Here is a 144,179-nt window from a genome sequence, read left to right on the forward strand (position 1 = left end):
GAGGGTGAAAGAGGAGAGTGCAAAATATGGTCTGAAGCTCAACATCAAAAAAACGAAGATCATGGCTACTGGTCCCATCACCTCCTGGCAAATAGAAGGGGAAGAAATGGAGGCAGTGAGAGATTTTACTTTCTTGGGCTCCATGATCACTGCAGATGGTGACAGCAGCCACGAAATTAAAAGACGCCTGCTTCTTGGGAGAAGGGCAATGACAGGCCTAGACAGCATCTTGAGAAGTAGAGACATCACCTTGCCAACAAAGGTCCGTATAGTTAAAGCTATGGTTTTCCCAGTAGTGATGTATGGAAGTGAGAGCTAGACCATAAAGAAGGCTGATCGCCGAAGAATGGATGCTTTTGAATTATGGTGCTGGAGGAGACTCTTGAGAGTCCCATGGACTGCCAGAAGATCAAACCTCTCCATTCTGAAGGAAATCAGCCCTGAGTGCTCACTGGAAGGACAGATTGTGAAGCTGAGGCTCCAGTACTTTGGCCACCTCATGAGAAGAGAAGACTCCCTGGAGAAGACCCTGATGTTGGGAAAGATGGAGGGCACAAGGAGAAGGGGGCGACAGAGGACGAGATGGTTGGATAGTGTTTTCGAGGTTACCAGCATGAGTCTGACCAAACTGCGGGGGGCAGTGGAGGACAGGAGTGCCTGGCGTTCTCTGGTCCATGGGGTCACGAAGAGTCGGACACGACCAAACGACTAAACAACAACAACAACAAATTTTCATCGGATAAATTTTGGAGCGTATATACCGTATTGAGAGACAGCCTAATATTAAAATAGTCACCATAATACCAGTCACCACCCACTCACTTTCACAGGAGGTGTGTTGTCAAGTTGAAAGGTGGGATATGCATAAAGAAAGAAATGTGGTACTGTATAATAATAACAACACATGCAAATAATAATATTTATTGACATGAGTTTTAAATCCACAATTTATAAGGGGAGCTCCCTTTAAGCAGCAAACATGTTATTGCCCTAGCGCAATGCATTGTGGGCCATAGCATCCCTAAAGCCTTCCTCATTTGTTGCTATGGAGACGGCCTCCCTGCCCTGCTTTTGTCACGTGACAAAACATAGAGCACGTGATGCATCTTTCCCCGCCCCTCCTATTCCACCCCCCCCCTCCACCCCAGTCCGGAACGCCGTTGGCTTAACCGTCTTTCACACGTACCCCCGTCGTCCTATCGCGAACGGCTTCTTAAGCCTTCGGTCCCGCCCCTTCCCGAGCCCGCCGGCCAATGAGGTTCGGGCTCTGACTTCGCGGCTCTCAGGGCTTTTTGACAGAGGCGGCGTTTTCCCTCCTTCAAAGCCCCGCATACAAACAGCGGCGTCGCGGACGTCGGGTTGGATCGACGTTGCTGCGGGCCAATGAGAACGCGGCGTGGCGAGCCGGAGCCCCTCCCCTCCTCCCGCTTGAGCCAATCGGCGGGCGACGTGCCTCCGTCGGCGTCTTCCTCCGCGGTTCCCTTCTCGCCCAGCGGCGCGGGGCAGGAACATGGCTCCGTGAGGGAGCGAGCTGTCGGTCTCGGGCGGTTGAGGAGGCCGGTGAGGCGTCGGCGACCGTTCCTTCCGCCCCCCCGCCGTCGTCGTCGTTAACCCTTCCGTGCCCGACGGTGGCGGCGAGGACCCTGAGGGAGGGGGCTCAATGCGCAGGCGCGAAGGCCGCTCCCGCCGGGACGCCCCCCGCGCCCCGCCAGCATGAGCCAGACCGCCGCCGTCCTCCCCCCGCCGGGCCCGGCCTCCCGCGCCCTGCATGCCGAGCTGCCCTCTCAGCAGGTGGGTCGCCGCCCGGGGTGCGGAGGGAAGAGGGGGGCTGCGTGTCCCGCCCCCCTTCGTGGCATGGGCACCGGGCAGGAAGAGGTTAATGGGCCCCGCTTTGGGGAGAAGGGCTTAGCAGCCTTGCAAGTAAGCTGGCGAAAGGGCAACCAAAATGGTCCAAGGCCTGGAAACGATGCCATAGGAGGAACGGCTAAGGGAGCTGGGCATGTTTAGCCTGGAGAAGAGGAGGTTAAGGGGTGATATGATAAAGGTAAAGGTAAAGGTACCCCTGCCCGTACGGGCCAGTCTTGACAGACTCTGGGGTTGTGCGCCCATCTCACTTAAGAGGCCAGGGGCCAGCGCTGTCCGGAGACACTTCCGGGTCACGTGGCCAGCGTGACATCGCTGCTCTGGCGAGCCAGAGCCGCACACGGAAACGCCGTTTACCTTCCCGCTGGTAAGCGGTCCCTATTTATCTACTTGCACCCGGAGGTGCTTTCGAACTGCTAGGTTGGCAGGCGCTGGGACCGAGCAGCGGGAGCGCACCCCGCCGCAGGGATTCGAACCGCCGACCTTTCGATCGGCAAGCCCTAGGCGCTGAGGCTTTAACCCACAGCGCCACCTGCGTCCAGGTGATATGATAGCCATGTTCAAATATATAAAAGGATGTCACATAGAGGAGGGAGAAAGGTTGTTTTCTGCTGCTCCAGAGAAGCGGACACGGAGCAATGGATCCAAACTATAAGAAAGAAGATTCCACCTAAACATTAGGAAGAACTTCCTGACAGTAAGAGCTGTTCGACAGTGGAATTTGCTGCCAAGGAGTGTGGTGGAGTTTCCTTCTTTGGAGGTCTTTAAGCAGAGGCTTGACAACCATATGTCAGGAGTGCTCTGATGGTGTTTCCTGCTTGGCAGGGGGTTGGACTCGATGGCCCTTGTGGTCTCTTCCAACTCTATGATTCTATGAAAGCCACTCACCCGCACGGAAAGCCAAGGTTAGCTGGGCTTCAGTCGGCAGAGCAGGAAAGTCCTCATCCCACGGTCACGGGTTCAAACCCCACTTTGGGCAATAGGTCCCTGCATTGCAGGGGTTTGGGGCTAGATGGCCCTCGGGATCCCTTCCTAACTATGCAAATCTAGTGGTCCTAAGTACTAAATTAGGGGTCAGCAAAGGTTTTCAGCAGGGGGCCGGTCCGCCGTCCCTCAGACCTTGTGAGGGGCCGGACTATATTTTGAAGGGGGAAAAATGAACGAATTCCTATGCTCCACAAATCACCCAGAGATGCATTTTAAATAAAAGGACACATCCTACTCATGTAAAAACACGCTGATTCCTGGACCGTCCATGGGCCGGATTTAGAAGGCGATTGGGCCGGATCCGGCCCCCGGGCCTTTTTTGCCTACCCATGTACAGTGGTACCTCGAGTTAAGTACTTAATTCGTTCCGGAGATCCGTTCTTAACCTGAAACTGTTCTTAACCCGAAACACCACTTTAGTTAATAGGGCCTCCTGCTGCTGCCACGCCACTGGAGCACGATTTCTGTTCTCATCCTGAAGCAAAGTTCTTAACCCGGTACTATTTCTGGGTTAGCGGAATCTGTAATCTGAAGTGTATGTAACCTGAAGTGTATGTAACCCGAGGTACCACTGTACTAAATGGTGTTCAGCCCTTCTGTTGGAGATTAATTTGTTCCATCATTGTAGGTTGAAGAAAATAAGGCTGGTATGAATGGAGGCTGCGCTTGCACCACACATTTGTTGATACTGCTTCTGCTAACTTCTTTGCAGTCATAAAAGCCTCCCAGACTGGTTTGTGACAATCAGAAATAAGGCGATTCCTATCCTAAGGCTTGCAATCTAAAAGAACACGAAAAGGAAAGCATTTAGAAGTGGAGGACCGGGGCGGGAAGTAAACGTAAAGTGTTTTCTATGACAAGGGGAGATGAAGCAAATTATATACGAAAACATTGTCTATGTATCCCACCCACCCCAGCTTCTGAAACATTGGGCAAAAAATAGGGGAAGGGTGTAGCCTGCTAGTAGAACATCTGGTTTGCTTGCAGAAGTACCCAGTTTAAACCCATGGCAGAGCTGATGCCAGACAATGTGGACAACTTGTTGTTGTTTAGTCGTTATAGTTGTGCCCGACTCTTTGTGATCCCATGGACAACTAGATGGACCCAATGGTCTGATTTGGTATGAGGAAGCTTCCTATTTTCATGTAGGGCTTCTTTATTATTGAATAACTTAAGGAGGTGTTTTGCCTCTCAGTAGGTGGTTTGTTATGAAAATGACATTTGTTTGGATGATGCATGTTCTTTTACCATCTTCAAGTGGTACATTTTTTTCTTAACCAAAATTACCTGATTATCAAGGAAATGAGAGGAGAGCCATTTTTCCTCCCCTCACACTAACATTCTTCCTCCTCCCTCTTGTTTACTTGACGGATGTTTTTGTGAAGATCTTGTTGATGTGACTTGTGTGGTGCCGTGAAGCTTGTTTGGAAAGGGACACGGAGCTTAAGCAAATCTGCAGTTCTTCTGTTTGATGGCTTACCTAAATGTAGCATAGTGTGTTTGTAGCTTCAAAGCTCAGCTACTGTCAGCTATCTTTTTGAAGTTCTGCTTCAATCAGTGGTGGAGGGCTCGGTGATCAGTGCAGTTTCTCAACACCGTCCTTTTGAGATTTATTCAGTTGGCAGACTAAAGATATCTTTTTTTCCATTCTGTTGTTTGGAACATGCTTTGTGAAATAGAATCTGCCACTTAGTGCCTTCATGCATGCTTTGAGACTGCATGTGTACCATTAAAAGTTTGCCAAGAGAGGAAGTAGATACATGGTACCTCAGGTTACAGACGCTTCAGGTTACAGACTCTGCTAACCCAGAAAAAGTACCTCGGATTAAGAACTTTGCTTCAGGATGAGAACAGAAATAGCGTGGCGGCAGCGGGAGGCCCCATTAACTAAAGTGATACCTCAGGTTAAGAACAGTTTCATGTTAAGAATGGACCCCCAGAACCAATTAAGTTCTTAAACTGAGGTACCACTGTACTGGTCAACTTACTCTGTGATTGATCCCACTTTCCTCCCTTACCTACTCCAGAGTTGCAAGGATTTCATTTAAAGCTTGGTTGAGGAACCTGTTCCTCTCTAGGTTTTTCTGGATACCAGTGTCTTTCAGCCCTGGCCAGTGTTACATTGGTAAGGAGTGATGGAAGTTGCAGCCCAGTGACATCTGAAGAGCCCTGAGTTCCCTATCCCTGATTTAAAGGATTAGGCAGAGTCTCTCCTTTAAAGTCTGGCAAGTCAGGTGTATGTTAGCTGCTTGGATTTTGCTTTCAGATGCAGCACCTCTAGTATTTCCCTGACTATTGCTTATTATTTATGAGCTCTATTTCTATGGCAGTCGGTTGTTGGCATCCATCTGTCTCGAGTGACAATGGAGTGCGCCTCTGGGGGTGAAACCACCAAAGCAGCACCAAAGTTAGTTCCCTGGGCTGCAAGCCTGGGCAGTATATATGGAGGTCCTGGGCTGACAAAGCCTACCTTGCTGATGTGGTCCAGAGCAGAGCAAGACGTCTGGCGTCAGCAAAACGTTGGGCCTCCTTCTGGCGCCACCCAGCTGTCTTAGAGGCTTCACTCTGGATTTGTGTAGGGTTTACTCCTTAGCCTTTCCTTCTCCTGAAGATAACCTGCAAGGCAGCTAGCAGAGGATTAGGATAGTAGTTTTCCTTCTTCTAGATAAGCTACCTTCCCAGGTTGACAAACCCCAGCTGCCCCTCACTTCCTTCTGCAGTGTGTGCAGAAACCACCTCCACCCACCATTGGTTTTGTCTGCTCAATTTGTTGGAGCCTGTCTTCTCATGCAGGGGAAGTCCCAAACTCACTGAAAGTTTGAGACCCATCGGCTTACCCTCACTTGGTTTAGCGGGCCAGTCAAAGCCGTTTCTTGGGTGTGGCCACTGTCACATGCTGGCAGCTTCTAGGAGCCACAGGTGAGAGCTGAGTGCTGGGTGGGGACCAAAGGTGGACAAGCCACCCCAGAAGGAGCCGAACATGACCCCCACCAGTGGCACTACCCCTCCCTTAACACCCCACTCAATAGCTGCTTGGTTAATATCTAGTTCTAACGATTAAGAACAAGCTGGAATTTCTGAGGCAGGAAATAGTTATAAACATCATAAGGAATTGAGAATAACATAACGTCCCCAATTAGCCATTAGCATATTAACCTTGATGCTCACTTGGATTAAATTTTGTTTACACTGCCAAGCAACAAACATTACTATAAGCAGTGAAGCATTAGATGTGTCTTTATATTAAAATGAATGTGAACTTCTGAATCTTAAGAGTTAATGAGGTTCTTACAAATCTTTGTTTTCCTATTGGCTGTGACTAGGGAGCCTAGTGGAACAAATCATCCCTATAGCTGCAATTCCCCTTGGAAGGATTTCAATAAAAATGTTGGGAGCAGTCACGCTGCTGTCAGTTGATCTCTCAGAAGTTGCAGAGCTGCTTTCGGATGCTTGTTTGACAGATGTCATGCATTTCTACTTAAAAACAACCCATTCCACGGTTGCTTTCTCTTAGTTCTGGTTGAAGTGATCACAAGTCTTTGTCATCAAATGTAGTTTCAGCACAAGATGGATTTCTAAGGTTTGTTCACACATTCATCTTCACGTGTGGTAGCCGTGCTATAATCAGCCAGCCCATGCTAACTTGGTTCTGAGAACCCTTAAGACTCCTAAATTTTATGCTCTGCTGTACAAACTGAACACAAGTACTTATACAGTGATTGCAACACCACTATACTACACACAACATTGAGATATGCTGACTTCAAAGGCAGATACAACAGTGTAAATATACAACAGTGTAAATATTTGAGATCTCCATCAGCTGCAACTATGGACCGTGAGTAGTTCTTGCACTCAAGCAAGTTAGCTTTCTGCACTGCCTCAACATTTCAAACTGATATCTGAAAGGGAAAGTATTGCCTGTTATGTAAAACCCAGTACAGGTAATGGGAAAGAGAATACTGCTTGCATTAGAGCTACTTACCTTTGGTTTTTGGTTTTTTTCCCAGTTGTGGGTGGAACATGGTTTCTTGCATGTGGCAATGGATTTCATGTCCTGAGTATCTGTGGGGATTACATGACTGTATTATAGAACTAGACATCTCTAAATTGATGTAGGCATAACTTTTGTGATTTTCTGCAGATATTGTTGTGGCTATTCAAGGATTGCAAAATCCTTTGGCATAGGCGTTCTATTCTTGGGGTCAGCAGGTTGGAGCAGGGAACTGTGATTGTCTGCTTAACATGGTAGTTAGGGTTTTTTATTTCTTTGTTGTTTTTTGTTTTTTTTAAGAAGCCCATTCGTTTTAAAACAGGCTAGAACTTTTACCTGTTAAGTCCTCCTTTTTGTCTGGTGCTTGTTGGATAACAAGACTTTCAAGATGTCATGTTGAAAGTGTTGGTGTACATGGAAGAATATAGTAAACTTTGCATTCTTGTATCTAGGGAGCTTTCATATCCCTTTATTTTTTCTGTTAACAGGAAATGAGATTTCATTCTAAATGCCTTCTGCTTGGCTGGAAATCAACCAGTTTACTTACTTAACTTTTGAGTCCTGTAAATTTCTTCAAGCCGTTAGCAGCTTTTGGACCAGAGGAGGTTTGTTTAAAAACTTAGCTTGTAGCTATGCCTGGATAGATATGCACATTGATAGTTGTCTCAAACCTCACAATTGTACGATATCCAGACTTGTTTTGTTTTGTTTTCTGGTGTTTGTGAGGACAGCTGTCAAACTACATTGTAGGCCACAGAGAAAATTGTGTGGTTTGGCATCTGGGCAAGGGACTGTTTTTGACACAGGAAGGTGTGGGAGGCTTTTGGAATCTGTGGGATATATGAATAAACTCGTAGCTTTCTGCTAAAGCAGCTTTCCTAATTTTTCTATGAGTAGAAAGCAGGTATGACATCCATACATACCACTTTCACTTCCCTGCTAAGGTCTTTGCTTTAACTCTGCCAGATGTGCGGGGTAGAAATAATAAATTATTATTATTATTATTATTATTATTATTATTAACTTCACTAATATTTGCATGTGGAAAATATGCAGCACCATCCTAGGCATGCTTCTACTGAAGTAAGCCCCACTTATTTAGGGTTGCATTTTGCATTTTGATAGCAACTTGGAGTTAGCATTTTTGAAAGCAAAAAGTGGACATTGCCGCCTTTCTGGGGAGAGGGTTCTGGCATTCCTAGTTTAGAATTGCAGCATCTTCTGTGAGTTGAACTTTCCTGCCAGTTGGGCCTTATTTGTACTTCTGTTCCTCTGGTCTGTTAAGATCCCTGGGATTTTGAAAGAAATAGTTGGGGCCGTGTTAGAAACTCAGATACATCAGCTAGGTGCCAAATACCTCCTTAAGCCAGGGTTACAGTCGCCAAAACGGAATGCTTAGTTGCCATTTTGGGGCCAGACAGCTCGAAAGTTGTATTTTTCAATTCGACCTTTTAGTGCCCGAAATTCATTCTGATTGTGCAGATGAAATATAATGGATAGAATTCAGCAGGATGTGCTGCTAGTGTGTGAAAACAGTCAAGAACTATGCACCTTCACATGGTGGAGACATCAGGTGCCACCTGGCACTTGGGCATCTTCACTTGGTTGCAAGCTGCCAATAAAAGGTAAAGGTAAAGGACCCCTGACAGTTAAGTCCAGTCGCAAATGACTCTGGGGTTGTGGTGCTCATCTCGCTTTACTGGCCAAGGGAGCCGACGTTTGTCCTGTCCTCAGACAGTTTTTCCAGGTCATGTGGCCAGCACAACTAAGCCGCTTCTGGTGAACCAGAGCAACGCACGGAAACGCCGTTTACCTTCCCGCCAGAGTGGTACCTATTTATCTACTTGCACTTTGACGTGCTTTTGAACTGCTAGGTTGGCAGGAACTGGGACCAAACAAGGGGAGCTCACCCTGTCGCGGGGATTCGAACCACCGACCTTCTGATCTGCAAGCCCAAGAGGCTCAGTGGTTTAGACCACAGCACCACCCGCATCACAAGTTGCCGATAGGTAAAGGTAAAGGGACCCCTGACCATTAGGTCCAGTCGTGACTGACTCTGGGGTTGCGGCGCTCATCTCGCTTTATCGGCCGAGGGAGCCGGCGTACAGCTCCCGGGTCATGTGGCCAGCAGGACTAAGCTGCTTCTGGCGAACCAGAGCAGCACACGGAAATGCTGTTTACCTTCCCGCCGGAGCGGTACCTATTTATCTACTTGCACTTTGACATGCTTTCGAACTGCTAGGCTGGCAGGAGCAGGGACCGAACAATGGGAGCTCACCCTGTCGCGGGGATTCGAACCGCTGACCTTCTGATCGGCAAGTCCTAGGCTCTGTGGTTTAACCCACAGCGCCACCCGTGTCCCTCAAGTTGCCGATAGTCAGGTGCAAAATCCCCCTAGCGAATTCTGAATGCTGAGTTGAAGTGGACTTTGCCGGTTTCCTTACTTCTTTCTCCAGGGGAGAAAGCAAATGCTCCAACATGACTCTGATACTGCAGTAGTCAACACATTTGACACTAGTATGAGGCTTCTGGTCGTTGTCTAGTACAATTCATGAGGAAAAATGAATAGAAGGAGTTGGCTACTATGATGAGAACTTTGATTATTAATTGGCCCAAAATGTACTGCACTTTTATCAGCAAACACCTATACAAAGTAACAGTCACAGTTTTTCAAAGCTGCATTATAAACTTTCACTTACCTCTACAAAGCCAGGAAGAAAGTTTAGCAAGAATGTTTAGTAGCACAATAATAAGTGTCATTTAAACTAAAGCTATTTTCAGTTGGTCTAGACAGTTGTCCTTAATTCCAGGAAATAAGTTCTGCAACTCTGCAGGATTAAATGGTAAAACTGGGTGGCTGATTTTTGTCTTATGTAGTGACTACGAAGACATTTTGGCACAACATAAAAGCACGAGAGAGAGCTTAACATTGTGGCCCAGGAATTCTTTGTGATTGCAATGGGGAAACCTCTGTGCCTTTAGGAATGGGGACCTTGTGTGCCAGTGAGAAGCAGGTTCCCTGAGTTTGGTTGGTGCATTCTGGTCTGTCTACCCTCCTTCCTTTCAGATAGTGTTTAATCAAGAGGTGCCCGGGTTGAGCTTAGCTGTCAGTCATAACCTTCAGCAACCTGGGTACCAGTTGGTGTACTGTACTTCTGCATGCTTGGATCCCTAGAAGATCTAAATATTCAAATTGTGTTGCCTTAAAAGTTGAGGGGTTGGAAACTTGTTTTTGACAACTTAAAAAAACTTTTTTGAACAGTGATTGAGGTCTTCAAACAAGCAAGGAGGTAGGCTGTAGTAGTGCTGTCCAGGCTTTGTGGGTAAATCTGCTCTATAATTCTCATGTCCAAACCTTCTATAACTGATGTAGAAAAATCACACAAAGAGATTAAGGTTAAAATACCAAATTCTCAGCATGCACTGTACATTAGAAATATTCTAACAGGCAATAAAATTAATCAGGAGTATGAAGCATAATGAAATTAATATACGCAAAGAAGGACCAGTTGAGAATATTAATATCCATGGCAACACTGGCTAATTCATTTTTCTTCAGATGTAATCACATTTTGCACATCAAACAGAAGACAGGATAGATAATGTTCTATAATAATTGTAGCTAAACCATGCTGTACTACTTAGCCATTTGATAACCACAATTTGTGCCCTGTAGAATTTCACCATGTGTTGTTCCAGTCAGACTTCCGATTCAGGCACATTACATGGTGCTAGTTGTCAGAGTGGTAGAGAAAGCTTGTCAACCAGTAAGTTGGGCAGCTTAAAGATGTCAGTCTGTGGTGTGGTGTTAGTCATGGATCAATTGCAGCCTCAGATATTTTCCGGGCTTCCCTTGTCCGGCATCCGCATCCATCCAGTGCAGAAAGAGTTTTTTTGTATTGATAGCCTCTGCATTTTACAGATGATGGAACATTGTGTTTACCACGGCTGAATTACAAAGAAAGCGCTCCGTCTTAACTTTTCAGCTTCAGGTCCTCGTAGCCTGCCAAATGGTGACTCTAGTGTAATATGAACAATACAGGGGAAATGCCTGGAAGAATCTGATACTTCAAGGCACAAATTGCCAAAGAAGATACCCCAGAAGCTTCTCCAGCACTTATTTTGTAAGCCTATATGTTGCTTCTGGAATCCTCTTCATGAGATTATAGGAGTTCTGCGTTCACCCTCTGCAGATCGTACGCCCCACCAGCTCTCTGAAGCTGGGTAATCCCCCTTCTGTTATTCTGGAACACTTAGTTGAAACCTGGTGGTGGAAAGTGAGGACAGAGTAGTTCAGGAAATGGTTTGAGGAAGTGGCAACCCCTGAAAGGAGAGCCTTGAAGCGTAGGTAGGGGATAAGCTTGAGGGGCTGAAAAGGTTTGCACTGCTTATGTGAGGTTCCTCCAGGCAAAAGTCAAAAGAGAAAATCAAAAGAGGACTCTGTTCCTTGTAGGTCACCAGTTGATTGCAGCCATATTTAGGCAATGGCCGGAGACCGCAGAGAGAAAAGTCATTCCTATCCATATTGTGCTTCTCATCTGTGTGCAGCGTCTTTCAGATCATACCAGGTGTGCAGGGATGTGTGTGAAATACTAATCTTTTCTTACCACTGCGGAAAGTAACACAACATCTGAAGGAGGTAGGGGAAAGTGACTGTGGTACAGTGCTGTTGAAAAAAGCTGTTAATTCCTCTTAGGGCTCAACCAGACTTCCTTCTCTGCTGTGTTTCTAGGCACAAGTCCAAGTGGGATTTTGTTGTTGTTCTCCCGGTGCTTTCTCTGGGAAAACCCGTGTTATACCGCTGATTCAGAGCAAACGGCATTCAAATTTTCCATGGACTGCCATTAGCATGGTAAAATACGGAGTTTTCCTGGGAAGTCTGGATGAGCCCCTACTCTGCAACATCCTGGTGGTTCCATCCTTGTGTACATAGAAAACAGAGACAAAATAGTTCTTCTGCTCTTTGGCTTACTTCAGCTTCAGTGTTGATTTGTGAGATGCACCCAGGGGTGGCTAATGTTTTCAGTAAATGTGCAGCAAGTCAAGTCCACTGGGGCTGAGAGTGCCGCTCTGATAATTGGCGCAATTCTCTAGTCTAGGGTTAGCCAGTGTGGTGCCCTTCTGATGTTGCCTCACTACAACTTGCATCATTTCTGGCCCTGATAAGGAATGTTTGGCAACATAAAATACCTAGGAGTGTGGCTAACGATGAAGAATATAAATTTAATGGCTGATAACTATACAAACACCTGGAAGGAAATCCAAAAAGAATTAGACATTTGGAATAGGATAAAACTCTCCTGGTCAGGCAGAATGGCTGCAATCAAGATGTGTATACTACCGAAACTCTTATTTTTATTCCAAAATGTCCCAGTGATTAGAGGAAGTTCAATATTTAAAAACTGGCAAAAAGTTCTTTCCAAATTTATATGGCAAGGTAAAAGACCGAGAATCAGATTTAAATTGCTAACAGACAGAAAAGATAGAGGAGGATTCTCAGTACCAAATTTGAGCTTGTACTATGAAGCCTCGTGCCTTTGTTGGCTTAGAGAATGGGTCACTTTAAAGAACACAGATCTGTTAGATTTAGAAGGCTTTGACCTACGATTTGGCTGGCACTCTTATCTTTGGCAGAATAAGGGAAAGGTGCATAAAGGCTTCTCACACCATATCATTAGAGGAACACTATTAGAAGTGTGGGAAAAGAATAAAAAACTACTGGAAAAAAATACCCCCTGGTGGCTATCACCTATAGATATATTAACAATTAGAAAAACAAATATGGAAGGTGAGAGACTGTCCTATGAAGACCTCCTGATAAGATCGGAAAAAGGATGGAAAATTAGACCCTATGAAGAGCTAAAAGGTAAATTATCTAGTTGGCTGCAGTATTACCAAATCAATGCCTTATGGAAGGATGACAAAAAGATTGGAATGAATGAGAAAAAATCTAAGTTCCAGGTAGAGATAATAGAAAGTAAAACCAAATTATTATCAAAAATGTATAATCAACTTCTAGACTGGGACACCAAGGATGAAGAGGTTAAAGAGGTCATGGTAAAGTGGGCTATGGATATTGGACATAATTTGGAGTTTGAAAAATGGACGAAGTTGTGGACGAAAGGAATGAAATTTACAGCCTGTACTGCCCTCAGAGAAAATATGGAAAAGATGATGTATCGTTGGTACATCACTCCTGTGAAACTGCAAAAAAATGTATAAGACTGGCGACAAAAGGTGTTGGAAGTGCAAAACCAAAGAGGGGAGCTTCTACCACATGTGGTGGAAGTGTGAAGAAGTTAAAAAATTTTGGGATTCCATCTACAATGAATTAAAGAAAATATTTAAATACACCTTTGTTAAAAAGCCCGAAGCCTTCCTTCTGGGAATGATTGGAGAGGAGATCAGGAAAGAGGACCACATAATGTTTCAATATGCAATTGTAGCTGCCAGGATTCTGTTAGTACAAAATTGGAAAACCCCAAATATCCCGACCGTTAAAGACTGGCAAAGTAAATTGTTTGAGTACATGGATTTGGCAAAAATGACACAGAACATCAGACAGAAAAAAGGCATAAAGTTTATTGATGATTGGTCTAAATTCATAACATATATGGAAGCAAACTGTAGAAATATAAAAATCACAGTAGGCTTAGTATAACTCTTGCGATGTGTGGAGGTTATAAAATGAAAAACTGCAGAATGGTCTTAATATTCACAGAACCCAAAACCGAGATGGAGGGAAGTCAATCGTTTTCCATTGTCATTTAATGTCTGTTTTTTGGTTGGTGTAGGTGTATTGCTCTGGGTGATGTTTGTCTTTTTTTTTTTGGGTATGTGTGGGTTATCTTTTATGTTTATTCTTCTTTTTTGTTGTTGTTTGATTATAGAAAATGAATAAAAATTAAATAAATAAAAAAAGGAATGTTTGGCAACAGTTGGGTATGGTTGGTGGCACTCTTGAGGAACCCTAAGAAATTTGAAAACCTGTGAGAAGTTGAAATCCTGTTCTTCAGTACTGTAAGGGAAAATTAGGGATCAAAGAGGTGTACGGTGCTGTGAAACATGCTGAAGTTAGGAGAATAAAATTACGTTTTACTTGGATAAAAATTCAGTTTTTACATGTTGAATGAATTGCGTGGCGAGTTCCCGCCTCCCCCCTCCAGAAATAAAGACACGAGACACAAGAATTCGAGTTAATGGGTCAAATTAGGCCACAACTTTATTGATTACAGGAATTGAGCGGTATTGGCTTAGGCATTGCTCCTAACAACTAACCGGCTGCAACCCGTTTGCTTGAAGACCGGTAAGGGTTAACCACCAGTAGGGGGAGTCCTGCTGAGGCACGTCAACTAGGAGTTCCCCCAGGAGTTACCACTTGGGAGCATGTCGTGGGCCCACACCTCCATAGGCTTAGGACAAGGCCACGCCCCCCGGAATCCTTTATCAGATTACCCTTTGTTTCGGGGGAAGGTGATGGCGCTGCCTTCCCCCCCCTCATCTGCATAACAATAGAAAATACCCACACCAATGCCTAACCACCAATACCGCGGAATTGTGACAGATTGCTACGAGGTAGGCGAAAACCAAGTGGCTGGTGCCAATCTGCCAAATGGAAAAATTCCTACCAGGCCCCTTGACGGCGACCGACTGGAGTCCATAGCAACGTCAGAGAGCCTAGCCTAGCGGGTGGGAGGGAAGGGGAAATAACCTAGCTGGCTGCTGCGCGGAAAAGAGGGAAAGCCTCGGCCGTGCCAGACCTAAGAGCAGCGAGGCCACGCCCCCCAGGCCAGCCGATTGGCTGGCCCGTGGATGACGCGCCCGAGGCTTCCCTGGCATTGCGGGGGCTGAAGCCAGCCCCCGCGAGTGTGGGGAGGGGCGTGAAGCCCGCAACCCCACCTCCTCTCTAGCTCAGAAATGGCTTTACGTAACGAAGACTCCTAATTTTGTTATAATGTATGTTGTGCATTTTCATCATCATGCTTATGTTGCCACTTCCATTCTTAAAATTTTGTTAATGTTTCTTTACAGCGGCGTCTTCGTCACCTGCGGAACATTGCAGCACGGAACATTGTTAATAGGAATGGCTATCGTCTCCTGGACACCTACTTCACTCTTCACTTGTGTAATAATGCAAAGATATGTAAAGGTACATGTGAGCCAATTCCCATAATTTCTCTCTCTCTTTCTTTGTCCTTATATGATCTAATCACAGTTTTCCAAACTTTTCATGTTGGTGACGCACTTTTAAGACACGCATCATTTCGCGTCACAGTAATTTAGTTTTACTAACAAGCCGGAGGTTAAACTAACCCCTTATAAGAGCGTTCGCATGACACACCTACACCCTGCAGCCGACGTGCTAACGTGTTTTGACACACAGTTTGGAAAGCTCTGCTCTAGGTTAATGCTTAGGCTGAAACTAGATAGCATGGTAATGTCTGCTGCTGCAAATCAGTTCACGTGACATGATTGCAGCATGAATTGCACCTTGCAAGGGGAAAGCAAGGAAGTAAAAGAGGAAAAACCAAAGTAGGAAAACGATACTTTATCCGTCACAGGCCAGGGGAGAGCAGGAGAAGGGTGTTTGGGGTGGCTGGTTTCAGCATCTCTTGTTCCTTATCTCTTGTTCAGTTTTGGCTTGACATTTATGGACCACCCAGTGACTTCTTGGCAGAGCTAGTGTTTGAATCTTGGTCTCACAAGGCCAAATCTGATTCAAAGAAGGAGGGAAAATAAGTCTCACTATGTGTGTGTATGTGTTCCTAGGGAGTTGATGCTGTCTGGGCTTGAAAAAGTATAGGAAGTGTTGAATCCTGATCAGTGAAGTTTTAGACTTTCCTAATCTTTGAAAGAGAAACTTTTTAAAAACTGAAATCCTTCAGATTCTGCTCTGATTGAATTCTGTAGTTTGCAACCCAAGTCCGTTTTACTAATCCCCAAGAAACCTTATAGCTTGATCGCTCTCAACAGCCACAGTAGTAGCTACAAAAGGATTAACAGATGCCCATATACCGCTTAGTGTACGATGTCTTTGGGTGTTTACATCTCCTGTTTCTGTGGTCTGATGTCCCTGCCTCTGTATACTGGCAAGTAGATGAAAGTTCATCAAGCTGTTGCAGGCAGCTGCAATTTGCTTTCCTGTCTGCTGTGGACACAAAGAATTTATACCGTGCCACCCCTGTGCCTCTGACCTGTCCCCAGACTCTGCCCAGTCTTTCTTAATATTTTTCTAAGGTGCTTATCTCCATGGTAGCTAAGCTTTGAACTACCATTAAGAATCCAGAATATGACCTCAGTGTTTGCGTTCATAGTCTTTGCCGCTGGATTCTGTGGCAGGATTGAGCCCTAAATATTCCCACTTACACCAGCTCTCACACTGAAGAACTGAAAGATAAGGGACTGGAGCTACTGAGGCAGTAACCCTAGAAGTTTGTCCTTTTAAAGAGACTCTTCCTAACAATCTTTTCAATTCAGGGTGGAGGAGCTATTTTTTTTCAAAGTCTCAAAAACGATACTGAAGTGAAGCTAGGAAATCATTCCAGGGACTGTTCCTTTTGGAATGCTTACTTTAAGTAGTATTTGTAGAATATGTTGCAATGCCATCGTTTGACATTTTGGATGAATTTGATTCCCCCCCCCCTTCCTAAAATAAAATAATGTAGCATGCTTATATTTGGAGTTGAAAAGATTCAGTTTCTGCTCATGGAAAATGTAAATGTTTTGCTCAGAAAAAGTAGAAACAGTGTACGTTTCGCATAGTAGTGTCAGGCTCACTTGTTTCATTATAAACTCCTATTTTTATATTTATTTTTGCAGATTTTTCCATCCCTGCCCCCCCAAGTAGGCATGTGGTGAAACAATATGGTGTAGAGTGTTGGACCTCAAAGATCTCACTTCAGATCATATCTTGGCTATGCACTCACTCTAACTTCTGGTTCCTTAAGAGAACAATCCTATGCTGCTCGTTACGATGGCTTTATATTACCTCCAGCATCGGAGACAGTATGCTCCTGAATACATAGCTGGCATGCACAAGCGGGAGACATCTGTTGCCCTTTTTCGTGGCCACTGTGAGAACAGAATGCTGGACTAGAGAGGCCTCTGGTCTCATTCAGCAGAACTGCCCTTATCCATATTTACTCTTAACACAGTCCCACTGTGTTAAATGGGCATTTCTCCTAGGTAAATGTGTATAGGTTTGCAGGTTTAATCTGATTCCTCACATTAAAAAAAAGAACGTGACAAAAGCGTGTAGAGTTTTTGTTCCTAGCAGCCAAATAATTTTAGCTTAAACTAACGTCTGGCTGAAGCAAATGAACATTCTTCTTTGAGGCACTGCCTGCCTTCTGGAATAAAAGCCAAGCAACTGTTCTGCAGTAGTATTTAAGTTTGCAGTTCAGTAGACCTAGAATGAACCTAATTCCAGTGCTCTGTGCATGCATGCCTTTTTTTTATTATTTTAAACCTTAGCATTTGCAACTCCTGAAATATATTTGTAAAAACGGACTCTCACTTAGGCTGCTAGTGCCCCCTTCCCCGTCCACATTGAATCCTGCAGGTTTGTCTGTTTACACTGTGTTCAGCCTGCCATTTCCTTTCCCTTTTTGGTGCCATCATGATGTGGCAGTGATGGATTTTGTGGCCACCTGTGCTTCCCATTCCCTGGCACCATGTTCCCCTTGTTCATGGTCAGGGCAGCTAATTTTCCATAAGGGTCCTTCATTATTATTTTGAATGAATCCTTATCAAATTTCTCCCTAGAATAAAATAATTTTTTTGGTAAGCGTTACCTTTCATACAAATGTGAAAATCTTTTCCCATAGCATAAGTATCTGCTCTGTATCCCAGACCTGCACAGTCTGACCTCTAATGCTCTCTTTAATTTTGTTTCCTTTTCTAGAATTTTATAAGAGTGAAGTGATAAAGAATTCTCTGGTAAGTTGCCTTCACTATGAGGCTTCAGCCAAGTTCCAAATTAATCTTTTCTCCAAAATATCTAGATATTTGAGTGAAACATTGTTCAAACTGTCTCAATGTTTCCATTTGGCATTATGTGCAAGTTGGCAAGCTGTGTGCGTCGCTGCGTTAAACCGGAGACTGGCATTAGTTTTTTTAGGGCAGCTGAACGAGGCTTTGTTTCCAGTCATGTAAACACAGAGCTGCTTCTGGTCAGAGTTTAAAACACTGTTAAAACTTGCAATAAATGTTTAGTGACTGTGCATGCTGCAAGGAGTGATCTTCTGGCAATCTCTTCTCTTAGCTGGCCTTAGATTTTCCTTTATAGCATGAATATCAGTAATGTCAAAGGATTGATAGGCCCTGTTCACCAATTGGAGTGTGCCACCAAGTGTGGGGAACCCAGGATCCTGCCGACCTGCCAATCACATCCAATTCACCACCTATACAGTCATACCTTGGGTTACGAACGCTGTGGGTTGCACGTTTTCGGGTTGCGGACCGCACCAAACCCGGAAGTACAGGAACAGGTTACTTCCGGGTTTCGGCGCTCGCACTCGCGCACAAACACAAAATGACGTCACGTGCATGCGCAGAAGACCAAATCACGTCATGCATGTGCGCAGAGGGTTGTGAACACTGCGTGTTGCGAATGTGCCTCCCACGCGGATCACGTTCACAACCCGAGGTGTGACTTTATTCAGGAAAAAAAACAAAACAAACACAAAATAGGCTCCAGAGAAGAAAAGCAAGCAAACACACACACACACACACACACACACACACACACACACACACACAAAGTTCCCTTTCCCTTCCCTGCCCATCTGTTCCCTCCTCTTCAGCCACCTTAATCTTTTTTTTCAGAGCATTTTCCCTCCCAGTTTGCTTTCTGCTCTAGGGCCTATCTTACTGTAGAAAACTAGAGAGTTGTGTGTGTGTGTGGAGCGCAGAAACTTCGTGGGCATTGGAAACTTTCATAGGCACCATTGCGTGACTGTGTTGGGGCTGCTAGATAGAGCACATTCTTTTAAAAGCATTGGACTAAATGAATCAACGGTCTGTCTGTATTGGTATAAGGCAGCTTAATGCATGGTCAGGTAAAACCTTGAACATTTTCAGTATACTGTAGCTGTCTCTCTCGTTTCACAACAACAGAATCCAACATGGCGAAGTCTTGACTTTGGTCTTATGCCCGATCGCCTCGATACGTCCGTTTCCTGCTTTGTGGTGAGGATATGGGGTGGCAGGAATGACAGCCATCAGCTGCTGATAGAGTGGAAGGTCAATCTCGATGGACTCAGATATGTGGGCCAGCAGGTAAAATAAAAACATGCTGCTTTTACTAAGGGTTGGCTAGTTAGAGGAAGTTTCAGCAGACATCTGTTCTTGTTGGGCTATCTTAACAGATCTCTTTTAAGTATCATTTTAAGGACAAAGTTAGTAAATGCTGGACAAAATTGTAATGGGACAGTGGGATTCTGTTGCTCATCTTGACAACTGACCCTCCGCACTGGTGAATGGTCGACTTACTCATGGTTCAGTAATTTTACGCTTTCCCGGGTTTCAAAAGAATAGCCTTCATGTTTACTGCAGTGTTTTGTATCTTCTTCTTTTTTTTAAAAAGAATAATACTTTATTTAGAATTCAACAACAACAAAGGAAAAAAACCACAGTAATTGATACATCAATTCATTACAATTAACCAATTTTAATAATATATAAATAGTAATAGAAAAATTAGACAACATCACTTTTAACTTACTGAAGTTTTCATATTACACTTTTATCTCTTTATCTCTTTCTTAACAAATCAAAATGAGAAAGACCAAGAAAGGAGGCACAAAAAAGAAAAAAAGAGGAAGAAGAAGGGGGGGAGGAAGGGGAGTAAAGGAAAAAGAAAACATAATAGAAATAACACAATGAGTCTAATCGGAAGTCAAATGTGCTTATTTTGTTTCATTTTATATCTTCTTTTGAGACTAACCTTTTTAGTTTTGTTTTTTGCATTTAACTTTTGTGAAGTAGGCTCGTACCCAGGAAAACTTAGGCTGCAATTTTTATTTCTTTTTAGTCTTTTCAGTTGCCACAATACTTGCTTCTATCTTTGCATTTTGTGACATTTGGTCCGGGAAGTGAATGCCTGGGACCATATTCCACATTCCTCTCCTCTGTTGGGCAGATGGTGACCTTGGATAATTGAAGGAAGTCTGTGAACTGATTATTCCTGTAATGAATGTTACCTTAACTGCTAGGAGAACTAATGAAATTCAAAATCAAGTTCACTGAATCTATGGCACTGTTTTAATTAACAGATACATGCTCGTAGCCCAAATGAAATTATTTTTGGGCTGAACGATGGCTATTATGGAGCCTCATATGAACAAAAGGTAAGGATACATATATTGTATATGTCATTAGTGTTGTATATAGGCTTCAATTTTTCACATGGGAGCTACAGGTAAGCCACAGATTGGGACCTACACAGTAATCCCTCTAGGGAAGACCACCTCAGTTATCATTAAGAAATAAGTCTGGTGGTTAGGCATGAATATAACAGCAGCCTCTCTGGGTGACAGCTAAGAGAGCTGAATACCGTATTTGCCTGAATATAAGCCTCACTTTTCCCCCAAAGTGCGGCTTAAATTCGTGACCTTACAAAAACGCTTTTACGATATTGCTGCTGAAACAGACATACGGTAAAACAGAACGGGTGTGAGTGCCTGCGGAATTTTAAGGGAGCGGCTTATATTCGGGTATTGTCTTTTTTTCTCCCCACCCCCCTTGACTTTTAAAGGTGTGGCTTATATTCGGGTGCGGCTTATATTTGGGCCAATACGGTATTTCTTACAATTATGTGTGACGGCTACTGGATAGAAGTTTGTGGCCTTTCTACCTGCGATGTGGATCTTGCCAAAGTCACCCGATCAGTTTACGAAGGCAGGGTTAGCATAATGTGCTGTATTCACAGCTCCCCGGGGAGATAATTTTGATATATTTAACCTTTTGGAAGATCATGGGTTTCAAACAGTTTTGTTGAGCTGCTTTTAATCAAAAGTGGAATTTGGAGACTTCCTACAGCTACTAATTAAATGAATGGGTGCGTATGGGTGTACTTGCTCATTACATTTGGAATCTGAAGGGGAACGCCAAAGGCCATGTTAAGATCTGTGGAGATTGTGCACATAGAAGCATTTCCAGTTTGTGGAGCACTCAACTTCCAGTTCAAAATGCAGCTACAATCCTTAGACAAGCTGTTCTTATTTTATAGCTTATGTAAAATAAGCTGTAGGAATAAAAAAAGAAGATGTAGGGCTGAGTGAGTTGGTATGAGCCTCATGCATACCGTATTTTTCGCTCTATAAGACACACTTTCCCCCTCCTAAAAAGTAAGGGGAAATGTGTGTGTGTGTCTTATAGAGCGAATGCAGGAGGGAGGGTCTGCTCAGCGCTCCCTTTAAAGAGCGCACAGAAAAGCCCCCAAGAGCTGCACACACACTCTGTGCGCCCTTTAAAGGGAGTGCGGCTCTTGGGGGAGCCTTAGCCGCGCACAGCGTCTTGCAGGCAGGGGATGAAGGCTCCCCTTGCCCGGGAGAGGCTGCGGGCAGTCAAGCAAGAAGCCAGGACAGCCAGTGGGATCGCAGAGATCCCGCTGGCTGTCCTGGCTTCTTGTTTAGCCGCCTGCAGCCTCCACAGCCGGGAGAGGCTATGCGCGGCTAAACAAGAAGCCAGGACAGCCAGCGGGAGCGCTGTGCAGCACTCCCTCTAGCTGTTCTAGCTTCGCCGTGCGAAGCCTCTGCAGGGCAGCAGGGAGCCTTCATCCCGCTGCCCTGCGGAGGCTTCGCATGGCTATCATGAGCCAACAGTGTGACACGGCAGCTAAAAAAGCCAATGCAATTCTGGGCTGCATCAATAGGAGTATAGCATCTAGATCAAGGGAAGTAATAGTGCCACTGTATTCTGCTCTGGTCAGACCTCACCTGGAGTACTGTGTCCAGTTCTGGGCACCACAGTTCAAGAAGGACACTGACAAACTGGAACGTGTCCAGAGGAGGGCAACCAAAATGGTCAAAGGCCTGGAAACGATGCCTTATGAAGAACGGCTAAGGGAGCTGGGCATGTTTAGCCTGGAGAAGAGGAGGTTAAGGGGTGATATGATAGCCATGTTCAAATATATAAAAGGATGTCACATAGAGGAGGGAGAAAGGTCGTTTCCTGCTGCTCCAGAGAAGCGGACACGGAGCAATGGTTCCAAACTACAAGAAAGAAGATTCCACCTAAACATTAGGAAGAACTTCCTGACAGTAAGAGCTGTTCGACAGTGGAATTTGCTGCCAAGGAGTGTGGTGGAGTCTCCTTCTTTGGAGGTCTTTTAAGCAGAGGCTTAACAACCATATGTCAGGAGTGCTCTGATGGTGTTTCCTGCTTGGCAGGGGGTTGGACTCGATGGCCCTTCTGATCTCTTCCAACTCTATGATTCTATGATTCTATGATTCTATCCCTGGCTTTTGCGGGAGATGGGGGAAGGGACAGAGCGCGCGGCTCTGTCCCTTCCCCCACCTCCCAGAAAAGGCCCCAAGAGCCGCGCTCCCTTTAAAGAGTGCATGGCTCTTGCGGGAGGTGGGGGGAAAGCCAGGAGGCTTGCCTTCACTGAAGCCGGGAGGGCAAGAGGAATCGGTGCGCACCAATCCCGCTTGCTCTCCTGGCTTCAGGGATAGCCCTGCAAGGCCTCCGGAGCGAAGATGAGGGAGCGCTCCCTCTTAGCTCAGGATGCTTTGTGTTGCTTTTTTATTTCTTGTTTTGCTCCCCTAAAAACTAGGCGCGTCTTATGGTCTGGTGCGTCTAATAGAGCAAAAAATACGGTAACTGAGAAAAAAAAGTTGTATGATAATGCTTGGAGCATTTTCAACACCCTTATTTTATTATCGGATGTGTGGTTCTGCCTCCAAGTGGTCCGTATTTTGTATTGAATATGCGTGTAGCCTCCTGGCTCAGCAGCATGTGGGGATTTTTTTCAGAAGCAGTGAGCAGTTGGGCTTTTGAGAGAGTCCTCTGCTATTGACTCCTTCATTTATGCCCTACCATTCCCAAGCGCTTTCTTCTCTGGTGGGAAAATACTTGCGGCGGGGGGAGGGAGGCAGTAATTACACCATTGCATATATTGATCAGCTAAGCAGATTAAAAAGGGAAATTCTTTCCGCGCTTTCCTTAGGCAGCATGGGAACTGCTGTTTATACTTAAGCTGCAGATAATTAAATTTTTCCCTTGAACTCCCTTTTTGGCCTGGTGGTGCCTTACAGGGCTCGTTTCAAAGAAGTGTTCTCATTTAGCAACTGAGATAAGCATAAGAGATGGGCAGTCTTAAGTAGATGACTTCAAGATACCTAGATACCCTGGTGGAAGGGGGGGGGAAACAATGTAAAAAGGCCTTTATAGGGAAATGGGACCTAATTTCAGTGTTATAAAAAGCAATTAATCAGCTACCCTGTTTGCCTTTAAGGGCCTCTCAGGAACCCAGAAGAATAACCTCCTCCAGGTGGATCAGAACTGTGTCCGCAACTCATACGACGTCTTCTCTTTGCTGAGGTAACTCTTTTTAAATCCTGAAATAGAATTGCTGGCACAGATAGTGATATAAAAAGCATCACTGTCAACAGGCTGAACGTGCATAGCTTTTCAAGAGGTTTCCCCATCATGTCCATTATTGTGCATATAGCATTGTTGTGATTCTCAACTCCTAGTACATGGTCTTGGAAGTCTAACCTTGATGCTCCTCAGGATTACTGCAGACCTGTTCCTTCTACAGTAAATCTTTTAGAGAGTTGTGCTTAGTGGTTGGAGTTAACTGGTGAAGATTTCCCCACCACCACCACTGGAAGAAGATGGAAGTGTCATATTAAAACGAACAGTGTGGTGGGGGGGGGGGTGGCCTGTGTTAGCACAAGACCAGCTGTGCTTCTCAGATGAATAGTAGCCTTGTCTCCAGTGTTTGCCTGATGTTGCAGTGATGCATATTAGTAGCATAATACTCAATTCTTTGCTGCTGTTTCTTTCTTTTGCTCCCCCTGTATCGAACGATAAGTTCTAGCAAATATAAGTCTTTTAGTTTGGCCATCTCTGCTACCAGTGGCTGCAAGTTCGACACTTCCGTTGCGTACTCTGGGGAGCAGAAATATGGGTTGGAATCTCAAGTGGTACTTAGGTGAGCCTTTGTACTTGAGAGCGCTCAGTGAATTTCTGCAAAAAATATATATTAAAGGGCCTCTTGTTGGATCACATTATTGGCCTACCTAGCAAAGTATTGTCTGCACAGTATTGTTTAGCCTTTGCCAGCCTAATGGGCTCCACATGTTTTGCACTACGGTTCCCATCAGCCCCAGCCAGCGTCTGATAGGAGCTGTAGACCAAAACCTCTGAAGGTTGGTGTAATGGTTGTAAGGGGTTACTTGTGCGTAAGTTGCCTTCAGTTTTGGTTAGATTGCCTGGCCAACCATGCTTTGGCTGACAGCTCACACTCCGTGGCCGGTCAGTCACTTGCAGAATCCGTCAGTGGGCGTTTCTTGAACCTCTTCTAGCATAAGAGCTGTTTGGCACCAAGTCTCCTCCTACTTCCCCTGCGCGGGACTCGTCTGCGCAAGTAAGGGGAGGGCAGAGGCGTGTCCGCGCTCTCCCCACTGGTCTCGGGTGAAGGGTCTTGGAGACCTCTCTCCGAATCCTCCATCTCCCTCCCTTCACTACCGGTGTTACGCTGAATTCCTTCCCCCCTGCTGGTCCCCTCTCCTGCATCGCTTTGGAGCCTTGCCTCCTCCTCTCGCTCCGATGTCAGTTCCCTGACAGTTGGCAAAGTCTTGACCCATAGTAATAGTTCTCCAAAGTCTTGAATCTTTCTCAGCCTTGTTTGCTACATTTTGATACAAACAGCGTAAGGTTCAGAGGGCAAATGAAAAGTCCTGCTTCTCAGCAACCGACCGCCAAATCCCTCCCAAATCAAACACACAAGTCGTAGGAAGAAGCATCCCTGTCATGGCACTACATGTGAAAATGATGGTGGCTGGTGTGATACTTAGTTGTTTTAACAGACTCGTAGTTTCCAAGACATGAGAAATAATCCCACTTGCTTCTGTACTAGTCTGGCCTCATCTGGAATGCTATGTCAGGTTCTATATGCCTCATTTTGAGAAATACTTGGATAAGTCCGAATGAGGTCAAAGGAGGGCAGTGAAGATGGTTCAGAGAACAAGTCCTATGAGGAAAGATTGAAGGAACTTGAGTACAGTGGCACCTTGGTTCTCATACGGCTTAGTTGATGAACAAATTGACTCCCAAATGCCACAAACCCGGAAGTAAGTGTTCCGGTTTGCGAATGTTTTTCAGAAGCCGCACGTCTGACGTGGCTTCTGCTTGAGTGCAGGAAGCTCTGCAGCCAATTCGGAAGCCGTGCCTTGGTTTTTGAACTGCTTTGGGAGTCAAACGGACTTCCGGAATGGATTAAGTTCAAGAGCCAAGGTAGCACTGTATGTTAAGCCAGGAAAAGAGAAGACACAGTGACGACAGTTAGCACTTCTCAAATACCAGATGGCAGAACTAGATCAGTAGGGTTAAGTCACGAGAGAATACATTTTGGTTGGACCTTAGGAGAAACTTACTGATTCTAGGAGCAATTTGAAAATGGGATCATGTAGTGGGCAGTGGGGTGTGGCTCTTCTTCATAAGATCCAAGGCTTACTCTGATTCATGCAAGACTGAACTTGGTGTTAGGTTTCAAAGTGCCCACTATTTCTACTGATGATCTGCCACAGTTAGGGTAACTAGAGCCCTCATTGATTGATTGATTGATAGACTGAGTGTACTTATATGCCGCTTTTCCACAATGAGCTGTGCTCAAAGTGGCATACAGCAAATGTTCAAAACATTCAAATACAAATACACGAAATGCAAAGCATGTCAGTATATTCAGAAGTTGCCCAACTGAGCATTGCAAGTTCTGTATGTGTGAATGGATAGACATAACTGAAGTTTGATGGCCTACTAATGAGCATAGTATGTGTTGAACTCTGCTATAGAATATGCTCTGGGCTATGCACACAGCCTTGCTGAACTGCTTGTCCAACTTGCTCAGGCCTTTCTCAACACCTCTCAAATAATGGGTAGCCAACATGGTGTTGTGCACTAAATCCCATCATCCCTGACCATTGGAATCACCACACTGGATTAACCCTGTCTTAAATACTCTTCAGAATTGCTTTGGAGTTCAAAAACTCAAAAGTTCTATATTGCAGCTCTACCAGAAGGTGTCACTCTTGCCTTGCAAGAATTGGGCATTTTTCTTTTAATGAATGGGTGGTAGGGCAGAGCTGAACGCTGGCTGTTTTACTCATAAAGTTGTCTTCTACAAGCAGTTTAATATTAGAGTTTTGATTCTACAGAAACATTGGCTGTCAAATTCTCAAACAACTGAGCTTATTTATATAAGTGTACTTAAAAGCAGATAGAATGCTTGCTGCCTAAGGCAAAATTGACTTGTCAGGTATATGATACAAGTATATCATGCATTCACTTACATGATTGCCAAGGGCCTATCTAGTCTAGCATCCTGTTTCCAACAGATAGATGTTTCTGTGAAGGGTGGTACTAACTCAAGATCCCTTCTCCCAGGTTTGTGCTGCTTATTCAGCATGGATTCTTCCAGTAAACAAATAAGTGCTACCACAACTAATAGCCCCTGGCAGAACTACAAGAGCCTGCTGGATTTTTTATTTTTGAATTTTATTGTTATTCGTGCTTTTTATACTGTATTTTATGCTGCTTTTATAATTAAGTGTTTTAAAGTGTTTTAAATTTGTTATTAGCTGCCCTGAGCCTGGTTTTTGAACTGGTGAGTGCAGGGTGTAAATAAATTTTTATTATTATTATTATTATTATTATTATTTAGAAGTTACTGAAGCTGGAGACCATCTCCACGTGTCATGGTAGTGACTTTGATAAGTTAACCATACATATATGTGAAGAAGCACCTTCTTCTGTCTTTCCATGCTTAAAACAAATCAGAATGCTGGGCTCAACAATGGCTTTTGGTAACTGAAGGGAGAGATCTTCAGGCTGCGCCTCCTTGACTCTGGAGATGTTGCTGTGCTTTGCACGTGCTTTTCGGCGCATCTTTACAGCTGTGAGGGTTAGAAATAATTGAGATAAAATGATTCCCTGGATGAGGAAGACTGTCAAATACCAAATGGTCCTTCTCTGTGGCCTTCTTTCACCCCCACCTTTAAATGAACATTATATCATGCTGCTGGAATAATTTCGCATGAAAAATAGGTGTGCCACATGTGAGTGTGCCGGGAGATCAAATAGGAGGGGGGCAGGGTTAGTTGGAGTGTCTCTCTGTTAGTTGCTTTGTAGAGGAATGCTGGTGGGTCTAATCACCTCCCACCTCCCCACAAATCAGTGTTGGCTGAGGTATACATATGCATTCTCCTCTCCTGCTGCGTTGAAAAATTAACAGCAGAGAGCAGCACATGGATTCAAGCTCTCGGCTAGCCAGTGCTAGAAGCTTTGTGCAGCAGCTGCATCGTAGCCAACGAGGTTAATCTGAGGCGCTGTTACTGCTAATTGAAAATTTGTTTTATATGATTTATGCTGTACTTGTGATATTCTATTACGTTCTTATTATTTATTGTTTGGGATTCATTTGAATGAAAAGCAGCGTAGTAATACAATCTATCCATCAAGGGAAGCAATAACTTAAAGGTGTTTTTTTGGGGGGAGGGGAAAAGCTGAGCACCAGCAATGCATCTGAGAGCATTGGGTTCCCTGAAATTAATTTCTCATCTCTTCCTCCCCACCCCACAACTTTAAGCTGTGAATAGGAATGCCTTACCCAACTTGAGGCCTATCTCAGGGGCCCAAAACAATTCATACGTTTTTCAGAAATTGTGAGCAAATTTTGGCCTTTTAAAAATGACCCCTAAACTTACTGGGAATACTAAATTCTACATGCTTCATCTCGGGAGAAATCACCTTGCCTATATTGCAGTGACCGGTTTCGAATGTGCCAAAGAGAGGAGACTCCAAGCTGTTTCCTCCATTTCTCTTCTTTCTCGCTAATAACTCTTGACAGTTCAGTGTTCTACTGAGTTTGTGAAGGGTGACCACCTCCTGGACTTCTTGCATGGAGTTAGAGCAGGAATTTTTAACAGCTGGCAAGTGAGTGCTGAATTCTAGCCTGCGGCTGCAGACAAACCTATATGAACCATGTGCATATGTGAGGGGATTGAGAGCTGCAGGGAGATGGCTTAGTTTTCCATGGGGCTTTAATGAGAACAATATTTGCAGGTAATACTCGACACACTGAGCTCCGATACCTTAAAATAAGCCTTCAGGGGGGAAAAGAGTTTCAATTTTAGGATCTTTTAAAATGCCTTATCCTGTATATACCACATTGAACACTGAAATCTGTCATTCTGGGTTGAATAACTGAACTTTCATCTAACTGAGAAATACTCTGCCTTATGACAAAGTATAGTATCTCCACAATAGTTGCAGACTGGACACGGTGGATAACTAGTCTCCTGCAAGTTGCCAACATCTTGAAATGCATAACTACACATGGAATGAAATGGGGTTTCTGCCAATAATGATCTCCCCTCCAAACTAACATGCAGCACAACTTGAATAATGTCTTGGTGCTAATAGGTTCCCCTTCCCAGTATCCCTGCCAAGAAAACTCCATGGACAAAGATAACAGGTATATAAAAGTTATGAAGCTGGAAGATGAACCCCTCAGGTCAGAAGGCGTCCAACATGCTACTGAGGAAGAGCGGAGGACAAGTACAAGTAGATTCAGACCTGATGAAGCGGCTGGGCCAAAGCCGAAAGGTCGCTCAGTTGCGGATATGCCTGGAAACGAAAGGAAAGTCCAATGCTGTAAAGAAAAATATTGCATAGGAACCTGGAATGTAAGAACCATGAACCTTCGTAAGTTGGATGTGGTCAAAAATGAGATGGCAAGAATAAGGAAATCAGCCCAGAGTGCTCACTGGAAGGACAGATCCTGAAGCTGAGGCTCCAATACTTTGGCCACCTCATGAGAAGAGAAGACTCCCTGGAAAAGACCCTGATGCTGGGAAAGATGGAGGGCACAAGGAGAAGAGGACAACAGAGGACGAGATGGTTGGACAGTGTTCTCGAAGCGACCAACATGAATTTGACCAAACTGTGGGAGGCAGTGGAAGACAGGAGTGCCTGGCGTGCTCTGGTCCATGGGGTCACGAAGAGTCGAATACGACTAAACGACTAAACAACAACAACCACCAATAGGTTGTGTTCCCCTCCATCTGCTCCCCTCCATCTCCACCAGCCACATGTTGCTATCATTCTGACTTGGGACACCAGATTTCAATTGGCATCAGAGATGGTTGTGCCTATGGCACTCTAGTCATGCGGTGATGAATATTTTCCAGCTTGTTTGCCCCTGGGGACATGGGTGGGCAAGCTGCTTGAAGAGGCGAGACCAGTTGCTTTCATGCTTGACCTTCGCCCCAATCAACATAGAAAGACCGGCAATCTGACTAGATCAGGTTTCTCAAACTTGGGTCTCCTGCTGGTCTTGAACTACAGTTCCCATCATCCCTGATCACTGGTCCTGCTAGCTAGGAATGATGGGAGTTGTAGTCCAAAAACAGCCAGAGACTCAAGTTTGGGAAATCCTGTCTTAGAGAGGTGATCAGTGCCCCAGTCTGAGAAGGCATGGTTCCTGCATGTTCGCGAGAGGCTGTAGTGAGACCCCTTGTGAAAAAAAATAAAATGTAGAGCCAAGTAATGTGAGTAGCCATTGGTCCATCTCACATTAGCCTTAATTTGAGCAAGGGTTTGAGCATGTGACGGTATCTCAGCTCCAGGTAGTCCTAGGGAAACCTGATTACTTAAATTTGTTACAGTCTGGTTTGGGGGCATGGAAGCTGCCTTGCTTGCCCTGGTGGATGAGCCTGTGCTGAAAGATGCATAGGAGTTTGTGATTTTGTTGATTCTCTTAAATTTCTCGATGGCTTTTTGTTTTTTTTGTAGCATTGGCCATGGTATCCTCCTGTTCTTCAATGGTTCCAGACATTCCAGTCTCACAAGGTAGTTCTGGGGGATGTTGTTCAGCCCCATGACCTTTGGCTTAACAGGGTGCCAAAGTATCTGTCTTGTCTCTTACTCTGTTTCACGTCTGCATGAAACAACTTGGCGAGATCATCCAGGGGTTTAGGCCGAGGTGTCACCAGTATATTGATGGTGTGCGACTCTACACCCTTTCCCCCATAGTCTAATCCCAGGAAGTCTGTGGAGCTGCTAAACCAGCGTCTGTCAGTTGAGTGGGCCGAGGGAGGTGAATAAGCTGAAATAATGCAGATAACCTGGAAGAATGGTTGGTCAGGGGCTCTGGCAATCTGGGGAAGGTTGTGCAACTTGCTCCAGATGTGATTGTGCTGCCTTTGAAGACGCAGGTCTGCCATCTGGGATGCCTCTGGCATCCATTCTTGAATGTGTAGGTGGTGATGGTAGCTAGCAGTGTTTTTTTTTTTTTTACCAGTTTCAGCTAGTTCACCGGCTGTGGTCTCTCCCAAACAAGATGGCCCTGATACGAATTCTTCATGCCTTCGTTGCTTCTTGGCTGATCTACTGCGATGCTTGGTAAAAGTTATTTTCTTTTAAAGTATTGAGTGATCTTTAGGTCACTTGTGCCCAAAGCAACTTACAAGTATTGACAAAGTTACTACTAAAACCAAGAACAAAAGATCGACACAAATAAAACAGACTTGGAACTTGAGCAGCATAACCGTTCTCCACCCTCCATCCAGTGAGCGAGACACAACATTACCCAGGAAAAGCCAACTGAAGCAAACGACTCTTTCAGGCCTTCCAAAAAGCCTAATGTTTAGCTGGTGTAGCTCCAAAATAATTTGGAAACTTAAATTCTCAGCTCCGGTTATGGTGCCAAACTATTGTCTGGTATCCATCGATGCTATTTTATCGCTGTGGTCCTATTCCAGCTCTGCTGGTTTCCTGTTTGTTTCCAGGCTCAATTTAAAGTGCTGGTGTTAGGTTTAAAGCCCTAAAAATGGCCTTGGAAGCAGGTTGTTCTCAGAACCATCTATTCCTATATGAACCTTCCTGACCAGTTAAGATCAGGCTTGGAGGTTCTGCTCTTGGTCCCATTGATATGTGGTGTCAGGTGGATGAATATAAAAGATGGGGCCTTCTTGATTGGCGGTGACAATGTTTTGAAATGTCCTCCTTTTGGGAGCCTCTCAAGGTTCCTCACTCTTGGCTTTCAGGCGTCCTTTAAATGCCCCCTCCATGTTTCAGGAAATTTAGACCTTTTAGAGATCTTTTATCTGTTGCCATGAGCTTATTAAGATTTTATGCTGCAGTCCGTCTGTGACTTTGTTTTAAATTGCAATTTTATGGAGTTCTTTTTGGTGTGTTTTAATTTTGTAAAAAGCTTTGACTCCTTAGAAAAGATACATAAAGAATGACATCAGATTATTAAATAAGCTCTACTGCATGCTATGGAGGAGAGCGGGGGAATCTGTCCTCTTTTTGGCAGCAGATTTTGTAAGTTCTTTTTTTAAATAATATTTATTCCAGTTTTAAAGGTTACAAAAAAAGAAAAAAAACCCACTAAATTAAGCAAGAAAAAACAAAGCAATACATCACAATAGATACAAACAGACAAAAAGAAAAAAAAGAAAAAAAAGCATAGAAAAATACGAACAAAAAAAACAAATCAAACCTTCCCATAACTTATTTTTCATCTGCTTGTTTCCTTGACCTCCTCACACCTCCCTTTTTTGTATTCTAGTTCAATTAGATATTTTAGCAAATTCTTTCCATCTTTGTTTTTATCCTAATAATTTATCTTACCATACTGTAATTTTACATTCTCTTCATTCACCAATTAACAATCCATTTTTACTTAATCCTTTATAACATTTCTGCTAAAGCCACATAACTTCATTCCAACATCCTTCTAACATTCCTTAATTTTACAGTGTATCTGTAAATAAACTTTAAATTTCTTCCAATCTTCTTCCACCGACTCTTCTCCTTGGTCTCGGATTCTGCCAGTCATTTCCGCCAGCTCCATATAGTCCATCACCTTCATCTGCCATTCTTCCCGAGTGGGTAAATCTTGTGTCTTCCCAGATTTTGTAGGTTCTGACATCTAGTGCTGCTGTCACATTTGCTGAGAAGCTTTTATTTTGTAAGACAAGTCCTGAAGATGGCAATTTGCTGGGTAGGAGTTAGAATCTGCCAATATTTTAGTTGATGTGCTTGTGAAAGCAATTATCTAGGTATCTGCTGGCCATCCTAACGAAGAGAAAAACAGTGATGAATTTTGAGGGGTGCATCATTAGTACTCCAGTCGGACCTCAGAAGTTGAACGGAATCTGTTCCGGAAGTCCATTCGACTTCCAAAATGTTTGGAAACCAGGGCGCGACTTCTGATTGGCTGCAGGAAGCTCCTGCAGCCAATCGGAACCTACGAAACCTGCGCTGGATGTTTGGGTTCCAAAGAACGTTTGCAAACCGGAACACTCACTTCTGGTTTTGCGGCGTTCAGGAGCCAAAACGTTCTGACTCGCAAGGTGTTCAACTTCCGAGGTACGGCTGTATATCGGAAGAATCCTTTCTGTATGATTAGGCGCACCAGAATGTAGCAGTTGCTCTTGAGTGGTATTGAATTGCATTTTAGTTGCGCTAAGCAAGAGATGTTGTTTATTGGTCCCTAAAGGAAAAGAGATGGTGACTCTGCAACACCCAAGTGGGTTTAAGACACGTTTCTGCTTGTTGGCTTCTGAGAATGGTTATTGGTCCCCTCTGGGGTTGCATCTTACTGTTTGGAAAGAGGACTGGGAAAGCTTGATCCTTAAATATTTTTCTGCTTTGGGAGCAGAGTTCATCCAAGGGTCCCGAAAGCCCTTGGAGCATTTTGTCTTCTTGCACTGTCCCTTTTGCATCCTGTGCTGTTACGAACACTTGCTTTATGTTGCACAGGAAGCTGATGGCTGGTCAGGATAGACTCGTGGAGCCCTTCTCCATTTCTATCCTCGTTCCTCTTCTTGGCTCCTCTCTTATTCTGGCGTTGACTATTTGTCACATAGTTTCAGGAACTGGGTGAGGATGGTGTCAGGGAACTGCCATCGGAGCCAGAGGCGGAGGGAAGGCTCCAGAGCGATGCCGGAGAGGGTCCCAGCAGGGAGAGAGGCAGCCCATCTGCTGGGGAAGGAAATCAGCGTAACACCAGGGGTGAAGGGGGGCAGATGGGGGAATCGGAGATAAGGCTCCAGGACTCTTCACCGGAGACCAGTGGGGAGGGCACGGGTACTCTGCCCACACCCTCCCTGCGCAGAAGACTTCCGTGCAGGGAGAGCAGGAGGAGACTTGGCGTCAAAGAACTTCTTTGCTGGAAGAAGTTTAAGAAACGCCCACTGACGGATTCTGCCAGCGACTGAGACAGCCACGAGTGCAAGGCTGTCCAGAGAGAAAGGGTTCAACCAGGCAACCTAGCCAGGAGTGGCGGCAACTTACGCACGAGCAACCCCCTTAGAACCATTACAGATGGGGTTGCATATAAACCTGAAAAGTTCATCGGATGTGTTGGTGGGGAAGGAAATTCCAAAAACGAAATGTCAGATTATTTGTACATGTGTAGATTTGGGGGTCTGGATTGGAGGCTGCTGCTTCTTCATGGCTAATGTAGCCGGACCTCTTTAGAATCTAGTCTCAAGATAAGCATAAAGACTTGTTTGTTCAGGTTTCATATTTTTTGTTTTAAAATCTGTTTAATAGAAGCTCTTTTAATAATAGTACTGGGTGTTTGCAATTTGGGTATCCCATATCTCTCACTTTGCCAAAAAGCTCTCGCTCTGTTTTCTAAATCCCCAGCGGTCATTACTTTGTTTAAATAAACCCAGTGTAAACTAAGGTTGTTTTGGCAAATCTGACCTTCCCTGTATTTATTTCTCTTGTGAGAAATAGCTATAGGATGTGTGACTGTAGTATTTAGTCTGTGCATTCATGGCTTGTGACCAAGAATGAAATAAATGCTGTACATTGGGGGGGGGGGAGGAAGGAGAGGACAAAAGTGGAAGAAAGTGAACAGCATCCAGGCGTTCAAGAAGATGGATGGAATACGCTTCAGGCGATTGACCGCAATGCATGTCAAAAAGCCATAGATCTGGATTCTTTTATAAGCACCATCTGAGAACAGCGATGATTCTCTAACTGACCAGTGTTTGCTTTGTTGGTTTGTGACTAACGTACCTAAAATGGCCTAAATATGCCAAACAAAGGGGCTGTGGGGCTGGAATAGATCATTTATTGCTGCCTCCTCACATTGTTGCTTCTTAATAGTGGAAATGTGATTCGACGTGCATCTTCTGCATTGTTAAATTATCAGAACGCTCTGATGAATCTAGCAGAGAAATTGGACTCCTGGGAATTGGTTTCAGTTTTAAAAGGTTCCTGGCCCTTGTGATTTTTGAGACTTTCCTGAAAATGTATAGGTAATGTCTATAAAAGACTCTTAATGCCCAAGAGATGGCACTTCTGTAGCCTGCATGGCTATTGCTGCTCAGTGATTTCTGGTCATGTTTCGCCTCTATCCGAAAAGGAAAAAAAGAAAAGAAAGGGGGAAGAGACACACAATTAGCTCCAGATTCTTTGAAAATCAATCATTTAAGAATTTGTGCTTGCAGTTTAGGCTAAAGGTAGGGGAATAACACTTGGAATGTTTCCTGTTGTGGGCTCCCTGCAAGTAATAATAATGATAAATTTAGCACAACCTTCTGTTTTAGTCTTCTGCATGTTAGGGTTGTTTACAAAACACTAGGAACTTTCAAAAATGCGATCCCCCTACCTGTAGAGTGAAGTGGTATTTTATCACCTCATTTAGACCTGCTGTGGGGTTTTAGAATAAAATGGGACATTTCCACTTGAGGGGCTAGTTTGCAGCCAAAAAGTACCAAGAGAGCAACAGTGTTTGGGCACAAGCACTCCAATTAATATGCAGCAGTTCCAAAGCCTTTGTGATAGACAACTCCCCATTTACTTGCGACCGTGCAGAAGCACAGTGCCAGGTACCCGGAAATGAGGAGCATCTTGGAGACCCTCCCCAGAGCCCGAAAAGGACCTCTGTGTAAGCCAGAATGTAAGCAGGGCTTCTTCAGCTGATTCGCAGGGAAGTGGCTTCTTCGGCTGCTGTGCTACCCCTTAGTTGGGGAGGCTGAGCAGCTCAGCAAAGCCCCGCTGCCCCTCCGGCTTGTGTGGAGATCTTCTCCGAAGCCCCAAGAGATTATTCTCTTTGGGCTCTGGGGTGAGTCTCTTCCCAAGCCGGGAGGACTCTCCAGGGTGCTCCCCATTTTTTGTGATTTTGCACTTGTGTGCTGGGGCCCGAAATGTAACCCCCGTGTGAATGGGAAGCCACCTGCATCTAAACAAAAGTTGCCCTTTTTGCTTGGTATACGTCAGAATCCAAGAACAAAATCAGTCATAATTAACATAATTAACATTTGCATGTCTGAGTGGGTGCCCGTCTCTGGTTATGAATGTAAACTGTTCATTGAAAGACCTGAACTGATGTGTGCTGTATTAAATTCTCATCCAGTTAGTATCAAACGTTCTTTTTTGATAGCTTCATTTTGGAGATATTTTCGCACTTTGTCAATAGATGTGAACTTAGTGAACTGTTTTACATGAAAATAAAGACAGCTCGGAACAACCTTTTGTATTCTAATCCATGCAATTAGTTTTAAATCCTGCATGGTGATAACTTTCAACTGAATTGGGTCAGAGCTGGGCTACTTTCCAAGCCATCACAGTTTATCAGGGAAATCATTTATTGTCGAGAAATAGCTGGTGGAATCTGACTGTGATTGCTTGATGTTTGGTTAATAGCAGAACCTATTCCTTTAACATAAGCAGAATTGATTGAGGAACAAAATCGGATGAAATTATTCAAGAGAATATCTGGAATGGATTTGAAAGCAGGCAATCATCTATGGCTGTGAGGAGCAGGGAGGAATCTTCTGCAAAATCTGCTGTGTATATTCGGCATTCATCATCAATCTGTTTTTCGAATTACGTTTAAAGAAAGCATTTCACTCCTCTAAGTTAAGCTCATGCCCGAAGACAGTTGAAACAAGTAACGCAAGAATTTCACGTGCACCGATGTGAGTGCATGTCCCTTTGGGGGTGTTGCAACAGCACACATTGTACAGTGGTACCTCAGGTTACATACGCTTCAGGTTACGTATGCTTCAGGTTACAGACCCTGCTAACCCAGAAATAGTGCTTCAGGTTAAGAACTTTGCTTCAGGATGAGAACAGAAATCGTGCTCCGGCGGCGTGGCAGCAGCAGGAGGCCCCATTAGCTAAAGTGGTGCTTCAGGTTAAGAACAGTTTCAGCTTAAGTACATACCTCTGGAACGAATTAAGTACTTAACCTGAGATACCACTGTAATTGTGAGATGTGTTCCTGGAGGAGAGCAGCTACCTCTGTTCTCCTGGACTGGGCTGCAAGCAAGTTTGTACAAAATGTTTCCTCATATTCCACCTGTTGTGGTCTTCAGCCACCAGGTAACAACCCCATATGTGACAGCTGCATATTCCTGCATTGCATGGTCCCTTCCAACTTTACAGCTCTATGTAAAGAACTGATGTCTGATCCTCAAGCTAGGCAACATAGAAACCAGACCCGAGTGAAAATCTAGTCTCTTTTATATGTTGTAAATCTGTTAATGATCTGCACAAATATTGTGACAGTGTCATGTAAGAAGTGCTCTTCCAGACACAGGTGAGGCTCAGTGTATTTCTATATTTAAGAAATGACAATTTTTTAAAAAGTGGATCCAGAGAGAGCCAGGAAATATGAGTTAGTCAGCTTTATGCTTCTTCCGGATAAACTGGTAAAAAGCAGTATTAAAGAGAATTAGTAAGGCTATTGAGGAAGAATGCTTCCTTGCTGAGAAAGAATGTGGGTGTTTTAAAAATAAAGCATAATGGGAAGAAAGTGAAGGCTTTATTCCTCTCCTCCTTATACTAGAATTGAATTAGGGGCTGGGAGTGGTTGTCCAATCAAGTTGGCCTGTCTTGAATTTCCATTTAGGGCTTTAAAAGTAATAATACCTGGAAAGAGATTCAGTAAATCAGCAAAGGAACAACATGATTCCAAAATTCTCCTCTATCTGACGTCTCTAAAAGGTCTCCAAAGGCAGCCCCATGTACATCATGTTTCAGTAATCCAGCCTAGATGTAACGAATGTAGGCTTGACTGTGTCCAAGTCTGCTCAAGGAATGAACGCAGTTGACAAACTAGCACTGGTCTCGAGCCTTCAGGAGCAATGCCAGAACCAGAGTGCTTCCAAACTACATGACTTCCACGTTCAGATTGTGGGTTTATGCCAGTTTCTCTCAGACGTTGGCGGTTGCTGCTATTGCATTTGTGTCCTGCTTGTGGTCTTCCTGAAGGATTTGGTTCAGTTGCTATGCCAGGCTGAATGGGTTTCTTTTTTCCTTCTATCTATCTGACCAAACGGAACTGCTGTTAAAGTGCATCAGCTAAAGCATGGGCAGGCAAACTAAGGCCCGGGGGCCGGATCCGGCCCAATCGCCTTCTAAATCCGGCCTGCAAACGGTCTAGGAATCAGTGTGTTTTTACATGAGTAGAATGTGTCCTTTTATTTAAAATGCATCTCTGGGTCATTTGTGGGGCCTGCCTGGTCTGTAATGGTTCTAGGGGTTGCTCGTGCGTAAGTCGTCGCCACACCTGGCTGAGTCACCTGGGTGAACCCTTTCTGTCTGGACAGCCACTCACCCGTGGCTGTCTCAGTCGCTGGCAGAATCCGTCAGTGGGCGTTTCTTGAACTTCTTCCAGCAAAGAAGTTCTTTGATGCCAAGTCTCCGCCTACTCTCCCTGCGCGAAAGTCTTCTGCGCAGGGAGGGTGTGGGCAGTGGAGGACCCGTGCTCTCCCCGCTGGTCTCCGGCGAGGAGTCATGGAGCCTCCTCACCGATTCTTCCATCTGCCTCCCTTCTCCACTGGTGCTACGCTGATTTCCTTCCCCCGCAGATGGGCTGCCTCTCTCCCTCCTGGGACGCTCTCCGGCATCCCTCTGGAGCCCTCCCTCCTCCTCTGGCTCTGATAGCAGTTCCCTGACAGTGTCCTTTTATTTAAAATGCATCTCTGGGTTACTTGTGGGGCCTAGGAATTTGTTCTTCCCCCACAAAAAAATATAGTTCGGCCCCACCCACCACAAGGTCTGAGGGACAGTGAACCGCCCCCCTGCTGAAAAAGTTTGCTGACCCCTGTAAAGGGATAAACGTTTGAAAACTCTGGACACAGAGAAGTGCTGCCAGCTGGACGCAGTGCGCCATTACTTTTAGCTGGCCGGACTTCATCGTGTCCAAAGCGGCTCCAAGATGAGGCAGAGGTCTTGTAAGCCACAAGGTTCACTGGTGGTCTTGGACGAGTCAGAGTCCATCAGGATGATTTGCTTTGCAAGGTTGTCATGCAGATGGAATGGGATGACCCTGGCCACATTCAGCTTATTTGGGAGAAAGGCGGCGCACACATGGGGCGAGGGCTTTAAGGTTCGGCTTTGACTTCATTTAATCAGCCAGATGAAATGTGCATGCGTATGAATCTCTAGTGTTAGTGATTGTTTCAATGACTGTAGTGCGCGATCCTTAATCTAATTTTGCTTGGGATAATGTGCAATGGTGGAAGCAATGAGAACCCAAAGACTTGAAACATGTCCTATAGAAGTTGATTGCCTTGTGGATACTGAAAAATCTTGATCAAAATCTTTCAGATAAACAAAAGTGATTTGGGCAACAAGAGAGCCTGATATTTCTGGGCATCATGTTTAACATTCTTTTATATATTATGGGTCTCTGCTGGCAAAGCTTCCTTTGCTCTGCTTTAGCTGCATCTGGAATGAGGCCTTTTATTTTTAGTCTTCCTGCGGGAAACATATTGGCAAATCCTATGAAAATTTTGCCAAACATGACAGGATGTGAGTGTTTTTACAAAAATTTGGGTAAATGTACACAAGTCTGATATGGCCAGATGACCACTGACTGGCCTCTTCAGTTGCACCTACCACAGAAAACCCAGATGTTTTGATTCAAACTGCACCTGTTTTCTGCATCTTTACAAGTATCTGTGCATTTGGCATTTGAGATGTGTAGTAGTTTCTGGTAAAGCACTCTACAAACTAAAACTAAGGTTTCGGGAGTATCCTAATTTTTTTGAACACTTTAGTCTTACAAATTGTTTGAATGAAATGCAAGGAAAGGACTAACAATGCCTGCTCGGGGGGTGGGGGCCATTATATAACCAGCTGTACTTCCTGTGGGAGTTCATCACTAATGGGGCCACCACCGAGAAGGTCTGTTTCTGCTGCTCACCAGCCTGGTGAGCCCAGAAGAAGGGCCCAATTTTACATATGCAGGCAGCATGTTTGATTTTCAGACGTATCAGCAGTAGGCGGATAACTATTTCACTCCAACATCTTGCCCTTATGCAGGATATAGTCATATGGGAGTTGTCCTGAAAGAGTAGTCCTTATTTTACATGAAGAGGGAATTCCAAATTGTTCAGCCCCCCCCCCCCAATCTTCTCGCTTTCCTTTGTTGCTCTTGGGTACCTGAGTGCTTCCAAAGACTTTTAAATTCAGAACAAAAGGCTAAATTGATAGTAAACAATGTGGTCACTGAAGAGTTTAAAATTGAAAAAGGAACACGACAAGGCTGCCCGATTTCCCCTTTGTTATTTATATCAGTTCTGGAGGTGCTCTTGAATATGATTAGAGGGGACCGGTTGGTGGAAGGGATTCAGGTCGGAGTGAAACAATATAAACTTAAAGCTTTTGCAGATGACCTAGTTTTGACCCTGCAGGAGCCAGAATCTAGTACAAAAAGAGTATTACAACTGATTCAAGATTTTGGTCGGGTGGCAGGATTTAAACTAAATAAACAGAAAACTAAGGTGTTGGGGAAAAATCTGACAGATGTAGAGTCGGAACAGTTTCAGAGAGAAACGGAACTAACTGTGGTTAAAAAAGTAAAGTACCTAGGGGTAAACATAACAGCAAAAAATCTGAGTCTATTTAAGGATAATTATGAAAAATGTTGGTCTGAAATTAAGAGAGATTTGGATAGCTGGACAAAATTGAAGCTTTCTCTGTTAGGCCGAATCGCTGCTGTTAAGATGAATGTATTGCCAAAGATGTTGTTTTTGTTTCAAACATTGCAGATTGTGGACAAGACAGAGTGTTTCCGGAAGTGGCAGAGAGATATATCTAGATTTGTCTGGCAGGGCAAAAAGCCCAGAATTAAGTTCAAGATACTAACTGATGCGAAAGAAAGAGGGGGCTTTGCCCTGCCAGACCTAAAGTTGTATTATGAAGCCGCAGCCTTTTGCTGGCTAAAAGACTGGCTACTTCTTGAGGACACTGACGTATTGGACTTGGAAGGGTTTAATAATGCCTTTGGTTGGCATGCATATCTATGGTACGATAAGGTTAAGATTAATAAGGTCTTTAAGAACCATATTGTCATGGGACTTAACTTATGACCAGCAAATAACAAGGATGATTTGAGATGAAAATGGGTAGAATATTATAAAATGCAGCTGACTAAGGTTTAATTAGAATGCCATGAAGTCCTAGGGTAAATGATTGTTACAGTATGAAGTGTATTACAAGTTGTAAAAATGCATAAATAAAACTTTAAAAAGAAAAGAAAAAGAACCATATTGTCAGGAAAGCAGTTTTTAAAGTCTGGACAAAATACAAAGACTTATTGGAAAATAAAACTCCGAGTTGGCTTTCACCTCTGGAAGCTAAGGCCCGAAAAAGACTCAATATGGAGGCCAACTGGCCAAAATATTGGGAAATATTAGAAAAAGATGGAGACAATTGGAAATTGCAGAGTTTGGAGAAAATGAAGGATAAAGTGCGAGACTGGTTACATTACGCTCAGATTAAAGAAGTTTTTAAAAATGACAAAAAGCTAGGGTTCCAGGTGGAGAAATCGAAGTTGGAAACAGAATTGTTAGAGCCAAAAACTAAGGTTTTATCAAGAATGTATAACTTGCTGCTGAAATGGAATACACAAGACGAAATGGTTAAATCGGTTATGATAAAGTGGGCTCAGGATATTGGGCATAATATTATGTTTGAGGACTGGGAAAGGTTGTGGACCACTGGGCTGAACTTCACTGCATGCAATGCTTTGAAGGAAAATGTAATGAAAATGATATATAGATGGTACATGACCCCAGTTAAACTTGCCAAAATATACCATTTGTCTGATAATAAATGTTGGAAATGTAAAGAACATGAAGGAACATTCTTTCACCTCTGGTGGACTTGCCCTAGAGTGAAGGCCTTCTGGGAAATGATTTATAATGAGTTGAAAAAGGTATTTAAGTATACCTTTACTAAGAAACCAGAGGCCTTCCTTCTGGGCATTGTCGGCCAGAAGGTGTTAAAGAAGGACCGAACATTTTTTATGTATGCAACAACGGCAGCAAGGATACTCATTGCCAAGAGCTGGAAAACTCAAGATCTACCCACACTGGAAGAATGGCAGATGCAGCTGATGGACTATATGCAACTGGCCGAGATGACTGGCAGAATCCGAGACCTGGGAGAAGAGAGGGTTGAAGAAGACTGGAAGAAATTCAAGATTTATCTACAAAAGTATTGTAATTTGGTTGAATGCTAAGAAGGATGCTAGATCATAAATAATTGCCTACCATTGAATTAGATTGAACTTGACGATAAGTGAGATTGAGGGAAACATAAATTTGTGGAGAATAGATTAAATTAACTGAATAAAATTTAAGAATATAAACAAGATGATAAATTGCTGGAAAAAATTTACAACGATGTAAGTGGGAGTGGGAGACGCGAGGGAGTCCAAAGAAGTTTTGAAAAATGTGTTATGATCCATGTTATATTGTTTATTATTTTTGCATTTTGTATTTTAAAAAATCTCAATAAATATTTATAAAAAAAAAATAAATAAAGTGCTGGACTTTGAAAAAAAAAAAAAAAAGACTTTTAAATTCTGTTTCCGTAACACCCTTGAGATATAATGACCTTGTTGACTTCTCCAGAAGAAAAGAAGAGCAGAGGCACTTGATTATCTGTTGCTTGTTTTCACCTCGGCTCAACTTGGCTTCTTTGTCAATGTCTGACTGTATAATAGAGTCCTTTTCTGCAGTTCTGTGCAGAGCAAAGGCATTGGGTGGTGGGCCTAGATTGTATAGGGTTCTCCTTTTTGGCATGTAATGCTGCCAGACCTTGAGCTTCTTGGGTAAGTTGCAAGTGGAATTACCGTGCTGGAGCTGGCAGCACAGCTTTACTCTGCGCACAAATATGTTTCAGGAAATCTTGGCTTCAAAACGCTAGCTGGGCTCAGTATTTATAGGTATGTGGAGAATAATATTGTCATGATTGACAGCTAAATACAAGGAAGGCTGGCTTTAGAACTGCAGTTGCAGATCTTTAGGGACTTTTAAAAATCTTATTGAAAGCAAAAGCATTTCGGGTGACTGTGCTGCAAGAATGGCGTGTAGATAATTCTGAGGCATTCTGCAGAAAACAAGGTCTACAGGGGCTGAATATATTTATGTAGTGTTTTAAAACACGCTTTGGATGGTTTCTTGCTCTCATCTCTTTATGGCAACTCTTTCTCTGTGCCTTAACAGATAGGAGAGAGTATCATACCAGTACTACCCAGTGAATACTGGGGGTGTAAATGGGGTTTGGACTCCACAGTTTTCCAGCTCAAAATCCAACCCTTAATTTACTAGCAGGTTTTACAATGGTTAAGCCTTGATTCTAGTTCAGCCGCTGTACTTTTGAAGGAAGTGGCATGTTCAATTCACATGTGGATTTTTTTAATAGGCTGCAACAAGGAAAGGGCAAGTGGGAAGGAGGGCACTAAGGTGGTCCTGGGTGTAGAATTTTGGGTGCAGACTTTGGAGACTTGGGTTCAAGTTTCAGCTCAGCTGTGAACTTGAGTTACCTCAAGCAAAACCTCTGTCTCAGTAAGTTCCCCACATGTAAAATGGAAATGATATTGACCCACCTCCCAGGTCGCTGAAGACAAATGAAATGAGGTTTCTGAAGCGCCCTGCACAGCTCAAGTGCTCTTCTGCATTATAAATAACAGCCTGCCTCAATGGATCAAGCAAATGAGCTGTGCTGCACAGGAAGGCCAAACGCGCCCTGCAGGCTGACCTGCCAGACTGGCCTCCAGTGGAAAATGCCCTCAAATATGTCAGTCGTGGAGGTAGCTCTAATGCCTCTAAAATTGCTACATTTTTGGATCATTCTTTAAAAAACATCAACAACTCATTTCCTAAAAGAACCAACATGTGTTCAGGAAACAGTAGGGAGACGTTGTATCATAAATCATCTTCTGCTAACTTCAACCTGTTTCTGTGCTCTTAAACTGCAGGGCATGCACTTCTGTGTAGTGTAAGGAATGAGGTTTGAATTAGTGCTGCAGGGCTGGGCATCCCAGATTTGAAGCCTCTTCCCGTGTGCGTCACCCGGGAGAAGTCATTTCTAGCAGAGAGTGTCTGCCTTGCATCAAATAGCTTGGGTTTGGGGGGTGACTGAAACTTACGGCATATTAAAACACTTCTGGTAACTGTTGCTGCTGCCCTTTGGAAAGTAAACCACTGAGCCTCTTGGGCTTGCCGATCGGAAGGTCGGCTGTTCGAATCCCCGTGACGGGGTGAGCTCCCGGTGCTCGGTCCCAGCTCCTGCCAACCTAGCAGTTCGAAAGCACAAAGTGCAAGTAGATAAATAGGTGGGAAGATAAACAGCGTTTCTGTGCACTGCTCTGGTTTCGGTGTTCCGTTGTGCCAGAAGCGGCTTAATCCTGCTGGCCACATGACCCGGAAAAACTGTCTGTGGACAAATGCCGGCTCCCTCAGCCTGAAAGCGAGATGAACGCCGCAACCCCAGAGTTGTCTGAGACTGGACTTTACTGTCAGGGGTCCTTTACCTTTTTATTGCAATATCAAAATTGGAATTTAAAACATTTCATGTTCCTTCTGTCTTCCTCCTTCAAATATTTGCTCATTATTTCTGTTTTAATACAGTGCCATCACTGTACATGATGCTTTAGTTACAGGTAGGTAGCCGTGTTGGTCTGCCATAGTCAAAACAAAATAAAAGAAAAAAAAATCCTTCCAGTAGCACCTTAAAGACCAACTAAGTTAGTTCTAGGTATGAGCTTTCGTGTGCATGCACACTTCTTCAGATACACTGAAACAGAAGTTACCAGACCCTTCTATATAGTGAGAAGGTGGGGAGGGGTATTACTCAGAAGGGTGGTGGGAATGGGTGATTGGCAGATAGCTGTGATGAGCCTGTTGACGACTCTTAACGACTGCAATAGGTCTTACAGGAAAAAGCAAGGGGTGAGAAGGTGAAAAATGGCTTTGTCATGTATAATGAGATAAGAATCCAATGTCTTTGTTCAGACCAGGTCTCTCCATGGTTTTATGTTTGGTGATAAGTTGCAATTCAGCAGCTTCTCTTTCCAGTCTATTTCTGAAATTCCTTTGCAATAGAACAGCTACTTTGAGATCTTGTATAGAATGTCCTGGGAGATTGAAGTGTTCTCCTACTGGTTTCTCTGTCTTGTGATTCCTGATGTCGGATTTATGTCCGTTTATCCTTTGGCGTAAGGTTTGGTCTGCTTGTCCAATATAGAGAGCTGAAGGACACTGTTGGCATTTGATGGCATACACAATGTTAGACGATGAGCAATTAAATAGTCCCGAGATGGTATGTGTGATGTTGTTGGGGCCAGTAATGATGTTGTCCGGGTGTATGTGACAGCAAACTTGGCATCTGGGTTTATTGCAGGCTCTGGTGCCAGTGTCCGTGTTAAGTCTGGTTGTAGTATTATTGTGGGTTAGGAGTTGTTTAAGATTGGGTGGCTGTCTGTAGGCAATGAAAGGTCTTCCTCCCAGAGCTTGAGAAAGAGAGACCTGGTCTTAACAAAGACATTGGATTCTTATCTCATTATACATGACAAAGCCATTTTTCACCTTCTCACCCCTTGCTTTTTCCTGTAAGACCTATTGCAGTCGTTAAGAGTCGTCAACAGGCTCATCACAGCTATCTGCCAATCACCCATTCCCACCACCCTTCTGAGTAATACCCCTCCCCACCCCTTCTGAGTAATACCCCTCCCAAATTTCTCACTATATAGAAGGGTCTGGTGACTTCTGTTTCAGTGTATCTGAAGAAGTGTGCATGCACACGAAAGCTTATACCTAGAACTAACTTAGTTGGTCTTTAAGGTGCTACTGGAAGGAATTTTTTTCTTTTATTTTGTTTTTTCATGATGCTTTAGTTTTCCCCTTTCCCTTGCAAGGAGTCTGTGCAAGGGAGCACTCAAAAATGGTTTCTCCCACCTGCAGCCAGAAGTGACGTAGACCATTCTCTACTGCAGGCTTCCTCAAACTTGGCCCTCCAGATGTTTTGAGACTTTAGTTCCCATCATCCCTGACCACTGGTCCTGCTAGCTAGGGATCATGGGAGTTGTAGGCCAAAAACACCTGGAGGGCCAAGTTTGAGGAAGGCTGCTCTACTGCCTCATTCTCTTCCATGTGTAGACCAAGCTTAAAACTTTGCCCAATTTGAAATTGTAATTTCTTTTCTTTTCTTTTCTTTCTCTCCGCCCCCCCCATGAGACAGAAGTATGAAGTGTTGCCTGTTTAGGATCCAGCTTTCCATATCTGGGACAACTCTTTGGGATGGGTGTCAGGGGCACTTTTAGAGAGTAGCATTGCGGGGAAACCCCTTGACCTCCTGACATTTGTGTTATGATGTGCCATGGGGCACAATTTTGTCCTCAACGCTATTCAATTATTATTGATTGATTGATTGAATTTATATACTGCCCTATACCCGGAGGTCTCAGGGCAGTTCACCAAATAAAATCAAAATATAAAACCACAAAATACATAATCGAAATAAAAACAACAACCCAATAACCGCCAAATGAAGCCATTGGGAGCACTCATTAGAGCAGGCATGGCCAAACTTGGCCCTCCAGCTGTTTTGGGACTACAACTCTCATCATCCCTAGCTAATAGGACCAGCGGTCAGGGATGATGGGAGTTGTAGTCCCAAAACATCTGGAGGGCCAAGTTTGGCCATGCCTGCACTAGATGATTCAGAGCAAAATGTCTCCAGTATGCTGAAGACACGCAGCTCTAGCTCTGCATAACATCTGAATCGGGCATGGACCAAGGTCTGGGCTCTGTGATGAGCTGGTTGAGGGCCATTAAACTTGAGTTGAAACCCTGTGGGTGAATTCACACCCATTTTCCAAGCAGGAGCTTAGTACAGTGAGTATGGACCCATTTGAATCCCAGTTCACCCCATTCCTTTGCTGTGTTGATACTCTGTTGATACCAGCGGGAATTGTTATTATTAGTTATATAGTCTATTTATCACCCACCCTTCTCCAAAAGGAGGGAGGGTTACAGCAATTTAAAAACACACTATCAGCATCATTTTAAAGCAAAGACAGTCGAGAGAAGCATTCAGAAAGTAGCTTCCAGCATGTTCAATGCAGCGTAGTTTATTTCCAAAGGCTGTTTTAACTCTTCTGTGTGTGTTTGTTTGTTCGCAGGCTCCACCGGGCCCAGTGTGCAATTAAACAGACTCAGGTAACTGTTCAGAAAATAGGAAGGGAGATTGAAGAGAAACTGAGGCTTACGTCGACGAGCAAGGAGCTGGTAGGTTTCCCGGATGTATTTGTTTCTCTCACTTGATTTCAAATGCCCTGAGTAAAACATTGATGGGCACATATAATCAGAGGGCTTTCAAAATCTGAAGGGAGTACCTTGTTAGAGAGGTGTGAGCAGTTGTTAGGGTGCAGGCCCTTTCTGTGCCTAGGTCTCAGCTAATGTAAGAATGATCTGGTGGACAAAACCCCACCGCTGATCATCCTATGTCCCTTATTCGCAATTTGAAGCCAACCATTTATTTATTTCTGTATTTAGGTCTTGATTATCACTTAGGAGACCCGAATATCATGGAATTTGAGGTGCCTGGCTTGAGTGGGGGCAAACATGCAAAGTTACAAACCTGTAACCAATGAAATTCAGGAATATATTTACAAAAGTTAGGAAATGCGAACAGTAAAAGGTTTGGGGAATCCTAGTCTGTGGAGTACAGCGATGCTCAACCAGTTTTCTCACACTTTGTGCAGACAATCTCTTCCCTGATAATTAGGTGTGATTTGATCTGCAGCGACGAGTTTTTCACGTGCAGGAGAAATCACTCGATGTCTTCGTGTAATAATTACAGATGTATGGACTTTCTCAAGCACTGTCACTCTTGCATGTAACTCAACCCCCTTTTTATTATTAAATGGAAATATTTGTCTGGAAAGTCCCAACGTCTTGATGTATTGGATTAAGCCTAAATTGCTGAGAGGGAAAAACCAAATTAATAGGCCTCCTAATGCTCTGCAGTTGTAAAGCATCAACGCTGGCTCTGTGGCGAATGAGCAAAAAGTGGCTGCCAGGAAAAACAAACTCTTACAGATTGGGATTAATGAGCTACCAGTGGAAAGTGTGGTGAACCTTGTAATTGTTTGGGCCGAGTGTAATAGCTGAGCTTGCTGTGACACTCCAAGCTTTTGAGGATGAGCAAAATGCATGTAATGACTTTTCGGGCACAGTGACAAACATTTTAATTGTCAACTTAGGCTCAGTTGTTTTTTTTAAAAAGAAGAATTTGGAACAAAGCAATCTGTTGGCGCCGACTAATGTCAAAGGGCTCAGCACGGTCTAGAATGGGGACCAGTATAGCTAGTGACTTAATTTGGAAATTTATATTGGCACAGCCTGGCAGGCACCTGGTGCCTCGTATCAATTTTAAGAAGCCAATCTGCTTGTATCCCATTCTCTTCATGATGTTATGCTTGGTTCGGATTGGGGAGTCCTGCATTTTATTTCAGTGAGGTTCTCCAACGAGTCTGGAAGGCTTGACACATAATGGAAAATTGAAGTCCTTCATAAAGCTGGCTTTAAATGATGAGGAACATGGGGAGTTCTGCTATCTCTCTGGCCAGAGGATTACTGTACCGTTGTGGGCCTCTTTCAGCACTGAACTAATTTTCTTCCTTCGGCCCCAGTGCCTTGTGTTGAGGCAATCAAGCCTTCTCCACTGGGTTTACATGCAAGTTGGGCACAGAGCATAGATGCATATTCACGATAAGCCCATAAATCAAATCTACAAATAACATAACAAAAGCCACATTTCCTTATCACTTTAAATAACTCTTCTCCATGTTCGTTTTCGGTCCCCAAGGTAAAGTGAAGCCTGTCATCTTTATGTTGGCTTGTGAGCTGCTTGGAATGGGAACACGTCAGGCATTCTGCCTTTGTACAAGCAGGGAGGGAAAGGATATTGATAGCTTAAACTCTGAAGAGATTTGTGGACTGCAAAAGCCTCATACTTTGCTCAGGCTGCTCTGGGAGAAAATGTAGTTGCAGAATGCAGCAAGAAGAGAGAGATCTCAGACTTTGCCTAGGGTTTTGTTATTAATGAAGACCGCTCGCTGGGAGTGCCCAAATTTCAGGTGTGCGTGTGCAGCAGCTTTAGCACGTTGTGCATTGAGCTCTCCGTTGAGGAGCCCTGGGATTTTCTTAACCCCTTGAGGCTCCCAGTGCAGCCCTTTCAGGGACTGCATTTATTAATTTTTCAACTTGTCTTCCTGCCTTTCCATGTGGGATGCCCAGGGCGGCTTACAATAAAATAATTAAAACAGCAATATTGTAACAATCAAATAACAATGTCCAGTTAAAATCACATTAAGTTGTAATCTTAATGTTTAATTCAGGTTAAAAAGGCATGGCAGCAGATAAGAAAATAATTCAGCTCACTATGGTCTGTATGAATGAAAAGGGGGCTGATTATTATTATTATTATTATTATTATTATTATTTTATTTACTGGACCAGGCACCCTCAACCTGCAGCCCTCCAGATGTTTTGGCCTTCAACTCCCATGATCCCTAGCTAACAGGACCAGTGGTCAGGGATGATGGGAATTGTAGTTCAAAACATCTGGAGGGCTGAAGATTGGGGATGCCTGTACTGGACGATGACATAATTGAGGGGCTAGACAGGCTTTATGATCCCGGTGTCCTTCCATCATGAGATTATTACAAGTCTTGATAGCTATTGCATTGCAGGAGGCTCTGCTGCTCCCAGGCCTTGACATCTTGTAGTCCAAGTCGGGTGACTTTGGCTTTGCATGGGTGCTTTCAAGAGAGCCTCTCAAGAATTTGCTCTGATCTCTTCCCAAATGGCTCTCTCAATCCTCAAGCTTTTCTGAGCCTATCATGTTGTGTTCAGTGCAACAGTCAAACCAGAATCCTAGAATTGTAGAGTTGGGAGGGACCCCGACGGTCATCTGTTTCAACCCCCTGCAATGCAGGAATCTCATCTAGCTCATACATGACAGATGGCCATCCTCTGTGTCAACATATTTGATGAGCAGCCCTCTTATTAATTTGTTTAATAGAAAAAAGAGAGTGAGTGTTTACAGTTGAAGATTTTGGTGCTTCGGAATGAGCTAGAAAGGCAGAAGAAAGCGCTGGGCCGAGAGGTTGCCTTGCTACATAAGGAACAAAGTGCGCTATTTGACAGAGGTAAGTGTGAATTTACATTTCAGTTATATATTATAACTCTATACTGCACGTACAACCAATTTAGCAGATGCCTTCCCATGAAAAGTAGGTGATCAAAGAAGGATGAGCCATCAGAGGAGCTTGATCTGTAGCTGAGCAATGGGTTACTCCTATTGAGAAACAGCTTTGTAGCATGAGGTGGGACTCCAGTGGCCTCTTGTCTGCTCCCTTGATATCTATCTGCAGTGGTGGTGCTGTAGCACAGGGAGGGCAGGTCAGTGGCTCCCCCCTCTGGCAAGCTGCCACTGTGATGCAGTTCTTCGTTTTAGAGCTGCAAGTCTTTCCAACCAGTTGTCTTAAGGTACCTGTGAGGTCTTCTGTTGATTTGTGAGCTCCGAAGAAGGAAGAAATCCAAGAGCACACCAATGGTGCAATTAGGAGAGATCACAGCAACTAGCAAAAAGCTTGCATAGCGTCCTGGCTTTAGCTCCTTAGTGATGCATTTAGGTGTTCTCCAAAAGATGGGTTCACACTTGTAGTAATAGAGATGGTTCTAAGGTGTTTGGCAACAAGAGGCATTCCTTAAAACCATATTTCATAGTATTGCTTTCTTTGTAAATACTCCAAAAACAGTGTTGCGATTGTTGCCAGTATTTAGTGCTGAAACACACAAAAACCAATCAGATACTTTCTTCCAAAAATGTCCCTGGTAGGAAATGCGTTTGAGGAAGAATATCAGAAGCTCCGACTGGACAAAGAACCCTTGCAAGAGTTGAGAAAAGAATGCACTGCTAAGAGGTAAAAGGAGTTTGTCTTTTTGGTTGTAGTAGTTGGATTGGTTGTAGTAGTGAAATGCTGACCTTATCTTTCGTTTGTCGGATTTCTACCCTGTGCTTCCGTCCGAAAGGGAGCCAACAACATAAAAATGCTATACACAATAAGAGTTCAAACATCACTGAAAAGAACATTTTAAAAAAAACAGCTGGTAGAACCTTCACTGCAAATAGCAGCAGCAAAACTAGCTCTCAAAGGCCTAGGCAAATAAAAAGGGTTTAACATTCTGCCAGAATACGGCAGTCTGGGGGAGTGTTTGACTTCTCCTGGAAGGGGCACCGCCACAGAGAATGCCCTGTTTCTTGTCACCATCCTTCTGGCCACTTCAGCAAGTGTGGTCTCTCCCCCGATAGGAAATTTTGGTTTGCAAGGTACTGGAAAAGCAGCTCTTCACAAGTATTGGGTCCCATGCACACCAGTACTAGCGGTGAACAGATTGTAGCTAGGCATAGACATTCCTTGCCATGGAGGCTCTTTGGCCCTCCAGTAATAACATGGAATGTCCTTGCTCTTTCATGGGGAATACTGCCCCATTGAGAGCAGGCAGGCGTCACGATTGACAGACCTGAGGAATGCTTCCATAACAGCACCGCCATTTTCTTCACGCTAACTGGAGCATTATCCCAGAGAATTCAGGAATTCCGCAGATTCGATAAGTCTCAAAGGATGGAGTGCAGTAACAAGACCCCACACCTGAGGAGCTGTCCATGGTCAATCCAAACCTGTACCCATGAATCCTGGGTTGAAAATTACCCTGTTCAGTTTGTACTTGTTGGTTATGACACTACATATTGGGAGCTGTGGGGCCAAAGACTGGACATTTTGTGGATTCAGTAGTTGGAATGGTGATTGGAGGAGGTGAAGCAAATGAGCTGACAGATTCACTAATTCTTCTTCGCCCATGTACCGTATTTTTCACTCTATAGGACGCACCCGACCATAGGACGCACCTTGTTTTAGAGGCGGAGAACAAGAAAAAAAATTCTCCCCCTCTCTGCGCAGCGCCCCTTCAGCGAAGCGGCAGGAGAAACAGAGCCCCTTCCATTTCTCCTCCCGCTTAGCTGAAGGGGCGCAGTGCCTTAGCTGAAGGGGCACATACCCTTCAGCGAAAGGAACCCGAAGCCTCCGGAGCTTGGTGGGTGTTCCCACTGCACTCCGGAGGCTTTGGGTCTTGCTCTCCAGGCTTCAGCGAAAGGAACCCGAAGCCTCCAGAGTGCAGCGGGAGCTCCCACCGCGCTCCAGAGCTTCAGGTGGCTATCCTTAGCCTGGAGAGCGAAAGGGGTCGGTGCGCACCAACCCCTCTTGCTCTCCAGGTTTCAGCGAAAGCAACGTGAAGCTCCCGGAGCATGGCGGGAGCGCTCCCACTGTGCTTCAGAGGCTTCGTGTTGCTATCGCTGAAGCCAAGGAGCCTGCATTTGCACCATAAGACGCACACACATTTCCCCTTCATTTTTGGAGGGGAAAATGTGCGTCTTATAGAGCGAAAAATACGGTATGTGTCTCGTGCATACACACAAACACACAGAAGTGTCTTGCTGACGAGTTCTCATGACTGACAGAGGGACCTAGCAGTTGCTGCCACCGACCAGGAATCTCCTCTGGATTCTATAGTTCTGTCTGCGAGTCCTCTCCCTGGGGGAAACTTGTAAAGAGTCAATGTGTTTGCTGTCCTCAAACCTGTTAAGTCAGAGATCTCACCCGGACTAGTGGCCTTAAGATGATTCTCTGGTCCCAATGGGTGACACTGCTGCAAGCTCATTCACTCAGAAAAAACACATCCCACACCCCTGGTTGTGTGAGTTTTCAGCAGCAATTAGTTCCTCTGCCTCCTCTTGTCTAGGAGAAAGTAGATACAAAGGAAGGGGATTTCGTTTCAGCTGGAGGAGTTGCTGAAACAAACACCGGTCATTTTTCTCTTAATTGTGCCAATGTATCTTACACTTTTATTAAAGGTAGCTCTCCTTTTTAGTCGTGTATATATTGCACTATAATCTGGCAGTACTGTGAATTTTAAACATAATTAAAACTATTGTGAGTGATTGGGAGCAATGTGTGTTGACCCTTCAGGTATTCATTCAATTTTTGTCTTTTTCATCAGAGAGCAGTTCTTGAAGACCAATGCACAGCTGACCATCAGATGCAGGCAATTACTTTCAGAGCTTTCCTATATTTACCCTATTGATCTGGTGAGTTTCGCATTCTCCAGTAACGCCAGCTTCAGAAGCTGTAGTCGGGATACCACATTCAATTGTGGAACCGTCGGCATGTCAAACCAAAGATATTGTAGACTCCTATAGATAGGCCCCTACCTATAGCATGTGCAAGGCTACAGCTCCGGCCTCCACCATCTCCAGATAAAAAGAACTTTGATCACAGGGCTGGAAAAGAACCGTGCTCAATGCACTGGGGAACTGCCGCCTGCTGAAGCAGACGCACTGAGGAGCCTGAGATCAATGATCCCTCTGTTAAGGGTATGGCACGGTGTAGCAATCACACCCTGTTGAGTGACTCTGGGGACATAGGATAGGTCCCCTAAAATATTCTGCACTAGGATTCTCCTGTAGGCCCACCTTCAGTTCTCAGAAGCAAAGAATACCTTTAGGCCAGGAGCGTGTTTATGGGGCCATCGATATAAGTAATGAAGGCAGCAAGCAAAATGCAGAGCGGTGCAGGCTGCTGTCAAATCAGGAATGCTAAAGTGAAACGTGGCTTTTGATTTCTTCTGACTCGCTTTCCCACTAAACGTTCATGGCACATATTCGAAGACCTGCCTGCTTCCATTACATGCTCAGATTTTGATTCTGTTGTTTACAATTCGGGTTTTTTATTCTCGCATGGGCACCCTTCCAACCTCACTTTCTGCTATTAAATCCACAGAATGATCAAAAGGATTATTTTATTTGTGGAGTCAAGTTGCCCAATTCTGAAGACTTTCAAGGTAATTGGCTATTTACCTGCTTGCTTTTGATACCTAATTGCCCTGTGCAGGCACGCCAGCAGAGAAACCCAGACAGCAAATTTCAGTTGGGGGGGGGGATTCCATTGTTTCTCAGGAGACAGTTTTCAAACGAATGTTCCTAACATCTCCATGATGGGTACCCATATTTTAAGAAAACAAATTTACCGTATTTTTTGCTCTATAAGACTCACTTTTTCCCTCCTAAAAAGTAAGGGGAAATGTGTGTGCGTCTTATGGAGCGAATGCAGGCTGCGCAGCTATCACAGAAGCCAGAACAGCAAGAGGGATTGCTGCTTTCACTGCACAGCGATCCCTCTTGCTGTTCTGGCTTCTGAGATTCAGAAATATTTTTTTTCTTGTTTTCCTCCTCCAAAAACTAGATGCGTCTTGTGGCCTGGTACGTCTTATAGAGCGAAAAATACAGTAAATAGTGACTCACTTTGATTTCTTGCAGTTTGCCCTATTTTGCAAGCCCATCATTGTTGCTACTTGGCAGCATTTCTTACTAGCCCAGATTTCCATATGAACCTTCATTACATTGCAAAAGAAAGAATAGTAGTGATTTCACCCCTAAAACTTCTCTCCCTTGTCACATAGAAGTCATTTTTCTTATCCACGGTATAGATTGAGCATCAGTTTAGATCAGGGGTCAGCAAACTTTTTCGGCTGGTCCACTGTTCCTCGGATCTTGTGGGGGTCCGGACTATTTTTTTTGCGGGGGGGAGAATGAATTCCTATGCCCCACAAATAACCCAGAGATGCATTTTAAATAAAATGACACATTCTACTTGTGTAAAAACATGCTGATTCCTGCACCGTCCGTGGGCCAGATTGAGAAGGTGATTGGGTCGGATCCGGCCCCCGAGCCTTAGTTTGCCTACCCAAGGTTTAGATGATTGAATTCTGAGTTAGCGGTGTGTCAAACATCTACCAAACTTATCGTGTGATGTGGCTCTTCTCTGACCTTAATAAAGGTTAAATGCTAATGTGCTCCCATATGTAGCTGTCTAAACAGGGGGTATGTTATGCACCAATTTAAAATCTTCGTAAATAAATACTATTCCTTGCTCTATTACAATCCTGTCCAACGGCTCCCCTTGTGTCGAGAACTTTTTAGCAGCCCATTTTTTAGGTTGTCACAGCTTGCTAGTGCCCATGAAGTGATTACAGTTCTCAGCAAACTTGTCACATAGAATTAGGTGAGCCGCCCCCCACGGCATAGCTGAAAATTGAATGTGGTGAAACGAAATTGGCAGGTTGCATTGAAAAGAGTGCCTTTCGTATGATTTCCTGGAAGTTTAACGCCAGACAGGTTGTGGAAATTTAAATTCAGGCAGGAGAAGATGGGGTTAATCCGTGACACCAAAATAGTTTGCTGTAATGAAATACATGTTTTTTCCCCTCCCCCATTTTATATAAAGGGAGCAATCTCTCCACCCCCCACCCCCCCTGAGTTTGGATGTCTTGTCTCCGCTTACCAAAAGCTTGGCATGAGTTCATGGAAGCCGGGTGTGACTGATTCTCAGAAAGCCTAAAAAAAATGGGAAAGCAGAACCTCTTTTTTCTTTTTAAAAACCAAATGCATAGGAGATGAGAACATCTGTAAGCCAGGATAGTTAGCTCATGTGCCCTAATGGGAAGGAGTGGGAGAGCAGGAGATATTCTCTCAGGAAAGGTGGATTCTTAAGTGTGGGCTAAAAGGGGTAGTCTCTCCTCTCCCACAGAGGAGTTCGGACATAAGGGTTAAGGTGAGAGTGAGGGCTTCAAGCTGGTGGGGAAGAATTGGTTAGGTAGGAAGTGGGGAAAACTTCCACTTGGTGACAGATGCAGCCTAGGTCCCATGTACCTACGGGACCGCCTCTCCTGGTATGCTCCGCAGAGGACCTTAAGGTCCACAAATGACAACACTTTGGAGGCCCCAAGTCACAAGGTGGTTAGGTTGGTCTCAACTAGGGCCAGGGCCTTTTCAGTACTGGTCCCGACTTGGTGGAACGCTCTGTCACAAGAGACTAGGGCACTGTGGGACTTGACATCTTTCCGCAGGGCCTGCAAGACAGAGTTGTTCCGCCTGGCCTTTGGTTTGGACTCAGTCTGACCCTTATGTTTCCCTCCCCTTACGGTTTTGATCTATGGGCTACTTTAAAAATGGGGCTGCATTTTAAATTGCATTTTAACCTGTATTTTAAATTGGGGTCCCCCCCCCATTATGTTTTTACTGTAATTTTACTGGTGTTAGCCACCCTGACCCTGGCTCTGGCCGGGGAGGGTGGGGTATAAATAAAATTTATTATTATTATTATTATTATTATTATTATTAGTGTCGGAAAACACGGTATCAGAAGAGGTTGGGTGTGGTCATCCCTGGCATAGAATCAAGAGGTGGCTAGGAGGGTCCGGGAAGCAACACAACCCTCCATAGGGTTGACCCCTCCATAGAATCATTGAAATGGAAGGAATCCCCAAGGATCATCCAGTCTATCAGCTCATTTTTTTCCTGCAGTGTTAATTGCCGTGACCCATTTTAAAAAAAACACACAACAGAGTTGAAGAGCTTTGTGCAGTAAGAAATAGCCAATTCAAAACATGGCAATGAGCTGCCGTTTGGACCTAAATAGGGTGAAGTGACTCTGAACTGTGTGCTTGTTCTCCTTTACAGCAAAGGATGATAGCAGCAATGCTGTCGCTTTGGGCTACACTGCTCATCTGGTCTCCATGATTTCCTTCTTCCTGCAAGTGCCACTCAGGTATCCAATAATTCACAAGGGCTCCAGGTCTGCAATCAAAGATAATATTAACGATAAACTGACCGAGAAAGAGAGAGAGTAAGTGTATTTTATTTTTGTTTTGTTTTTTTGTGGTGGGGGCTGTCAAATCTTGGTCAGAGTAACTTATTTTTCACACACAATCCAATGCACTTCATAAAAATCCCTCCAAAGTTGTGGCTGACATCTTGTTTTGTTCTCTTATCTCCCGTGAGATGTTGGGACCAAATAACATTAGCACCCAGACCTGGCAGAGCTGGCTGTTTCAAACAGTGTTTCCCTCAAACGTAAATTCAAGCCATTTCCTTACATACATGTTTCTCTTCAACATTTGAGCCGCTTAGAGCGCATGCAAGGAACATCTAACCTGGCTTGCTCCAGCCTGCTCAACTGTGAAGAATGTTTCTGTTGCCTTTGGACTGGACAGATTCTGGGTTCCGTTCCATTCCCAATGCTCTCATGAGGACACAACATGATAGTCCCAGGTATGCTGCCATGGGATTCTCAGAGGAAGAACAGGGTTACAAATGTGATATTAACTATTTGCCAAACGGGTGGCGCTGTTGTCTAAACCACTGAACCTCTTGGGCTTGCCAATCAGAAGGTCGGCGGTTCGAATCCCCGGCGACAGGGTGAGCTCCCATTTCTCGGTCCCAGCTCCTGCCAACCTAGCAGTTTGAAAGCACGCCAAAAATGCAAATGCTCCGGCAGGAAGGTAAATGGCATTTCTGTGCGCTGTTCTGGTTCGCCAGAAGTGGCTTAGTCCTGCTGGCCACATGACCCGGAAAAACTCTGCGGACAAACGCCGGCTCCCTTGGCCTGTAAAGCAAGATGAGTGTCGCAACCCCAGAGTCGTCTGCGACTGGACTTAGCTCTCAGGGGTCCTTTACCTTTACCTTTAAAACAGTCTTTTAAAATCTATTGAACACAAAGAATGAATCAGTAAAACTGTTTATTATATTACATTATGTTTATTATATAATCATATAACTGAAGGCAATTGCAGTCTCTAAAATACTTTAAATCCCATGTTTAAAATGGCCAGATTGTGTGTGGACCCGAGGTTCAACCTATTTTCTGCCTGTCGGAATGTTTGCAAACATTCAAACTCCTCCGGAGTGAGCTTTCTGCGGGAGAGCGTAAGATCAGAGGTTGTGTGTGTTGTCGAGAAAGGATAGGAAGGCACAGGGTGGGGGGGGGGGTGGAGATGATTTTAGAAAAAGTCACCTCCAATAAACCTTTCTAGAAAGGTTTCAGTCGCTTCTACTTATGTTTCATAAATCACTGGTGCAGCACTATAAAGAGCAAAAGTGTTTTTGGTGTGCTTTTAGCAAAATGCTTCATTTTCATAAAATAGCACTCACCACCACCAGGATTGCCTCACCCTCCGTTAAAGTGCTTTGTGTACTGTTGAGCAGAGCAAGTATCATTTTGCTGCTAAATATTTTTCCCCTTAGAATTGTTGGATTTCCCCTTTAACCACATATTTATAGTGAAGGCTAAAGTCAAGCGTGTGAGCCAAGGCAAGGTCATTCTTTCCTCACAACTGACACCCCGTCCACTGGGATCGCCCGCCTTCCTCTAGCCTCCAATGGACTGGAGATGCATCAGAGAAAACAAATACACGCCACAGAAGAAGGAAAATTCCTAGGGTTACCAGTCAACTTTCCTGGTGGGAAACACCTTAATAGGGCGATAAGGGACGTGGGTGGCGCTATGGTCTAAACCACTGAGCCTCTTGGGCGGTTCGAATCCCCGTAATGGGGTGAGCTCCTGTTGCTCTGTCCCAGCTCCTGCCAACCTAGCAGTGCAAAAGCACACCAGTGCAAGTAGATAAATAGGTACCGCTGCAATGGGAAGGTAAACGGCGTTTCCGTGCGCTCTAACTTCCATCACAGGGTTCTGTTGCGCCAGAAGAGGTTTAGTCCTGCTGGCCACATGACCCAGAAAGCTGTCTGTGGACAAACGCCGGCTCTCTTGGCCTGATAGCGAGATAAGCGCTGCAACCCCATAGTCGCCTTTGACTGGACTTAACCGTCCAGGGGTCCTTAACCTCCAGGGTGATCCTGGAGTTTGGAAGAAATGCATGCACTGAGTTTTCCAAGAGGGAATCTTCGGAGCGAGGAGGCACTGGTCTATGCTAGTCTTGTGTTTGAAGATACAGTAGCCCTCCTGATGTTTTTGGACTGAAACTCCCATCATCCATCGCCATTGACCTTGCAGACAGGGTCTGATGGGAGTTGGAGTCCAACAAGATCTGGAGGGCATCACATTGACTATCCCTGTTTTAAGAGCCTAAGAGCCTTTCTGGTTCAGACCGAAGGCCTACCCAGGCCAGAACCCCGTATCCCAGAGTGATTAACCATATGTCTCATTAGGGTAGATCTTGATGGCCTGAAACGAGTGGAGAAATGCAATGCACGTTATCTGGAAAAGTTGCTACCTGCCCTGTTATATGTTACTAACCTGAGTTCTTAGCTGAGCAGCATACTGTGATGACTGGCCTTGTGTTTATCTCGAGCCCAGTCCATGTTGCAGCATGATGTTACTGCACCGTGGAAAGTTGGGAATGAAAAATGGCATCAAGAGAATCAATAAGGTCTATCAGATGCTTGTCTTGAATACCAGCCACACATGGCAGCAGAATGTCATAGTGTGAATAGCAAGCTTGGTGTTCTTCAGGTTTGGTGGGCAAAGGCTGAACAGTGCCTTGGCCAGCATGGTTAAAAACATCAAAGGAAAACCTTCCAGACCCTCCCACGTTCTGGCCATAGCTGTCAACCGTCCCTTATTTGGCGGGAAACTCCCTTATCCCAGCGTCGTTTCCCGCTGCTGTCCCGGATTGATGATGTCCCTTAAATTTCCCGGGTTTCACGCTCGCCCGGCTCGAGAGGGAAGCAGTGGCTCGGGGTCCTCCGCCTCGAGAGAGCGCGCGCATGAGCTGCCGCGTTTCCGCTCTCCCTTTTCCCCCTCAGGGACGCGTTGTGAGGAGATGGGTGGCGGCAGGCGGGCAGCCCCTCTCTTGCGAGACTTCCTCAGCGCTGCCAGGGGAAGCCGGAGGTGGCAGTGGTGGCGCCAGCGGCTGAGGAGGTGGCCTGAGGGAAGAGGAAGGGGAGGGGATGGGGAGGGACGCAGAAGGGCGGCGCTTCAGCGGCCGCCGTGGCGCCGCAACCACCTCATGCCGTGCTGGCGGGTGGCGTGGGCGAGTCTTTCCCTCCCTCTCTTTCGGGCGGGGAAGGGCCAATGGAACTCCTGGCGCCAGGACGACGGCAGCCCCAACGTGCTGCTTAGCATACCCTCCAACCAGTGCAGCATCTTAATGTAGTGATTTCCCGCTCTGCGTCCCTTTCATAACTCTGTTTTTATAAATCATTTGTCCATCCATAGTTCAAATTTTTACTACAAGTTTTCTGTCAATCCTACCAATGTATGTAACTCTTTACAATAGCTTTTCAACTAAATTATAAACTTTCCCCATTCTTTATTAAAGAGGTCCTCTTCCTGGTTTCTAATTCTGCCTGTAAGCTTTGCCATCTCGATGTCGTTCATCAGTTTTGTCTGCCACTCTTCTTTGGTCGGAGTTGTAGACCCTTAGGATCATCTAGTCCAACCCCCTGCAAAACATAGTCAGTTGCAGCAAAAGCAGCATGGCTCCATCAGTGCCAGATTTCTGTATAAGCTAAGCAAAATCTCTTATTTTGGCTGCTGATCCCTTATTTTCGAGGCTGCTGGTCCCTTATTTTCAAATCTGTAAGTTATGGTTCTGGTCAAGAGCAGCCACTCTACTGTAGAGGGAAGCTTGGTGGCTGTCTTTAAAGCAGAATGTTTTGGGCTGAAAGCTCTGATGGCACTTTAGCAAGGTTGGGCAATAAAGCGAGTGAGAGACTATACTGGGGGTCTGTTGCTTGCAAATCTCTGTAACTTCTAGAGATGAAATATGGTATGAATTATTGTGTGCTACTGGTTGCTGTACAGCCCTCTCAGATCATATGCAGAAGTTTAAGATTCCTTAATGGGCAATTCATGATAAAGTTAGCTGCAAGCCTGGCTTCCATTTTTATATTGCATGTCTGTTGATGTAATATTACAAGGCTAATTTCTTTCATAAATTTCTCAGCCTCTCCATGTTCATGGCCCACTATGTGCCTCGGGGGGGGGGGAGGGGGGGAGTCATTTTCATCAAGTACTTTACACATATATATATATTTACTATATTTCCTTGTTAACGGCCCCTCATAAACTCTAGGAAATTTACTTAAGACTACACCCTTGCTGCTAGTTGATTGGGCGTTTTTTCCACAGCTAAATTTTTGTCTCTGCTTGTCTACAACCTACTTTGTTTTTGTACTGGCTAAACAACAAAAAAACGAGCTAGAAGTGGAATTTGGTGCATATGCACATTGTTTGCATTGGATTAAAATGGGGGGTAGCTGAACTTTAACTCTCCAGATGTTTCTGGAATACAACTCCCATTGCCTCTGACCATTGGTCATGCTGGTTCAGGCTGATGGGGGTTGGATTCTAGCAACATCTTGTTGGTTGGCCAGGAAAAAAAATGGTATCATGAAAGGAGAATTCCCTGGATGTCAAGATCCAGGTTTGGGGCAAATACTCTTAGGTGAGAGAACCCTAGCAGAGATGTAAAATCACAAAATATGCAGCAAAGTAAAGTGTGGAAATATAGGCTTTTAAAATATGTTTTTCAGAGTTCCAATTAAAGTTTCCCTCTTCCCCTAGTATAGAAAAAGACCACCCGTTTGGTAAGTTTAAACCGGTTTACTTGTAAACTCTTCAAAGGTCAGGTTCATGTGCTTTTCCATTCGTCAGTCAGAAAACACAGATAGTAAAACTTGGCTTAGTTATAATGGTGAAAGTTCCTAAATTATTGGTATAGGAACACAAGGACGGCTTATAAGAGCCATGTGATCTGAGCCGCACTAACCAGCTCAAAACCTCTTCACTTGCTGAGCATCTCAAGATAGGAAGATGTACAACAATAGGCTTGGTTATCTTCCCCTCATGCTGATGAAGAGTGACCTAGCTAAGCTTGGCAAGGACAGCTTGTTGTTGTTGTTGTTTAGTCGTTTAGTCGTGTCCGACTCTTTGTGACCCCATGGACCAGAGAACGCCAGGCACTCCTGTCCTCCACTGCCCCCCGCAGCTTGGTCAGACTCATGCTGGTAACCTCGAAAACACTATCCAACCATCTCGTCCTCTGTCGCCCCCTTCTCCTTGTGCCCTCCATCTTTCCCAACATCAGGGTCTTCTCCAGGGAGTCTTCTCTTCTCATGAGGTGGACAAAGTATTGGAGTCTCAGCTTCAGGATCTGTCCTTCCAGTGAGCACTCAGGGCTGATTTCCTTCAGAATGGAGAGGTTTGATCTTCTTGCAGTCCATGGGACCCTCAAGAGTCTCCTCCAGCACCATAATTCAAAAGCATCAATTCTTCGGCGATCAGCCTTCTTTATGGTCCAGCTCTCACTTCCATACATCACTACTGGGAAAACCATAGCTTTAACTATACGGACCTTTGTTGGCAAGGTGATGTCTCTACTTCTCAAGATGCTGTCTAGGCCTGTCATTGCCCTTCTCCCAAGAAGCAGGCGTCTTTTAATTTCGTGGCTGCTGTCACCATCTGCAGTGATCATGGAGCCCAAGAAAGTAAAATCTCTCACTGCCTCCATTTCTTCCCCTTCTATTTGCCAGGAGGTGATGGGACCAGTAGCCATGATCTTCGTTTTTTTGATGTTGAGCTTCAGACCATATTTTGCACTCTCCTCTTTCACCCTCAATAAAAGGTTCTTTAATTCCTCCTCACTTTCTGCCATCAAGGTTGTGTCATCTGCATATCTGAGGTTGTTGATATTTCTTCCGGCAATCTTAATTCCGGCTAGGGATTCATCCAGCCCAGCCTTTCGCATGATGAATTCTGCATATAAGTTAAATAAGCAGGGAGACAAAATGCAGCCTTGTCGTACTCCTTTCCCAATTTTGAACCAGTCAGTTGTTCCATATCCAGTTCTAACTGTAGCTTCTTGTCCCACATAGAGATTTCTCAGGAGACAGATGAGGTGATCAGGCACTCCCATTTCTTTAAGAACTTGCCATAGTTTGCCATGGTCGACACAGTCAAAGGCTTTTGCATAGTCAATGAAGCAGAAGTAAATGTCTTTCTGGAACTCTCTAGCTTTCTCCATAATCCAGCGCATGTTTGCAATTTGGTCTCTGGTTCCTCTGCCTCTTCTAAATCCAGCTTGCACTTCTGGGAGTTCTTGGTCCACATACTGCTTGAGCCTTCCTTGTAGAATTTTAAGCATAACCTTGCTAGCGTGAGAAATTAGTGCAATTGTGCGATAGTTGGAGCATTCTTTGGCACTGCCCTTCTTTGGGATTGGGATGTAGACTGATCTTCTCCAATCTTCTGGCCACTGCTGAGTTTTCCAAACTTGCTGGCATATTGAGTGTAGCACCTTAACAGCATCATCTTTTAAAATTTTAAATAGTTCAGCTGGAATACCATCACTTCCACTGGCCTTGTTATTTGCAGTGCTTTCTAAGGCCCATTTGACTTCACTCTCCAGGATGTCTGGCTCAAGGTCAGCAACCACACTACCTGGGGTATATGAGACATCCGTTTCTTTCTGGTATAATTCCTCTGTGTATTCTTGCCACCTCTTCTTGATGTCTTCTGCTTCTGTTAGGTCCTTTCCACTTTTGTCCTTTATTATGGAAATCTTTGTACGAAGTGTTCCTTTCATATCTCCAATTTTCTTGAACAGATCTCTGGTTCTTCCCATTCTATTGCTTTCCTCTATTTCTTTGCATTGCTTGTTTAAGAAGGTCTTCTTGTCTCTCCTTGCTATTCTTTGGAAATCTGCATTCAATTTCCTGTATGTTTCACGATCTCCCTTGCATTTTGCTTGCCTTCTCTCCCCCGCTATTTGTAAGGCCTCATTGGACAGCCACTTTGCTTTCTTGCATTTCCTTTTCATTGGGATGGTTTTCGTTGCTGCCTCCTGTATAATGTTACGAGCCTCCATCCATAGTTCTTCAGGCACTCTGTCCACCAAATCTAAATCCTTAAACCTGTTCCTCACTTCCACTGTGTATTCATAAGGGATTTGACTTAGATTGTATCTTACCGGCCCAGTGGTTTTCCCTACTTTCTTCAGTTAAGCTTGAATTTTGCTATAAGAAGCTGATGATCTGAGCCACAGTCAGCTCCAGGTCTTGTTTTTGCTGACTGTATAGAGCTTCTCCATCTTTGGCTGCAGAGAATATAATCAATCTGATTTCGATGCTGCCCATCTGGTGATGTCCATGTGTAGAGTCGTCTCTTGTGTTGTTGGAAAAGCGTGTTTGTGGTGACCAGCTTGTTCTCTTGACAGAACTCTATTAGCCTTTGCCCTGCTTCGTTTTGATCTCCAAGGCCAAACTTGCCAGTTGTTCCTTTTATCTCTTGACTCCCTACTTTAGCATTCCAATCCCCTATAATGAGAAGAACATCCTTCTTTGGTGTCACTTCTATAAGGTGTTGTAAGTCTTCATAGAATTGGTCAATTTCAGTTTCTTCAGCACCAGTAGTTGGTGCATAAACTTGGATTACTGTGATGTTAAAAGGTCTGCCTTGGATTCGTATCGAGATCATTCTATCATTTTTGAGATTGCATCCCAGTACAGCTTTTGCCACTCTTTTGTTGACTATGAGGGCCACTCCATTTCTTTTACGGGTTTCTTGCCCACAGTAGTAGATATGATGGTCATCCGAACTGAATTCACCCATTCCCGTCCATTTTAGTTCACTGATGCCCAGGATGTCAATATTTATTCTTGCCATCTCATTTTTGACCACCTCCAACTTACCCATGTTCATGGTTCTTACATTCCAGGTTCCTATGCAATATTTTTCTTTACAGCATTGGACTTTCCTTTCGCTTCCAGGCATATCCGCAACTGAGCGTCCTTTCGGCTTTGGCCCAGCCGCTTCATCAGCTCTGGATCTACTTGTACTTGCCCTCCGCTCTTCCCCAGTAGCATGTTGGATGCCTTCCGACCTGAGGGGCTCATCTTCCAGCGTCATAACTTTTATATGCCTGTTGTCTTTGTCCATGGAGTTTTCTCCATACTGGAGAGCCAGTATGGTGTAGTGGTTAAGAGCGGTAGTCTCGTAATCTGGGGAACCGGGTTCGCGTCTCCGCTCCTCCACATGCAGCTGCTGGGTGACCTTGGGCCAGTCACACTTCTTTGAAGTCTCTCAGCCCCACTCACCTCACAGGGTGTTTGTTGTGGGGGAGGAAGGGAAAGGAGAATGTTAGCCGCTTTGAGACTCCTTAGGGTAGTGATAAAGCGGGATATCAAATCCAAACTCTTCTTCTTCTTGGCAGGGATACTGGAGTGGCTTGCCGGTTCCTCCTCCAGGTGGATCACGTTTGGTCAAAACTCTCCACTATGACCTGTTCATCTTGGGTGCCCTGCTCGGCATAGTTCATAGCTTCTCTGAGTTCTTCAAGCCCCTTCGCCACGGCAAGGCAGTGATCCATGAAGGGGAAGGACAGCTTACTCTGTGTTATTAACCCCTTCGTGCATTAATTAGACTTAAGCATGTTGGTTATATGAGGCTGGTTATCCCACATATCTGTGAGACTACAAGTTAGTCCCTCCTGTGTTAAAGTTCGAACGGCTAAGGGAGCTGGGCATGTTTAGCCTGGAGAAGAGGAGGTTAAGGGGTGATATGATAGCCATGTTCAAATATATAAAAGGATGTCACATAGAGGAGGGAGAAAGGTTGTTTTCTGCTGCTCCAGAGAAGCGGACACGGAGCAATGGTTCCAAACTACAAGAAAGAAGATTCCACCTAAACATTAGGAAGAACTTCCTGACAGTAAGAGCTGTTTGACAGTGGAATTTGCTGCCAAGGAGTGTGGTGGAGTCTCCTTCTTTGGAGGTCTTTAAGCAGAGGCTTGACAACCATATGTCAGGAGTGCTCTGATGGTGTTTCCTGCTTGGCAGGGGGTTGGACTCGATGGCCCTTGTGGTCTCTTCCAACTCTAGGATTCTATGATTCTATGTGGCAGGATGCAATGGCACAAGCAAGGGATTGCAAAAGATCCTCTCTCCGCAACAGAATCTGCATTGTTGTTTGTAGTACTCTGTTCTCTTGGAACGCAAGGGGATATGGCTCTGAAGGCACAAGATGGAGCATTATGAATCTCTAGGGGATGCTTTCTTTACAGAACATGTGTCACAGCCAATTCACTTCCCAGTCTAAGGAGGTCTCTGCCACTCTGGCCTCCAAGCTGAGTGGTGTCCAGTGGCAATCCAGTCCATCAGATTTATTTTCCAACCAAAAGAATGAGGAGTTACCCGTCCTCAGGTATGATGCAAAACATCTCATCTAAGCTGCCAGGAATAATCAGATGACAAACAGATTGCCCAGGGGCAGTATTATAGTGGACTGACATGTACCATATTGGCCTGAATATAAGCCGCACCCACAAATATGCCATACCTTTAAAATTCAAGGGGGGAAAAAGAAAAAAAGACAATACCCGAATAAAAGCCGCTCCCTTAAAATTCTGCAGGCATTCACACCCGTAAATGGCAGGTGTAGAAGAAAATCCTACAGCGATATCGTGAAAGCCAATTTTTGTAAGGTTGCGAATTTAAGCCGCACTTTAACTTTTCATGGTCAGAATTTGGAAAAAGTGTGGCTTATATTCGAGCCAGTACGGTAATATGTGGCATAAATACATCTGAGTAACTTAAGATTCTCCTTCTTCTAGTTTCAGACTTCATAAAACCTTTCCTAGTCTGAGAGGTAGATGTGCATTGTGGCGATTCTTCATTCTTTTCTAGTGTTTCTCATTCTGGGACTGAACTTTTTCTTCTGTGAGGATCTCTGTCCATATCTTCTAGTCTCATGTTGCTTCATCTCCAGTGTGCGGAGGCAAACCTTAGCTTGACTATTCCTGCCTTCTGTCTCTGTCACCCATATAGCACCTATTTCACAAGACACCTCTCTGGTTTGCTTCGTACGTTACATTTTTTTTTTAGAACCAATTTTTATTTCCGTGTTTGGAAAGACAGTGTACGGCGCCATGATCAGCATCTAGGAACAGATGCATGTGTTGGTTTAGGTGATTGAACACTCATGTGTCCGACTTCCTTTCCAACTATTACGGAAATTACCGGGGGGGGCACATCTTTAAAGTTAAATATTACAAATATTATGCCTGAATGTATACAGTGGTGCCCCGCAAGACGAATGCCTCGCAAGACGAAAAACCCGCTAGACGAAAGGGTTTTCTGTTTTGGAGGCGCTTCACAAAACGAATTTCGCTATGGGCTTGCTTCGCAAGATGAAATGTCTTGCGAGTTTTTTCGACTTTTTTTTCCTCCCCCCCCTTTTCTAAGCCGCTTATCTGCTTATCCGCTAAGCTGATAAGCCGCTAAAAGCCGCTAAGCTGCTAATAGCGCTAATCCGCTAAGCCGTCAATGGGCTTGCTTCGCAAGACGAAAAAACCGCTAGACGAAGAGAATCGCGGAACGGATTCTTTTTGTCTTGCGAGGCACCACTGTACTTTCAACTTGACAGCTCAGGGAAAATACCTAGCTTAAAAAATAATATAAAATCATCTCCTTTCCCAGTTTCCTCCATTCCAAAGCTATTTTCCCCTTGAAAAAGGACTCCAGGAAGTTCCCAGAGGTGACAATTGCTGGGCTCATTGTTAGCCAAAGGAAGCCAGATCTTATCACCTGACTCACCTCAGGCTCCAGACATGCAAAGGAACTTCTATTGTACTTTTGGGTGGTGGGTACTTGTCTATGCTAATCTTATACAGTGGTGCCCTGCAAGACGAATGCCTCGCAAGACGAAAAACTCGCTAGACGAAAGGGTTTTCCGTTTTCCGAGGTGCTTCGCAAGACGAATTTCCCTATGGGCTTGCTTCGCAAGATGAAAACGTCTTGCGGATTTGCTTTCTTTTTTGTAAAACCGTTAATACCCTGGCAATCCGCGCTCCGCAAGACGAAAAAATTGCAAGATGAAGCGACTCACAGAACGAATTAATTTCGTCTTGCGAGGCACCACTGTACCTGAGTCTTGCCCTGCCATGTCTGCTTATGCTAATCTTGTACCAAGGATTTGTCTGGGCATGTTTGCCAAGGTTAACCCCTCCCCTTTTGTGACATGTCAGTGATGTAGCAATGATGCTGTATGAACTGTATTCTGGGATGTGGTGGGAAAGTTTTAAAAGTCTTTGTCACCCCATCCTCGGGGTTCAAATTTGCTCTTTGAACCTATTGCGCAATAAACTTTGGTCTACAGCTATTTGCTCCAGTTGACTGGACTCCTTCCTTTATTCCGCAGGGACCCACGGGCTCTGCCCAACCAGCTGGGTGACTGAGCAGCCTTGCACCTAGATTTTTTCCTTAACACTACCCATTGATCTGATGCATCATGAGAGCACCAGGGCACATATCTCCATAGTAGAAGGGGAGTTGCTGATGGAGTTTATTCTGAGTACAAGTAGCTTCAAGTTACTTGAGTCAGCTCTGGAAAATGTTACGGAAACCTAAGTCTTCTGCTTAATATTTTTATTATGTATTAAAATAATAATACACTTTAACTCTGCTATGGTAATGGAAGTATTCTTTCAGTAGTTCTGAAATCTCAGGGGGTGGGGAGCGTGTGTAAAATAATACGCCTCCAGCAGACGATGCTCAAGGGCACATATAATATATCAAACCAAAAATAATGTGACTGTGGCCTACTTAACCCTAGTTTGTAAAATTCTTCCATAATCTAAGCAATCACTCACAGTATCAATACTACTAATCAGGAATTATAGCAATTTTCAAGTGAGTCCAAATTTCGCACTTAAGTAGTTTTAACCCTCGTGACCTTTCAGGGATTAGGTATTTCAACTATATCCGGTCTCTTGTAGACTTGAAATGAGCCCAGGCTTTCCCAAGCTGCATGGGTAATTAGGTCAATTGGCCGAGGCCCCAGAATTCGACCATTCTAATTGGTATAATTCGAGCGTGTGCTAGTGAGTATTCCTGAACTGTTGGCTTCTCAGTTAGCGTTGAGGGCTGGCTCCCTTTTGCTGCAGGGGTATTAACTAGTGCTGCATCTTACGAATACTATGACATCTTATGAAGAACAGTTTTAAAATTTAAGTGGAAGGCACTGTTTTTAGAGGAAGTCAAAAGGATTGCTTTGCCTTTGCCATTCAAGCCAGCCACCTAGTTGCAGACTGCATGCCTGGGCAATATGCTGATATGTGAGTAATGACCCACAACTAAGTTGACTTGTTATAGATAGATGTGGATTGAGCATGCTTTTGGCTGTGGTGCAACAGTTTTGGGGCTAGAGGGCCAGAAAGGAGGCTCCACATCCAGTTTTCAAGCTAGAATTACTTAAAGCAGCGGCTCTAAAATACTCTGTAGTGTAGGGTGAGAATGAACAACCATCCCTCACCAGCGACCATGCTAGCTGGAGCTGATGGGAGTCTAGAGGACTACAGGTTCCCCACATTCTAGTCACTGAAGAGTAGCTGTTGAGGCTGGATTTGTCCCACCTATTTTGCGAGCTTGGTTTGTGGCCTTGGGGTAAGTCACAAGTTTCAGCTCTAGATTTCTATTTGTATAATGGAGACCAGCACGAGACAAGCAAGATACAGACTGCAAAGCATTTTACAAATGCAGAATTAGTAAATAATGACTTGGTAGTGTTTGGTGCAGTGAAGTTCATGTGTGTGTGTCTGTCACTTGCAGAATGGCAACCAAGGTCTTTGTGTACTTTTAAAGCAGGCTATATATATAATTGCTTCCAGTTCACCCAGCTCTAAATCTGCTTTGGGTAAGGTTTTCCCTTCCCAGCTTTTTAAAACTATATATTTTGCAGCTGGGGGGAAAAATTGCTATGCAGGTCTGATATGGAACACTTTGATAATTTTGGGGAGCTCTTTAAGTTCTTTAAGTGTTAGGTAAGGAAAGGAATAAATTTTAAACCCCAAGTGGGAAGTTCAAATCAGAGTTGGGAGGGACCTTGAGGGTCATCTAGTCTGACCCCCTGCCATTCAGGAATCCTGCCCACAGCTTTCCCTGAGTGGGCTCAAACCACCAGCCTTCTAGTTAACAGCCAGATACATGGACCCATTTGAGGATGAGAAAGAGAAAAGGCAAGAAGACTCACCAGCAGAACAGGAGCAGCCAGCCCAACATGACACAGATAAATTATGGTGCCTGGTGGCACTTGCTAGAACAGGAACAATCTCCTGTGTTTCTTCCTCCCTTCCTCCTCCTCCCCCCCCCCCCCGTTAGCCAGTTGGGTGGCAAAAGCAAACTACAGTCATACCTCGTGTTGCGTCCGCTTCATGTTGCGTCTTTTTGCGTTACGTCCCGCGGCAACCCGGAAGTACCGGAATGGGTTACTTCCAGGTTTCAGCGCATGCGCAGAAGCGCTAAATCGCACTTCGCGCATGCACAGAAGCTCCAAATCGCGCTGTGTGCCTGCGCAGACACAGCACTTTGAGTTGCAGGCATTTCACGTTACGGACGGGCCTCTGGAATGGATCCCGTCCGTAACACAAGGTACCACTGTACTTGTTTTCCTGAAGCACAGTAGATGTTGCAGATACAGTGGTGCCTCGCAAGACGAAATTAATCCGTTCCGCGAGTCTCTTCATCTTGTGGTTTTTTCGTCTTGCGAAGCACGGCTATTAGCAGCTTAGCGGCTATTAGCGGCTTAGCGGCCATTAGCGGCTTTAAGAAAAAGGAAACAAACTCGCAAGAACTCGCAAGACGTTTCGTCTTGCAAAGCAAGCCCTTAGGGAAATTCGTCTTGCGGACTCAAAAAACGGAAAACTCTTTCATCTTGCGCGTTTTTCGTCTTGCGCATTCATCTTGCGAGGTACCACTGTATATAACTCATGGGGCTACAGCTGGGAGACAGGCAAGGAAACTTGCTACTAATGTGTACCTTTTTCCACTTGCAGAGGGATGAATTGCTAGCCATGAGACTACCCAGTCTTTGCACTTTACTGAATCCCAAATACCTCAGGTTGAGGAGGCACCCTAGAAAAGCTCAGTCTAACCATTTTCACCTGGCAGCTCTTACCGTGAATTGGAATGTAATCCCTTCTTTGAGTGCACAGGGCTTTCTTTTCAAGATGTGACTGGAAACATTACATTTTCAGCCATTCCACCCCTCGGTTTTGTGTGTGTGTGTATTTGCAGCTCCTTACTGGGGTTTCTTCAATTCAGTTTGAAATGCAAGCAAAAAGTCTGATTAGAGGAAAATCAGGATCTAAACCACATGTTTTTCATGTCAGATTAGAAACAGGTGGGTACAGTTAAAAATCAATCATTTCCTTAAGCTTAAAAAAAATAGTTTGGATTAAAGGCAGGTGGCTATACATGGACATATGAAAAACCAGTCGCCAACTTATTGGTACATATGAGATTGATCTCTCTGAACACAAAGAAGTTCATAAATCACAGAACTTGGCAATAAAGATGTTTAGGCTTGAGAACCTGGAAGAGCAAACCTTTGTATCTGACAGGGTTTTTTTTTATAAAAAAAATAGCACCTAGATCCTTTTTAGCTTCACTTTAACAGTTAACATCTGACTGACCTAAGAGGCCTGTGGAGACTCATTACAGCCTTTTCAAATATTGAAGCTGTCCCGTGATGCTGAACAGGTCGAGATTAGCCCAATAACATCATGTGGCTATGAAATGAAATGAGGGTGTGATTTGGGAAGTACTTGTCTAAGGTCAGCAGGGGGAAAAAAGTGGGATAGCAGAAGTGAGCTTAGTTAACAGGAGATGGATTGTACCAAAGGTATCCTTTTGTAGTCATTCTTGGCTTTAAAAGTGTGGCGGCTTAAAAAAGAAAGATTGCAGGATGTTCTTAGTTAATTTCTGCTGCTATGCTAAACTGTTAAGGAATTCTCCTACATTTCTGTTAACACTGAGCTAAGAAATACTGAGCTTATAGTTAATGAATCGCTACGCTGCCAGGACAATGCTATTATCCACAAAGTAATAATCCACGAGAAGGAGGAGAAAAAATGAGCCAGCCTAGTCCCGTTGACTTCACTGAATATTTCTCAGGTGAAGTAAGCTTTTTAGATCTTCTGTTTTTAATATTTGGAGCTTGAGAACGCTCCTGGACAAAACGCATCGCTTTTTAAGGGGAAGCAAGTTGTTAGGAAATTGGTTCACCGCTTCTGCTTCGCATGTGATCCCAGCGGCTGGAGGCTTCAGCTGAGATATTGTCTATTGCCGAAGTTTTGACACTTGATAACGGTTCAAGAATTTGGTATTGGGTTGTACCATAATCATGGGAAGGGATGAGAGATAGGAGAGTCGGATGCTTGCCCACCATAGTGGGTTTTTTAAAAGAAATTAACCAAAAGAAGGAATCAGTAGTGGAGTTTTGTGTGTGTAGATAGATAGATAGATAGATAGATAGATAGATAGATAGATAGCATTGGAACATTATCTTCCTTTGTGTTGTCATTTAGCTCCCACCAATGTTAGAAACTTAGATATAAAACCTGGGTGCCAAATGGCTCCTTAATCCAGGGTTACAGTTGCCAGAACGGAATGCCTAGTTGCATTTGGGGACCAGATGGCTCGAAAGGCGTATTTTTCAACACGACTATTTGGTTCCTGAAATTCCTTCCGATTGTGCAGATAATTAAAGCCGATATTCTTAAATTCACTGGTTTTCCCCTCACGTGTTTGATGAAGTGCGGAGGGTCGCTAAAATAGAGAAACTAAAAGGATTTTTTTTAACTTAACAATATGAAGCTATCTTAAAATGAAGTAGGAGGAAACGGTTGAGCCCTCTGTGTCGTTCGACCATTACGTGTTCTTTTTTTAAAAGCTTTTTGTTTCTAATTGTAGCAAATATCACTCTTCCCCTGGCAACATAATGAAATACTATCACGTAACAAATTGCACAATGTTTTTAAAGGGCATATTTATTGTCCAGGCTGAATGAATTTTGTGCTATTAATTGTAATTGTATCCTTTTATAATCCAAATCCTGCTACAGTTGGATAAAGTAACTCAGTAGATATAGAAACAAATTCCATGTGATTTATACAACAACAGCAGGCAGTGGAATCTCGCTGCACGTATGTTCATTTTAAAGTGTGTTTTATTTTCCTGCACTGCAGACAGCTTGGATGTATAGAACTATTAAGTAAGGCGAGCTTAGATATATGGTGGTTAGAGTGATTTTATACTTCTCAACTTGAAGTGACCCATTAAGAATTTGAAGTATTGTAAAACTGAGACCTTGACGTTTTGGTGTACTGTAATGACGTCTGTTAAACCTTTGACTTTAATGGCTCTTGTTAAAATTATATAGTTTTTGTCTTGGTTGCTGTAAATAAATTGTTTAATAACACACAACTTCTGTCATGCATTACGATCTCATTTCAGAACTGAATTTCTGTTTTAAATTGTAATCCTGCTCTGTCCTGAAGACTCTTAGTAGATCCTGTTGATCAATAGTTTTCTGATGTTTGTAGATATTATTGTTCAGCAAAATTAAAAGCCACTGCACTGAGGACAAAAGTAAGCTTTAGCAATCATGGAATAAGAGGGGAAGTTCTTTAATGGATCAAAAACTGGTTAAACCAGGAAGCAGTGAATAGGAATAAATGGGCAGTTCTCCCATTAAGGATGTAGAAATCAGAATTCCATAAGGATTAGTTTTAGGACCTGTGCCTTTTAGCTTGTGTATAAATTATCTGGAGCATTCAGAATATGCTGTGCCAAATGTTGAGAAACAATCTCTAATCCTTCCACTCCTGAATGGAAAAACAATAGATATGAATATGGCAGAGTGATTATTTATTGGAACTAAAACGGTGAAAACAGTACAGATTATTTCAAAACTGGAAGCCTTTTATTATTAAAATAAGGCACACTCTTTTTAAGGATACATCTTGTTTATTTTTTACAAACGGTAAACTATTTTTGTTTCATTTGCAATTTTTGCATTTAATTTTTGTAAATAAAAACTCAAACGTGAGTGTGAGATGGAGCTTGACTCTTCTGCTTCCCTTTTCTTCCCTGCACCTTCCCAACACAAGCTCCTCTCACCCTTTCCCCCCCACCTTCCATGCAGTGCAATTCTATGCATTTCTACTGAAAAGTGAATCCCATTTAGTTCAACGGGACTTAGTAAAGGTAAAGGGACCCCTGGCCATTAGGTCAAGTTGTGGCCGACTCTGGGGTTGCGGCGCTCATCTCGCTTTATTGGCCGAGGGAGCCAGCGTACAGCTTCCGGGTCATGTGGCCAGCATGACTAAGCTGCTTCTGGCGAACCAGAGCAGCGCACAGAAACGCTGTTTACCTTCCTGCCAGAGTGGTACCTATTTATCTACTTGCACTTTGACGTGCTTTCAAACTGCTAGGTTGGCAGGAGCAGGGACCGGGCAACGGGAGCTCACCCTGTCGCGGGGATTTGAACCGCCGACCTTCTGATTGGCAAGTCCTAGGCTCTGTGGTTTAACCCACAGCGCCACCCATGTCCCTGTTGCGTAAATAGGTATAAGATTGCATCTTAATAACTTTATGCAATGGTCTGTTCATTTATTTACATCTCTTTCCCACCTTCCTTCTGTAATTCATAACACTGACTCTGCACGTGTCTTGTTTTAAAAATATGCAACGGCCCTTAGTTCAGAGCTGGGCTGAGTTGGTTAAATTTTACCATTTCTGGATTTATTTGTTTTTTAAAAAGTTTGAATGCACATGTACTGGAGGAGAAGCTTTTATGGAAGGCAGTGGAAACAGCCGTCATAAGTCACTAATCTTTGGGTTGGTTGCGTAGACAAGTGTGCTCATGTTTTCCCCTCTTCCCATTTTAGATTTCCGTTGTATCCAAAGGGAGGAGAGAAACTGCAGTTTGACTATGGCGTCTACCTTCTCAACAAAAATATTGCACAGGTATGTAAGCTCAGAAAAGTACCCTTCCGTAGCAGAACTACATGCATCCATCGTCAGGGAAGACACTAATGTAGTTACTACTTTATCTATATTGCACACTTGTGGGAGATCATCCTAATTCACATGATCACTGATTCCCTGCATGCCTTGCAGAGAGTGTGTACACAGTTGGACAGCTTAACACACCCAACAATATAGGCCATCCCCATTTCCATCAGAAGACAAGAATCTGACGCCCTTCTTAGACTGCCATTGATGCCATAGGTAAGTTTTCCGGGAGCAGCCATATTAAGCTGGGCATCGGGAATCAGTAGATGGTCAGGCTGGCTGTGTGAGTGGTTCTTAAGGTCAGGCAGGAAGCACTTCGTCCTGGATTTCCGTGATCTGTATCTTTCCCACAGACTCCTTGGGGGGGGGGGGGCAGCGTGGAGGACCCAGGCATACAGAGCAAAATCTTTGGGCAATCAAAACACGTCCCCAGAGGGAGAATGGAATCTCTGTGAAATTGCAAAATAAGAACAATGAAAGCCATATCTAACTCCTAGGAGAACGCAAGGTAGAATTATAAGCAGGTCAATACAATTTTCTGCAGATCATTATGGGCGTTGTTTTGACCCGGGAATGGTATATCGGTGTGCTCCATTTCAACTTGCTGGTAATGGTTTCCATCTGTTTCATCTATTTATTTATTTTTTAAAAGCCCAAGAATAAGTTCTCCCTTTCTTTCTTTCTTTCTTTCTTTCTTTCTTTCTTTCTTTCTTTCTTTCTTTTAAAAAAGAAGCCAACAGAGCCCTGTTAGTATTTGGAACTGACGAGTTGCAAATATTCGGGTTTTCAGCCCAATGTGAAGAGGGATTGATTGCTAATCCACTCTGGGAATTGTAGCTTTGAGAGGGAAACGGGTCTCCTGACAGCTCTCAGCATATTTTAAAAAACTACACCTCCCAGAATTCTGTGGGGAAGCAATGGCTGTTTAAGCTGGTATCACAGTGCTTTCAATGGCATGCTGTGAATGTGGCCTAGTGGGAGGGGAGTATTATCTAGCAGTCATAACTGGCTTGCTCTATGTACTTTGAGCCTGGTAACTCCCATTAATAATAATAATAATAATAATAATAATACTTTTATTGTCATTGTACAACCTGTGCATAATGAAATTAACTGAGCCTTCCCACCCCCACCCCCAAACACTCAATCTCATTGCACTCTGCCTGCTTGCTAATTTAATTTGATTGGACACGCCCTAAAATAGAATTGATTTTGCTTCCCATCACTGCTTAGGCTTGTGGGGCTTGGCTTTGCCTAACACTTCTTGTCCTTTAGAGTCAGCAGAACCAATTTTCCTGCACAGAAAGCAAGGGTGACAATTGCACACAAGAAACCGTTTTACCACTTAACAAATAAAACAAGCAGATACAAGCAGTTCCAGCTGGTCAGAAGGCAGAAAATTCAAATATTTTAATTTCCCCATTTTAAAAAAATGATTAGAAAATTATAGATGTGTAAGTATTCTCTCCGGCTTCTATGGGAAATTGCTGTTGGCCGGCTGTTTTGCTTAGCTTCACCTGGGTGACCTTGATTTGGGGGCACCTGGGAAACTTTCAGCCTTTATTTACAGCTCAGTACTATATTAAGTACTATATTAAGGGACGCAGGTGGCGCTGTGGTCTAAACCACTGAGCCTCTTGGGCTTGCCGATCAGAAGGTCGGCAGTTTGAATCCCCACGATGGGGTGAGCTCCTGTTGCTCAGTCCCAGCTCCTGCCAACCCAGCAGTTCGAAAGCCCGTGAAAAAGTGCTAGTAGATAAATAGGTACCACTCCGGTGGGAAGGTAAACAGCGTTTCCGTGCGCTGCTCTGGTTTTGGTGTTCTGTTGTGCCAAAAGCGGCTTAGTCATGCTGTCCACATGAAAAACTGTTTGCGGACAAACGCCGGCTCCCTCGGCCAGTAAAGCGAGATGAGTGCCGCAACCCCAGAGTCGTCTGTGACTGGACTTAGCTGTCAGGGGTCCTTTACCTTTATCTTTTTACTATATTATAACTCTGAATGTCTTCAGACTTGGGTTAGGCTCTGCTGCTGGGACGAAGTGGGGGCCTACCTGGGTCTTTGCTTGTGGATAGTGTTTGTTGGTTTAGAGCACTATTACCCTGAAAAGGTCCCCAAAGTAGTTTACATGCAGTCAGTGAAAACAAGGCAATCCCTGCCTGAAGGATTACCATCTAAAACACGTGATGGGGTGGAAGCGGCTGGGACCATAAATAGACAGTAGCTTTTATAATGACAAAATGAGGTGGAAACAGATAAGAGACAGGTGGAGCCTGATGGAGTGGGTCCTTCATCCTGTGTTGGCTAGAGGTGGAATTAATTTAAAAAGTAAAGGATCATATACTGGACTCCAGAAAGGCAAGACATTCCTCTCATTTCTCAACACATAGCCTATTGCTTCTAATCGTTGATGCTTTAGATGAGATTCCTGCATTGCAGGTGATGGACTAAATTAGCCTCAAGCTCACCTCTAACTCTACAATTCTGTGATCAGAAATTTCCTGGGTACTTAATAGATGTGATGCAATTCAAGAACTCATCTATGCTTAACCTGATGACATCTAAGACTAAAACAAAATCCCTGCCTGTTGGTTATTGATTATCCAAAGCACCTGTTTGCTCTATTTCTCAATGAGTGATATCAAGTCACTTGAGAGTTAACCAATGGAGCTAATTCTATTGATCTCAATGGATCTGCTATGTATAACGGTACCTCTTGTTCATTGAGCAGTTATCTGTTGGAGAAAGTATTCTAAATAAATGCAAGCAGTGCATTGCATATTATTTATAGAAATCTAGAAATGCCTGTGTAGTGTCCCACCAGTCCATAGAAGTTATCGGCGTATAGCTGTGCTGTATGAAGAAAAGAACCTCAGGCTGGCTGCGGTATGAGCTTGTCACTTTTTTACCCTTAACACACTCTTGGTGTGGATTTCTGGGCCAGAAAGCTAATAATGCATGGAGGTGAGACTAGGATTTTTCATAGTACGTTGCTTTGCTATAATGTGTTAAAATAAAAAGGGGCGCAAATTTTAAGCAATCAGGGAATAACCGCAACTTCAGCTGCACCACACCAATCTTATGCTTTGGTGTTGTCAGGTTTTAAACTTCAGTTTCAGTTTCCCTTGACTACAGTAGACACTTTATCAAAGCCATATGCGGAGACTGGCAAGTAAACGAGCACATTCACACTTTTAGTACAGGGTGAACTTGTGAGAAGCAGGTTCACAGGAGTCCTTGTGTATTCCTAGCTCTTCAACCTGAGAATCCGGTCCTGTTTTAATGAATATGAAGTTGTTCTCCCCCACAACACACACACACACATGAGAGAGAGAGAGAGTTGTAGCTGCACTACCTTTCCACGCTCTAAGTGTTAGGAAAATGTTTGCCTTTCATTTCTTTATTGTAGTTAAAATCAATGCAGTTTGCAAATGCTAAATAAACGCACAAAGCATAATAAGGAAATGATCAGGTAAAAGGCAGTCCAGAGATCTTATCAAAATGTTTGGCTCATCCCGAGCCATTACTATAACCTATGCAGATGATGGATGTCAAGGAATGGAAATCCAGAGTAGCCGCTTCTTTTTAGCCCTCTCTGGTGGTCCTGATACGTACAAGGCAGAGCCACTCTCTTATCAGCAGCAGGGAACCTGCAGCCTGGCCTCCCCATCTTGCCTGGGCCACTATTCTGGCCAAACAAAGCCCACATGTTCGTGACATCACGGGCAGGGCAGATAAAGATACAGCTGGGCCAAAAGAGGGTTTGCAGGCACTGCCAATCAACTGAAAGCATAGGGCTGTTCTTTTGCGAATGGATTGCATGGCATCATTGCGATATCAGGTGATTGACAGGTGGCAGCCCCATCCACCTTGACTGACAGAGATGGTATAAATTGGGATGCATCCCGCCAGGTGGATCTAGTTGTTCTAAGACATGTTGGACTGTTTTATATAGGGCTTGATAAAAGTCTAGTACCGTCATGTATCAAATGTCTCATCTAGTGGCCCTCTTGAAATCAAGACTTTCTTTAGAGAAATACTGTTTTTGTTTTTACAGTAGGTAATGTTTTTGGAATCGTCCCTAGCATCAGTGTTCTCTGATACACATACAGCAGTCTTAATGATTAAGGCATAAGTGCTTTTTGGAAGGTGATGGGCAGAGCAAGATAGCATTGGATAATCATGTGATGAAAGCTGGAAGGAACCATATCCATTCACTTGCCTACTGTGGCAGCTGAGGAGCAACACACCGAACCGTGGTTTGGCACTCCTTTGCAAACTACCTCACTCTGGTTTGAATTTTAGTGCAAAATCTGAAATTTCAGACGACAACATTTTTAGATGTGTTTTTGTCCTGTTAACCCTCTGTTCTTTATGGGAACAAGAGTTGGATTAAGTTTCCTCATTGGGCTAGTGAACTTCTAACCCTTGAGAGAGAGAAAACAATCTCTTGATAGATATGATTGTTAGATTAATGTGTAAGCTGCCTCCCACGTGAGGTCATACAAACCAAATACGCCCATGTCTTGGAAATCTGATAAACATCACTTCACGGTACTGAAGAGATTGAATAAATACAAAGGCATAAACTTTGGGGTGTTTCAGGTTTACAGTGCAAGACTGTGGCCTGATGGTAAAAAGAATTAAACATTGATATTGTGGTTTGTTTGGTTTGGGTTTGAAGTCCTTAATGATGGCACTGCCCTCTAAATTGCCCTCTTTCAAAAACTCACTTTGGGTAAAAGTGCTTGAAAATGAGGCAGCTTTTAATGGGTCTCCTGCACTTCTTCTTAAAAGCGGAACTCACTCTAGCAAGCATTAAGTTCACTCGTGTAAACGGTTCCTTTACAAATACAGGTAAAACTTGGAAAATTAGAATATCGTGGAAAAGTTCGTTTATTTCAGTAATTCAACTTAAAAGGTGAAACTAATATATGAGATAGACTCATGACATGCAAAGCGAGATATGTCAAGCCTTTATTTGTTATAATTGTGATGATTATGGCGTTCAGCTGATGAAAACCCCAAATTAACAATCTCAGAAAATTAGAATATTATGAGAAGGTGCAGTAGCTATTCAATCCATAACACCTGCAATGGGTTCCTGAGCCTTTAAATGGTCTCTCAGTCTGGTTGAGTAGGAAGCACAATCATGGGGAAGGCTGCTGAGCTGACAGTTGTTCAGAAAGCCATCACTGAGACCCTCCATAAGGAGGGAAAGCCTCAAAAGGTAATTGCAGAAGAAGTTGGATGTTCCCAAAGTGCTGTGTCGAAGCACATTAATGAAAAGTTATGCAGAAGGGGAAAGTGTGGAAGAAAAAGGTGCACAAGCAGCAGGGATGACCGCAGCCTGGAGTGGATTGTCAGGAAAAGACCATTCAAACGTGTTGGGGATTTTCACAAGGAGTGGACTGAGACTGGCGTTAGTGCATCAAGAGCCACACACACAGACGGATCCTGGAGATGGTCTTCAAATGTCGTATTCCTCTTGTCAAGCCGCTCCAGAACAAGAAACAACATCAGAAGCATCTTACCTGGGCTAAAGAAAAAAAAGAACTGGTCTGTTGCTCAGTGGTCCCAAGTCCTCTTTTCTGATGAGAACAACATTTGCATCTCATTTGGAAACCAAGGACCCAGAGTCTGGAGGAAGAATGGGGAGGCACACAATGCCAGATGCTTGAAGTCCACTGTGAAGTTTCCACAGTCTGTGTTGATTTGGGAAGCCATGTCATCAGCTGGTGTTGGTCCACTGTGCTTCATTAAGTCCAGGGTCAACGCAGCCTCTACCAGGAGATTTTGGAGCCCTTCATGCTTCCTTCCGCAGACAAGCTTTATGGGGATGCTGACTTCATTTCCAGCAGGACTTGGCACCTGCCCACACTGCCAAAAGTACCAAAACCTGGTTCAATGGCCACAAGCCCAGCATTGCCAGATTTATTTATTTACTGGATTTATGCTATAGTGACAGGTTACAAAGAGTTTGAACATCCACAAAACAAAGCAGAGCAAAATATAAAAATACCCAAATATAAACGTACTCTGTTTAAAATGGTGTGGATTCTGCACTTGGATGAAATTATAAATGGCAAGTTGAGGGTTGTATCCTGCTAGCATTTGTTAAAAAACGCACACCCAGACATGGAATTTTTTCTTGTTTGTGTAGTTACACCTGACAAGTTTAATGAAACAGCTTTGTATCTGAAGAGCCTTTAGCAGTTGCCCCCTTTTAAGCTCAGATTTTTGAGCCTGCCTGTTTAATGGTTGGCTATTCTGAGAACAGGATATGGGACTTGATGGATCCTGCAAGCCTCCTCCTAGGTTCTTAAGAATGTGTGACAACTATGTGTGATAATCTGCATTCTCCTATGGTGGATCCAGAGGCCCCTTGCGGGCTTCATTTTCATAGAAGGGGCTAATGTGAGCAAGGTGGTATTCTTCCTTTTCCAAGACTATTATTATAACTTACAGCTTTGCCATCCTCCCAGAGCTCTGAAGCCTGCACAATTCCTTCAGCTTACTTCAATATCCCAACAATGGAAATTTTTTTGCATTCCTTTTCTGGTGGCCCAAGAACACCTAAGCTGCCCTAGCCTCCTATCCTGCCTCTGCTCTAATACAATCTATGGGAATGTGCCTTCGGAGGTCTCTATTAATGGAGGAATCTGCTATGCATTGGACTTGGCTTTGAGCCATTCCATCCATTGGCCAGCCCATAACTGCCCATCGTAATGGACCCTTTTGGCATCATAAATGCTTTCATAGCTGCATCTTCACAGCTGCTTGAAGTGCGTTGACTGCATGTTAAAACCGCTTTTACTGTTCCCATTGAGAAAGATGTGCTGATTCCGCCCCACCTCTGGTAAAGTATTGCACTTAAAAGGAAGAACTTAAATCTTGAGTAGAGTCAGCAATTCCACTGTGTTACCTAAGAGAAAGCTAAAATGATCTCATACATGGAGCCAAGAAAGCTTTTATCTGACTTGAAGGCTTCTTTTGGACGGTGCTGTTGAATTCCCTTGACAACTCCAAAATTAAAATGATTAAGCGAAAGTAGTGCACAGTTGTTACGTTTATATGGAGAATAGCCTCTTTCCCGTTGCGTAGCCTCCCAGCCTGCCTATATTTGGAACTGATGCATGCCTTTCTCAAGTCCCTTAATCCAGTTATTTATATGCTACAAACCATTAGGAGTTGAGCATGGGCTTTTAAAAGTAATTCAAATATATAATGAATCGGGATTCAAGATGACCTTAACAGATTGCAGAACTGGGCCCAAGCTAACAAAATGAATTTCAATAGGGACAAATGGAAGGTTCTACACTCAAGACAGGAAGAACCAGATGCACATATATAAGATAGGGGATACCTCGAAAAGGATCTAGGCGTCTTAGTAGACCACAGGCTGAACATGAGTCATCAGCAAAAAAAGCTAATGCTACCCTAGACTGCATCAACAGAAGTATAGTGTCCAGATCAAAGGAAGGTATAGTCCCAGTCTATCCTGCCTTGGACAGATCTCACCTGGAGTTCTGTGTCCAATTCTGGGCACCACAATTTAAGAAGGTTATTGATAATCTGGAATGTGTGCAGATGAGGGCAACCAAGATGATCCAGGGTCTGGAAACCAAGCCTTATGAGGAATGGTTGAAGGTGCTTGGGATGTTTAGCCTGGAAAAGAGACTGAGAGGAGATATGATAGACCATCTTCAAATATCTAAAGGGTTGTCACAGGGAAGCCGCATTAGCTAACCCCTCCCCAGTTTGGTGTCATCTGAAAATTTAATGAGCATCCCCTCAATTCCTTCATCCAAGTTGGTTATGAAGACATCGAACAACAGCGGGCCCAGGACAGAACCCTGTGGCAACCCACTTGTCACTTTTTCCCAGGATGACGAGGAACCATTAATGAGTACTCTTTGGGTTTGGTCAGTCAACCAGCAACAAATCCACCTAACAGTTACTTCATCCAGCACACATGTCACCGGCTTCCTTGCAAGAATATCACGGGGGACTTTGTCAAAAGCCTTAATGAAATCAAGATACACTATGTCCACAGCATTCCCCTGACCCACCAAGTTTATTACTCCCATCAAAAGAAAAAAAAGAAATAAGGTTCATCTGACATGACTTGTGTTTGAGAAACCCATGCTGGGTCTTAGTAATCACAGCATTCTTTTCTAAGTGCTCACAGACCGACGGTTAAATTATCTGTTCTAGGACCTTCCCTGGTATTGATCTGGTCAGTAGTTTACCTGGGTCTCTCCCCCCCCCCTGCTCCCCCAGTCTTGCAGGCACTCTCCTCCTTTTGCACCCGGTGGTTCTTTCTCTCCTGCTTACAAGCAAAGCCCCATTTTCCAGCTTCCATAGTCTTCCTGTCCATTACTGTTTCTGAGCTCCAGCTTGCAATTATGACAAGAGGTTCCTGCAGATTCAGATGGGCAGGAATGGCTTGTGAGAATCAAGCAGTGTCTGTGAAGCATAAGCGAACAGCAGCCCCTCGATTAGTCATGCTGAAAGGCAATCACTCTACAGGCACAGTTGTTTAAATCGTACTAAATCTTCCTTAATCTAAACTCCCTGGAGCATCAACTTCTGAGTAGTGGGCCAAAGAAAGACCTGTGAACAAATGCCTTTGAGCTTTGTTTCATTTGCACTGCCGCAGTTCGCAGTTCGGAGTCTTCTTCCACCGGCTCAGTCTCATTGATGCTAGTTCACCTGAGCGCCCAAGATGCACGTTCTTGTTCTGACCGTTATTATTCATTGAATTTATATACCACCCTATACCTGGAGGTCTCAGGGTGGTCCACAGAATAAAATGAAAATATAAAACCACAAAATACATAAATGCAAAATAAAAACAACAACCCCCCACATTTTAAAAGGGCATAGGATGTCAATAAAATCAACAACCCAAGTCCTGGTTAAAAGGGAACATTTTTGCCTGGCGCCTCAAGGTGTATAATGAAGGCGCCAGGCGAACATCCCTATCATTTACGTGTTTTAGGTACAGTGGTACCCTCGGGTTACATACGCTTCGGGTTACAGACTCCGCTAACCCAGAAATAGTACCTCAGGTTAAGAACTTTGCTTCAGGATGGGAACAGAAATTGTGCTCTGGCGGCGCGGCGGCAGCAGGAGGCCCCAGTAGCTAAAGTGGTGCTTCAGGTTAAGAACAGTTTCAGGTTAAGAACAGACCTCCGGAACGAATTAAGTACTTAACCCGAGGTACCACTGTATTTGCGATGGTACACAAGCACCTCAGAAGTGTGATGTGCAACATGTGCCCTAAGGCAAGGGTGGGGAGAAGGTAGACAAGGATCTTCTGGTAGATTGATTGGTAAATGTTTCTCCTCTTCCTCTTCTTCCACCCCACCCACCACCACTTTGCTGGACAAGAACGTTGAGTGAGTTTTTGTGTGAAAGGACTTGTGACCTTGGGAGCTGGTAGTGATTACTATTTCCTGGCTAAGCACCAAGCCTTTTCATTCTTCGTGTACACCTGCCTGTCTGGGCTTCTATTTTGCAACTGGTGCTGCTTGGTGGACCTTGAGGTTCTAGATTACAGATTTGCAGTGTAAATCTCTCCATATTTCCTCAGAAACAAGAGTCATGGTGTTCAGTGGTGCTCTTTCTATGTGTATTACTTCAAGGGAAGTAATAGTGCCACTGTATTCTGCTCTGGTCAGACCTCACCTGGAGTACTGTGTCCAGTTTTGGGCACCACAGTTCAAGAAGGACACTGACAAACTGGAACGTGTCCAGAGGAGGGCAACCAAAATGGTCAAAGGCCTGGAAACGATGCCTTATGAGGAACGGCTAAGGGAGCTGGGCATGTTTAGCCTGGAGAAGAGGAGGTTAAGGGGTGATATGATAGCCATGTTCAAATATATAAAAGGATGTCACACGGAGGAGGGAGAAAGGTTGTTTTCTGCTGCTCCAGAGAAGCGGACACGGAGCAATGGATCCAAACTACAAGAAAGAAGATTCCACCTAAACATTAGGAAGAACTTCCTGACAGTAAGAGCTGTTTGACAGTGGAATTTGCTGCCAAGGAGTGTGGTGGAGTCTCCTTCTTTGGAGGTCTTTAAGCAGAGGCTTGACAACCATATGTCAGGAGTGCTCTGATGGTGTTTCCTGCTTGGCAGGGGGTTGGACTCGATGGCCCTTGTGGTCTCTTCCAACTCTATGATTCTATGATTCTATTTGGAATTGCATTCCTCAAACAGCAATCTTCTTCTCTGGCATGCAGCTTGCAAGGCAGCTGTCCCGTCTTAAGCCCATCAAGGTTTACTCAGGTGTTCAGAAGAACCATGTGCTAATTCACCTGTTTCTCTCTCCATAGCTTAGATACCAACATGGGCTGGGAACTACAGATCTAAGGCAGACACTTCCTAATCTGAAGAACTTCCTGGAGCACGGCCTCATGGTCAGATGGTAAGTTCTGTCCGTTGCAGTAATGGGAAGGTGGGATAAATTATTAAAAGTTTGTAGAACATACGATATACCTAGGAAGTTGCACTTAGAGCTCTTTCTTGTGACTTTTTGGTTTGGAGCATGTCCCACCTCAAATCTTTTGCCACTCGATGGTGACTTGGGGACCGGGAGTCTTGAAAACATCTGGATTGGATGTGCTTTATAAAAATAGGAGCTGATCTCTTGCAGGAGAATTAGAATATTGTGCTAAAGGATCTCTTAATTCATCTGCAACTGAATATGAAGCTACATATTCAGGCAGTGTTGTTGTTCAGTCGTTTAGTCGTGTCCGACTCTTTGTGACCCCATGGACCAGAGCACGCCAGGCACTCCTGTCTTCCACTGCCTCCCACAGTTTGGTCAGACTCATGTTGGTAGTTTCGAAAACACTGTCCAACCATCTCGTCCTCTGCTGTCCCCTTCTCCTTGTTTCCCAACATCAGGGTCTTTTCCAGGGAGTCTTCTCCAGGGAGGTGGCCAAAGTATTGGAGTCTCAGCTTCAGGATCTGTCCTTCCAGTGAGCACTCAGTGCTGATTTCCTTCGGAATGGAGAGGTCTGATCTTCTTGCAGTCCATGGGACTCTCAAGAGTCTCCTCCAGCACCATAATTCAAAAGCATCAATTCTTCAGTTATCAGCCTTCTTTATGGTCCAATGGTTAAATGTAAAACCCAATAAAGATCTGAAAACAAGCAATAAAGATCTGAAAACAAGCACTTCCATACATCACTACTGGGAAAACCATAGCTTTAACTATACGGACCTTTGTCGGCAAGGTGGTGTGAGGCAGTAGCTATAGCTTTTAAATAGCTAAGACAGATTTTCTAACGCCTCTGGAACTTGGGGAGGGGTCAAGAGATTGTGGGGGCTTCCAGATGTGAGATGGCTACATCTCCCCCCCCCCATTCCATATTTCTTCAAAGCCTCCCCCCACCCCAAGTTTCTATTGATCATATTTTTGGTACATTTCAGCCCCAGATGTGATGGCGTGATAAGTCCAAGCCTTGCTTAATATTATGCTGTCTAGCATTGTTATTAGCCCTGCCACCGAGGCTGGATGGAGCGTTCCAGCCACCTAGCAAATAGATCAAGCAACACCATGCGGTGTATGTCGTTTGCATAGCTTAATTTGCCGGTGGAAAATATGTAGGATTTGACTTTCCCCGCTGTGGAATTCTGGTTTCCAACTTGAGGTAGACCCTCGTCCCTGGGTGGCTCCTTAGAGTGGCATGGTCTCATTATCAAGACAAAACACATTCTTTGCCTGGCTAATATTTCAAAACATGTGTGGATATTAGCCCTGCCTCTCTGGGACTATCGCGTTCCCCCTCGGCGCATGTCTATGGCTCATTTCTTTCTCACCTCCAAGGCTCAGATAGGTCCGATGATTCTGAACGGTTCCTCTTGGTACTTCCTTACAGTATAAACGGTAATGAGGCTTTTCATAGATCCTCCCTCAAGAGGAAGATTAGGGGGGCCATATTTCCAGCTAGGGAAGTTGGGCGCAAGCACGCTTGAGTGCCAGAGCCCGATTCACATGTGCATGTGTGGAATGTTTGCATGCAAATGACTGTGCACAGATGGTTAAGTTGATCTCCACAGGGCCCCAGCTATTAAAATTTAAATTTATGGCAGCATATATATAAATGTATGTGTGGCAGGTAGGCCACACTATGGACTGCAAGAGTTTCTTGATCTGCATGGCTGACAAAGCGTTGCCAGATGCCCCTTTGCTTCTGTGAGAATGAGATTGGGGAGGGTTAAGCCCCTCTGAGTGAGTTTTCTTGTTTACAACACTTGCGTGGGATTCCTTCCGTTTGATAATTCTTCTGTGTTTGCCTTTAATTCAGTGTCTTTTGTGACAAGTGGGGTGAGATTGACAGGTGTTATGCATATGCGTTCCCACCTTATCCTCACTCCCCAAAAAAAGAATTTGTGAGGGAAGCACTCTGTTGAAGGATGCTCTGGCCCACGGAAGCTAATGCTGCAAATACCTTGGTCTTTAAGTTGTACAAGACTCCTCCTCCTGCTGCTGCTGCTGCTGCAGGCACAGAGTGACTTGGCCTTCAGGACGCATTTGCAGACAACTTTGTAGCGCAAAGTTGGTCGGCCAACTGGCCTGGTCCCGGAAGCCAGTTCCCCGTAGAGCATGTAGATAATGTACAGAGTTACTGCCACAAGATACAATGGCTGCTAGCCTAGTTCGTTTTAAAAGGGATTAGACAAATTTGTGGAAGGGAGGTCCATCAGCAGTTGCTAGGCATGATGGCTGGCAGATGCAAGATGCTCTCAGAAGACCAAAGGAGATGTCTATGGGGGGAAGTCCATGAGCAGGACCTGAATGCAGCAGCCTCCTTTTCATCCATGCTCTCCAGCAACTAGCTTCCAGAAGCATGCTCCTCTGATGCTGGAGATAATACTAACAGCCATTTGATAGCCTTGTTCTCTGTGAATGTGACCAAACCTCTTTTAAAGTTTTCCAGCTTGGTGGCTGCCATTTCATCTTGCATAAGTAGTGCCTGGATTTAATATTTAGAGATGTTTGTTAAGTGAAGGGCGATACCCTTTTCAGATTAGAGATTTCTGCTCGGAATTTTGCAGATTCCACTGTTCAGCCCCGAGGCTGCCTCGCATAAGTACCCCTTCCCATTCATATATTTGAGCATTCTTGCATTCGCTTCACACTTTCCTCTGGCAGAATTTGCTTTCGGTTACATGGTGTAACATATAAAGTGATTTACTGGTTCATATTTTTTTTTGCATCTCAAAGAAGCTATTTATTACTTTGAACTTTCTGTTCTCCATATTGTCATCCTGGACATCCATGTGTATTCTGTGTTTACACAATTTGCTGATGAAATAGGCAGGCAGTGAAAGGAATGCGCTGAATGCTCCTGGACCCCACTTAAGTCTTCCTCTGGGGTGGGGGGGTGGGGCGTGTAATATTGCTTCTTCTAAAATAAACGAAAAGATGCAGATTTGGTTTGAGGATGAAAGCAGATGAGGTTTAAGGCTCACTTCTTGTGTATTTATGATGGATGGATGCACTTGCAAGTCAAAGCCTTTTCCAGCTCTAAAGGGGGAACTTTGAGATGGGATTTTTTTTGTTGCAGTAAGCTCCCCGATCCCATTTACCCCTCCCCCCCCCTTTTCTGCTGCCTGTCCATGGCAGGTACAACTGTGGTTTCTGCTCCTGCTTGATCCACATTTTACATCTTGAGAGTAGAAGAGGGGGTTGTTTCCTTTCCTTGCTGCTTCAGTGCACTTCAGATGCTAAGTGGGACCGCAGGTTGGTGAGGACCACAAAACCAGGAAAGCACCACTGGCACGGAGTGAGAAGAGGAGGAAACTCCAGGTGCTGGAAGGAAGGCCTGTTTTAGGACCGACACATTTTTGAAGTTAATATGGTACCTCCTCTGAGGGAGGCGTGGAGAGTGGCATTGAGAAACCAGGCCTCTTTTCAGTGCTGTCTTCACATTTGTGGGAATCTCTCTCCAGGAAAACCCGCCAGGCACCACCATTGTCATAACTGCAGTATGGTTATAGTCTGTGTGAGCAAGATGAGGCCTTCTTATTCTTATTCTTGTTGGATGAACGCCTTTGAGGTTCCGTTCCATCTTTCCTGCACATTTGGTCTTCAGTGATCAACATGCCACATGTTTGCATGGTTGTAAGTTGCTTCAAGAGGGACGCAGGTGGCACTGTGGGTTAAACCACAGAGCCTAGGGCTTGCCGATCAGAAGGTCGGCAGTTCGAATCCCCATGATGGGGTGAGCTCCCGTTGCTTGGTCCCTGCTCCTGCCAACCTAGCAGTTCGAAAGCACGTCAAAGTACAAGTAGATGAATAGGTACTGCTCCGGCGGGAAGGTAAACGGCATTTCCGTGCACTGCTCTGGTTTGCCAGAAGCGGCTTAGTCATGCTGGCCACATGACCTGGAAGCTGTATGCCGGGTCCCTCAGCCAGTAAAGTGAGATGAGCGCCGCAACCCCAGAGTCAGTCACGACTGGACCTAATGGTCAGGGGTCCCTTTACCTTTACCTTTAAGTCACTTCAAGGCTTCCTGTGTTTGGGCATGCGGAAAGTAACAGCGATGGTGATTTAGGCACTTGGGGAGAATTGCTATTCAGAACATGCCCCCTGACAGAGGCTCGTTCCAAAATGCATTGGGCTTTTTTTCTTCAAAAAAGAATTTATAAACCTTTCTCTTCATGTGTGCCATACTCATAATTTTGTGGTGTGGGTACTTCACAAGAATCCCATAAGTGCAGTGGCCTGGATTCTGTGATTCTTTGCTTTCGGCATGGGGGAAGAAATAGTGAGAACACCATGCAAACTGACCTGCACCCTGCGCAGTCTTCTTCAGCATGGAGCCTCACATTGCCTGACCATATCCTCTACTCCAGTTGCTGTACCGGTCCTGGGACCAGACCATGGCATCTTAGCTTTCCCCTCATCTTCCAAAAGAGAACTGCTTTATGTTGTAATTTCTGTTTCCCCTTCTTCGTTACTGGCCATCTCCTCCTGGCACCTTTCAGTGACCCCGTCATTACTCTGCATTATTTAAGCTATAATCTTTAAAGAGGTGTGAGATTTTTTTCCCCTCCTGCTTTTCTGTACTTGACATGATACTGGCCAAAGGGTTTGCCTGAAGTGTCAAACTTTTTGGATGGCTGTAAACCAACTTAAACACCTTCATTTTTTGCTGCCATGAGGTCATATTCGCAACCAAAAAAAGAAAGGTGCGGGGGGCAGGAATCAAATGTTTAAGTTACATTCCCGCCCTCCCCCCTTAAAGTATTCTCATACCATTGGGCTATATAGCTGTGCATCTTGGCAGGGGTCCAGACAATCACGATTTAGTATTTTAACCAGCTGCAATCAAGTAATGTCCCTCAGAGGGAACATTTTGTACAGAGGGAAAGATACATATTTGAGACTGTGAATTGTACTCTGTCTTTACATAGGTTTTTGCAGGCCTTTTGCAAACATATTAAATAACAAGGCAATCTGTTTGGGGGGGGGGGGGTTAATCGAGGGTTTTGTTTTGTTTTAAAGAAGGATCTTTTGACCAGGAAGTCGGAGGCAAGCCTTAAAAAATGATGGCAAAAACAGTGAGACGGAAATAAGTGCACTGCTTTTGTAGCGCCAATTCTTCTTGAAATTGGTTTCTGTTTGCCAGTGGCTTCACCTCAAATAATTGTTCAGTGTGGATGGCATTGTTAGCTGTTCTGATGTTGCCCTCCAGATGTTGTGTGCTTCAACTCATCCATCCCAGCCAGCATGGGCACCAGGTTGGAGGAAGCTGGGTGGTGCTGTGGGTTAAACCACAGAGCCTAGGACTTGCCGATCTGAAGGTCGGTGGTTCAAATCCCCACGACGGGGTGAGCTCCCGCTGCTCGGTCCCTGCTCCTGCCGACCTAGCAGTTCAAAAGCACGTCAAAGTGCAAGTAGATAAATAGCTGTGGCGGGAAGGTAAATGGCATTTCCTTGCGCTGCTCTGGTTCGCCAGAAGCGGCTTAGTCATGCTGGCCACAAGACCCGGAAGCTGTACGCCAGCTCCCTCGGCCAGTAAAGCGAGATGAGCGCCTCAACCCCAGAGTCGTCCACGACTGGACCTAATGGTCAAGGGTCCCTTTACCCTTTACCTTTAGTGGAGATGAAGTGAGCTAAACATCCAGTTGACTTTGCTTCCCAAAGTGGAACTCCTCAGACATTGCCCAAATAAATTATGACACAATGCGTCTTTTTAGACACTATCTATGCCAACCCACCCCCACCCCCACCCCCCAAAATTTGTATTTAGGAAGAGGTTGGGAGCAGGTCTTGGCCTTTCAAGGATTCTAGCTCTTGCTACAGCATGTCAAAGTCGTCCGGAAGTTCCAGCATTTATTTGAACGCAAAATTCTCCTCTGAAGAGGGTTTCATCTTCCAGGGTCTGGGGAGATACAAACGTAGGATCTCTTGGCTTAGACTTGAGTTACAAGGGAGAAAGTGTCTGAGCCCAGGGCTTACTTCTGATCTCTCCCTTGAAGCAATTTGATGATAGTAAGAAGATAAATTAATACAGGCAGCCCCTCATTTATTCACGTTCAATATGTGCATGACTGCCCATCGTTCCGAACCCGGAAGAGACCCGAAAAGTCACAAAAAGGGGCGGGGGCAGAACGAGGTGTTTGCAGGCATTTTCATTTTCAAATATACACAACTTTACTTAGACGCACGGTGCCTCGGAGTGTAACCACCAAGTAAATGGGGAGTTGTAGGTACCTTAGAGCCAGCTCTGGAATTCATCAGAAACGGAAAATGCAGAAGCAAAAGCGAATGGCTTAGGATGCAGAATCCAAAGTTGAGGCTTGCATGTGGCACTGTCTGTTAACATCAGAACGTGCAAGCTTTCAGGGTACCAGGACTTCAAATAAGCTTGGGACTTCTGTAAAAGTTTAAAACCTGGCCAAGTTGGATCAAGTTGGGAGTGACTGTGACTATGTTGCTGGTAAATTGGCATACGATTAGTGAGGTTTCCCCTCTCGCCTGCCCCATAGCCATACATTCAGTGCCACCCTTAGCTTTTGAGCCTCATAAATGAACTAAAACAAAACAATACTAAACGGTGGTGCAATGGATAGGGAGTGCAGCTTTCATGTAAGAAACTTGGGCTCAGATCTCCACTGAATTGCAAAGCCAGGTAGAAGTCACTGTTTTCTTGCTGCATGCCTTTCTTCATGGTTTTGTGGCAAGGATAACAGGAAGCTATAATGCTCCAATGGCGTAGAAATTAAATAGTGAGCCTACATAGATGCCTATATGGAGAGCCAGTGTGGTGTAGTGGTTAAGAGTGGTAGACTCATAATCTGGTGAACCGGGTTCGCTTCCCCGCTCCTCCACATGCAGCTGCCGGGTGGCCTTGGGCCAGTCACACTTCTCTGAAGTCTCTCAGCCCCACTCACCTCACAGAGTGTTTGTTGTGGGGGAGGAAGGGAAAGGAGAATGTTAGCCGCTTTGAGACTCCTTCGGGTAGTGATAAAGCGGGATATCAAATCCAAACTCTTCTTCCTCTTCCTCTTCTATTACTAAAATAAGAAATTGTAATTGCAAATCTGGAAGGGATGAACCAGATTCCACTGACCTTAGCAGTGAGATAACCTTTCACTGTCTTTATCATTTCTCCCCATAGTGATCGGCACCACATTTCCAGCGCCATTCCAGTTCCAAAGAGGCAGAGTTCTGCGTTTGGGGGTTTGGATATTGGGTTCACCAGCAGCCATCCTTCTCCAGACAAGGGACTCCGAAAACGGGCCAACTCTGAGAACGAGAGACTTCAGTACAAGACTCCTCCTCCGAGTTACAACTCTGCTTTAACACAGCCCATTGCCATTGCGGGGGAGCCGAATAAGAAGGCCGGGTCTTTATCCTCCTCTTTAGATACCTCCATTGACTTCTCGAAAGAAAACAAAAAGGGAGGGGACCTGTGCCACAGCTTGAACGGCGAAAACAGGGGCCCAAACACCTCCCGAGACCAGCAGGAGTCTTTCCTGGGACCCTCTCGTGCAATAAATGGCGCGGCGTTGCCCAGTGAGCGCCCCAGCGCGGCCACCAGTGACCAGCTGTGTGCCTTCCGCGGCGCCCTCGGTGCCGACCTTCTCTGCACGGTTGAGCAGGCGGAAGAGATCATGGGCATGGAAGCGACGGGCTTCGGCACCGGAGACCAGCTCGAAGCCTTTAACTACATCCCGGTGGACCACGCCGTGGCGGTGGAGTGCGATGACCAAGTCTTGGGGGAATTCGAAGAGTTTTCCCGGAGGATTTGTGCTCTGAACAAGGACGCCCCCACGTTCCGCAGGCCGCGGAAGGGTTCTGACAAGTGAGCTTTTTTTGGACGCGGCGGAAGTGGTGCCACGTTTCACAAGGTGAAAACTATGTATCTGGAATGAAGATAAAACTTGCACTCGTAATCCCTGATCAGTTATCGGGTGGAATTGGGTGGGTGGGCGGGGGAGAGAAGAGAACTGTCTTTATAGTTTTTGGGAAGTAGATTTGGGTTACACACAATCATGGTCTCGCCACAGTCCAGGTAAACCTCTGCTGCTTCCTCTCCTGGTTTTCCTAGTATTTACAGATTGCTCTGGCAATTGGATCAGGCCACTGGAGCATTGTCTGCTTTTAAGTTTTACATTTCTTTCAGCCCTTTGACAGGTTGGGGTGGAGGAAAATTAAGTCAAACACTTAGCTGAAGACATACAGGGGTGAATGTGTGCGCCGTTCGACACACGTTCTCTCTCCTCCTCAACAGCTTTTTGCCTTCTTCCAGGTCTTGCCGCCCTTCCTGCTTCAGGGGCAAGATTCCCTGTCAAATCCAGTAAGAATGCCTCTCCCTTCACAATGTTATCTCCTTCCTTCCTTCCTGCGCCACTCTTGCCGGCGTCAGTCACTGCGCACGGCCCAGTAAGCGCCCCATGCATTTCAGTAGGTCATGTGCAGGAGATGTGCCCGGCGTATTGCTCCCATTGCTTCTAGGTAGAAAATTTGAGTGGGGGTGGTGATGGGAGAGGGAAGCCCTATAGGCTTCGGTCTTACCCCAACCTTATCGCTGTGTGGCTAGTTTAGGAAGAAATACAGTTCTGGCACTCAAGCCAGACCTCAAAAACTGAAGACGCTGCTTCTGCAGTTTAGTAGCTCTCTGGAGCACTTGGGGCTACAGGTGTGTCTCATGGGACCAGCAAACTGCAATAAATCAATCCATAGGCACATTGATTATTTCCCCCCAGACCCTATCAATCTGTGAAGCAGTATACAAACACGCAAGCCAGATGTTATATATACAGTGCAATAGGTTTTGAGATGATGTGAATGGACTCTTAATAGTGCTTGCTGTTGGCCATACTTAATAACAATTTCATTTGGTTGAGGTGGGGCAAATCAACCAAACCTTCTGTACTTCTCAACTGGAGCTGTCCAACAATTTGTTTTTTTTCCAGTGGAGCAAGTTCGACTCCAGATGAGGTAGTTTGCCACTGGGGCATGTGTTTCCAACTGCACTAACATACAAGCGGATTTTGTGGTCTGCTTGAGATTCCCGACGATATGCATTTATTATTTTTATTGTTTTTTGGAGTTCAGGTGTGCCTGGCTCTCGCTTTCTACATTGTATACCGATGTCTGGGCTCGGTTGTGAGCTCACAAATAAATATATATATAAATATAAATAAATAAATATATATATATGTATAGCAGAATAAAAGTTTAATTTACTTCATGGTGTGGTGCCTGACAACTTCTTCCCTCGGCTTGCCTGCTCCTTTGAACCTTTGCTCTTGCGCATTTGGCAGACATCGTAACAGAGTTGAAGCCAACTGTTAAGGAAACAGCGGAACATGGAGGACAAATGGGCACACTCTTGGTAGCTCTGGCAGGCCGTGTACAACTGTATTGAGATCAATTGTGTTGCTTTCATTTAACCTTCCTTGGTATGGAGACTTCCAGCTGTTCTGTACTCCCATAAGCCCCAGCCAGCCCTGAGAAACCAGTAGACGGGAATAATAATAATAATAATAATAATAATAATAATAATAATAATATTTAATTTATATCCCGCCCTCCCCAGCCGAAGCCGGGCTCAAAGCGGCTAACAACATTAAAATAATACAGCATTATAAAATCAGTTCATTATAAAATCAGTTCAAATCAAATTGATGGCAACCATTGGGCTATAGTTCTGTGAAGAATTACCAAAGGAGGGGGTCAGGCTGTGCCTTGGCCAAAGGCCTGGTGGAACAGCTCTGTCTTGCAGGCCCTGCGGAAAGATGTCAAGTCCTTCAGGGCCCTCGTCTCTTGTGACAGTGTTCCACCAGATTGGAGCCACAGCCAAAAAAGCCCTGGCTCTGATTGAGACCAGCCTAACCTCCCTGTGGCCCGGGATCTCCAAGATGTTTTTATTTGAAGACTGTAAGGTCCTCCACGGGACATAGCAGGCGGTCCCATAGGTACGAGGGTCCTAGGCCGTATAGGGCTTTAAAGGTTAAAACCAGCACCTTAAACCTGATCCTGTACTCCACTGGGAGCCAGTGTAGCTAGTATAGCACTGGTGAATGTGATCCCACGGTGAGGACCCCATAAGGAGTCTCACCGCGGCATTCTGCACCCGCTGGAGTTTCTGGGTCAGTCTCAAGGGCAGCCCCACGTAGAGCGAGTTACAATAATCCAGTCTACATCTACATCTAGGGGAGGCCAAATCTGTCATACTGCCAGTCCAAGTAACTTGTACATGTTTTTGGTTTTTAAAAAAACCCATCATTCCATTTCTGCATCATAATACCAAATCACGTACTTTGATACGTTTCGAACCGCCTTGCAACGTTCAGAGAAGTGTGAAGTCTTGCGGATAGCGGAGTTTCAATACGCACATGTGTCTGAAACGTGGCTTAGGTCACTGCCTGGAGGAATTTGCAGAGATCAAAGCATCCCCCATAGGCGCCTTAATATTTCTCATTTCTCGTCGACTTCCAGCGATACATGCAGGAGGGAGCCCTGTTTTAGGAGAACATTGTGTTTCCAAGATGAAAGCAGATACGAAGGGTCTTTCTGCTCTGCCTGCTCCAAGGCTGTTCATTCAGGCTTGAATACTGGCACTCGGTTCTGCTATTGTTGCCATCGCAAAGTGATGAATGGGGAACTGCCAGCTGGCCCACAGCCAACGAGGCTGCACCCCTGTAAGCGACCTGAATCTCGCCCAAGGTTTTGGAGCATAGATCGCACTGCTGTGCGTCTGCCAGACGAGTCTGTTCATTTGTCTTCCACCCATGTAATCTATTCAGTCTGTCGTCGTCATCTCCTTCAACGTGCATTTGCGAGGAACCAAATAGTAAAGATTATATCCAATTCTGTTATAGTTACTTGCATTTATATCCCCCCACTTTTTTCTCCAAGGAGCTCAGTGTGACATAACATGGTTCTCCCCCTCATTTAATCTCCTGCTTACAATCCTGGGAGATTGGTTAGGGCAAGAGGCAGTGACTGCCCAATGTCTCAGTGATCTTCATGGCCGAGTGGGGATTCGAACCCTGGTCTCCCAGGTCCTAGTCGAACACTCTAACCATAATACTATGCTGGCAGTTCACTTGTACAACAAGAAACAGGGACGTGGGTGGCGCTGTGGTCTAAACAACTGAGCCTCTTGGGCTTGCCGATTAGAAGGTCGGCAGTTCGAATCCCTGTGACGGGGTGAGCTCCCAGCTCCTGCCAACCTAGCAGTTCGAAAGCACACCAGCGCAAGTAGATAAATAGGTACCACTGTGGCGGGAAGATAAACAGCATTTCCGTGTGCTTTAGTTTCCATCACGGTGTTCCGTTGCATCAGAAGCGGTTTAGTCCTGCTGGCCACATGGCCCAGAAAGCTGTCTGTGGACAAACGCCAGCTCCCTTGGCCTGAAAGCGAGATGAACGCCGCAACCCCATAGTCGCTTTTGACTGGACTTAACCGTCCAGGGGTCCTTTACCTTTTACAACAAGATGACTGCTACTACCATTATTCCTTTGTCTCTGACTTGCCCTTCACCCGCAGATCCCAGGGCAGGTTACAACAATTTAATTTAAAAAACAGTTCAGACATATTTCATTCACAATAATAGGGTTGGTCCTAAGGCCACATGTCTTGGGTGTCAAAGATCAGGATAAAGAAGTCTGTGTGAAATCTCTTGACTTCTCGGGTACCACTGGACAGATCTCAGAGGTTGGTGGCACAGCTAATGGAGGTTTTCGAACAGAAAGCGTGTGACCAATTCCTGCATTCCAGGGGGCTGGACTAGATGGCCTTTGGGGGTACTTTCCAACACTATGATTCCATGTTTCCTTCTCTAGTTAAGGCTATGCATCGCTTTTTGGACCTTCTTCCAGAGATGCCGCGCAGCTGGAATAACAGACCCACAGAGCATTCTGGTGCAAGGTGCCATATGGGTTTGTGGAGCTTTATGGAGTGTGGAAATGGGATGTTCGCACATGGAGGCAGGTTTTCTTAATCTTCCAGCACTTCCTGAGATCCAGGCAACGGTATGTCTCTGCCCCCCTGCCAAACCCCCCACATTTGCTTCTGATGTATCCAGACAACAAAAGCAGTCGAGAAATAATCTTTAGCTGATGTGAAGTGGTATATGCCTCGAGTAAAGAGGGGTGGTGGCTGAACTGTGTCACCCAAAAGTTCGGAATGATAAAAATCAGAAAAGGAGATTGCAAAGGGCTCCAGGAGGGTCTCTGCAAAGTGGGTGAATTGGCCATTAAAACGACAAATGCAATTCAGCTTAAGGTGCGACGGGGATCCTTCTGGCATCAGAAATAGGTGAATAGAATCTGAACCAGCTAAGACTGACCATGAAAAGGAACATGGGATTGTAGTAAGTAGCATGAAGGAAACCTCGACCCCATCTTCAGGAGCCATGAAAAAGGTAAATCCCATGTTAGGAATAATTAGCTTGGAAAGGAAGTTTCCTGTATTACAATGCTGTATGGCCGCACTTGGATTGCTGTGAGCAGGTCTGGTCGATGCACCTCAAAAACTTGTGACAATGGAAAATAAACAAGGCAGTATTTAGACACACATGTGTACACACACACACACACACACACACACACACACACACAGTCATTAACAGTGATCCTTATTTAAACATTTATATTAATATAATAGTGACGCGGGTGGCGCTGTGGGTTAAACCACAGAACCTAGGACTTGCCGATCAGAAGGTCGGCAGTTCGAATCCCCGTGACGGGGTGAGCTCCCGTTGCTCGGTCTCTGCTCCTGCCAACCTAGCAGTTCAAAAGCACGTCAAAGTGCAAGTAGATAAATAGGTACCGCTCCGGCGGGAAGGTAAACGGCATTTCTGTATGCTGCTCTGCTTCGCCAGAAGTGGCTCAGTCATGCTGGCCCATGACCCGGAAGCCGTACGCCGGCTCCCTCGGTCAATAAAGCGAGATGAGCGCCGCAACCCCAGAGTCGTCCACATAATGGCCAGGGGTCCCTTTACCTTTACATTTATTAATATAATAAGCAGTCCATATGTCTGAATAGAGACTGAAAAGAGATTAATGATAAGATACACGTTCAGTTGTAGAAAGGCAGCAAGTTCTTGAGACCAGCGAGGAATGAACAGAAGATTCTTTGCCTCCAGGGCTCTCGCAGGATCACACTTCCATTGCCCATCTGTTAGTCATCACATCGCAGTGATATTAAAAGGGAGGAATTGTTGGCATCCTCCTGTCTTGAAAGACAATGGAGTGCTCCTCCTCTCTGCCGTGCAAGCCTGAACACTATGAAGGTCCTAGATTTCTGAGACACCACTGATGTGATCCAAAGGAATGCAGAGCAAGACGTTTGGCACCAGTTGGGCTGCAGGTGTTGATGGAAGGAGACGTACAAGGCACAATCCAACCGCCTTAGGGACTCCGCTCCGGATTTGTGTAGGGTTTACTCCACAAGCTTTTCTTCTCCCAAAGATGTCCCCCAAAGCAGCAGGTATGGATTCTACAGCATGTGCAGAAACAGCCTTCTTGACTCTTGGACCCCCTATTGGTCTCGTCCACTCGTCCACCAGTGCCTGTCTACACATGCAGGAGAAGTCCCTAACTCACTGAGGGTTTGAAACCCATCGGCTCCCCTCAGCTGCTTTAGCCAGCCAGTCGAAGCCGTTTCCTGGGCCATGGCCACTGTCGCCTGCTGACAGTTTCTATCTTTATTTGTTATTTCTTTATTAAATGTATGTACAGTGGTACCTCGGGTTACAGACGCTTCAGGTTACAGACACTTCAGGTTACAGACTCCACTAACCCACAAATACAGTGGATGTCTCGCAAGACGAAATTAATCCGTTCCGCGAGTCTCTTAGTCTTGCGGTTTTTTTGTCTTGCAAAGCAAGCCCATTGACGGCTTAGCGGATTAGCGCTATTAGCGGTTTAGCGGCTTTTAGTGGCTTAGCGGATCAGTGATAAGCGGCTTAGCAGCTTAGCGGATCAGCTGATAACCGGCTTAGCGGCTTAGAAAAAGGGGGGAAGGGAAAAAAACCCGCAGGAACTCGCAAGACATTTTCGTCTTGTGAAGCAAGCCCATAGGGAAATTCGTTTTGCGAAGCACCTCCAAAACGGAAAACCCTTTCGTCTAGCGGGTTTTCCGTCTTGCGAGGCGTTTGTCTTGCGGGGCACCACTGTAGCACCTCGGGTTAAGAACTTTGCTTCAGGATGAGAACAGAAATTGAATGGCGGCGGCAGCGGGAGGCCCCATTAGCTAAAGTGGTGCTTCAGGTTAAGAACGGTTTCAGGTTAAGAACGGACCTCTGGAACGAATTAAGTTCTTAACCAGAGGTATCACTGTACCAAGGTAAGGGACACGGGTGGCACTGTGGTCTAAACTTGCTGAGCCTCTTAGCGAAAGCATCCAGGACAGATGGCCAATGAAGGAGATTCCGCCAGCTCCCAAGGGAGACCGTTACATAGCTGAACAGCCCATGAAAGTTCTTGCTGATGTTGAGTCGGAATATCCTTTCTCGTAACTGGAAGCCACGGGTTCGAGTCCTATCGTCCAGAGCAGGAGAAAACAAGCTTTCTCCATTTCTCACGTGACAGCCCTTGGGATATTTGTCAATTTCACAACAGGGCAGTTGAGAAAGGGAGGAGGAAGGCAGGAAGAAGCGGCAAACTCGCATCCATCCCTTATTGTCAGGGACACTGAGCCCTGATTGTTGCAGGATTTCTCCCTTTGCTATCTGGCTAGCCTCAGTCCTGAGTTCCTGAGAAGCCGCCCCAGGGTATATTAAGACACAAGCTTATTTTTATGCCGTAATCCAAATTGACGGTCAGGGTTAGGCTGCGCAATAAATTTGTTACCGCTAACCCCTCCATTGGGCGGCTGGATTTCCTGCTGGCGAGTCGAAGAGGAGGAGATTAGCCCTCGAAGCAAAGGCTTCGGAAAATACGTCTCCAGGTAAGAGCTTAATTTTAATAAGTAGTGTCAGTGTTTATTCCCAGGAAACAGCTGGAATTTCAGGGTTTACCAGCGGGCTGAAAATGGTGTTTATGGACGCGGTCCCATCTCCAAAACCTTAGGGCAGCCTTCGGTTTGCTGAGAGGCCCCAACCCGCGCCTGTTTACTCGAAGGAAATCCCAGTTCGTTGAGAAATATCGAGGCCGTTTCGGGGTCCTCTCCATCTTTCCAAACATCGTGTCAAATGAGCATTTTTCCCAAAGTATAATTTATCATTTTTATATACACTATTAAAGCTGAGCCAAACATGCTTAGAAGGCTGGGTCGTGCGGGATGTGGAACTGGCCTCTCTTTTGCATTATGGGATGTTTTTTTGGGGGGCAAGGTAGATTTCCACAATACTTAACCCCCCTCCGTCAGCTTGTCTCAGAAACTGGGCAACATTTAAATTCCCCTGAAATGCTGCTTAGCATCACGATTTCAAGTCAGGGTATTCTAGGAGAAAATGACAACCGTTACTCTAAAATTCATTTTAGAGCAGATTTGGGTGGTAAATGTGTTTATTGGCTCTCCTATTCAAAGAGACCTGTATGGGGCTCTGATTTACTATTTTAGATAAGGTCCCCCCCCCCCTGGTTTTTGTGTTCAGTGTTGCTTTGGAAAGCAGAACATAAGCTCTGAAGAAACTGAATGTTATGGAACTACGTGGTTTCGATCCTCGTGTTTTTAATCTCAAGGTATACGGCCAACACAGCTTTTTATGTGCGGGTAGCCAATGTGATCAGATGATATCGGACGTGTTCAGGGTAGTATGGTGGCGCTGTGGGTTAAACCACAGAGCCTAGGACTTGCCAATCAGTAGGTCGGCAGTTTGAATCCCCATGACGAGGTGAGCTCCGTTGCTCGGTCCCTGCTCCTGCCAACCTAGCAGTTCGAAAGCACGTCAAAGTGCAAGTAGATAAATAGGTACCGGCTCTGGCAGGAAGGTAAACGGCATTTCCGTGTGCTGCTCTGGTTTGCCAGAAGCGGCTTAGTCATGCTGGCCACATGATCTGGAAGTTGTCTGCGGACAAACACCGGCTCTCTCGGCCAATAAAGCGAGATGAGCACCGCAACCCCAGAGTCGGCCACGACTGGACCTAATGGTCAGGGGTCCCTTTACCTTTACCTAGCCAATGTGATGGCCTTCCAGATGGTTTTTGTTGGACTACAGTTCCCATCACCCCTCACCATGCTGGCTGAGGCTGATGGGAGTTGGAGTCCCAAAAACATCTAGAGGACACCATATTGGCCAGCTTTGATTTCTGCAGATGTGTGAATCCTACATATTTAATAGCTGATGCTCTGTTTTCTCCTCCTATCCTGTGGAAGTGAGCCATGGCTATCATCAAAATAATTAATGGTGATCAGAAATGCAGAGTCAGGGACTTAAGCTAATAGCCGCAACATGTTACTGTAAGGTGCAATTTAACATATGGAATCGATCATCATTGCCTAAAAGCACCCTGAAGCAGCCAGTTTAAATGCATCAATGAGCCTTCTCTACGTTTACTTTAGATGAAGGAGAAGGGATTAAGGAACATGGAAAGAGAACAGGAATATTTTTTATTTTTTTTTAACAATAATGGCCCCTGAAATTGAAGGCCTTTTTGTTCCAGACATTGACGTCTTTCGAGTGAGTTGAAGTGTCTGTGTTCAAATTAGTGTACGAGATTCTCCTTGGGAGGAGAAAGCCGCTATAAATAAGTCGCTATAAATAAGTCGTAAATTAAGTTGTCATAACAAAAGAAAGAAAAAAACGCTATGTAAAATTGCATAGAAAAGTTTTGTGCTCTACAGCGCCATCTGGTGTTGCATATTGGCAATGCATTCAAAACACTGTGGTTATTATTATTTTTTACTAATGTAGCTGAGAGACCATATAACACCAGTCCTGAAAGACCTACATTGGCTCCCAGTACGTTTCCAAGCACAATTCAAAGTGTTGGTGCTGACCTTGAAAGCCCTAAATGGCCTCGGACCAGTAGACCTGAAGGAGCGTCTCTACTCCCATTGTTCAACCCGGACACTGAGGTCCAGCTCTGAGGGCCTTCTGGCGGTTCCCTCATGGGAGTGAGGTTACAGGCAACCAAGCAGAGGGCCTTCTCGGTGGTGGCGCCCGCCCTGTGGAACGCTCTCCCATCAGATGTCAAGGAAATGATCCACTACCTGACTTTTAGAAGACATCCGAAGGCAGCCCTGTTTAGGGAAGTCTTAAACGTTTGATGTATTATCGTGTTTTTAATATTCTGTTGGGAGCTGCCCAGAGTGGCTGGGGATACCCAGCCAGATGGGCAGGGTAATAGTAATAATAATAATAATAATAATAATAATAATAATAATAATAATAATAATAATAATAATTTGAAACAAAAGACCCTCAAAGGAGCTAAATTCATGTTAGCAGAAGGAATGCTTCCAGCTCCATCTAGCACATCCCTGAACTGTATCCTGGCAACAGCTGTTTCATCAGTCTCTAGCAAAGTAAGGGACTCTATTGGCTCAAGTGGAAGACCACGAACTTGCACTCTTCTCTCCTTGAACCAATTCAATTCCTGCTGTCCATTTATACAAATTTTGTGACTTAAGTTTGCTTTCCCCCCTCCTCCCTCCCATCCGCTTTTCCTTTTGTGCCATGACTTTCCGGCTGTAAGCCTGAGGGCAGAGACTTCCTTCTTCCTTCCCTCTGTGAACTGCCCGGGGAGCCTTCTTGCGGCTGAAGCGTGGGCCAAGAAGTACGTCAAATAAATACATTTTAAAATGAGTATTTGCAGTCCAGGGGTAATCAGAACCAGAAGGTTTAACTGCCAAACCCTCAAACTAATGCACAATCCGATTTTTCTGGATGCGCCGGCTGGTATCTCTTCCAGTTCTCCAAATCGCCTTGCCGCGACTCGGCCTGCCTTAGCGCTTAGACTTGGCAGCCGTTTGTATACCTGTCCCTTCTTCCTCCTGGTCGAGACTGCAAGAAACGGTTGTGACGGGCTGGAGATGACATGATTGCTGAAATATCCATCCCTGGTATTAATCAGCCTGGCAGGGAAGGTGGGCGGGAATTGCCTAATGGGAAAAGCAATCATCTCTTCTGAATTTGCTCGTGCGATGGAAAGAGAAGTGGGAGGGTGAATCTCATGCGAAAGCGTCATCCATGGGCTTCTTAACATGGAAATATGCTGTGGCCAACACTGCCTCACATGACGAGACACAGGAACGTAAGACGAACCTGCTGGATCAGGCAAAAATGGCTGGATTCCAACTGCCAGTGGCCCCAACTGTTTGTTTGTTTTCAAATGTTTACTGGGTTTTACGTTTAACCATTGGACCATAAAGAAGGCTGATCACCAAAGAATTGGCGAATAAAACTCTTATTGTAGGTCTGGTAAAGGTAAAGGGATCCCTGACCATTAGGTTCAGTCGTGACCAACTCTGAGGTTGTGGCGCTCATCTCACTATATTGGCTGAGATCAGCATGACTAAGCCGCTTCTGGCGAACCAGAGCTGCACATGGAAACACCGTTTACCTTCCCGCCGGAGCGGTGCCTATTTATCTACTTGCACTTTGACGTGCTTTTGAACTGCTAGGCTGGCAGGAGCAGGGACCGAGCAACGGGAGCTCACCCCGTCGCGGGGATTTGAACCGCCAACCTTCCGATCAGCAAGCCCAAGAGGCTCTGTGGTTTAGACCACAGTGCCACCCATGTCCCTTAGCTTGGTACAGTGGTACCTCGGGTTAGGAACTTAATTTGTTCCGGAGGTCCGTTCTTAACCTGAAACTGTTCTTAACCTGAGGTAGCACTTTAGCTAATGGGGCCTCCCGCTGCCGCCACGTGATTTCTGTTCTCATCCTGAAGCAAAGTTCTTAACCCGAGGTACTATTTCTGGGTTAGTGGAGTCTGTAACCTGAAGCGTCTGTAACCCGAGGTACCACTGTATCTGAATAAGTGTGCAAGCATACGAAAGCTTATACCAAGAACAAACTTAGTTGGTCTCTAAGGTGCTACTGGACAATTTTTTTATTTTTATATATATTTAGACTGTGTCAGACCAACACGGCTATCTACCTGAATCTCTCCCAAATGTACCAGTTGCAGAATCACAAGCAGCAAGAGTGCTGCTGCTTTCAGTTCCTGCTTGGGCCTTTCCTAGAGGTACTAATAATATTAAGAATCATAAAAAATTATTTGTATCCCGTCTTCCCCGGCCGAGGCCGGGCTCAGAGCAGCTACCTGGTTATCCACAGTGAGAATGGAATGCAGGCCAAGGGTTTTCTTATGTTCTTAACAGGTTTGGGGAACGTGCGGCCTTCCAGACATTGTTATACTGCAACTCCCAGGACCCGCAGCAGTTAGCTACACTGGCTGAGAGCTCAAGTCTAAAAAAATCTGGAGAGGGGCGCATCCCACACCCAAACGTTGCAACAATAAGGTCTAGAAACATGCTTTTTTAAAAAGAAAAGAGAGAGTCAGTTCTCAAGAAGATGAAGTCTTTCACCACCACACAGTGCTTTCCTAAACCTCGCAGTCTGTTTTTGAACCCATATCTTTCTGGCCGAGCTCCTAAGCTGCTACTCTCTACAGCAGTGTTTTTCCAAACTTGGGTCTCCAGCTGTTTTCGGACTACAATTCCCATCATCTGACCACTGGGTGATGGGAGCTGTAGTCCAAAAAGCAGCTGAAGATCCAAGTTTGGGAAACAGCCACCTCAGCCAAAACTCGGGGTGGAATTTGGCAGCCTCTCTTTCTGGTGGTGCAAAGAAAGCAGAAGAAAAAATGCTCTATCAAGGCAAGTCTCTGTTACCAAATTTGCTAGGGATTGAGAGATCCCTAGCCGGGATTTCACTCCTGGCTACGGAGACTCTGCAACGCTTTCACCAAGTTGGTGCCGGTGAAATTCTGGAGCTGCCTGTCCAGTGCCAGCCTAAATACCCCTTGGTTGCTGTGCTGTGCCCAACAGAAGCCATACCGTGGTGCCACTCTCGTGGGGAGTGAAAAATGACAGCAATTTCCTGAACACAGGCAGAGAAGCAGGCTCCTCTGCGGAGGTTTCCCAAGGTCACAGACCTTGGAAATTTATTAAAGGCAAAAAACAGCTAATGGGCGCGTTGGGAGATGGGGAGTCAACTTGAAAGGGAACAAGCATCTTCCTAAAATCCTTTATATGCCCGGGGCTGGTTTTGACCTCTGGTGACAGCGGGTTCCTGCCCTGGGTGATCTCTGGAGCAGGATTGGAGCGGGAAGTGGAAGACATGCCGAGAGGCAGATGGCGGAGTGAAGAGGGCTTGTGCCTACACAGCAGGGAGGACTTAGGCAGGGGCTGCGGGAAATTGAATTTTTTACTGCACTGAGAGAGTGGCTGGAGCTTAGGACTTCTTGTTTTTAATCTTTTTTTCTTTTCTTTTTTGCATAAGAGAGGGATGAGGAATCTGTGGGTCTTCAGACTAAAGCTCCCATCGCCCCTAACAATTTGGCATGCTGTGCTGCACATTGAAGGAAAATTATATGAAAATGATGTATCGTTCGACCACGCTGCAGGTCTGTGGCTTTTGCAACAATGACACGGTGGAGGCTGCCATCTGTGGCAGAGCTTTCCTGACCGCTGGTCCAGCTAGTAGTGGATAATAATAATAATAATTAAAAAAATTATTTATACCCCACCATCCCCAGCCAAGACCGGGTTCAGGGCGGCTACACCAGATATAAAACAATTGATTGAAATACAACATAAAAAACAAGATTAAAATACAACATTAAAATGTAGCCTCATTTCAGCAGAAACTCAAAAACTTTTTGGGGGGTGAAAACATCAAGTCTTCACCAAGGCTAACTTTCCAGACTGGTCCTATGTGGGCCAGAAAAAAGCCAGGGAAGACCCCAAATAGGAGTTCCATCACAAATGGAAAAAGGAAAAAAAAGAGAGGATAGAGGGGAAGGGGATCAAGCTGATTCCAAGCCAAAGGCCAGGCGGAACAACTCTGTCTTACAGGCCCTGCGGAAAAAAAATCAGATCCTGCAGGGCCCTGGTCTCATGAGACAGAGCATTCCACCAGGCTGGGGCCAGTGTTGAAAAGGCGCTGGCTCTGGTTGAGGCTAATCGGACTTCTTTAGGGACCTATAGGGTGTTGCTATTTATGGACCTTAAGGTCCTCCGTAAGGCATACCAGGAGAGGCGGTCCTAGGCCGCGAAGGGCTTTAAAGGGATGATGGTAGTCCACAAACAGCTGGAGTCCCAAGTTTGGGAAACCCTCATCTATGGGAAAACATGGCTTTCTTGTAATGAATCATTGTCTTCCTACGTTCCCCTCTCCTCCCCCACCCTTGAAAAAAAGTCAGCCAGACAATGTTCCATTATCATAAGATATATGGGGACCCCGGGAGGGACCTATAATAATTGCTACCATTTGAGCCTCGTTCCTTCATTTGAGCAGAGAGGTTCTCCGTCGCTATCAGCATTCCAAAGAGAGGCGAAAGTGCTTTTCCGCCGGGGCCGATAATGCCACACGGCTTAATTGCCCCTGACATTTTTCTTGGCCTCGTCAAGGACTTCCTCGCTATATCAAAAGCCCAATGGAAATTTATTGTACGTTGTCAAGAGACCGGGGGGTGCGGGGAGGAAATTAAGACCTGTGGCATCTCCAAAGATACTTCGATGACCGAGTTGCGTTTAAAATAAATCAGCAAACAGAGCTTCTCTCCTGGGAGCAATAGCCTGCAAAATATTTCATCAGGAGGCCCAGACGCCGTTGCGATGGTAATTAATCTTCCTGGTAATAACGCTGATGATGTTTTCCTGTGACCCCAAAAATCGGACAGTTCCTAAAGTGGCCACAAGGTGGCATTGGGGTACCCTGCTCTGCGGAAGGAATGGTGTCTATAGAAAAGGACTTTTTAGAGGGCTTTGGTACCTTTCATAGGCTGGGCTCTTAAATTTAGATCGAAACCTCTTTAGATGAAGCTCAGAACATCTCAGGATGAAGGTGTGGTTTGGGAAAGACCGGCTGCATCCGTCGAGGAAGAAGACTTGGCTGGAGACCAAAGGTACCGTATTTTTCGCTCTATAAGACGCACCAGGCCATAAGACGCACCTAGTTTTTGAGGAGGAAAACAAGAAAAAAAATATTTTGAATCTCAGAAGCCAGAACAACAAGAGGGATCACTGTGCAGCCTGCATTCACTCACTTGCTGTTCTGGCTTCTGGGATAGCTGCACAGCCTGCATTCACTCCATAAGATGCACACACATTTCTCCTTACTTTTTAGGAGGGAAAAAGTGAGTCTTATGGAGCAAAAAATACGGTAAGTACAGTAGTACCTTGGTTCTCAAACTTAATCCATTCCGAAAGTCCGTTCCAAAACCAAAGCGTTCCAAAACCAAGGCATGCTTTCCCATAGAAAGTAATGCAAAACAGATTAATCCGTTCCAGACTTTTAAAAACAACCCCTAAAACAGCAATTTAACATGAATTTTACTATCTAACAAGACCACTGATCCATAAAATGAAAGCAATAATAATACAATACAATAATCAATGTACTGCACTATATAATAAATAAGACAGTATTGTAGATGATCAAAATAAAAATTATTTTTTTCTTACCTGCACTGATGATAGTCATTGTTTGGATGGGGGGCTTTTATCCATTTCCGCAGCCACACAATCTATCAGTAGCTGAACTGGGTTCCACACAGTCACAAAAACAAATTATCCAAAAAAGCCTGAAAAACAAAAATGCAAAATAAATAGCAAAAACAAAAGCACCAAACTTAATCCGTTCTGGAAGTCTGATTGACTTCTGAAATGTTCGAAAACCAAGGCGCAGCTTCTGATTTCTGCAGGTGCCCTGTAAACAATAGCTGACAGCTGCATCAGACGTTCAGCTTCCAAAACACCTTTGAAAACACTTACTTCTGGGTTTTCAGTCTTTGGGAGCCAAGGCGTTTGAGTACCAAGGTACCACTGTAGCTGCTCAAAGAAAGGAACAGTAGATGCTGCCTTTACCAAATCAGATCATTGGTCCATTTAGCTCAATATTATCTTCACACTGACTGGCAGGGACCTGCTGCATTCCAAACAGTTCTTCTGCCACTGAGCTATTGTCCTTCTTTAAATATCTGGAAGCCAAAGGAGGGCCAAAGTTAACATCTCAAGTCCAGATCCTGAAACAGGCTGGGTACACCATTAATTTGCTGCATCGCTTCACTGCTTCACTGCCAATGATCAAACCAAGCTGCGGTGATGTACCGTATTTTCCACTCTATAAGACGCACCAGACCACAAGACGCACATAGTTTTTGGAGGAGGAAAACAAGAAAAAATATATTCTGGATCTCAGAAGCCAGAACAGCAAGAGGGATCTCTGCGCAGCGAAAGCAGCAATCCCTCTTGCTGTTCTGGCTTCTGGGATAGCTGTGCAGCCTGCATTTGCTCCATAAGACGCACACACATTTCCCCTTACTTTTTAGGAGGGAAAAAGTGAGTCTTATAGAGCAAAAAATACGGTATAAACTTACAAGTCAGCAAGGGAAACAGATTGCCGAAACAAGACTGATAGGATAACGCTGCTAAATGAAATGAAAATGGGTTGAGTGTCGATGGCAGCAGCCTTGAAATCTGAGATCCATCTTGGACACATACAAAGACGGGTTTGCTTTAATTAACCGTCTACAGGTGAGCCGTGAAGACAGTTGGCAAAAGTCCATAGGAGGGCATTCCATGGCACCACTGCAGAAAAGACTCTGCTTTCACTGTGTGTGCTTTCACTATACAAAAGGTAAAAAGGTCAGGGACCCCTGGATGGTTAAGTCCAGTCAAAGGCGACTATGGGGTTGTGGCACTCATCTTGCTTTCAGGCCGAGGGAGCTGCCGTTTGTTGACAGACAGCTTTCTGGGTCATGTGGCCAGTGTGACTAAACTGCTTCTGCCACAATGAGACACTGTGATGGAAGCCAGAGCGCATGGAAACACCACTTTAATTTCCTGCAGTGGTACTTGCACTGGTGTGCTTTCGAATTGCTAGGTTAGCAGGAGCTGGGACCGAGCAACGGGAGCTCACCCCGTCGCGGGGATTCAAACTGCCGACCTTCCAATCAGCAAGCCCAAGAGGCTCAGTGGTTTAGACCACAGCACCACCCGCATCCCTTTCACTATACAGATGAGCATTTAACCAAGTCTCCCGTGATATTTTGGTTAGCAAATGATTTAAATGCTGGCTAGGTGGTAGTCATGTTGGCAGGGGGTGTTCACAGATTGTTGGAAAACCCTACTCAAAAAGTCCTCATTGATAGCTTCTAGAGCACACTGCAGGGGAGTTTTGCATAGATTGCCATAGGGGATGTCAGTTATGGGTCCAGTGCTGTTAAATACATGTACTTTGCAGTTCTAGGTGGCATTGAGGGAAATATGGTGTCCAGATAAAGGGAAGTAACAGTACCACTCTCCTCTGACTTGGGCAGACCCCACCTGGAATACTGTGTCCAGTTCTGGGGACCACAGTTTAAGATGGGTGTTCATATCTATGTGCTGTCTGAAGAAGCTTGCCCCAAATCTTCTAACATTTCAGCTTCGTTGCATGGCCCACAATTGGGTTCTAGTATTGTCCTCGGCCACTTTCTTCAGACTATGCAAAGCCATGGGCTGGCTGGATTCAGAGGAGTGGTGGGACAACGATGAGTAGTCAGAGGGAGAAGAAGGTGTCAGAACTGGGTTAAGTGAGCAGGGAGAGTCAGTGGCAGAGAGCAGTCCAGAAGTAGAAGAGGAAGCAGAAGAGGCAGAGATAGGTCAGCCTGCTAAAGAAAACAGGGTGTCTCCCCCTCCTGCTGCGACAAGCTCCCCCGCCCTGGTTTCCCAGAACCGGAAGAGGTATGAAGAGGGAGGAGCAGAGACACTGGCCGAGTCTCAGATTGCTTGGGAAGGACCTGGGAGAGGAGGCAGCAGCATAGACAGCTGTGGGAAGGCAGGGACCTTGAGTCCCCACAATAGTTCCCATGCTCACTAAGCCTGGCCCTTCTGAGCAGCGTGTTTTGTCTAATAAAGACTTCACATAATTCAATGTGATTTATTTCTGACCCACTTCTGACACCTGCTTCTGACATGCACCAACCGTAACTCAAATGATTCATCTATACTTGTATAGATATGATATCTATACATAGATATGAATGTGAAGGGGCGTAAGAAAAGAAGACCTTTTCTGCTGATTCAGATCAAGTAGTAGAAGAAGAAGAGTTTGGATTTGATCTCCCGCTTTTTCACTACCTGAAGGAGTCTCAAAGTGGCTAACATTCTCCTTTCCCTTCCTCCCCCACAACAAACACTCTATGAGGTGAGTGTGACTGGCCCAAGGTCACCCAGCAGCTGCATGTGGAGGAGCAGGGAAGCGAACCCGGTTCACCAGATTACGAGTCTATCGCTCTCAACCACTACATCACACTGGCTCTCGTCTGGTAGTCATCTAGTCTTATATCTTCTCCCCAGCAATGGTGGTTTATTGTTTATTTAAATCCCACCTTTTCCTCCAAGGAGCTTGAGGTCGTGTACATGGTTCTTCCCCTCCTTGTTTTAGTTGGGATACTGCCAGGGAGACATAGGCCATGGTGCCTCCACGTCGTCTCCCGGTCTCCCGTGGAAACAGTATCAGTCAATTAGTGACACAAGCCTCAGAAATAGCTGTCCACATTCCAGGACTCATGCACGCCCTTTTCGCAGAGTTCGCACAATGAAAGATTCACCCAGGAGAGCAGAAGTATCCCCCTGTTGTTGGGAGTTTTATCCCCACAAGAACCCTGTGAGGTAGGCCTGAGAGGAGGCCATCTAGCAAGCTTCATAGCTGAGTAGAGATTTGAACTCTGGTCTCCCCCCGGGCTCTCGTCTGACACACTACCCAGCCTTTTCCAATCTCGGATCCTCAGATGTTGCTGGACTACAACACCCACCACACCTGGCCATGGATCATGGGAGTCATAGTTTTCAATATCTGGAGACCTGAGGTTGAGATAAAGGCTGCTCTAACCATGACACCATACAGTGGTGCCTCACAAGACGAAAAGAATCCGTTCCGCCAGTCTCTTCGTCTAGCGGTTTTTTCGTCTTGCGAAGCAAGCCCATTGACGGCTTAGCAGATTAGTGCTATTAGCGGTTTAGCGGTGGGTAAAAGCCTCAGTGCCTAGGGCTTGCCGATCGGAAGGTCGGCGGTTCGAATCCCCGCGGCGGGGTGCGCTCCCACTGCTTGGTCCCAGTGCCTGCCAACCTAGCAGTTCGAAAGCACCCCTGGGTGCAAGTAGATAAATAGGGACCGCTTACTGGCGGGAAGGTAAACGGCTTTTCCGTGTGCTGCGCTGGCTCGCCAGATGCAGCTTTGTCACGCTGGCCACGTGACCCGGAAGTGTCTCCGGACAGCGCTGGCCCCCGGCCTCTTAAGTGAGATGGGCGCACCAACCCTAGAGTCTGTCAAGACTGGTCCGTACGGGCAGGGGTACCTTTACCTTTACCTTTAGTGGCTTAGCGGATAAGCGGATAAGCAGCTTAGCGGCTTAGAAAAAGGGGGGGGGAGGGAAAAAACCCCGCAGGAACTCGCAAGACATTTTCGTCTTGCGAAGCAAGCCCATAGGGAAATTCGTTTTGCGAAGCACCTCCAAAACGGAAAACCCTTTCGTCTAGCGGGTTTTCCGTCTTGCGAGGCATTCGTCTTGTGGGGCACCACTGTACTGGCTCTCACACAATGGCAGATGTCACTGAGAAGCTTGCAAGTATAGCTCAGTCGGTAGAGCATGAGGCTTTCAATCTCAGGGTTGTGGGTTCAAGCCCCATGTTGGGCGAAGGGTTCCTGCACTGCAGGGGGGTTGGACTAGATGATGCTTGTGGTCCTTTCCAACTCTACAATTCTGTGATTCTAGGTAAAGGTAAAGGGACCCCTGACCATTAGGTCCAGTCGTGACCGACTCTGGGGTTCTGGTGCTCATCTTGCTTTATTGGCCAAGGGAGCCGGCGTACAGCTTCCGGGTCATGTGGCCAGCATGACTAAGCCGCTTCTGGTGAACCAGAGCAGCGCACGGAAATGCCGTTTACCTTCCCGCCGGAGCAGTACCTATTTATCTACTTGCACTTTGACGTGCTTTCGAACTGCTAGGTTGGCAGGAGCTGGGACCGAGCAACGGTAGCTCACCCCGTTGCGGGGATTCGAACCACCAACCTTCTGATCAGCAAGCCCTAGGCTCTGTGGTTTAACCCACAGCGCCACCTGTAGGGCTTAAAGTCAGCATCCCTATGAGCATGCTGGACTCGGCCAGTCCATGCGCTCTGTGAAAAAGCACTTAGTTCTTTCTTCCCTAAACCTTCCGACATTCAACTTCCTAGGATATCCCCAGGTTTCAGGATTAGGAAATAAGGAGGGAAAATGTCTCCCAGCTCACTTTCTCAGGCACCTTGCCCCGCCCAGAATATAAAAGATATAACTTTAAAAAATGGAAGCAGGAATGTCACGCTGACCTTTTTCTCTAGGCCTGTGGAAGGGAGCCAGTGAAATGTCACAAAGACCTCTGCAAACGGGCCGAGGCTGAGAGATCTGCCTCCTTTTGGTACCTTCCAGTGCCCACTTGTCAGAGGTATGTCCAACTCCTATCACAAACCGCTAATAAACTTATTTTTCTCCCCTCTCTCCCTCCCCACTTTTGAAACTTTCCCACTGGCTTAATCTCTATCAGACTGGGGAGGCAGGCAGAAAAATGGCTTGCCCTCGCATCGGAGAGGTTAGAGCTGCCCCGCCCAGCCGGGCTGATTTAATAGCAATCAATTAATAAAGCAATCTGCCCGTGTTATTCTTCTTCAGCCGGCCCCGTTCTCAGGGCCGTGATTCAGTGCTGCTCAGTGCAGGAGCCATTCCTGCACATTGTCTGAAGCACCCGCCGCGCTAAGTGCCCAATTAATCAGCAGACAGAACGGCCCGGGGCCGTTGTCACAGCCAATTCTTATGAGCCCAGCTGTGGAAGGATACTTTTAAGGAGGAGCTGACGGATATATCATAGGAAAGTGCTTCATTCTGAGTCAAGGCTATTGCCCGATCTAGCTCAAAATGATTCTGCAGTGCTTGGCAACGGATTTCCAGCAGGGATCATGGACAGCCCCCTCAGGAGGTGCCAGTTGTTGATCCCAGGACCTTCTGTAGATCTTCCTCTTCTTTGGCTGTTATGTACTGAGTTGAAAAGGATCCAAATTGCAGCAGTCTGATTGGTCCTAGAACAATAGGATCCAGAATGCAGCAGTCTGATTGGTCCTAGAACAATAGGATCCAGAATGCAGCAGTCTGATTGGTCCTAGAACAATAGGATTCAGAATGCAGCAGTCTGATTGGTCCTAGAACAATAGGATCCAGAATGCAGCAGTCTGATTGGTCCTAGAACAATAGGATTCAGAATGCAGCAGTCTGATTGGTCCTAGAACAATAGGATCCAGAATGCAGCAGTCTGATTGGTCCTAGAACAATAGGATCCAGAATGCAGCAGTCTGATTGGTCCTAGAACAATAGGATTCAGAATGCAGCAGTCTGACTGGTCTTAGAACAATAGGATCCAGAATGCAGCAGTCTGATTGGTCCTAGAACAATAGGATTCAGAATGCAGCTGTCTGATTGGTCCTAGAACAATAGGATCCAGAATGCAGCAGTCTGATTGGTCCGCAGGCGCCACCCAATCCAGCTCCAGGTGGAAGTGAATCCACAACCTGATTGGCCTACAGGAGAATCCCGGAATTAGCTAATCACATGGGGCCAGTGGCGTAGCGTGGGGGGTGCAGGGGGGGCCGGCCGCACCGGGTGCAACATCTGGGGGTTATGGTTAGGGGGCGCAAATCCACGGGTTAGGGGGTGCAAATTACTTGCCTTGCCCCGGGTGCTGACAACCCACGCTACGCCACTGCATGGGGCCCATTGTGTAAATAATGTGCAGACATTTCGGGGAGGGGAACTTCCATTCCTCCTCACCACTATGAGCTGAATAAAGAGCATGAAATCCACACTCGACTGTGAGTATATTTCACTGGCCATCACTCGTAGCCGAGTAAGATTGTCTTCCATAAACACGGTTTTAACAGTGAGTCTGTTGGTGACTGTGGAGGCCATTTCTGGATCCACACATCCTTCCACAGTGGGGACACAGGTTTCCGGGCGGGAGTTGATCATGATGAGGGTTTTCCATGGTGAGGGTTGTCTTTCTCTTAGCACATTTCTCCCTTTTGTCCTGAGTTCGAGCGTCTTCAAAGCCCATGATACCTTTGGTAAAGGCTGTTCTCCTATTGGAGCGCTCGCAGGTCAGTGTTTCCCAACTGTTGGTGTTTATACTACATTTTAAAAGATTTGCCTAGAGAGAGTCTTTGAACCTCTTTTGTTGACCACCGGCATTACACTTTCCATTTTTAAGTTCGGAATAGAGTAGTTGCTTTGGAAGACGAATACCTTCTGCAGGTACCTCCCATGGAAAGGATCGAGCAAACATGTAGCTCATGTGTCAGGGGTTCAGGAGCAGAGGCACAGGGGAGAGAGGAAGTGGAGAGTGAAGGGGAACAATCCGAGGGCAGCGTAGGGGTGTATGACAGTGGGCCGAGAGATTCCATGAGCTTCTCCAGCGATTCGGAAGACTCCCAGAAGGGGGCACCGATGGCCAGGGCAAGGGGTGTCCCGGGAAGGACGCACCAGAAGCAAGGGGCCAGCGGCGACTCCCAAAGCAGCAGCTGGAGGTCGGGACCAGCTTCCCCACCAGGGCGTAGCGGGGGGGAAGAGTCCCATGTGTCAGGGCCAGCTTCCCCTCCAGTGGGGAGAGAAGATGAGGCAGGGCTGACCACGCCCCTATCGCTGAGTGAGGGAACGGAGGGGAAGTCAGACCCAGCCAACCCCCCCCAAAGGGGGAAGCAGTGACAGGAGCAGTGTAGCGGTCAGGAGGAAGGTTGCCGGCTGGGCGCGCGCGCCAAGTTCAAATGTACAGGAGCGCGGGACAGCAGGGAGGTCGGATTGGGAGCCAGGTCCTAAAGCACGCCGGAAGCAGGGGGAAGAATCCGGGGAATCAGCATCAGAAGAGTCCAGAAAGGGCGACACCCCAGAGGGCAGAAGGACCCAGAGGAGAAAGGAGCAGAGGAGGAGGTGGAGCAAGGCTAGGGTCTTGAACTGGTGTCGAGGGGGAGGAGATTCAGACGGAGCTTCAGCGGTCTAGGATTGAGACGTAGAGCTGCACGCCGCGGCTTTGAAATGGAAACTGAACCTTAATAAAGACTTTTGTATATAGTAAGAACTGGCGTTGGTCCTTTGTGAGCTGGGACCTTGGGCAGCTCTGACATCATGCAACATCAATTTTTATTTTTTAAAAAAGGAATTCAGGGGAGATCCTGTAAATTATAAGCCAGTTAGCTTAATGTCTGTCCTGGGGGAACTGGTGGACGTCTGGAGGGCAGGACTCGAATCAATGGCACCAAGTTACAAGAAATGAGAGTCCAACTCAACACACGGAAGAACTTTCTGACAGTAAGAGCTGTTCGACAGTGGAATGGTCTCCCTCGCGAGGTTGTGGACTCTCCTTCCTTGAAGGTTGTTAAGCAGAGGTTGGATGGCCATCTGTCATGAGCTGAGATTCCTGCCTTTCAGAAGGTTGCACTAAATGATCTCTGGTTCCGTTCCAACTCTCCTATTCTATTATTCTATGAAGAGAAAATAACCAACCACAGAGAAGAACAAGCCTGGATGAAGCCAAGTGTGGCTTCTGCAAGGACAAGTGCTATCTCATGAAGCTATAGGAGTTCTTTGGGAGCGTCAGCAAGCATATAGAGGTGATCTGACCGACAACAGGTACAGTGGTACCTCGGGTTACAGACGCTTCAGATTACAGACGCTTCAGGTTACAGACTCCACTAACCCAGAAATAGTATCTCGGGTTAAGAACTTTGCTTCAGGATGAGAACAGAAATCTTGCGGTGGCAGCGGGAGGCCCCATTAGCTAAAGTGGTGCTTCAGGTTAAGAACAGTTTCAGGTTAAGAACGGACCTCCAGAACAAATTAAGTTCTTAACCCGAGATACCACTGTACTTGGGCTTTCAAAAAGCTTTCGACAAGGACTTGAGAGTAAGCTTAGCGGTCATGGAATCAGGTCCTGGATCAGGAATTGGTTAAATGACAGGAAGCAGAAAACTGGAATAGATGAGCAGTTCTCTGAATTGAATGGAGGGAACTCCAATATCCATTAAAAAGTGGATATGATGTTATGTGAAATATTAACGTATTAACGAATTATATTCCCCCTCCCACACTTTTCCTCTGTAAGGTATTATGTATATCTTTTTTTTTGCTGAAAGTCGCTTGGAGGCCCTCAAGCAACAAATAAGTCTAATAAATGAAATGAAATTCATTGCCCAACCCATGTTTGCTTCTGGCCCTTTCCCACCTCTGGCCATAGCTGTCAACGTTTCCCTTTTGTTAAGGGAAATTCCCTTATTCCAAATAGGATTCCTCACAAGAAAAGGGAAAAGTTGACAGCTATGGCTTTGGCATGTGACCCTCAAATGGTGGCCCAAAAGGGAATATGGACCTTAAAATGTTTCCCTGTCCCCGGTTCTGTTCTCATATAAATATACAGCTGAGAAAGCATTTGGTTCAGCGATAGGTTAGAAAGATTTCGAGATGGTGGCCATCTTGGTTCCCCTCGGCCTGCATCTCCCAGGGGTTTGCTTCTTGAATCTTCCCCATTCTCGACAGAGCTGCGCCTTTTGGCTTGTAAAAATAAAAGTCAGAGAGAAAGGAGATGGTCTTAAACGCCAGAGGAAAGCTCTTCCTCCAACTGCACACCACCACAGACCAAATGTGCAAAAACGGGGTGTGTGTGTGTGGAGAATCACTTTTCAAGATGCCCAGGTCTCCTGATGGAGGCGAGCTCCCTTTGCTTCACCAGAGAGTTCAAAGTGTCTCTGCTGGATGTTGGTTTCTCCGCAGGATTTCTCCGCCCAGATAAATCTCTCGGTGCCAGTTAACCTCCTCCCCGCCTTCTTCCTCACTCCTGGCGTGTGAAACTCACCCGCCTGCGAGAGATCAGAGATGGCCTGGAGTTCACGTTAAGGAACAGATGTCGCAGGTCTAAGCGCTGAGGTGTCGAGGAGCATGGCGGTCGAGACATTGAATCAATTAACTAGATCCCTGCAGGCAAAGCCAAAGGACTTGTCCACTTAGAACAAGCCCAAGTGTGAAATTCAGCCCAACACCCCAGTCTGCTGCTCTCTGGCTTTTGCCGCCCTGTGTAGGACTTACTATGGACCCCTCTAGAGGTCCTTTTATTTCTGCATCCGTGGTATTTTGTGTTCATGATGGCAACAGGGAGGTTATACACAATACTGTTTGCGCTTGCAAAAGTTTTGGGGTAATGATAATAATAATAATAATAATAATAATAATAATAATAATAATAATAATAATTTATTATTTGTACCCCGCCCATCTGGCAGGGTTTCCCCAGCCACTCTGGGCGGCTTCCACAGAGACCAAAAATACACTAAAATGTCACACATTAAAAACTTCCCTGAACAGGGCTGCCTTAAGATGTCTTCTGTATGTCAGGTAGTAAGGTAAAGGTAAAGGACCCCTGGATAGTTAAGTCCAGTCAAAGGCAACTATGGGGTTGCGGCGCTCATCTCGCTCTCAGGCGGAGGAAACCAGCGTTTGCCCACAGATAGTTGTGATGACCTGGGACGTGGGCTCAGACTTGGAACCAGCGGAGTCTCAGTCCGCACCAGATCCTTTGCCTCAGGCATCACCTGAACCAAGTCTGGGGCCTGATCCTGAAGAGTCCCAGTCTGCACAGGTTCCCCTGCAACAAGCACCAGCTGGGCCGAGTCAGGGGCCTGAGCCTGCCCTGGCTCCAGATGCGGGGATCACCTTGTTGCCTCCAGCTGGGCCATCACTTACAGCTGCTCCACTACCGGTTGGGTCAGGGGAGGCTGAAGCGGCCTCTGGGTCTAGTAACCCACTGACGTCTCCTGAGCTGCAGAGATGAAGGTCTGAGAGAAGGAGAGACCTGAGTACTCGCAGGAGGAGTGCTCACCTTCGGGCGAAAGAGGGAGTTGAGTCGCTGGAGGATCAGGACTGGCCGCTACCCCGACAGAGATAAAAGGCTGTCAGACCCTGCCCCAGGTTGCCGGAGCAACATTGCTGTATGCCAGACCCTGCCTGAGATTCTGTACCTCTCCTTGCCTGGTTTTCTGCCTCGTGTCCTACATTGACCCTGTCGGACTGACTCCTAGCGGAACCTACGGATTCTGGACCGGACCTGGACCGCGGTTCTCGGGTTACCCCCGGGCCCAGCACAACTGCTTTCCGGGTCATGTGGCCAGCATGACTAAACCACTTCTGGCACAACGGGACACCATGACGGAAATCGGAACGCATGGAAACGCCGTTTACCTTCCTGCCAGAGCAATACCTATTTATCTACTTGCACTGGTGTGCTTTCGAACTGCTAGGTTGGTAGGAGCTGGGACAGAGCAATGGGAGCTCACCCCGTCACGGGGATTCGAACTGCCAACCTTCTGATTGGCAAGCCCAAGAAGCTCAGTCGTTTAGACCCCAGCACCACCTGTGTCCCCTAATGCTTCTGAATATCAGTTGCTGGAAGCCACAGGAGGTGGGGAATTGCTCTTGTGCTTAAATCCTTCTTTCTAGTTTCCCACAGGTCAGCCACTGTGAGAACCATTAGACCACAGCGCCACCCGTGTCCCTATTTCAGGGTGGACACACCACTTATAGTCAGAGCAGGACCTGTAACTTCTGGCTAAAGTCATGTAGTCTTTCACATACCACAAATGTTCTTCTTTTCTGTCTGTGTGTGGGGGTGCTTTTTATTTATTTTATTTATTGATTATATTTCTGTGCCCCTTTTCACTCACATGAGACCCAAAGCGGCTTGCAAACAAAAAGTAACAGCTTAGAGCATTTTTGCTTTTGCTTTTTATACTCCGTCCATCTGGCTGGATTTCCCCAGCCACTCTGGGCGGCTCCCAATAGAATATTAAGGTAAAGGTAAGGTAAAGGTACCCCTGCCCGTACGGGCCAGTCTTGACAGACTCTGGGGTTGTGCGCCCATCTCACTCAAGAGGCCGGGGGCCAGCGCTGTCCGGAGACACTTCCAGGTCACGTGGCCAGTGTGACAAAGCTGCATCTGGCGAGCCAGCGCAGCACACGGAAACGCCGTTTACCTTCCCACCGGTAAGTGGTCCCTATTTATCTACTTGCACCCGGGGGTGCTTTCGAACTGCTAGGTTGGCAGGCGCTGGGACCGAGCAGCGGGAGCGCACCCCGCCGCAGGGATTCGAACCGCCGACCTTTCGATCGGCAAGTCCTAGGCGCTGAGGCTTTAACCCACAGTGCCACCTGCGTCCCTAATAGAATATTAAAAACACATTAAAACATCAAACATTAAAAACTTCCCTAAACAGGGCTGTCTTCAGATGTCTTCTAAAAGTCAGATAGTTATTTATTTCCTTGACATCTGATGGGAGGGTATTCCGCAGGGCGGGGGCCACCACCAAGAAGGCCCTGTAATTTTGCTTCTCGCAGGGCAGGAACATTGCAGTAATCCAACCTTGAGGTTACCAGAGCATAGACAACAGCAGTTAGGCTATCCCGGCCCCTCGTCCTCTTTCGACAATCCCACAGTTTCATTCTGGAGGTCATCTCCAGGGATGTTGACAGAGGGAACTGAGCTTTTTTATTTTTTTATTTCACCCCCCCCCATCACAAACATCAAATTCAAAATCCATATTCATTTTTTAACATAAGCCTAATGCATAGATTACCTAAATTAAAATATATCTAATTTCTCTAGGCTTCCCTTTGCTATATGTAAATACAATGCAATTAACAAATTATATTACAAATGATATTCTAGGTTCCCATATACCCCCACTCCCCTTCACCCATGTGTGATCTCAATATTTTACTTCTTCCATCTTGTTGTCTTGTTATAATTTAATAATTATTCAGATGATTCTTTATTTCCTTGATCACCCCTGCACGTTTTACACATTCTCTATTAATATTCCAATTCCGGAACCATATTTTTTCATGTATTCCTTCACTCCATCCCACTCTCTAATTATTCTCTGATTTGAGTGGCCTCTAATAATATTATTGGGACACGGGTGGCGCTGTGGGTTAAACCACAGAGCCTAGGACTTGCCGATCAGAAGGTCGGCGGTTCGAATCCCCGCGATGGAGTGAGCTCCCTTTGCTCGGTCCCTGCTCCTGCCAACCTAGCAGTTCGAAAGCACATCAAAGTGCAAGTAGATAAATAGGTACTGCTCCGGCGGGAAGGTAAACGGCATTTCCGTGCGCTGCTCTGGTTCGCCAGAAGCGGCTTAGTCCTGCTGGCCACATGAGCCGGAAGCTGTATGCCGGTTCTCTCAGCCAATAAAACGAGATGAGCGCCGCAACCCCAGAGTCGGCCATGACTGGACCTAATGGTCAGGGGTCCCCTTTACGCCTTTACCTAATAATATTATTAGGGAACTGAGCTTTCCTGGGGCATTGATGCCTGCATTCTTTCCCAGGCTGATGCACTTCTAGAGAGAGACCCTTTGTGGACATCATTGGATACAGTCCTGCTTTCTCCAGAAGATCGGAGGCATCCTGTATTTTTAAAAATGTGACCAAGTTGATGTAACTTACTCCATGAATACACTCTGGCATGGGGGATGAGTCATGTCGTGTGTCAGTAAGCTGAAGCAGGAAATGGCCACTCGGCAGGTAAACAGTAGGAGCATGTGGCAGAATTTCCCTTCTAATCTCTGGCAGCGGCTGAGCAAACATGATTGTTGTGGCCAGACACAGAGCAGAAGCAAAAGATATGGCACGCTGTTGCAGCCAGAGATGGATGCCAGCCTTTCCCAAAAGAATATCCTACCGGATTGGGTTTCTTCCTGGTACTAAATGACAGTCTCCTTCCAGAGAATCCCATCATTTAAATTAAATTAAATTATAAATTATAAAAATTAAATTATAAATTATAAAAATTAAATTATAAATTATAATTAAATTATAATAATTTTTTATTTATACCCCCGCTCTTCCCGGTTCAAAAACCGGGCTCAGGGCGGCTAACAACAAATTTAAAACACTTAATTGTAAAAGCAGCATAAAGGTAAAGGTAAAGGTACCCCTGCCCGTACAGGCCAGTCTTGACAGACTCTGGGGTTGTGCGCCCATCTCACTTAAGAGGCCAGGGGCCAGCGCTGTCCGGAGACACTTCCGGGTCACATGGCCAGCGTGACATCGCTGCTCTGGCGAGCCAGAGCCGCACACGGAAACGCCGTTTACCTTCCCGCTGGTAAGCGGTCCCTATTTATCTACTTGCACCCGGAGGTGCTTTTGAACTGCTAGGTTGGCAGGCGCTGGGACCGAGCAGCGGGAGCGCACCCCGCCGCAGGGATTCGAACCGCCGACCTTTCGATCGGCAAGCCCTAGGCGCTGAGGCTTTAACCCACAGCGCCACCTGCGTCCCACAAAAGCAGCATAAAAGACAGTATAAAAATGTTATATACAGTATATCATCATCGTATTTAGGGCCCTTGTATCTATGGGACCGCCTCTCCTGATATGCCCCGCAGAGGACCTTAAGGTCCATGAATAACCATAGTTTAGAGGTCCCGGGCCCTAAGGAAGCCAGACTATCCTCCACCAAGGCCTTCTCAGTGATGGCTCCGCCCTTGTGGAATGCTCTGTCCCATGAGACCAGGGCCCTGCAGGATTTAACTTCCTTCCGCAGGGCCTGTAAGACAGCTATTCCACCTGGCCTTTAATTTGAATTCAGCCTGATATTTTATTTCCCTTCTCTTCTCTTCCCTCCCTCTCCCCTTTTATGAAGATTACTCACTCTGAGACCCCACAGCTAATTCTTGGATGCTCACGAGCTCTAGTGAGAGAGAGAAAAACCCTCGTATTTGAGCCCTGCTTGTGTAAATATTCATTGAAGCATTCCCATTGTTTCTGTACCGTAGTTTTGGATTTGTGTCCTATTAAATATGAAATATGAAAGTTTGGTTGTGCTTAGACTAACCTTGTGAAGAATATAGAGAACACAACAATTTGATGGACTATGAAAGAACGCTAAGAAAGGAAGTGACTGAAGAACAGATGTAAAATAAGAGACGTGTGGTGAATGCGGTGGAAGTCTTTCAGAATATTCTAACTAGGATTTATATTTTGTAATCTTTGAAGTATAAATTTGGTATTATTGATTATGAAAAGTATTTTCTTTCTTTCATCTTTCGTCTCTTTTCTTTTCTATGCATGTTGGAAAATATGCAGACAAATGTGTTTACAGTGTTATGTATTGATTTTTGTTTCTATTTCTTTTTTCTTTTTCTTTTCTTGTAATATTTAATAAAAAATCTAATATTAAAAAACAGAGAGAGGGGGAGAAAAACTTCTCCCCATCCACTTCCTTCCTGTCCCTCTGGAATTTGCCAGGAGAGGCTAAGATCCAGCAGGTTGTGACCAGATTCCCAACGCCTCCTGTTACACATCTTGATTATAGCGTAAGGTGTAATGGGCTGGGACGTGCCATGAGACGAAACCATTTTGCGGTTCGTGCGCCGCCATGCCACAGTCCTCTCTGGAAGCTCCTCCGACATCCCTCAGAAGGGCTTCTGGGAGTTCTCTGGCATGTGCAGAATCGATCTCCTTGGGCCACGGAGCACAAGGAAGAGGGAGACGTCTTGCAGAGCCGGGGAATCACAGGGCAGTTCGGCAGCCGCGCCATCGATCACTTCGCGCCAGCTACGACATGACAAGCCCATCATAATATTTGTGAAGGATCGCTTCCTCGTCAGTGGCAGCGAGCGCCAAAACCAACGCTTTACGGTTGCAGTGGGAGCGTCGGGGCTGCGCCGTGCTAACTCGAGGTCACAAAACACAACAATCTGAAATATTCCCCCACCTTAAAAATAACAACTCGGGGTTAGAAGACTGTTTCATTACAGCTGGGAGGGGGAGTTTGGTGAATGGTAGGGTGGGGGGAGAGAAAACGCCGCAGATGGGATGGAATTCAGATGTCTGCATTGGTGGAACTCCTGCTGTTGTCCTGCAACCATCAAGGATTATAGAGGGCAGTTGCTTAGAGTCAACGTTGCCCTGGCTGGAAGAGATTTGTGGGAGGCATTTTTCATTTGTACAAGCAGTATAGCATCTGAAGTTTTTGCGCATGTGTCCACAAAAGCGAGAGAAAGAGAGAAAGAAATCCCTTTTGATGGCCACCCCAAAATGTGCAATTTTCGGGCAGCGCCAGGAATGCGGAAAATTTCGACTCCCCCCCCCCCTTTCTTATTTCCCAAGGATTGTTTCAACGTTTGGGAACGGCAAAGGCTGACAGAAAATGGCTAGACAGAAAACATAGCTGTGTTGACACGGCTTAAGATCCAGCCATTTCTCTTGTTTACCGAAACATACTTTCACCTCGATTCATCTTCCCAGTTTGGAGCTAGGGATGAGTGAATCGGTCAATTTCAGCTTCTCCTTTTTCTAGGCTTAAGTTCAGCTCTCCCCAGTTCTTCAGATTTCCACATCAATTTACAACTGAAATGAAAGAAAAGTCCTCAGGAAGAATCATCAGCATGTTGACACAATTTCCCCCTGTTATACACCTTTGTGTGCAATTTTGCTTGAGGCACAAAAGATAAGGAATTTCCACCAGTTGTGATCCATTTCTGTATGTTCGATTCACTAAGATATGCATTTTTATGTACGCACCACCCTGCTATGTTTATTTCTGCACACATTGTTTGACTGGAGGACTACGTTGCAAAATTCGGAGAAGTTCGTATGCAACAACAGCAGCAGTATGCAACAACAGCAGCAAGAATACTCATCGCGAAGTATTGGAAGACACAAGATCTACCCACCCGGGAAGAATGGCAGATGAAGGTGATGGAGTACATGGAACTGGTGAAAATGACTGGCAGAATCCGAGACCAGGGAGAAGAGACGGTAGAAGAAGATTGGAAGAAATTTAAAGTTTATTTACAGAAACACTGTAAAATTAAGGAATGTTAGAGGGAGGTTGGAATGAAGCTAAGTGGTTTTAGCAATAATGTGGTTAAGGGGTACGTAAAAATGGATTGTTAACATGTAAAAATGTAAAGTTATAATATATTAGGATTAAGTATCAAGATAAATGCAAAAAGGGTAAGGACTTGCTGAAACAACTATTGAACTAGAATACAAAAGAGGGAGGTGTGAGGAGGTCAGGGAAATAAGTAAATGAAAGACAAGACATGGAAAGATTGAAATGTTTTTAATTGTTTTCTTACTTTTTCTGTATTTTGTATTTTTTGTTTTCTTTTTCTTTTCTCATTTTTGTAACTTTTTTTGAAACTTTAATAAATATTATTATATAAAAAAAACCAAAATTCGGAGAAGTTCAAATTTAGGAAATACGGCTTTCTTTTTGTTTGCGTCTTGTCTCGGAAAGCACAAATTAGGTAGGTTTTCCTTTGAATGCAATCTGAATCAACGTTTCCCCCCATCCCTGTGTGCATCATTTATTACTTCAGATTTCTAATGCACTTGCCCACCACAAAGGGAACCCAGGGAAGCTCACGATAATAAAGATCACATTAAAAACAATTCAAGACAGCGGTGTAACAGACTGCAGACAGCAGTTCAAGCCAGCGGTGCGAAAACTTCATGCAACAAGAAGCCCAAAGCCTGGATAAATAAGAAGGTTTTTACATGCATCCTGAATGCTGAGGGTGACTACCTGAGTTCTCTTGGGAGGAAGTTCCACAACTGGGGAATAATATGATTTATTGGTTGTTTGACATATAGTCTTCATAATCAAAAAGCATAACAATAAAAAATGCATTACAATAAAATAGTCCAGCCTTTACCAACTTGGCACCCTCCACATGTTTTCAATTATGACTCCCATCAGGGCTGGGGCATCCGTGGTGGAGCAGCTTCCTTGAATGTGGAAGGTCTCGGGTTCAAATTCTGAGCATCTCCTGGTAGGGCTGGGAGAAATTCCATGTCTGAAACCCTGGAGAGATTCTGCCAGTCAATGTAGATGTGATGAATTGGCTGGACTTGGAATGCTGGAATGATGGGAGATACCAGCTGAGGGACCCCTCAAGGGAAGGAAGCTCAGAGTGGTGGCGGGACAATGATGAGTGCTCCGAAGGAGAAGACAGGGAGGAGGAGCTAGAGAGGCAACAGGGTTTAGTGAGCTGCAAGAGTCTGTGACAGAAAGTAGTCCAGAATCAGAGGCAGGAGCTAAAGCAGGAGAGGAAAGGAGGGCAAGAGGCAGAGAAGAGTCAGGCTAATGAAGAATCTCCAGTGTCTCCTCCTCCTGCTGTGTCAAGCCCCCCTTCCTGCTGTTCTTCCAGGACCAGAAGAGGTATGAAAGAGGAGGAGCAAAGACAGCAATGGCACCATAGTCTCAGATTGCTTGGGAAGGATCTGCTGGAAATTCATTCCCCGTGTCTGCAGTCATGGGATTGTTGTCTATCACATGACGGTGTATGTTTTCATTCCACAGTGTGGGAAGTGACGGAGACAGGATGTTTTGGTGTTACTGTGTTCCGTGAAGTGGGACTATGGTCCTTTGTTCTTTCTGTCTTTGCTGTCTGATGAGAAAGAAGGAAGGAGCTAAGGCAGAATACTCCGAGTGTATTATATGTAAATGAACGTAGATTAGCCAACATGCTGTGCTATTGAGGTCTGTTACGCAAACTGCGGATCCTCTGCGGATCCCTAAACATGCTAATGCCTTTTGGTATCTGTCTCTGTGATGTTTGGGCTGAAGAAAGCTTTTGAAGCTCCCAAACAACCGACCAGGAGGGAGAGAACATACCAGTCGGGCATTCGTCTCTGCCAGGGTCTTACACGAGAGTAGGACGCTCCTAACAGGATCACCATCAGATTCTCATATGGGGCAAGATCTACTGAGAAGAGTTCCTGTGCTCATTAGGCCTGGTGAGCTGTTTGTTTCTTTGAAGATGGGACATGGGTGACGCTGTGGTCTAAACCAGTGTTTCCCAACCTTGTGCCTCCAGCTGTTTTTGAACTACAACTCCCATCATCCCTGACTAGCAAGAGCAGTGGCAAGGGATGATGGGAATTGTAGTCCAAAAACAGCTGGAGGCACAAGGTTGGGAAACACTGGTCTAAACCACTGAGCCTCTTGGGCTTGCCGATCGGAAGGTTGGCAGTTCGAATCCCTGCAACGGAGCGAGCTCCCATTGCTCTGTCCCAGCTCCTGCCAACCTAGCAGTTCGAAAGCGCACCAGGGCAAGTAGATAAATAGGTACCGCTGTGGCAGGAAGGTAAATGGCGTTTCCATGCACCCTGGTTTATGTCATGGTGTTCCGTTGCGCAAGAAGTGGTTTAGTCCTGCTGGCCACATGACCCGGAAAGCTGCCTGTGGACAAACACCCTTGGCCTGAAATTGAGATAAGCGCCACAACCCCATAGTAAAAGGTAAAGGTACCCCTGCCCGTACGGGCCAGTCTTGACAGACTCTGGGGTTGTGCGCCCATCTCACTTAAGAGGCCAGGGGCCAGCGCTGTCCGGAGACACTTCCGGGTCAAGTGGCCAGCGTGACATCGCTGCTCTGGCCAGAGCCAGAGCCAGAGCCGCACACGGAAACGCCGTTTACCTTCCCGCTGGTAAGCGGTCCCTATTTATCTACTTGCACCCGGAGGTGCTTTCGAACTGCTAGGTTGGCAGGCGCTGGGACCGAGCAGCGGGAGCGCACCCCGCCGCAGGGATTCGAACCGCCGACCTTTCGATCGGCAAGCCCTAGGCGCTGAGGCTTTAACCCACAGCGCCACCTGCGTCCTGGACAAACACCCTTGGCCTGAAATTGAGATAAGCGCCACAACCCCATGGTCGCCTTTGAATGGACTTAACCATCCAGGGGTCCTTTACGTTTTTTTTTACCTCTTTGAAAATAGAGTTAACTTCACTGACACCGTGTCATTTATTGCTCTTGACTTCCACTCCTGACAGTCGATCAGGTGTGGGGAGCCTTTTTCGGCCCATGCACCTTGTGCCCTTCTGGGCAACCTGTGGCCTAGGGAGACACTGCTGTGGGCTACACAATGAAGGTGAGCTTTACCTTTGCACTGCAGGCAAGGTATCGGTGCATTCTCCTCTCCATCCAGATGAGCAGGAGACATTATTCGAGCTCAGTGAGATATCTCAGTGAAAAAAAGACAGTCACGGAACCAAGAAATTATCGTATTTTTTGCTCTATAAGACTCACTTTTTCCCTCCTAAAAAGTAAGGGGAAATGTGTGTGCGTCTTATGGAGAGAATGCAGGCTGCGCAGCTATCCCAGAAGCCAGAACAGCAAGAGGGATTGCTGCTTTCACTGCGCAGTGATCCCTCTTGCTCTTCTGGCTTCTGAGATTCAGAATAATTTTTTTTCTTGTTTTCCTCCTCCGAAAACTAGGTGCGTCTTGTGGTCTGGTGTGTCTTATAGAGCGAAAAATACGGTACACAAAACAAAAGAATTGCCGTGAAAATCCCCGAAACGAGAGGTAATCGACTATAGAATTGAATTAAAAAAAAATCAAACAATTTAAGGAAAAATTAACCTAGAATTAAACATAGACTTAACGAGATGCCGGCTACAAAACTTGTTTCACTGAACTAATCTGTTTCCTCAGAAGGAAATAAAGAATTTTAAACCTTGAATGATTTTAAGTGATATCAAACAAACTCAAAAACAGGGCAGAAACTCAAAAACAGGGCTGAAGTGCTCCTGACTGCTGATGTTAAAGACTGATATACGGTGTTTCCAATCACAGGTTTTTATACTGTAAGGAGAAGGAATTTTTAAAGGGACAGAACATCTAGTTCAAAGAAAGGGTGGGGTTGCTAAAGTTTGCAAAGAATAACAAGAATAATATTAAATAGAGTTGTAAGAAATTATAAGAAGGAACTGAAGTCAATATAAGAATTGAGATCTGACGGAATTAAGGAACCAAATCTAAAGATCTCAGCTAGGGAAAAAACACTGTGAAGCTGGGCCAGTGAATGGTGGCAGCAACATTCACATCCCATACTTGATGTTCCCCACTCCTAGTATAGATGATATTGAGCTATCCCAGTAGTGATGTATGGAAGTGAAAGCTGGACCATAAAGAAGGCTGATCGCCGAAGAATTTATGCTTTTGAATTCTGGTGCTGGAGGAGACTCTTGAGAGTGCCATGGACTGCAAGAAGATCAAACCGATCCATTCTGAAGGAAATCAGCCCTGAGTGCTCACTGGAAGGACAGATCCTGAAGCTGAGGCTCCAAGACTTTGGCCACCTCATGAGAAGAGAAGACTCCCTGGAAAAGAGCCTGATGTTGGGAAAGATGGAGGGCACAAGGAGAAGGGGACGACAGAGGACGAGATGGTTGGACAGTGTTCTCGAAGCTACCAGCATGAGTTTGACCAAACTGCGGGAGGCAGTGGAAGACAGGAGTGCCTGGCGTGCTCTGGTCCAGGGGGTCACGAAGAGTCGGACATGACTTAACGACTAAACAACAACAATGGACCAATGGTCTGGCTTCATATAAAGCAATTGCTTGTGTTCGCAGCTCTATGGTAGAACACATGCTTTGAATGCAGAAGATTTATCCATCTCTGGCATCTTCAGGTAGGGAGAAGAGACGCTCCTGTCTGGCAGCTGCTGAGGAGCTAGATGGATGAATGGCCGGGCTCCGTTTAAGGCAGCTTCCTAATCTCCTCCTCCAGAGGAAGATTAGTTTAACAGCTGGAAGAGAAGCGCAGCCATGTTTGGGTGTTTTGACATGACAGAGCTCTGGGCTTTGATCCCTTCGCAATATGGATGTGAAAGGCTCGCTGATAAGAATGCTCATTCATATTACGAAGGCCTCCCCTCTGCTTTCTCCATTGCGTGAGCAACGACGGGATGGTCAGATGTTAACATAAATTACAGGAGAGGCGCGAGAAGAAACAAAGGATGAAATGGATTGTGGCAATGGATCTCTCTTTCGCCGTGGGAGTTGGCCGGTTGAACATTTAACATGCTTGCCTTGAAACAAACCCCATAGTCGTTATCCATCAAATATGAAGGCCTTGGTACTTCTAAGCTCATCAACACAGTTTAATTAGGCAAATGTGTGGACGACAAGGCTAGCCAAAGCTGCAATGGCTTTGTTCTCGCTCCATCGTTGGAGGTGACATGTGCCTCTGAGGACCATGAATCACGAGAAGGGAGAGTTGTTGTGCTGGTCCGGGGGGGCTAACCGAGAGGCGAGGTCCAAGTCTAGTCCGAGTTCGATGGTGTGGTATGGAGGCTGTCTGTCAAAGCTGTAGCTGGGTCCAAGGGGGCAGTCGGGTGGGGTCAGGAACTCTGGCAGAAGAGCAGGACAGGGTGCAGGCAGGAACAGGCTAGCAACAACGCTGCACCTGCAACTTGGGACTGGGGCTAGCTGGCTTTTATATGCCAGACATGAGGCGGCCCCGATCCTCAGGTGACTTGCCTCTCCTGGCCTGGAGGCGAGCACTCCTCCTGCAGGAACTTAGTTCCCTCCACCTCTCTGCCCTGAGCCTCTGCAGCTCAGGAGAGGCTGGAGGGTTACCAGACCCAGAGGAAACCTCAGCTTCCTCTGACGGGGCTGAGAGTGGAGCACCTGCAGGCAATGGGTCCTCCATCACCTCAGGAGCCAGAGCAGACTCAGCTGGTGCCTGCACCTGAGGATCCAGCACAGGTGAGGACCCTTCGGGCTCAGGCCCCAGCCCCGGCTCGGCTGGTTCTGGAGGCGGGGACTCATGTGCAGGCTGGGATTCCTCAGGTTCAGCCTCTGAGTCTGAATCCCAGGCCATCACAGTTGTTGTTGTTGTGTTCAGATCTTCTTTGTGGGCTTCCTAGAAGAGGAAAGCTTGTGGGGGGGGGGAGAAAACACCCCTGGGTGCAAGAGCACCCTTCCCACTTGTGATCCACAACAAATGACCTTCAGAGACATATTGCCTGTAACACTGAAGGCACAATACAGACCCTCCAAGTGTCCCTATTTTCTAGGGCAGCGGTTCTCAACCTGTGGGTCCCCAGTTGTTGTTGGACTACAATTCCCATCATCCCTGAGCTCTGGCCTTGCTAGCTAGGGGTGGTGGGAGTTTTAGTTCAACAACATCTGGGGACCCACAAGTTGAGAAAGGCTGCTTTAGATCTTTCCTTTTGCGTGGACAGGCGGAGTCTCCCAGATCCCGCGCGGTCCCCCCTGTCATGTGGAATAACGACTCAAGACAACGTGCTATGGGATTAAATTGGCCACAACTTTATTAAATTTCAAATGTGGGTAGACCTTGGCTCAGGCATTGGGCGTTATCCCTCCCCAAATGTTTTTGAACTACAACTCCCATCATCCCTGAGTTCTGGCTTTGCTAGCTAGGGGTGATGGGAGTTTTAGTTCTGGGGACCCACAGGTTGAGAAAGGCTCTTCTAGGGACAGCCCTGGATTTGCAGAAGCCGTCCCAGTTTCTGATTTGATCCCGGAAGATCCCGCTTTTCCTTGGGGTTTCCCTATTTTCACTGGAGAAAAGTTGGAGGGTATGGAGTTCTGCAACCTCAGAGCCAGGGAGCTAGGTAAGTATACAACCTATACAAAGCATCTGTTTAGGAAAGCTTTCTGATGTTTAATGTTTGATCATGTGTTTATATTTGTTGGAAGCTGCCCAGAGTGGCTGGGGCAACCTGGTCAAATGGACGGTGTATGATAATAATGATGACATTATTATTATTGTTGTTGTTGTTCAGTCGTTTAGTCATGTCCGACTCTTCGTGACCCCATGGACCAGAGCACGCCAGGCACTCCTGTTTTCTACTGCCTCTCTCAGTTTGGTCAAACTCATGCTGGTAGCTTCGAGAACACTGTCCCACCATCTCGTCCTCTGTCGTCCCCTTCTCCTTGCGCCCTCCATCTTTCCCAACATCAGGGTCTTTTCCAGGGAGTCTTCTCTTCTCATGAGGTGGCCAAAGTATTGGAGCCTCAGTTTCAGGATCTGTCCTTCCAGTGAACACGCAGGGCTGATTTCCTTCAAAATGGAGAGGTTTGATCTTCTTGCAGTCCATGGGACTCTCAAGAGTCTCCTCCAGCACCTTAATTCAAAAGCATCAATTCTTCGGCGATCAGCCTTTTTTAGGGTCCAGCTTTCACTTCTGTACATCACTACTGGGAAAACCATAGCTTTAACTATACGGACCTTTGTTGGCAAGGTGGTGTCTCTTATTATTATTAATAGGACATCCCTATTTTCATCAGAGAAATGTTGGAGGGTATGAGGGAATAGCCATCAATAGCCCTCTCCTCCATGAATGCATCTAATCATCTTTTAGAGTCAATTGGCTGGATCAAATCCTTCTAAAACAGAACTGTGTGAGGCAGTTCTTCCTTTCCTCTATCCCAAATCTCCCAACTCACCTGTAAGAAATTTGTGGCATTGTACAGATTCACAATTGCCTCTGTCATCACCGCACACCTTTCCTCCCCCCCCTTTAGAAAAATAAATAAATTCTGTGCCTACCAACCCATCACATCCTTGTGTAAAATTTCACCATGACAGTCTCACCTTGATATATTTCACCCCCTTGGGGAGCACCTCATTAATCTGAACTTTGAAGTTTAGCGCTCCCCTGAAGAAAAATAAATCATTTGCTGAGGTAGGCTGGAGTGGCCGGCATGAGATTTTCCTCTCAAGAGACCGGCTTCTGACCCTCCTCTTTCCCCTCTTCCCTGAAGGATGGAGGGAAATACGTTCACCATCCAAGGAATGAGCAGTTTCACATTATCTTTGAGGTGTTAATTCTGCCTGTCACGCGAGACACTGGAAGGCCTCAGCAAAAACACTTCCTTTTGAGTGTCTCTCACAGAACATTGCACCTCCCTGTCATGAGCTCATTTTATAATGTGTTTATTTCATAACATTTATACACCGCTCGATTGTAAAACAAAAGCCCAAGAACCTCAAAGCGGTTTAAAAAGAGAATAAAAGAATAACATTATCAGATATATATACAGTCATACCTCGGGTTGCACCTTTTCGAGTTACGGACGCACCAAAACTCGGAAGTACCGGAACGGGTTACTTCCAGGTTCTGGCGCTTGCGCATGCGCAAAAACACTAAATCACGCATGCGCAGAAACACAGAAGCGCCGAATTGTGATCCATGCGTGCGCAGACGCGGCGCTGCAGGTTGTGAACACTGCGGGTTGCAAACGTGCCTCCCACATGGATCACGTTCGCAACACGAGCGTCCACTGTATATAAAACAACTATTTAGAATAGTGGTTCCCAATTAGCTAATTAGTGAGAACCCCCTATTTTTCAAAAGCCAAGCCACACCCTCCTTTTGAAAATTCTGGTAATTCTATGGTAGTTACATGGGACTCGCTCACCATGTAGGGCTGGACCATGTATCTCGGAAGAAGCAGCTGAGCTAAATTCCAGTCATTGTAAATTCCAGGTTAAGTACTTAATTTGTTCCAGAGGTCCGTTCTTAACCTGAAACTGTTCTTAACCTGAAGCACCACTTTAGCTAATGGGGCTTCCCGCTGCTGCCGTGCCACCGGAGCACGATTTCTGTTCTCGTTCTGAAGCAAAGTTCTTAACCCGAGGTAATATTTCTGGGTTAGGGGAGTCTGTAACCTGAAGCGTATGTAACCTGAAGTGTATGTAACCCGAGGTACCACTGTATCAGCATACAGTCGTACTTTGGATCTCAAATGCCTTGGCCCCTGAACAAATTGGCTCCCGAACAACTGAAACCCAGAAGCGAGTGTTCCGGTTTTCAAATGATTTTTGGAAGCCAAACATCCAGCATGGCTTCCGATTGGCTGCAGGAACTTCCTGAAAAGACCCTGGTTGTGGCCAATCGAACCTCCTTGGGGCTCAGAACTTCCAAATTGTTGTTATTTATGGAGGTAAATATGGAGGTAACGTTTTGGCCCAAATCCTGACGCAAGAAAGCTATTGCAATTGTAGACTGCATCGACAGAAGTATGTCATCCACATCAAGAGAGGTGATAGTGCTCCTTGACCAGACCACAGCTTGAGTCTTGTGTCCAGTTCTAGGCACCACAGTTTAAGAAAGATATGGATAAGCTGGAACAGGTGCTGAGGAAGGCAACTTTCAGGAATCAGCCAGCTCCAAGTGAAGAAAGCAGCCAGGAACAGAGAGGCTTAGATGTGAGTCAGAAAGGAGAGAGCTGGGGGCTGCAGGCTTCAACTCTTCCTAACCTTGACTCAGCCCTAGCTGAGAGAGGGCTGGAACACAGCCAAAGCTCTCCAGCAGCTCAAACAGGCGCTAACAGAGACAGAGAGATTCTCTCAGAAAAGGAAGAGGTTGGAGCTGATCCAATAAGTCTGCAGAGTTGGCGAATGGGAGGGCTGTTAGACAGGAAGCAAAACAAAAGACGTAAGGTGCAAAAGTTCAATATATTCTGTAGACACCGGAAGAAGTCTTCAGAAGGGTCATCTTGAGTAATGATACCAGAGGCTTTGTTGGAGCCGTCCGAAGTTATTTGTTTGTTTTTGCAATAAATCCTCCTTTTTAATTATCCGTGCTTACTGTGTTATCAAGTGGGGAACCTGGACAGAGACCAAGATGATCAAGGGTCTGGTAACCAAGCCTTAGGAGAAACAGTTGAGGGAATTGGGTACGTTTGATCTGGAAAAGAGGAGACTGAAAGGAGCTATGCTAGCGGTCTTCAAATATATCAATGCATGTCACATGGAAGATGGAACAAGCTTGTTTTCTCCTGTCCTGGAAGGTAGGGTTCAAAGTTATGAGAAAGGAGATTATGACTAAACATCAGGAAGAACTTTTTGACACTAAGAGCTGTTCAATTGTGGAACAGACACCCTCGGGAGGTGATGGACTCTCTTTTCTTGGAGGTTTTCAAGCAGATGTTGGGTGTGTTGGGATTTTGCTTATATGCAGCTTCACACAAAGCAATTAAGAGTTGGCTGAAGGCCAAGAAGACTGAGCAGAGGGAGTTATTCTGCATAGAGATATGGGACCTTGGATACAGCTCTACTATAGGTCGAGGTCTCCACATAGGCCTGATGACTCATGACCTTCCATGCTGGATAGTTTGTTGGTCAGTGGTGTTCTGAGAGTCGTTTGGAGTTTGTTAAGAGAGAGAGTTTAAGATCCATGTCTGCATCTTGTATATAGTAACTTGTAGAGTCTGCTGTAAATAATAAACACCTCTAAGTAACCAAGTTACTGGTAGCAGCGACTTGTTCCTGCTTCATCCTTCCTGCCTGCAACGGATTGTTTCTGGAAGTCTGTGTATGCTCTGCTATTGTGCTGGTCTCGAGGGTTAACCGTGCGGTGAGGTCCAAGTCCAGTCCGAGGTTGAGGGTGCGGTGTGGAGGCTGTCCGTCAAAGCTGAAGCTGGGTCCAAGGCAGGGAGTCGGGTGAGGTCAGGAACTCTGGCAGAAGAGCAGGTCAGGGTGCAGGCAGGAACAGGCTACCAACAATGTTGCTCCCGCAACCTGGGACTGGGGCTGGCTGGCTTTTATCTGCCCCGAGGCATAGGGTGACCCCGGTCCACAGGTGACTCGCCTCTCCTGGCCTGGAGGCAAGCACTCCTCCTGCGAGAACTTACTTCCCTCCGCCTCTCTGCCCTGAGCCTCTGCAGCTCAGGAGAAGCTGGAGGGTTACCGGACCCAGAAGCAACCTCAGCGTCCTCTGACGGGGCTGAGAGTGGAGCACCTGCAGGCAATGGGTCCTCCATCACCTCAGGAGCCAGAGCAGACTCAGCTGGTGCCTGCACCTGAAGATCCAGCACAGGTGAGGACCCTTCAGGCTCAGGCCCCAGCCCCAGCTCAGCTGGTTCTGGAGGCGGGGACTCCTGTGCAGGCTGGGATTCCTCAGGTTCAGCCTCCGAGTCTGAATCCCAGGCCATCACAGCTATATTCAACTGGGTCTGGCTAAGATCCTGCAACAGGCCAAAGCTGCGAAACACCAATAGGATGGCCATCTGTCAGGAATTCTTTAGCTGTGATTCCAACACTTCAGGGGTTGAAGCAGATGACCCACCAACTCTATGATTCTGTTGTCCTGGATGACTCTGCAATCCTCCTTTATTGCATCAACCTTTTCTCTTTTTTCCTTTTCTGGAATGTTTTCGTACAGGCCAGCTGTGCGTATGGGCACCAAGCACACAGAACAGATCTTATTTGGAACGACATGAAGTGGATCCAGCAGAGGGATGGAGCAGCAACAAACTTTAACAAGCCGCCAGAAGCCATTCCCTTTTGAGAGTGTCCAGCCGTAAGCAGACAGGATAGCCGGGAGATGTCAGATTTTGCTACCATCTGCTGAGCGACGTCGGGTCTGGAGGAAAATACAAAGCCTGCAGACAAACGGACCCAGCCCCTTTCTCGACAGTGACTCTGCTTCCCGCTGAGAATAAAAACGTCTCATAATCGTTGTGGAATATTTCTCCTCCACTGCCTGCTGTCTCTGCATAATGGATAATGGTTTCCATACCCAAGCCGTGTCATGATGAGCCAGTGGTGCAGGCTGTCCCCAGAGTAGGGAAGACGCGTCACCGGAAAAGGGAGCAGAGGTGGGCATGACAGTGCAAGATTTTGCATTTGCTAATTGATAGGATTTATATCAAGGGACGCGGGTGGCGCTGTGGGTAAAACCTCAGTGCCTAGGACTTGCCGATCGCATGGTCGGCGGTTCGAATCCCCGCGGTGGCGTGCGCTCCTGTCGTTCGGTCCCAGCTCCTGCCAACCTAGCAGTTCGAAAGCACGTCAAAGTGCAAGTAGATAAATAGGGACCGCTTACTAGCGGGAAGGTAAACGGCGTTCCGTGTGCTGCGCTGGCTCACCAGATGCAGCTTGTCACGCTGGCCACGTGACCCGGAAGTGTCTGTGGACAGCGCTGGCTCACGGCCTATAGAGTGAGATGAGCGCACAACCCTAGAGTCTGGCAAGACTGGCCTGAACGGGCAGGGGTACCTTTAACTTTACCTTTTTAACAAGGAATGGTCTACAATTAGAAAATAATAATAATAATAATAATAATAATAATAATAATAATAATAATAATACAGTGGTACCTGTGGTTAAGAACTTAATTCGTTCTGGAGGTCCGTTCTTAACCTGAAACACCACTTTAACTAATGGGGCCTCCTGCTGCCGCCAGAGCACGATTTCTGTTCTCATCCTGAAGCAAAGTTCTTAACCCGAGGTACTATTTCTGGGTTAGCGGAGTCTGTAACCTGAAGCGTATGTAACCTGAAGCGTATGTAACCCGAAGTACCACTGTAATAATAATAATTTATTATTTGTACCCTGCCCATCTGGCTGGGTTTCCCCAGCCACTCTGGGCGGCTTCCAACAAGGATTAAGAATACATCAAAATGTCACACATTAAAAACTTCCCTGAACAGATGTCTTCTAAACGTCAGGTAGTTGTTTATCTCTTTGACATCTGGGGGGAGGGCGTTCCACAGGGTGGGCACCACTACCGAAAAGGCCCTCTGCCTGGTTCCCTATAGCTTTGCTTCTTGCAGGGAGGAACCGCCAAAAGGCCCTCAGCGCTGGACTTCAGTGTTTGGTCAGAACGATGGGGGTGGAGATGCTCCTTCAGGTCTACTGGGCCGAGGCCGTTTAGGGCTTTCAAGGTCAACACCAATTGTGCTCAGAAATGTACTGGGAGCCAATGCAGGTCTTTCAAGACCGGTGTTATGTGGTCTCGGCGGCTGTTCCCAGTCACCAGTCTAGCTGAGGCATTCTGGATTAGTTGCAGTTTCCGGGTCTCCTTCAAAGGTAGCCCCACCTTTAATAAAGAAATAGAGCAAGATGAATTACACATCTGTTTAGAAATCATGCTGAGAAGAGAAAACCAAACAGTAGAAATGAAAAGGACAGTGAAACAATCATGGAAAACTCAGTTTCATATTGAGTTTCCTTAGAGCTGATCGCTGAAGTGTTTGATACGTGCATGTTACTTGTGGTGTGTTATGGAGCGGAGAAGTGGACCATGACACAGAGAAATACCAACAGCTTATGGACAACAAAGGTAAAAGTTAAAAAAAAGGTAAAGGACCCCATGGCGGTTAATAATAATAATAATAATAATAATAATAATAATAATAATTTATTATTTATACCCTGCCCATCTGGCTTGGTTTCCCCAGCCACTCTGGGCGGCTTCCAACAAAATATTAAAATACAATAGTCTATTAAACATTAAAAGCTTCCCTATGATCCAGTGTGGTGTAGTGGTTAAGAGCAGTGGACTCGTAATCTGGTGAACCGGGTTCGCTTCCCCGCTCCTCCACATGCAGCTGCTGGGTGATCTTGGGCCAGTCACACTTCTCTGAAGTCTCTCAGCCCCACTCACCTCACAGAGTGTTTGTTGTGGGGAGGAAGGGAAAGGAGAATGTTAGCCGCTTTGAGACTCCTCTTCTTCTTCTAAACAGGGCTGCCTTCAGATGTCTTAATAATAATAATTTATTTTTCTTCAGATAGAGGTGGGATGTGGAGCAGAAACATCTTTCAGAGGATCCTGATGGTCAAATAGACACACACAGGCCACACATGGCCTGTTTCCTGTAGCGTCCAGAAGAGAAGTTTCTTCCCATCTCGAGACGTAAGGACACACCACCAAAATAAAAAAAGCTCCGTGTTGGGGTTTCTAACATTGTAAGCTGAGGTTGCATGATGATTATTCATTGTAAGAAAAGTGGGGGGTGAAACCACAGCACTGCATTATTGAATCATGCACCACAAGGGATGTTTATCTGTTACGGGCTTAGCGAGACTTCAATATGTTTCGAATCAGTCCATATTCCAGTAAAAGTTATGAAGTCTCACTTAATCAAGACACCACCCACCTTCCCCATGGCGACTGCTTTGGAAATGCCTTCTGAATTCCCGGATAAATCCAGATCAAGGATAAGGGCAATCTTCTTGTTGCTGTTGAGGACCATATTCCCTCAGGTCCTCAAAGGAGTGGGGGAGATGGATGATACTGGAAGCAGCCAAGGCTGGAGACCAGCATTATGGGGCCATCCCTTCTTTATTCTCTTTTTATCACTCTCCCTCCTTGCCACCCACATGAAATCAGGGCAAGGGATGCATGAAATTGGCCAGTTGGTGGCGACATCCTGACGGGGCCTTCTTGGTGGCGGCTCCCCATTTGTGTGTAAACACTCCCCCCCTCCAAGGGAGTTGCCTTTGTCTCCCTCACCATTGACTTTATGGAAGAACCTAAGTCTATTCCTTTTGCATAAGGCTTTTGCATAGTCAATGAAGCAGAAGTAAATGTCTTTCTGGAACTCTCTAGCTTTCAACATGTGCTGGATTATGGAGAAAGCTAGAGAGTTCCAGAAAGACATTTACTTCTGCTTCATTGACTATGCAAAAGCCTTTGACTGTGTCGACCATGGCAAACTATGGCAAGTTCTTAAAGAAATGGGAGTGCCTGATCACCTCATCTGTCTCCTGAGAAATCTCTATGTGGGACAAGAAGCTACAGTTAGAACTGGATATGGAACAACTGACTGGTTCAAAATTGGGAAAGGAGTACGACAAGGCTGCATTTTGTCTCCCTGCTTATTTAACTTATATGCAGAATTCATCATGCGAAAGGCTGGGCTGGATGAATCCCTAGCCGGAATTAAGATTGCCGGAAGAAATATCAACAACCTCAGATATGCAGATGACACAACCTTGATGGCAGAAAGTGAGGAGGAATTAAAGAACCTTTTATTGAGGGTGAAAGAGGAGAGTGCAAAATATGGTCTGAAGCTCAACATCAAAAAAACGAAGATCATGGCTACTGGTCCCATCACCTCCTGGCAAATAGAAGGGGAAGAAATGGAGGCAGTGAGAGATTTTACTTTCTTGGGCTCCATGATCACTGCAGATGGTGACAGCAGCCACGAAATTAAAAGACGCCTGCTTCTTGGGAGAAGGGCAATGACAGGCCTAGACAGCATCTTGAGAAGTAGAGACATCACCTTGCCAACAAAGGTCCGTATAGTTAAAGCTATGGTTTTCCCAGTAGTGATGTATGGAAGTGAGAGCTGGACCATAAAGAAGGCTGATCGCCGAAGAATTGATGCTTTTGAATTATGGTGCTGGAGGAGACTCTTGAGAGTCCCATGGACTGCAAGAAGATCAAACCTCTCCATTCTGAAGGAAATCAGCCCTGAGTGCTCACTGGAAGGACAGATTGTGAAGCTGAGGCTCCAATACTTTGGCCACCTCATGAGAAGAGAAGACTCCCTGGAGAAGACCCTGATGTTGGGAAAGATGAAGGGCACAAGGAGAAGGGGGCGACAGAGGACGAGATGGTTGGATAGTGTTTTCGAGGTTACCAGCATGAGTCTGACCAAGCTGCGGGGGGCAGTGGAGGACAGGAGTGCCTGGCGTTCTCTGGTCCATGGGGTCACGAAGAGTCGGACACGACTAAACGACTAAACAACAACAACAAGTCTATTCCTGTTTACCCAGGGACTTGGTGGATGAAAGACCTGTTCCTGGCAACCCTGAAATTATTATTATTTTCCTCCAATTTTTTTTATTGATTTTCTGAAATTTATAAACAAACAAACAAACATAAATCCTAACTGTAATTATTCCACTCTTAATAACATTGTTACATGACTTCCTCGAATCCCCCTGGCTGAGTTTCAATATGTATCATTATAACGGTTTTCCAAAACAAATTTCTCATAAAATTTACTTAATCAATTAACGTCTTTCTTTCTTTTCATTTTAAATTTAAACATGTTATTCTATAACATCACATTTTTAAATCCTAAGCCTATCTAGATTTTGCAAGTATTTCTATTTAAATTATCTTAGCATATTTAACTAAATAGTCTTTGAATTTCATCCATTCCTCCTGGTACTCCTCCTCCTTCTGGTCGCGGACTCTTCCAGTCAGGTCGGCTAGCTCCGAAAAGTCCATCATCTTCATCTGCCATTCCTCCACTGTTGGGACTTCTTGTGTTTTCCAGTTTTTAGCTAACAATATTCTAGCTGCAGTTGTGGCATACAAAAACAGTCTAACATCTTTCTTGGGCAATTCCAAACCTGTTATTCCAAGAAGAAAGTCCTCTGGTTTCTTAGTAAATGTATATTTCAACATTTTTTTCAATTCATTATAAATCTTCTCCCAGAAGTCTTTCACCTTGGGGCAGGTCCACCACATATGATAAAAGGTACCTTCTTTTTCTTTATATTTCCAACACAGATCATCAGTATTGTGATATATCTTTGCTAATTTTACAGGGGTTAGGTACCATCTATTGTTGTGTTGTTGTTGTTTAGTCGTTTAGTCATGTCCGACTCTTCGTGACCCCATGGACCAGAGAACGCCAGGCACTCCTGTCCTCCACTGCACCCCGCAGCTTGGTCAGACTCATGCTGGTAATCTCGAAAACACTATCCAACCATCTCATCCTCTGTCGTCCCCTTCTCCTTGTGCCCTCCATCTTTCCCAACATCAGGGTCTTCTCCAGGGAGTCTTCTCTTCTCATGAGGTGGCCAAAGTACTGGAGCCTCAGCTTCACAATCTGTCCTTCCAGTGAGGGTACCATCTATAGCAACCCTGAAATTATTAGCTGGCAGTAGGCAATTTGTTCAACTGTTTTTTAAGGAGTCTTAAACTCTTTTTAGAAGGTTTTTTAAAAAAATGTTTTTGAGAAGTTTTAATTGCATTCTCTTGTGGGTGGGTTTACTCCTTCAAGAGGAAAGGGTGTGTGTGTAAATTTAATAAATTTATATGTGAATAAGATGGAGGGATGCACGAAGTCCTAGTTCCACTGGGTGCCCATCCTCGATCAAGATTGTCCAATTTATCCTTCAGTGCCTCCATCTCCAGCTGTGCTAACCTTTGATCAGTCAGTTCCAAAATTCAGGGAAATGGCAACGCTCCGTCTCCCCATCCACCGCGATCCACCGCTGGTGTCCTTCACTCGCCATTGACACACATTTTTTGGAGTCCCTCCCAGATTTGGCAGGTCAGTTCTCGGAAGGGTGGAAACTTCTATTTTGACTACATACATATATATGCAAAAAAAAAAAAAAAAACCCTACCAAACTTCTGAAGCGTGCCAGCCTGCGAGCTCTGACACAGCGGCTTGCAGGTTCTTAATAACTTATTATTACACACACATGTTTACGCGGTTACTGGGAGCGTATTATATTACTTCACTGGTTTATAGACTTTTAATACTTTCCCCCCTCTGAGAGTCTTATGGTTTTCAAGGTGCTGAGGGTCAAACTTTGTGTATGGAAATCGGAGGCAGACAGAGAGGGAGAGAGATGGAGGACTTTAGAATAATAGAATCGTAGAGTTGGGACACCAAGAGTTGTCTATTTCCTGGAATAAAGGAACCACAAATTTTTATTAAAAAACATGACAGATGGCCTTCCAACCTCCAAGGAAGGAGAGTCCATCACCTCTTTTGGGAGTCTTTTTCACTGCCGAACAGCTCTCACCTTCAGAAAGTTTTTACCCGAATGTTTAGTCGGAATCTCCTTTCTTATAACTTGAAGACATCGCCTCGCGTCTGAGCTTCCAGAGCAGGAGAAAGCAAGCTTGCTCCATCTTCCATGTGAAAGCCCTTGAGATAGTTGAAGATGTCTATCATATCTCCTCTCAGTCTCTTCTTTTCCAGGCTAAACATACCCAGCTCCTTCAACCGTTCATTATAAGGCTGGGTTTCCAGACCCTTGGTTATCTTGGTCACCCTCCTCTGCACACGTTCCAGCTTATCAATATCCTTCTCAAATTGCAGCACCCAGAACTGGACACAGGACCGCAGGTATGGTCTGACCAAGGCAGAATCTTCTTCTTCTTATTTGGCGATGCCTTGTAGCCAAGTAAGATTGTCTTCCATAAACACAGTTTTAACAATGAGTTCGTAAGTGACTGTGGAGGCCAATTCTGGATCCACACGTCCTTCCACAGTGGGGACATTGGTTTCCGGGTGGGAGTTGATCATGGCGAGGGTTTGCCAAGCGTGCCTTCCTCTTAGCACGTTTCACTCTTGCGCCCTGGGTTCGAGTGTCTTCAAAGCCCATGACACCTTTGGCAAAGGCTGTTCTCCAACTGGAGCACTCGCAGGCAAGTGTTTCCCAGTTGTCAGTGTTTATACTACATTTTTTTACATTTGGCTTGAGAGAGTCTTTAAACCTCTTTTGTTGACCACTAGCATTACGCTTTCCAGTTTGTCAATATCCTTCTCAAATTGTGGCACCTAGAACTGGCCACAGGACTCCAGGTGAGGTCCGACCAAGACAGAATAGTGTGGAACTAATAACTTAGTCATAGACCATCACCCAGAATTCTTTTATTATTCTGAAAGACCACCATGAATGAAAAAATGTGCCAACGAATTTAAGAAAATGCTTAAAAGAAGCTTTCCAAAAAACCCAGAAGCTTTCCTCTTGGGAATAATAACAACAGAAACAGCAATCAAACTACTTTATGGATGTGACTAGTAAAGGCAAAGGGACTGGACCTAATGGTCAGGGATACCTTTACCTTTACCTTTAAGAGTCAAATAAATTGGAGGAATAAGTTATGTTGCTATTATTATTATTCATACATAGGTTTTATATTTATGCTACCTTTTTCTTTCTGTCTTATTACCATGTGTTTGACTGTAACACAGTATACATTGTACATGGATGATATGATAAAATAGAAAAGCAAAAGAGAGAGAGAGAGAGAGAGAGAGAGAGAGAGACTCTATTGCAGTGGTGCCTCGCAAGACGAAAAGAATCCGTTCCGCGAGTCTCTTCGTCTTGCGGTTTTTTCGTCTTGTGAAGCAAGCCCATTAGCGGCTTAGCGGATTAGCGCTATTAGCGGCTTAGGGGCTTAGCGGATCAGCTGATAAGCGGCTTAGCGGCTTAGCGGATCAGCTGATAAACGGCTTAGCGGATCAGCTGTTAAGCGGCTTAGCGGCTTAGCGGATCAGCTGATAAGCGGCTTAGCGGATCAGCTGTTAAGCGGCTTAGCGGATCAGCTGTTAAGCGGCTTAGTGGCTTAGTGGATCAGCTGATAAGCGGCTTAGCGGCTTAGAAAAAGGGGGGGGAGGAAAAAAAACCCGGGAACTCGCAATACGAAGCAAGCCCATAGGAAATTTGTTTTGCGAAGCACCTCCAAAACGGAAAACCCTTTCGTCTAGCGGGTTTTCCGTCTTGCGAGGCATTCGTCTTGCGGGACACCACTGTACTTCCCTTGATCAGGACGCTATACTTTTGTTGATTCATGCTAGAGTACCATTAACCTCTTTTTTTTTACTGCACCATCACACAGGTGAGAGCCGAGTGCATCTTTGACCAAAGCTGGACCCACTACCCAAAAGGAGCATGACGTGTCCCCCAACAGAGGTCCTACGCTTCCCATTATGCCCCATCCACTGAGATGCGTTGTTCTAAAAAGAAAAGGGAAACACAAACGTTGAAAGAGACCTTGCTCTTGAATCTCAGTGTGGCTCCAAGAAAGGTCAGAGAGTCCATCGGCTTCTCTAGCTGGGGCGCAGTGAAGTGGTTGCATCTAGAACTTATGTCAGCCACACGTCGCACCCCGCAGATGAATGCTCGATGAGACCTGGGCAGAGAAGACAGCGTGACCAGGTCACTCTCAGGAGGCTGGTGTTTATAGTCTCCTCCATCTTCTAACCCCCTTTTGGAGTGCATTGGATCATGTTGCTCCTTCATAGCGGGAGGCAAAGATGTCTTGAAACACGAGACCAGGAGCGGCTCTTTAAAGCTCTCCTTGGCCACCGACTTCCTGCAGTGGGGCTGCTTTGTTGATTACATATGTAAGCAGCCAACTTCACACCGGTCCTGAAAGACCTACATTGGCTCCCAGTATGTTTCTGAGCACAATTAAAAGTCTTGGTGCTGACCTTGAAAGCCCTAAACGGCCTTGGCCCTGTATACCTGGAGGAGCGTCTCCACCTCCATCGTTCTGCCCGGACCCTGAGGTCCACTGTGGGAAGTTAAAACAGCATTTCTGTACGCTCTGGCTTCCATCACGGCAGTGGTGTAGCGTGGGGGGTGCAGGGGGGGCCAGCCGCACCGGGCGCAACATTTTGGGGGGGGGGCGCGCTCGCACTCGCAGCTCTCTGCCCCTACCTGGCTCACTCACTCTCTCTCACTGCAGTGCTGGCTGTGCGAATCCCATCCGAGCTGCCGGATCGCCGCTCACTGTGGAGGGGGAGGGTGCCAGGCGTACGTTGCGGTGCAGAGTGGAGAGAGAGAGAGGGAGGGACTATCTGGGGGAGGGACAGTGCAGCGGCCGCCCAGCGCAGCGCTGAGCACGGGAGAGAACCACACCCGACCAGCCCAGGCAGCAGCAAGAAGAAGCTGGCAGCGGCGGCAGGTTAGGGGTTAGGGGCGCAAATTACTTGCCTTGCCCCGGGTGCTGACAACCCACGCTACGCTGCTGCATCACAGTGTCTCGCTTGGACTACTGCAATGTGCTCTATGTGGAGCTACCTTTGAAGGTGACCCGGAAACTGCAAAGAATCCAGAATACGGCAGCTAGACTAGTGACTGGGAGTGGCCACCGAGACC

At 45.5% G+C, this 144,179-nt stretch overlaps 1 protein-coding gene and 1 long non-coding RNA gene across 2 annotated transcripts; both read left to right on the top strand.

Moving 5' to 3' along the window:
* Positions 1 to 1,463: 1,463 nt before the first annotated feature.
* On the top strand, positions 1,464 to 93,836 carry UVRAG (UV radiation resistance associated). The gene is made up of 15 exons (XM_079973745.1): positions 1,464 to 1,791; positions 14,876 to 14,993; positions 17,748 to 17,782; positions 18,962 to 19,123; positions 20,119 to 20,193; positions 23,304 to 23,389; positions 46,524 to 46,629; positions 49,430 to 49,556; positions 50,249 to 50,333; positions 52,468 to 52,555; positions 53,247 to 53,307; positions 55,985 to 56,150; positions 73,987 to 74,065; positions 84,453 to 84,544; positions 91,758 to 93,836. The coding sequence occupies exons 1-15, from the start codon at positions 1,714 to 1,716 to the stop codon at positions 92,446 to 92,448; spliced, it is 2,049 nt and encodes a 682-aa protein (XP_079829871.1). The 5' UTR covers positions 1,464 to 1,713; the 3' UTR covers positions 92,449 to 93,836.
* Positions 93,837 to 129,070: 35,234 nt separating this feature from the next.
* LOC307215252 lies at positions 129,071 to 135,055 on the top strand. Its single transcript, XR_013838429.1, has 2 exons — positions 129,071 to 129,319; positions 134,752 to 135,055. It is a non-coding gene; the product is annotated as an uncharacterized lncRNA (long non-coding RNA).
* Positions 135,056 to 144,179: the final 9,124 nt, after the last annotated feature.

Source organism: Podarcis cretensis (genome assembly GCF_951804945.1).
Source record: "Podarcis cretensis genome assembly, chromosome: 4".
Classification (NCBI taxonomy): Eukaryota; Metazoa; Chordata; class Lepidosauria; order Squamata; family Lacertidae; genus Podarcis; species Podarcis cretensis.

Bases quoted from the DNA above. Each gene is read 5' to 3' on its own strand.
- UVRAG (XM_079973745.1), top strand. From the start codon at position 1,714: ATGAGCCAGACCGCCGCCGTCCTCCCCCCGCCGGGCCCGGCCTCCCGC. The intron at 20,194-23,303 runs GTAAGGATACAT...TTTGCCTTTAAG, and splicing joins GAGCCTCATATGAACAAAAG to GGCCTCTCAGGAACCCAGAA. The intron at 74,066-84,452 runs GTATGTAAGCTC...CTCTCTCCATAG, and splicing joins TCAACAAAAATATTGCACAG to CTTAGATACCAACATGGGCT.